At 56.1% G+C, this 116846-nt stretch overlaps 4 protein-coding genes and 2 long non-coding RNA genes across 16 annotated transcripts; 3 read left to right on the top strand and 3 right to left on the bottom strand.

Annotated features, from left to right (window-relative positions):
- Positions 1–1189: 1189 nt before the first annotated feature.
- TRIP13 (thyroid hormone receptor interactor 13) lies at positions 1190–15686 on the bottom strand. 2 transcript variants are annotated; one of them, XM_082380114.1, is made up of 13 exons: positions 15455–15686; positions 14457–14622; positions 14233–14362; positions 13473–13528; positions 12583–12673; positions 11259–11331; positions 8550–8613; positions 7673–7759; positions 7356–7462; positions 5542–5695; positions 3527–3639; positions 2462–2531; positions 1190–2139 (listed from the first exon to the last, which is right to left on the bottom strand). In XM_082380114.1, exons 1-13 carry the CDS (start codon positions 15544–15546, stop codon positions 2044–2046), a joined length of 1299 nt encoding a protein of 432 aa, XP_082236240.1. In that variant the 5' UTR covers positions 15547–15686; the 3' UTR covers positions 1190–2043. The 2 variants fall into 2 exon arrangements, with proteins under 2 accessions (XP_082236240.1, XP_082236241.1); XM_082380115.1 differs by lacking the exons at positions 1190–2139; positions 2462–2531 and adding an exon at positions 5164–5243.
- A 52-nt stretch (positions 15687–15738) lies between these two features.
- Positions 15739–37498, top strand: BRD9 (bromodomain containing 9). 6 transcript variants are annotated; one of them, XR_014241313.1, is made up of 17 exons: positions 15739–15912; positions 16555–16769; positions 17063–17195; positions 18735–18795; positions 19232–19376; positions 21288–21398; positions 22015–22190; positions 23392–23524; positions 25135–25210; positions 26358–26453; positions 26888–27020; positions 28768–28879; positions 32292–32330; positions 33414–33513; positions 35522–35689; positions 35905–36031; positions 36753–37498. XR_014241313.1 is itself a non-coding variant. In XM_082380112.1 (16 exons), the coding sequence occupies exons 1-16, from the start codon at positions 15861–15863 to the stop codon at positions 36851–36853; spliced, it is 1788 nt and encodes a 595-aa protein (XP_082236238.1). In that variant the 5' UTR covers positions 15739–15860; the 3' UTR covers positions 36854–37498. The 6 variants fall into 6 exon arrangements, 5 of the variants coding, with proteins under 5 accessions (XP_082236238.1, XP_082236236.1, XP_082236237.1 ...); XM_082380112.1 differs by lacking the exon at positions 35905–36031 and having other exon boundaries at positions 22078–22190; XM_082380110.1 differs by lacking the exon at positions 35905–36031 and having other exon boundaries at positions 22075–22190.
- LOC309623316 lies at positions 37001–41707 on the bottom strand. Its single transcript, XR_014241314.1, has 2 exons — positions 39329–41707; positions 37001–37826 (listed from the first exon to the last, which is right to left on the bottom strand). It is a non-coding gene; the product is annotated as an uncharacterized lncRNA (long non-coding RNA).
- A 1509-nt stretch (positions 41708–43216) lies between these two features.
- On the top strand, positions 43217–81076 carry LOC309623295 (putative palmitoyltransferase ZDHHC11B). Of its 3 annotated transcripts, XM_082380054.1 has the most exons (15): positions 43217–43412; positions 45158–45379; positions 50459–50637; positions 51030–51131; positions 52230–52354; positions 53189–53344; positions 55553–55665; positions 56558–56592; positions 59633–59723; positions 63267–63301; positions 68824–68887; positions 70828–70862; positions 71744–71840; positions 74968–75040; positions 76838–81076. In XM_082380054.1, exons 2-15 carry the CDS (start codon positions 45158–45160, stop codon positions 77293–77295), a joined length of 1785 nt encoding a protein of 594 aa, XP_082236180.1. In that variant the 5' UTR covers positions 43217–43412; the 3' UTR covers positions 77296–81076. The 3 variants fall into 3 exon arrangements, with proteins under 3 accessions (XP_082236180.1, XP_082236181.1, XP_082236182.1); XM_082380055.1 differs by lacking the exons at positions 43217–43412; positions 45158–45379 and adding an exon at positions 48089–48739; XM_082380056.1 differs by lacking the exons at positions 43217–43412; positions 45158–45379 and adding an exon at positions 48091–48739 and having other exon boundaries at positions 50493–50637.
- Positions 81077–81217: 141 nt separating this feature from the next.
- Positions 81218–86607, bottom strand: LOC309623296. Of its 2 annotated transcripts, none has more exons than XR_014241308.1 (2): positions 85586–86607; positions 81218–85494 (listed from the first exon to the last, which is right to left on the bottom strand). It is a non-coding gene; the product is annotated as an uncharacterized lncRNA (long non-coding RNA). The 2 variants fall into 2 exon arrangements; XR_014241309.1 differs by having other exon boundaries at positions 81218–85458.
- A 555-nt stretch (positions 86608–87162) lies between these two features.
- On the top strand, positions 87163–112261 carry TPPP (tubulin polymerization promoting protein). 2 transcript variants are annotated; one of them, XM_082379705.1, is made up of 4 exons: positions 87163–87256; positions 101596–101913; positions 107924–108077; positions 108202–112261. In XM_082379705.1, the coding sequence occupies exons 2-4, from the start codon at positions 101597–101599 to the stop codon at positions 108394–108396; spliced, it is 666 nt and encodes a 221-aa protein (XP_082235831.1). In that variant the 5' UTR covers positions 87163–87256; position 101596; the 3' UTR covers positions 108397–112261. The 2 variants fall into 2 exon arrangements, with proteins under 2 accessions (XP_082235831.1, XP_082235832.1); XM_082379706.1 differs by having other exon boundaries at positions 101593–101913.
- Positions 112262–116846: the final 4585 nt, after the last annotated feature.

The following is a 116846-nucleotide window of genomic DNA, read 5'->3' as shown; positions in this document are numbered from 1 at the left end:
GTCGCCTCGCGCTCCAGGTCATCCTGCCCGGGGAAGTTCTGCTCCGTCCGGCCCCGTGTCCGCGTCCTCTCCCGCAGGGCGCCCCTCCGGCTGAGGGGTCGGGCCGGGGGCTCAGGAGAGGCCTGGCCAGCGGGCGCCGTGTCCGGCGGGCCTCCCGGGGCCAGCGCTCTGCACCCTCACCGGCGCCGCACAGGAACCTGTCCCCACGGGGTGGGCCGCGCGGACCCACCCTGGCCCCAGGGCCCGGCCACTCGCGTCTCGGCCTTTTGGCCGCGGCCCAGGACGTGCCCACGACAGCCTGTGCCCGGTGAGGCGCCCGGGGTCTGCGCCCTCTGCCTGGGGGGCCCGGCCCGCCCCCCCCCCTCCCCGAGTGAGCTGGGGCCTGAGGAGGCAGGACGGGCGCGGAGCATCCGTGTTCCCGCCCCCACCTGGCTGGCACGCAGGTGCCGATGTCCCGTGGGCACGGGCACACATGGCGGCGGGGGAGGAGGCCAGAGCGCCTGAACAGGAGCGCGGGGCAAGGCTAGCCGTCTCTGCTGACCACTCTCGCCCCGCCCCGGGGCCCTGGCTGAACCCGGAGCCCCTGCTGTCCGTCCCGCGGAGCAGCGCTGCCCCCTGGTGCCCAGAGGCGGCGGCGTCAGACGTACCCACGTCCTGGGAAACGGCCCGGCGGAGCCCACTCAGACCCGTGTCACAGGCCCCGCCGCCCCTCTCGGGGCTTCCCTCCCCCGCTGCCCCCGCGCTCATCTGTCTATGCCTCTGCACCGGCCCGGCCCCGGGCTCCCCTCTCCTCCCACCTGGACACCTGGACGCTGGGCACTTCAGTAGCAACCCTGGAGCGTGGAGCACCCCTCCCGTCTTCTGACCCCAGGGCCCACAGACGCCACTTTCACCCTATTTCAGGGTCTTGAGGAGACCACAGAGCCAGGCCCGGCCCCAGGGCCGCAGTCACTCTGGTCCTGGATCTGACCCGGAGCCAAGCACGGCCGACGGCCCCGGGGCGGAAACTCGGGTCCTCCCACCCCCAGCCCAGCCCTGACCCCAGGCCTCCCCGGGCTGCACAGCCACCTGCAGACGATGCACCTTCACCTCAAGGCGTAAAACAGGCTAAAAGTCAAGTGATCGCGTGAGTAATTTTAAAATAAAACTCAAAGCATTTGAGAGTGATAAGAGAATCAAAATGAGAAAATTTTGGAAAAACAATTTTAATACTTAAGAAGTTCTGTGACAAAAGGTAACGTGTTCTTTTAAAAATGTATACGAAACACTAATATGAAATTTATTTTAGTATGAGATGAAAGCAACAAACACGATATTCTGTGGAATACATCCATCATTGGCCAATGTATTTTACACCTGTTAACATCAACCTGCATCTGAGCCGTGACTGACGTGAAGCGTCCCCGAAACGCCGGCCTGCACTGGGCACCAGGGAGGCTCGCCCCGCGCCAGCTGCTCCTGCCCCGCAAGTGCAGCCTGTCTGCTTACTGAGAAGAGCACCTGCCCTAGAATTTTCTTCTCGACTTCTGTTAACATAGGAACAGGTTTTTCCTAGTCATCAGTCTCCCAAATGTCTGCACTAAACCAAACAAGCTCGCGGCAGGAAGCAAATGCTGCCTTGCCTTGAGGGATGTGTACTTCTCTTTTAATGCTATGATTACATTCTTATTTAAGGCAATGTAGTTTCTGCTTCGCTTCTATAAAACTTACATTAGTCATCTTTTTTAAACAAAACTTGTCAGCATTTTGGGCCCAATCAACTGGAGCCAGGCTAGAATAAGGACATCTAGACGGTTCTCTACAAAGAGACACAGAGCTCAGATGATCGTCTTTTAAAACAGAGAAAACGACAGGTTGTTTGTCTTCTAACACGCGTTTAAAAGTACGTAAATATAACACGCTTCTTGAACACCACCGGTCTGTGGGTTTCTGGCCGGCAAGGCTCAGCCACGGGCTCGGAGATTGCCGGGCGGGCGCTGCTGTGAGAGAAGCCTGTCGCCTCCCTGCTGTGCGCTCACCGAGAACGCAGACGGGGGCGCCAGGTCACACGCACGACGAGAGCTTCTTCCTGTCCTCAAACTGCTTGTCCACGGCCAGAGACAGGGCCTGGAGGAAGCCCTCGATGGTGATGCTGGGGGCCTGGAAAGACAGACGGCATCGTGCGGGTTCTCGTCCTCGGAGGGGCCACCCGGCAGCGCCCGACCCCCCCCCCCCCCCAGGGCACAAGCACCTCCGAGGAGGCAGGGAGGGCCTGCACGTGAGCGCTCGACGGGCCAGCGAGGGGTGAGCAGACACACGGCCACCTCCTCCCACTGCCCCAGGAGCCCGTCGCTTTAGAAACGTGAAATGAGGCAGAGACCCCAATGGTGGCAAGTGGGACTCTCAGCGAGGCCGCACCCTGCTGGACAGAGCGGGCGGCGGCGGAACAGGGCCCGGAGGCGGAGCTCGGCCGGGGACTCACCTGGATGTACAGAGCGTGAGCCAGAAAGGGGAGTTTTCTCAGGACACGGCCGCTGAGGCCCTCACTCTTCCTGTGAACGTAACCACACTCAGGGCGTCAACTCCACACGGACCGCTGCATGTTTCCGGACTAGACCCTGCACGTCCCTCCCCCAGAGCCCCTCGAGGGGGGCCAGGACAGGGTCCTGACGCCACCCACAGCCTCGCAAGGAGCACAGTGAGGTGGGCACACGGCTGGCAGCAAGGGCTCCCCCGGGAACCGGGCTGGTTCACGTCTTAGTGAATTTTTGCCCAAGTCTCTGAACTGCTCTCCTCTGTCCCACCTCAGCCACTTTAACTAAATCTCTCCAACCGGTAGCGACTCCCCCCGCCCCAGGCCCCGCCAGCGCCACCAGCTGGTGTCTGCAGCGCAGCCCACCTAAGGGCGCCCGCAGCCTTCCTGATTTCTCTCCAGTTTATGCAAATTCTAACGGTCCTTCGGGGCTCTGCTCCATTTCCCAGCTTCCCTTGATCACCAAGGCCATCTGAGAACTTGAAAGCGCTACCAGCCTGGGCCTTGAGCAGGCGTTGCCCACGATTCTCGATGCTCACGTGTTACGTGTCCCTCGGTGCCCAGGCAGCTGGACCGCTTTCCTTTATTTCCCAAAGCACCAAGCCTAGCGCCGTAATTGTTTAATTGTTTAACTGTTTGCTTATCAAAGCAAAAGCGTCCATTTTATTTTCTTGCCAATTTGTAAAAGTTTAACAGATACTGCTTAAGGAATCAGTAATGCGTCAAAGAGAGCCTTAATCTGAACGTCTTTCCAGATACAAGGGCAGCACTTTGTTCACGGTCCACTGTAACGTCTAGGAGGCAGGAGGGCAGCTGCCCTCCACCCTCCTGCCCAGGAGCCCAGGGTCGGGGAGGCTGGGGGGCTTCTGGCGCGTGTGCGATGCCTTGGGATCAAGCCCCTGCCATCTGACCCCAAACTACCACCCCGGCTGCCGCAGGCAGTTACGACGCCCTCCCCGCCAATCCCAAAGCAAACGGGCTTCTCTTGGTTACAAAAGTGAGGTCAGTGCTCACCTTGAAATTTCACTCAGAAGGAGGCTCAACTTAGATACGTTGTTTTCAATGAAGCCGATCATCTCCAGCTCGCGGAGGGTCAGCAGCTGCTGGCGAGGGTATATGATCTGACACTGCGGGGACAGAGGGAGGGTCAGCAACGGGGACAGCACTTAGACGGCAGACACACTCCACGTCACATCTCAGAAATCCAAGTAGGGCCGTTGGACCTGCACGGGCCCCAGGAAGCAGCTCTCTCACACAGCCCCGCTGCTTCTAACAAAGGCAAGAATACAGACAGCAAAACATGTCTCAGAAGCCACAGCGGCTCAGCCCCTTCTGCTCCTGTGGGCAAAGCATGTCCTCAGCACGTGTCAGGTGGGGAGGAACTCAGAGGTGTTGCGTCCAGCCCGGTATTCAGTTTCGACCATGCGTCACACCCCACAACGGACAGAGTTGGGCCCTGGAGCCGGACTTGGCCAGCCTTTCAAGGAGGGTCTCTGTTCACTGCTTTAAAATCAAGACTCTCATTTGGTGGAATGACAGACAGCCTCTAACTGACCATGGACCCGGGTCCTAGAGTTCACCTCCCAGACCACGTGTCTGCACGTGGGACGCTCCTTCCCAAGCACCTGCGCTAAACTGTCAGGCTGCCACGCTGACGCTGCCACACCGTCCGATTCAGGAGCCACGAGAGGAGCAAGGAGAGGTCTGGCTGCACATTTGGGAGGGCTGGTGGGGGTCGTAGGTAAAACAAAGCAACAGGGTCTGTGCTGGGTGTGTTCTGACCTTCCCACCTGACTGCGTGACACTCCCTCAGGCTCCCTGCGGCCTCCGCGGACCCCCCAGGGACCTGAGCCGTCCAGCGGGCTCCTGACAGCGCGGGGCCACAGTCCTTCGTCGACAGCCTTCAGGGCCGGCCAAACCTCCGCCACATCGGAATGTCTTCATTTCCCATAAACCATCTAAGAAACGACACCTGCTCCAGGCACTCGGCTCCCAGAAAACATCCGAACGCCTGGCGAAACCTCAGGGCAGCCCCCGGACTCGCAGCACAGCACGACGCGGCACCCTGGGAAGGCACCCGGGGGCCTCCAGCAGGACCCCCACCACGCAGGCTCCTAAACGGCGGTACCACGTCAAAGCCCCACGCCCCACCCCACCCCCCAAGGCGTGGGAAAGCAGGAGGGCCCGCGCGCCGGGACAGCGCACCCGGGGCGGAGACCAGCTCCCGTCCCCGCCAGAGGCCGGGTCACCCTTGTGAGGACGCTGGGGCCCCCACTCCGTGGTGCAGGCAGCGGTCCCATCCCCCAGCCGGTTACAAGGATGCCAGCCTGGCGATCGCTGTATACATCCCCATTTGCTGGCTGGCTCGGTTACCGCCCACGGGCACACGCAGGCCCTGAGACCGACTCGCGAGAGGCAGACTGTGAACATGAATGCGCTCGCTGCCGCTGTGCTCACGCTGACGGTAGGACCTGGGGCCGCCAACACTGCAGCGGACGACCTCCCTGTGAACTACGACCTCCAGTCTGGTGACCTCCCTGTGAACCAGGACCACTACGGTTCTTCCTCTCTCAGGGGAGGAAATCGAGGCCCAGAGAGCAGGTCACTTGCAAAGGCCGTGAGGTCCGGGACAGGCCCACACCCCTACTCACTCGGCACCTTGCAGATCAAACCACCATGATGATCAGCAAAATACTGGACCAGTGGCTGTGATTTCGACTATTCGCTCAACCTGCAGATACAACAACTGTAGCTTTTTTTTTTTTTTTTGGCCTCACCACGTGGCCCGTGGGATTTTAGCTCCCCGACCAGGGATCGAACCCTCACCCCATGCAGTGGAAACACGGAGCCTTAACCACTGGACCACCAGGGAAGTCCCCAACAATTGTAACTTTCAATCTCAGGAGATGATTGATGTCAGGTTGAGAGACCTCATTCTACATTGGAACCAGATGTATTAGGCTACGTCAGCGAGTTAAGAAAACATAAGAAACCTACTGATTAGGAGAGAGAGAAAAAAACCAAGGTACCCTCATCAGTTCTTCCAGGCAGGAGAGGTAGATTCTGAAAATGGCTGCTGCGGAGGGCGGCCCAATGTACTGCCTGATGTCAGCTCTGTCCACGAAGGCCACGTCGATCCTCTCCGTGATGTTGGAAGTGGTCAGGATCACCACGTTGGAGTGCCTGCAGACAGAGAGGTGAGGACCGGTCACCCCATGCCGTAGGGACTCGACCACACCTGACCCGACACGAGGAGCGTCAGGACAGACGGCCACCAAGGCCCCGGGCATTCAGCCAGCGCCCTTCAGCCGGCTACACTCCCCCTCTGCACACCTGCCCGCGAGGCCTTCCGAAGCTCCTGCCTGACCCCCAACTCCTGCCAGGTTCTCCTGGCTGCAACACAGCAGACCCTCCCCGGGCCGTGCCCTGGTCGCTCCCCTGCCTCCCGGAAAGCTCTCCCGGGCCCCTGCTTGACATCCCCCTGCCTTCCACCCACGGCGAACCCCTCACCTCTGCGTGTGCCCCCGAGCCCCACAGCACCTACACTCCCGCCTGCCTGGGCACGGCCATGCACAGGTACACAGCCCTCTGCAGGGTGAGCAGGGTGAGCCCGGGGCGGGGCGGGCACACGGGCCAGGAGGCTGGTGAGCCCAGGCTGCGCGGAGGGTGCACACACGCCGCTGGGACCCCCTCGTCCGGGGCTCGGGCTTTTCACAAACGGTCAGACCCGCACAGAGGCAGCGTGAGGTGAGCGGGGTGAGAGACACACCAGAGCCCCAGTCTCCACTCCTCCCGGAGTGACGGGGGTGGTCCGGGGGCCCATCTTCTGCCTTGAGCAGTGGGTGCGCAGCAAGGCCATCAGTGCAATGGGAACCGCAGGGAGTTGGGGTTTCTGGGCCGAACGAGGGCCGGGGACTGTGTGGACGTACAGGTCTTCGATGGAGGCTCGCCCACCAGAACCGTGAGCAGGGCGGGAGTGCAGGCCCCTCCTCCCACCCAGAGATGCCGGGGCGACGCTGGCAGCAGAAACTGAGCGGTCAGGAGAGCGGAGAGAGGGAGGGGCCCCCGGGGGCCGAATGCCGCGGACGGTTCCGCACGAAGCGCTGGGGTGGACGAGGGGGCAGTGGCAGGGGGAGAAACCAGACCGAAGAGCGGGGGTGTGGGGTGAGGAGGCAGAGACAAGAGGGTCTACACCTCACACAAAGTTCGCTTGCAGAAGAAGCAAGGGACGCCTGCAGCTGACCCCAACAGACAATGCAGATGTTCTCCGCTGTGAAGAACACCGTGACGGCCAGGGTCAAGTCTGACACAGCACAGCGTAGCTCACGGCGCTCCACTCAGCAGACCCACTTCTGAGCGCGGCACGTGGAGGGCAACGGGAGAACCAGCGCACAGAGCAGACGGGGCTTCTCGTGCGTCAGGAGTCGCCCCCTAGAGCTGGATCGGCTTTGGGCACACTGGCCGCAGGCCTGGAGTGCGAGGCTGGACCGCGGACACGCGAAACCCGGCCCCGTGGAGGGCGAGCCGCTGGCGCCCCACCCGCCCGGAGCCGGCCTGTCAACGACCGCCACCGCCAGGTCCTGCTGGCACTAACTCAGACACTACATTTTGCTTCTCTGCAGGGCACACATCCTCCCCACACCCAAGGTTTGTTTTGCATTTTTAATACTTTAATAAAGAAAACATACTTAATTTCTAAAACATGCATTTAGTACAAGCTGCCTCAAATGTGGAGAAGACAGAGCCCACGCTCAGTGCCAGATGCGTTCTTAGCTAGAAAAGCTGGGAGTAAGGCTGGGCGGTGTCCGTGCTTCTCACACAAGCCCGCTGTGCATAGCGTTACCTTTTGATCTGATCGATTTGCGTCAACACGGCGTTGACTACTCGGATGGCATCCGAAGGCTCGGCACCCGCCCTGCAGGCATTGCGGGCGGCCGTTAGGCTCTCCACCTGTAGGGACGGAGCAACGGGGTGCTCTCAGCTGGGCAGACGCAGGTGTGGGCACGCGCACCTGCACCGTGAGCCTGATGAAAGGGGTGCCCGTGGGGCAAGGACTGCAGGGCACGGAGCCTGCGGGGGCTGGACCCGCCCCAGCGATTTACGAGGCCCCTCAGTCTCAAGCCTCCTCCAGTCACAGGTTTAAAGTCTGAACACACGTACCTCGTCAATCAACACAAACACCAGAGCATCTTTGTCATCAATTAAGTCCTGAATCTTCTGGAACATCCTAGTTACCAGCTTGCCACTCTGGAAGCAAAACACTCTTTATTACCCACTTGCACTCATCAAGCTGCCTGGTGCACACGTGCCCACTGTCCCCACCTGGCTTTGCTCTGACCCCAGGTGGCCGCACGAGCCCACCGTCTCCTGACGGCCCCTCGGAAAACTCCCTGAACCAGAGAAGCCAGGTCTGCAGAGAACCCAGATGCCCTCCCTCCTGGCTTCGTGGGCCAGGGATGCATGCACAGCTCAGGTGACTCGCACCTTGGCCCCCCTGTCTTCCCTCCTTTCCCTTCCCAGTTGTCCTCACGACCAGGACAGCCTGGGTCTCGCGTGCAAACCGGCCCGGTGCACCCCTTATGGGCACTCCCTGTCCCCACTCACCACCCACCAGGGGGACCTCCTGACACAGGTGCCCGCGGCAGAGCCTTTCAGAGGTGAGGGGCACCTGTGACATCACCTGGCTGGAGTCCCTCAGTTCACAGACGGTGAACGAGGCTCAAGCCCCAAGCGCATGCTCCGCTGAGGGGTGCCGCCCCGTTAGAAGGCAGACCCCTCCCTCTTAACGTTACACTGAACTTCCTGTCCCACCCAGTCAGAGGTCTGGATGTGACGGGCAGAGGCGTCAGACTATTTCCAAGTTACCGCTGAGCTCTGGAAGTTTTCTCTGACCGCAAAGTCAGCCCCTTGTTCACTTTCCCATTTCACCTCTTTCTCTCCTAAAGCTTTTGGAGGAGAAAGTTGGCCTAATCTACCGGACAACTTTTCAACTGCATGGCTGACAATCGAGAGAACTGGAATTCGTACTAACACTTACTTCTGAAAACCACTTAGAGAACAGGCTGTGGCTGTTTATTTCGATTAACTGGCCATACCGGTACCTAAGACGGGAAAAAAGAGTCACAGCAATTGTTACAAATCGGTCCGCAGCCTCCGCAGCGGCAGCCGCCTCCACCTCATTAATGCAACATCTCTCAAATGCCCAGCAGGTTGAGAATGGCTACTTTGTTAAATCATTACAGCCACTGACACACGACCGAGCGACCTCGCAAGCTATATACTAAAAATTACAAAAAATCTAACAAGATGCATCACCGTCAATAGTTCTAGATGGAGCAAATTAAGTTTCTCGAACTGAACAGTATCTTCATTTGAATTAAAGCAAGAATAAAATCCCTCTCATTTTTAATCTACTTATAATTTACACTTCCATATTGAAAAAGCATTACCTGCACTAACACAGCAAACAAATCAAAACACAAGCATGAAAAATTTTTTGGCCAGAGCGGAACATTTTTTCCTCCTTCCACAAAACCGTAAAGAATGTGACAATTTGTTTTCCAGCACAAAATCACTTCCTGCAAACCTAGAGCCCTGGAAAGCTCAAAAGGGAACCTGAACACATACCGACTGAAGTCCAGCACTAACACTCCATCCACCAAGGAGGTGGTAAGAGATCTGGATGCACTCAGTTCTGACTAAAATCGAACAGGAAACAGGCCCGAGAAAAGCTAACTCCCCGGTCCTCCTCACAGTTTCTTTCATGTCAAAAGTCCACAGAAAAAAAGAATTACTTCTAAAAAGTATCATTAATTTTCCAGTTGAAAAAGACCATTTACTAATTCTGTTTAACAAAACAGGAGAAGGGGGAGACAGACAACCTAATGAATACAGATCGGGTTGACTATTAAACAAAATTAATCATAAAGCATTTTGAATATTAAGTGAAGTGGGCGAAAAAGACTTGCTAAGGCTTCTTTTTGCCACAAAATAAGTACAGATTTCCAGATCTTTGTACTGGAAAAGTTACATTTCTTGTAATAACACCTCCCCCTCTGGTGGCTTAGGAAACTGCCCTTAAGAGGTCTTCAAAACACAGATGCATTTCACTATGTAAAGACCAAGGCCAAATTACTAAACATAAAAAAAAGGGTTGAAATAAAGCAATTTCCCTACTTATAACACATTTTTGAAAACAAAATAGATTTAAAAGTAAATCTCACAGGATTTCCTCTTCTGGTCATACTGGATCAACAGGGATCATATTCACCTTCTGCCTTAACCAACTAGAAAACCAGTCAGAACAGATGAAACAACGTCTGTGATAGGCACTGGACGACAGCTCTGGAGGACGGTGACCCGAGAGGAGGGCAATGGGGCGAGCGCGACCGCCCTGACTTCCTGCCTGGAGCACCTTCCAACAGCGACCGTGGGGGGGACCCAAGAAGAGTGGCCATCAGGCGAGTCGAGGAGACAGAGGCCAGAGTTCAAGGAGCCTGAGGTGTCTGGAGGCTACAGAGCAGGGTTCCAGAGAGGAGGGGGATACACAGGAATAAAGCTCCAGAAACCATCACGGGGCCCTGGAGTCTTTCCTGGATATGTGGTGTGTGTGAGTAGGGAAACCCTGGCGCTCACAGGCCGGGAGTGTTCAAGGCCCCAACAGCCAAGGTGCAGAGTACTCGCTGCTCATCCAGGGGCTCAACTGAGACCCGAGAAGGGCCCCACCTGAGCGTTAAGCCTAGACCACATCAAGACCCCTCTCGAACAAAGCTTAAAAAGAGACCTCAAAAAGGATCACACCAAAGACAAGTACACAAACGCCTGCCAGAACAAAACCCAGCAGTCATTAAAAACAGACCACAGAATCCAGATGCTTGAAATCATAACGTCCACATTCAATCAAAAATTACCTGACACGCCAAGAAGCAGAAACATGTGTCCCGTAACCAGACCCAGATGATAATGACAATGGACTTGGTAGACAGAGCATAAGACAGCTATCATACACTTACCCCAGGATTTACCAAGAGCACAATGGGACAAGAAATGCAAGTATAAAAGGAACCAAACAGAATCTCCAAAGAAAAATACACTATCAGAAACAAATATTTCACTGAACAGAATTAAAAACAGATCGTCTACTGCAGAAAACTATCCAAAATGAAACACAGACAGAAAATTTTAAAAACCTGAAAACACCAGAAGAGCACATCAGAGGCCTGTGGGACATCAGGCAGTCTAACATGTAAACAAACGCCGAGCGCAGGGGAACTAGTGGAAAAGGTAACAGCCAAATATTCCCTAAGTGTGATAAAACCATAAACCCCAAAACTGCCAAAACTCAAGGAGGAACAGACAAACCCAGCGATAGGCTTGGACAGTCCTCCCAGGAAGCGACAGAACAGCAGACAGATGATCAGCCAGCATGGACATCAAGCGTCCTGAGCTAACACACATGGAACCGTCGACCCAACGAGAGCAGAAACACGTCCTAAGTGCACGTGGGGCGACAGTCACCAGGAGAGACCACGTGCTGGTCATAAAGCAAGTCTCAACACGTTTAAAAAGACTGGAATCATAACTCAAGACAACGCTGAGTACAGAGGAATTCGTTAATTTACATTGAAAGACAGAGACCTACTATTCATGTAAAATGATTTAAAAATAAAAACAGTTTCCGTTGTTATAATTGAAAACCCAGCAAACCCACTTCTGTGGCTCTCCTCTCTCAAATTACCGAAGTTACCTGCTTGAGAGTCTGATGGTCAATTTCTGGGCTAAAGCTTTACACAGGGATGTTTTTCCAGTTCCTGGAGGACCTGTAACAAAATGCAAGCAAATTATGTTTTTAAGTCAGTGCTATAACAAATTTGTTAAACAACAGTAGTTACATTATCCACAGGATATAAGATAACAAACAGACGTCAGTGCTACGAATGTTATTACCACAAGTACCGCTTATGAACTTACAAAGAAATCTGCTAGCGGTGTAAATGCTAGAAAACATCACCAAGTATGCCTCCTGGCCCACAATCCGCTCCACGTTTGTCCACATCTACACTGACATCCTCCTCGTCCCCACACGTCCTCTATGAAATCCACTGATTATGAAAATCCACCTTTCAAAGGTCAAACACACCTTTCCTGGTAACCATCAGGACCCTGAAGGCACTGACGTTTGCTCTTTCTGAAGCCCACGGAACCACCATCTTTCACTCGTTACCTGGACGTGGGCCCGAACGCCACGCTACACAGGGAGAGCGGTAAGGCGAGGGCTTGTGTCCTGAGTGTGTGTCACTTAGCACAGTGTTTTGCAGGAACTCTGAGGTAACTGATGTGGAAGCATGAACCCATCCAAGAGAAAATGCTGACACATTCAACTCTGATTTTCTGCATTTTCCATAGTTTAAGAGTAAATATACAACCAATTCTAAATGGAAGTAATGTACTGCACTAATTAAAACACCTCTCGATTGCCTAGTCTGACCCTGGTATTAAGACAATCTGCCAGAATACATGCTATTTAAAAGACATTGATTTCTTAAAGTTGTATACAAGCCTACAATCTTTATTGTATAAAGAGGCTAATTACCCTTTTAATTATAGTTCCTACTTCACTGTAATTGGGGTTTTCTCTCGATTCTTTTCTCTCCAGGGACATTAAGAAAGAAAACCCAGCATTCTCCTCCAAGAACTAGCCAGAGTCCTGTAAAGTGTGGCGTTTGCAGTTCATTACCCATCAAGGGAAGCTCTAAGGATACTATGAAGAAACACAAGGCAACTGCTATCCTGAGGAGTCCATAACCGATCGGAAAATGAGGCAGGTATTTGAAAAGTTTAATAATAGTATAAAAAGTCACAAGGCATAACCAGGTGGCTGCCAAACAAAGGGTCAAGTAACCAAAGCCCCGCGAGCGTGAGCCCGACTGGCTTCACAGAGGAGGACGCTCTAGGACAACTCCGGCCCCAGCAGAAAAAAGCAGCTGCAACTCCTCGCAGGAGGACAAAGGCACGAGTAGAAGCCTGGTTTCACGCAGTTTATCTTGTCAAACAAAGCTGTAATGCTTTACCATGAAGCAGCACCACCCGGTTCCAGGTGATGAGATTGCTGTCGACCTTCTTGTCTGAAAACAGTAAAGTTGTCATCACATAGTCAAGGAGCTGAGTGGAGAAAGGAAAAATACAGATAAAGTCCCCGGCAAGGCGAAGGTTCCGCTGAACGTGCCCTAAATTAGCAGAGCGACGGGAGTCTTCAGAGACTGCCATGGCCAGACGCTTGCCAGACACCTACAGGCTTTCAACTCAGACGGTAACTTGAGATATAAGAGGACAAGCGCTGGCTGTTACTGTTTTAAGAATAAAAGGTGAACACGAAGATCACTTTTATTTAAAATGCCAACGACACACAAAACAACTGAGGGACACGCCAAGTAAGAGTGAGCTCCTTCCTCTGGGACACAGCAGTGGACCAGCACACAGCCCATCACTGAAAGAACAAGAGCCGGGGCTCTGCGGTCCACTGTGGCGGCCTAGGGGAGCCTGGGGTGATGAGGGGTGGTGGGGACAGACCCCTAGTGTCCCCCCGGCGTGCAGAAGGACTCTTCCCCCTGAAGGGGGTTCAGACACGTCGGAACCTGCTCAGACCTGCCCACCTGCTCAGTCTGCCCCTCGGCACTGCCTCCTCAGCCCACGGAGTGACCCTGTGCACGTGCTTGGTCACACCAAGCGTGACACCCAGTGCAAGTGGTCTTCACCCTCCCAACACTCCCCCTTCTCCCAAGGGGAACTCCCCGGAGGGCAGCTCCACTCAGGAGCAATCCCACAGGACAGAAATCCAGGACATGGGCTGCTGGTAAGCAGTGTTCACAAAAGCCCATCTGAGTTAAGGAGTGCTAGAGAGTGACACAATCATGATTCTACTTCAAATAATGGGGTCTTTTGGGAAAAATGCACAACTCACGTGAGATTTGACTTCCACATCATACACCAGGCTGTCCCAAAGCCCATGGAATTCAGCTGAGAGAATAAAACAAAAACCTAATTTTAGGAAAGAAAGCCTTGCACCTACTGGTTTGGTCTGCCCTGAGCCGCTGATGCCCTCCACTGCTCCACACGCGGTAAGCTAAAATTCTGGTTACCGGGAAGCCAGACTTTTAAAATTGTTCTTAAAATTAAAGATGTTGAATAAATGGCAGTCGCACGTGGCTTTGAGTAGGTAATTAACCTCTTTGTCATATTATTCTGTACACCTGTCTTTGTGGACCTGTGCTCGGACACAACACAGACCCTGAACCCACCACTCTCCCCACGAGCCGACATTCCGGCAGGGCTGAGCGGCAGGTCTATTCCAGTCGTTAGGACATCAAGCCTAACCCGGATTAGAAGCAGGATTCTGCCTGCTAGACCCCATCGGCAAAGTTCACAGAGGAGCATCGAGAAGGCAGGAGAAAGGAGTGGTCCAGCAAGACTGACCAATTGGGCAGGAGAGAAGAGCACCAGTGTAATTCTCAATTAGCACTGTCTTTGAGGGATCCATCCAAATAGGTTCAAACTGGAAATTTCTACCTTTCTCTGTCGTGATATACTTTCTATTTCATAACAGATAAAACATTCTAAAATTCTACACAGCGGACAAAATCTCCTTGACAAGCCCAAGGCGCGTGCCATCCTCCGACCTCCCATTCTCGGCATGCTCTGCCTACTGTTACTGTCACAGGTACCTGCAGGCAGCACCCAATGGTTTGCTGCAATTATATTTTCTGTCTCTTCCTCCAGATTTTCACTGCTGGGGCCATCTTCATTCAGCTGGAAGATGTGAAGTGCAATGGTGCACGTGCTCAAATCAATGGGCTGCGATGAGAAGGAAACATCAAATAAATCTACACAACACCCTCTCAAAACAGCAAGTGCACGTTCACGGGGCCACTGAGAATTAGTAAGTTACCTGTGGATCTTTAGCCTTTAATTCCGTGTCAACGATGGACACAGACTGCACATTTCTGGTCAGAAAAGGCTCATCAAACTCAGTCCACGCGTAATCGCCAAACACGATATTATGCCTGTTGAGGAGCTTTCTAACACTCAGCTTTAGATCTTCTTTTTTTGCAGTGCTAGGAAAGCAAACAAAACGTGTAAATCAGGTCTGAGTTAAACACCAACATTTTAACAGTAAGTGATTTAAAAAAAAAAAAAAAAACGGGGAACAGGGAAAAGGGCAGCAGTGAAGAGGGCAGGCAGGAGGGCCTGCCTGGGGAGCAGACCTGCGCGGACTCCTCGTGACCTGGGGAAGCCGCCCAAGGGCTCTGTGCCCCAGGTCCCCATCCGGAGAAGGGGCGACGGCAAGAGTCGGTGCCACCCTGGGCTCCTGGAGGTCAGTCACTACGCTGGAGCTGTGCTGGACAACGCGAGGCCCACCGTGAAGCCCGCAAAGCGCAGGCGCAGTGACAGGGCTGTGATTAACGGAGACTGGAAGCCCCAAGCTGCGGCGGCGGGCAACGAGGCCGTGAGCTGCGGTCCCCCTTCAGCCCCCTGCCCGCTGCTTCCCAGACCTCGCAGGCCCTTCGGCTGCCCCTAGAGAACCACCCCCCCACCCCGCCGCCCGCAGGCGCCCCTCGCCCGCCACCGGCACCCCCCGCGCCCCGGCCCCTCCCCGCCCACCGAGGCCAGACAGGGTTCGCCGGGGGTCGGGACTGCGGGCGAGGGTGCGGGGTCAGGGCCGTTTCCCCAGACTCGGAACTCCTGCGACCGGCCGTCCCAGAGCCCGGCGTTCCCGGGCTCGGCTGGGGCCGGGGCCGGGGCCGGGGCCGGGCCGGAGTCCGCCTCGGGATCGGAGTCGGCTCCTGTCAGGGCAGGATCTGGTCGGGGTCAGGCTCGGGGGAGCGGGTCGAGGTCGGGTGTTGTCAGGTCGGGGTTGCGCCGCGGTCGGCTCGGGGCCCGGCTCACCTGCCGCTCCGCTGGTGGACCTCCACATGGACGGTCGGCGCCTCGGCCACGCAGGGCAGCGCCTGCTTCAGGTCGCCCACGGCCTCGTCCATGGCGCCGCCGCCGGAAGCCGAGAGGACCGGGCCGGACCGCGGCCGCCGCCGCCTCTCGCCCCACGCCGCCGCCACCGCCGCCGCCACCGCAGCAGCCTCAGCCCTCCGGCCGCGCCCGCGCTTCGAACCTGCCGCGCGCAGCGTCCCGTCCCCTGACCCGGAAGCGCCGGCGCCGGCGGGCGGGTCACTTCCGGCCGCGGCGCCCGCTTCCGGCGCGATCCTACAAGCTCCGCGGCGAGGCGGGCGGAGAGCCGGGGCTGGGGGTCGGCGGCCACGGTCCGGCAGGGCTCGCTGCTGCCCTCGGCGCCGTCGCCATGGGCAAGAAGCACAAGAAGCATAAGGCCGAGTGGCGCTCGTCGTACGAGGGTGAGGCGGCGGACGCGCTCTGTGACGCCGGGAGGGCGGGCGGGCGGGCGTTCGAGGCGGCGGGGATCCCGGGGACGAGAGCGGGGGTCCGGGGCGCGCCGGCGGGGGTCTCGGGGCCGCGCCTCTCAAGCGTCCGTCTAGCTCTGGCCGCGTCCTGGAGAGAAGCGCTGAGCATCTCTGTGGTTCTTCGTCCGTGTTTCCCGAGGTCTTCTCGCGCCTTTCCCGCCTGTGCCCTGGTCCGGCAGCCCTGGTCCCGGTGTCAGGGACGCCGCACGGGGGCTGCTTCAGGACAGGAAGGGGGTGACCACGGGCCAGGACCTGGGGTAGGGGATTGGGCGCCTGGGCCCCAGGCGTGGTCTGGCTCCTCCCCCCTGACAGTGACCCAGAGATCTCCCTGCAGCCCCCCTGAGAATGACTGTGGGCGGGGCGGAAGGAGCACCCCACCGGTCTTTGCACCCAGCAGCATCTTTCGCTGATGGTTTTGGCATTCCCCTGCTGTCCCCCTGAGCTCAGCTGATCCCCCCACCTTCCTGGGCCGCTGTGTCCTCCCCGTGACACCCCCCCCTGGGCCCACCATGCTGCCCACAGGGCAGCAGTGAGCGCCCTGAGCACACACGGTGAAGGCCGCCTGCGTGTCCACAGACTATGCAGACAAGCCTTTGGAGAAGCCCTTGAAGCTGGTGCTCAAGGTTGGAGGAAGTGAAGTGACAGAGCTCTCGGGGTCCGGCCACGACTCCAGTTACTACGATGACAGGTCAGACCACGAGCGAGAGAGGCACAAGGAGAAGAAGAAGAAGAAAAAGAAAAAGTCGGAGAAGGAGAAACACCTTGACGATGAAGAAAGGAGGAAGCGAAAGGTGAGCGAGGGCGGCCGAAACCCCTGGGGGGCAGGTGGAGTAAGGGCTTCCTGGCCTCAGGAAGGGGGTGTTCTGTTTCTAGTAGGGTGCACCCTGCAGAGGTCAGTTGCTTCGGTTTTGGCTCTTTGTGCATCGTTTCTTGCCTGGCCCCTGGGGGGCGGGTCTTTGAAGGGTGGTGGTCTGGAGTAAGAAGAGGCTCTGGAAGAGGGCTTTTCTCTCGTAGCTTTCCCTTAGAAACACGAGATCTGTTAACAGCTGCTTCGTTGCTCTCGCTGCCTTGACCCTGCTCACAGGAAGAGAAGAAGCGGAAACGGGAAAAGGAACACTGTGACACAGAGGGAGAGGCGGACGACTTTGATCCCGGGAAGAAGGTGGAGGTGGAGCCGCCCCCCGACCGGCCTGTCCGAGCGTGCCGGACACAGCCAGGCAAGTGGCGGCGTTTTCACAGACGTCCTGGAGCTTTGGAGCTTGTCGCTGGGAGCTAGTGCTTGCCATCCGCCCTTCAACTCTTGGGAGAAGCATAGGAAGGAAGGAACAGCATTTTCTCTTCCAGGGCCTCACACAGAGTAGCTGGACGGACCTGAGGTTCTTGCCGTCCTCTTTGAACTTGTAGAGCAGGGCTTGGCCCACTGCTGCTCCTGGCCTTTTTTTTTTTTTTAAAGCCCATGAGCTAATGAGAAGCTCATCGTAGATGGGAGGAGGCTAGTGCTGGCATCAGTTATGCAGGACATCAGCTCCCTTGGGAGCTCTGCTGGCTCCAGCAGAGGAAGGCTTCTGGAGTGCTCGGGACCCTCTGATTTGTGTGTGGTCACTTCCCTCAGAGGCTGTCAGGTTGTCGGGAGGTACTGAATGGGAGGCAGGTTTGTCCTGCAGGTGTTTCTTTCTTGGCTTGGGGTCTGACCACCTTTGATTTGCCAGGGTCGGGGGGGGGGGAGGTACTGTATTGCAGTCGTGGGGTTGCTGTTTCCTGGCAACACCCTCTCCTGCGGGAGTCATTGCTGTAGGGAACAGGTAGGACTCAGGGCCCTTGGGCCTGTTGTGGAGCAGAGAAGGTCAGGCACAGAGCATCAGTTCCTCAGATGAACGCGCCTGAAGTTACTCCAGTTACTAGTAATTGCTAGCTTAATCTGCGTAACAAGCTGTCTGAGGGCATACGTTTAGCACCTGCCCCGGCAGACCTGAAAAGCTCATGATCAGACGATGCTCTCTTGGACCTGTCCTGATCACTCTCGAGAGCGTCACTCTTGGGACCCACTGGTCTGCACTCGTGTTGCCCTTCAGCCCGGGAGTGAGCCATTTCCCCAAGGAGCCCTGGTTGCTTGGTGGAGAACAGCATTCAAAATGCCAGATCTGGGCGCTGGGTGTGGGCCTTGGGGGACAAAGCTAGGGAGGACCACTTAATACGTACTCTTGTGGAAGGAAGCCTGTACCGACATCTGCGTTCACATTCCCTGAAAACCGTGTTTTTCACACCATGGGCCCAGAGACGTAGTTAACAATTGGAGTCCTCACAGGAACCCTCATTTTTATTCCCATTTTACAGATAAACAGAGGCGTGCCCAGAAGTTTAGACCCGTAAACGATATCAAGTACAACGATATCGGTGCCTCCAGGGTCAGCTTCTATGTCCAGAGCCTTCTGCTGCTTCATACCTTGTGTGGAATGTCCCAGGCCCAGGAGTGATGGGGGCTGGAGACAGGGTGATGAGTGATGTCTCCACGTCACTGTTTTAGAGGGGTGTTGGCAGTCTGAGGGGTTTAGGGGACCGATGCTGAGGGTGCCCTTTTTCACCCTGCTGAGCTTTGCGGGGTCTGCTTATCTTTATATCCAGTTCTCATTTGAACCCAAAACATTGTAGAACAAGAAATAGATAAATAAGTACTACGAAATTGGAGTTTTCTTTCTGGTGAAGTGATACCAAAATCCTTTTGTTCAATTTTATTTTTTTACTGTTTAAATCGTCAGCTGAAAATGAGAGCACGCCTATTCAGCAACTACTAGAGCATTTCCTCCGCCAGCTCCAGAGGTAAAGAGCTTTTCTAAAGAGCTTGTGCTAGGGGACATCCGAGGTGCCTTCCCTCTCTGGCGTTCTTGCCTCACCCCGTCCCCTGTGAAGCAGGCACTTCACCTTCACTGGGTAACGCTTGGTCGGGGCGGTGGGGTGCTGCCATGTGGGTGCGGAGCTGGGAGGGCTCCAGAACACCTCCTTCACCTCCTCTGAGTCTGCACCGGTTGTCAGACGCCCTGACGTAGAGTCATGGCAGGAGCCGGGACGGTAGTTTTGGAATTTTCAGTGTATCCAAAATACCACAATTTTAAAGAGCATAAATTTTATTTGTTATTTTTAAGAAACTATCTTAAAATTTGGTTAAGTGTATCAAATTTTTTACTGTGAGGGGTTTTGTTCAGAAACTTAGATTTTAGGGTTTTTCCAGTTTAAATAAAGATGTTTGTGTTTTCAGAAAAGATCCTCACGGATTTTTTGCTTTTCCTGTCACCGATGCAATTGCTCCTGGATACTCAATGATAATAAAACACCCGATGGATTTTGGCACAATGAAGGACAAAATTGTAGCTAATGAATACAAGTCAGTCACGGAATTTAAGGTAAATTCATTTCAGCTCCTGAAGTCATTGTTAGGAGGCTCCATGTGTCTCCACGTCCAGTGGACACTTCGTACATCTTAGGTTCTTTCCAGTTCCAAGTTTTCGTGGGTGTTTCTGTGTGGGGTTGACGTTTCGCCAACATAGGGGTTGGTTGTACTTTTCTCAGTAGTTTGGTCTAGAAGCTGGCCTGTATGTTGCGTTCTAGTAGACGTGTTTCTTTTTTAAGTTACTGTTTTGGCATAAACGGACATGTTGGGTCAAGCGAGGATGTGTTCCTTTTGGCCTGGCTCCAGAATGGGTATTTTTAGAAACATAATTTTCCTTATCTTAATAACGGGGAATTTAAATTTTTTAGGATAATAAATCTTTATGTCTTCTGAGTGCTCTGTCCCTAACTCCCTGTTTCTCAGCACTGGCTGTGAAAGGGAAAAATGGCTTATTGGCTTTCAGATTCGGGGGAAGATCAAAACGAATGCCTGACAACATTGACAATACTGTCACTTAGAAAAAGGCATTAGGTTTCTTTCTTAGGTTCTGTTAACTTTGGAAAAGCTTGGCTTTTCTGTTTTTATTTACTGGAGACCTTACTGAAAGGGTTTGCTGACCTGCAGAAACAGCACAATAGACTAAAGGGAGGGTGGGAGAAAAGGAAAGTTTTCATAGGAAGGTCAGGCACTACTCCTGTGGGCAGGTGGTTAATAATAATCCATGTCCTAGAGTCGACCTGTCTACCTGCAGGCCCCTAATTTGGTCACTCACCCAGTGACAAAGCCAAGACGTGTCCTCCAGAGAGTGTTCTGAACCTGTCACAGTTGGGATCTGTGACAGAGGGACTTTACGGCCTCAGTCCCAGCCCTGGGGACACTGGCACGTGACTTGGTAAGGACTCCGGGTGGCACACGCTACGTTAGCAGTTGTCCATCCTGAGGTCTGACTCACCTGTGACAGGTGTACCCTAAGGAATTTGGCTAGATGGTAAAATGCTGATACTTCAAAGCATTTACTTTTATTGTAAGTTTTTCACTAAGGCTCTTCTTTATTTTAGGGGAAAGTGGTTTTCTAACGGTACTAGAGTAACTGTCTGTAGACAGAATTTTAAATCCTTTGGAAAAATCCCAGAGATAGAGGACATGCCCACCTCTCAGTTCATCCCTCTGCTTTTGCTTGAAAGAACCAGTTGTTGGGTTTTTTTCCTATTAATGTCTGAGTTCCTTCCAAAGAGAGGGAATAGGGTGGGTCAGGAAGGAAGCAGAGGGAACCAGCATTTTACTCCTGTGAAATGTGTATATTACGTTCAGAAAGCAGTTACACACTTTGGCAAGCTTCTCACTGGAATATTTTTCATACAAGTAAAGACCAATGAACAATTATGAAAATCTCTCAGAGTTTTTAAAAAGTATCCTCAGCCATAAAAAAGAATGAAATATTACCATTTGCAGCAACATGGATAAACCTAGAGATGATCATACTAAATGAAGTATTGTCAGACAAAGACAAATGTTATACGACATCACTTGTGGAATGTAAAAAATGTAACTGAATCTATATACAAGACAGAAACAGACTCATAGGCATGGAAAACAAACTTACAGTTACCAAAGGGGAAAGGCATGGGGGAAGCATAAATTAGGACTTCGGGACTAACAGTTACAGACTATTATATATAAAACAGATAGGCAACAAGGACTTACTATATAGAGCAGGGAACTATATACTCAATATCTTATAGTAATCCGTAGTGGAAAATAACCTGTCAAAGTTCATATAAATTCACAACGATTACTCTTTGAATTAAAGAGCCAAATTGTCTTCCACTCTGTTTCAGCCACTTCTGGCCTCTTCTGATAGAAATCTCAACTCTTTGTTGTTATCTGTGGTGTTTCAAACTTGATGAATTCATTTTCTTTTCAGGCAGATTTCAAACTGATGTGTGATAATGCAATGACATACAACAGACCAGACACCGTGTACTACAAGTTAGCTAAGAAGATCCTCCACGCGGGCTTTAAGATGATGAGCAAAGTAAGGGACCCTCTAACAGCGAGCGCGGAGCCACGGCTGTGAGCGTCCTCCTCCTCCACGGTCCTCGTGCCTAAACGGCAGCTCACAGTGACTGACACGCTTCCATCCATCCGCCCCTGGCCACGGCGTGGGCCCTCTGCTCTAGGGTAGCCCCCCAGCCAGCCGCCCTCCCCACGCCCCTCTCCTGCAGGCGCTCTCTTCTCTCTGCTCCTGCCCCAGCTGCAGGGTCTCGCGTAGGGTTGGTGCAGAGTTCCGGATCTCTTGGTCTCACTGGGTCGCAGCCTGCGTTGCGGGCTTGTTTTACGTGGTTGCCTCTCTGAAGCCAGACAGCCATCCCGGCCGTCCCAGGTGGCTTCCCCGACCTCTCCCGTGAGCCAGGCTGCATGCGTCACGCATCTAGGACCAGTGCCTTGGGCCTGACCAGCCCATAGGTGAGGTGCATCCCCGCCGGCTCTGACCACTCCCGGCCAGTTGGCACGCCCTTTGGTGCCGCACCCCGTGGCAGGTTAGCTGTTAGGCCAGGTGAGGCTGTGGCCACCCATCCCATCCCATCGTCATGGTGCCTTGGCCGGAGGGAGAGGTAAAGTCCCTGCTGCTCTGTCCTTTCTGATTCTAGGAGCGGCTGTTAGCTTTGAAGCGCAGCATGTCGTTTATGCAGGACATGGATTTTTCTCAGCAGGCAGCTCTTTTGGGCAACGAAGATACAGCCGTCGAGGAGCCTGTCCCTGAGGTTGTGCCCGTACAAGTAGAAACTGCCAAGAAATCCAAAAGGCCGAGTAGAGAAGTCATCAGGTAAAGGACCGCCCGCCTTGGGGGCCATGGCTCTGTGGGGAGCGGGGGACAAGCTGGGCCTCGCGGGTCTGCGCAGCTGCTGTGGACAGGCTGCCTGCGTTGCTGGCCGGAGAGTTTGCTCTTTGGAAGCCGAGGGCCATGTTGTAGCCCCCGGGCTTTCAAGGCAGCTGGGACAGCCCTGGACCCTGTGTTCAGAGGGAGGCGACCCTTCTTCCCTGCCCACCTTGGGAATGAGGTGGCCCCGGTGGATGCTGGGAGTGTCAGAAGACCCTGAGCCCCGGGGTCAGTTGTGAGGGGCGCAGCTCTCTGCTCTGTGACCCACACACTCCGCATGCCAGTGCACAGTGGCTTGTCCTGGCAAAGAGTCGCTGTTGCCCTGATGGACCCCCGCCGGCCGGCCGGACACACGCACGCTCTGTCCCAGGCGTGGCTCGCCAGGGCCAGCTGTTTGGCTCTGCGGTGTCCACTGCTGACCAGTCACTGCTATTCCCACACCCGTGCTCTGTGTGAATATTTGTTGACCCTTCACTCCCAAAGACATGCCCTCCTGCGTAGGACGCGCATTGGCGACCTGGGCTTGCCCGTCGCAGGCTCGGCGCGGGTGTGCTGCTTTGGGCAGACGGCTGCGTGAGGGCGGGCTCCCCGCGCCGGTAGCTGTGAGCCTGGGCCTGAGCGAGGGCCTTCCGTAGGCTCGAGAGCCCCAGGAGGGCTCACCCCATCCCCACAGTTCCTTGCAGGGGCCCGGTGCCTCTGCTTCTAGAGCCTTCCGCCGGGAGGGGGCAGGGGGCGTCTCCCTCGGGCGCTGGCAGTCCGCTCTCCCTCCGCCTCTGCGGTCTTAGGCGCCCTGGGTCCTGGGGGGCCGCCCTCCAGCCCAGGCTTACTGCCAGCGCCCCAGCCCCGCGTGGGATTGTCATTTTTTCTACTGACGCCTTGAGTGGCACTAACCCGTGAGGCTTCTGTCGCTCTTCAAGTGACCAAAACGTGCAGCCGAGATGCAGGAAACGCGGAGCGTCTGCTTGGCTGGTACCTTCGCGTCTTAGCGGAAGCGTCGCAAGTAGAGGCAGGGAGTTGCAGCGCGCTCTGCGCCGCCCCGCCAGCCAGCCCTGTGCTGCGCCCAGCGTGGCGTGAGGGACGGACCGTGGGGATGAGGGTGAGCGTGCCACGTGCGGCCCGTTGACTCCTGCCTGTTCCTGCCTCGTAGCTGCATGTTCGAGCCGGAAGGCAACGCCTGCAGCCTGACCGACAGCACCGCGGAGGAGCACGTCCTGGCCTTGGTGGAGCACGCGGCCGACGAGGCCCGGGACAGGATCAGCCGGCTGCTGCCTGGTGGCAAGGTAGCTCCCCCGACGGGCTGGCTGTGTTTCTGCCGGGACAGCGGCACGGCCGTCATGGGCGAGAGGTCAGCCGGGCATTACGAGCGTGCGGCGCTGCTGTCACCGGAGGGGTCGGCTCCTCCTCCCCACTGGCCGGGGTAGCCTGCTGGCCGGCCTCCCGGAGGGCAGGGAGGGACTCCAAGGGCACCTCAAGGACAGGACGGGTGTGGTTGTGTGCGGGCCGCCCGCCAGCAGGGGCGCTACCCTCTGTCCCGGACCGAGGCCGAGCCGGCCGGGACTCTCCGCTGTAGGTGAATCCTTTCCCCCGTGTGCTCACGTGTCTGTGTGCCCCTGCAGTCCCTCGTGGGTGTGACCCAGGTGTGAGCCTGTGCAGAGGGCTGCTGGTCCTCACGAGGGGGCCCTGCGCTCCTCTGAGCACCTTCTCTCTAACACACAAGGCATCCTACATCCGTGCATCCGATAGAAACAGGGTGAGTCACACACGTGTGCGGCTTTAAACTTCCTAGTAGTCGTGTTAGCAAGGACACAGGTGAAATTAACCCTAGTGTTTAGTTTGACCTGATAATGTCTAAAATTTTATTTCAACGTGCAGTCTGTGTAAAGACTTATTACAGTTTTACTTTTTTTTTTTGTACTAAGTCTGTGAAACATGCGTTGGAATTTACATTTTACATAAAGAAGTTTGAAGTGGTAACGATTTGGATGTGTCGGGTTATATGAAATATGTTACATTTTACGTCACCTGTTTCTTTTTATTTCCAATGTGCCTTCTAGAAAGTTTGAAGTTGCCCGTGTGGCTCACGTGATAGTTCTTTCTGTTGAGCTCGCTTGTCTGCACTCCTGTGGCCTTTCAGCCCTGGAGTCAGCATTTCTCCAAGGAGCCCTGGTTCCCTAGCGGAGAGCGGCATCCCAGACCTAGACCTGGGCCCTGGTGGACAAAGCTAGGAAGGCCCCGTCCGTCCGTACAGCCTGTACTGACGGCTGTGTTTACGTTCACTGAACACCGTGTTTTCACACTGAGACCTTCAATTCCGTCCAACATCAGTGGGTCTGCTTTGCTTTTCCCCCTTACAGTTTCGTAGTTCCACAGTGAGAAACCCAACTTACATCCCCTCTCCATCCCCCTCTACCCATGCCCTACTCACCCTGCTCGGACGCTGGGCCCCTTGCACACACCGACCCACGTGGCAGCCTCCCCTTCCTGGGCCCTCCCGACAGCCTGTGCAGGGGGGCTGCTCTTAGGCGCAGGCTGGTTTTCAAACGGAGATGAGTTCCCACGGGCGTCAGAGGTGGATCTCTGGTCTCCTTGACCAGGTCCCGCTCCAGCTCGCTTTGCTCGGGCCTCTGACTGCTGGAAAAGGCTGTTTCTAGGTTTCATTCTCTGTCTTCAAAGCTCCTGTTTGGAAGGGGTCCCGAGGAGCCCGTCCCCGAAGTTCCTCGATCGCACACGTGTGCGCGTGGCCGTTTGTTCACAGGGACATGAGTAGCTTCGTGGCCTTGAGGGTTCAGGCCATCCTCGGAGGCCTGCTTCTGTGGGCGCCTCGGTGGAGCCCTGGGCCAGGGAGCCGGGGCCGCGCAGAGAGTGGGCCCTCAGGCGTGCTTCCTTGCAGATGGGCTACCTGAAGAAGAACGGGGACGGGAGCCTGCTGTACAGCGTGGTCAACACGGCCGAGCCGGACGCAGACGGTGGGTGGCTCACACGCGCTCTCCTCACCTCTGTCCCGTCCAGTGACCTTGCACCTCACAGCCTGCCAGACATGCCCCTTCGCCCTGGTCACGACGCTGTGGGGAAGGGTAGATAAAGGCGTGTCCGGTTTTCCACGCAGCGGGATGCAAATGTGGTCTGTGGACCGCGGGCGGCCGTCCAGCGAGGACGGAGATGCTGGTCAGACCTTTCGGGCCAAGGGCCCCCAAGCCCCAAGCGCTTTGGGTCGCGCTCCCCAAGGCTGCCGCAGAGCCCTGGGGGCTGGGTTTGCCTCGCAGCCCAGCTGAGGCTCCTTTGTTGGAACTGGGGCACTGGGCTCTGCCCGCCCTTGAAGCTAGAACGAGGCAGGCGTCTGCCCCACACGGCCTGTTCGTCAGTTACATCAGGGAAGGTTTCGAAGGAGGCATGAGCTTCCTTGAAAGGAGGGTCCATCCAACCTGCATGGTCACGGCTGTGGTCTTTAAAGTACTTTTACACTTTTCCATTTTCTGGAAAAGTGTTTCAAAGGCTTGTCACACACACACAGCAGGTGAAACACTCCCCTTGTTCTCACCTGCGTGGATGTGGGACGGCTCTCACGGCCCAGCATGCCCCTCCGTGCTTCCCCGCCACTGCCAAGATGAGCAGGGTCACTCAGTGTCCTCTGATGTTTGAGGAGGACGAGCGTTGACCACTGCCTTTGACCTTCAGTTGGAGTGAATCATACGTTCTCGTTAGAAGAGAACAGGCGAGCTGGTCAACACTTAGAGAACATGAGATTAAGGTTCAGATTGGGGATTTGAAGGTCCTGCTCAGGTCACGTGAGCAACTTGAAGGGCGAATTCAGTGTAGGAATTGCCCTCAGGCTGCTCTCTTGCTCTTGTGGCACGTGGCCTGAGGTCTCTCGGTAGCGTGGGTTTGGGAAGGTTATGTTGCCCTGTGGTGGGCAGACAGCTGGCCTGTCGTTGTGAGAGCTGCGGGGGCACTAAGGTGAGATCACGGTGCAGCTGAGATGAAAGGCAGCCGGCGGGGTAGATGGGCTGTAGGTGGGCACAGGGAGCCCCCGGGCCCGCCCTCCTGCGTGCGCCCATCACTGCCTGGGGCTGGGGGCTCCGGGGTCAGCTGCTCACGGCCCTGGTCCCCTTGCAGAGGAGGAGACCCACCCGGTGGACCTGAGCGCGCTGTCCAGCAAGCTGCTGCCCGGCTTCACCGCGCTGGGCTTCAGGGAGGAGAGAAGGAGCAGAGGTGAGTGCCCCCGCGGCCCCGGCTCACCGTGTGGGCGCCGCATCCGGTCCTGGTTCTGCCTCTAATCTCCCAAGTCGGGTCGCGTGAAGCGGTGGGAATCGGGAGCCCACCGGGCGGGAGGGGGGGCGGCGCAGGGGCCGCCTCTGCCGCTGGGGGGGGCGGGGCCTGCACTTGGCGGCCGCCCTGCGGGTGCGGTGTACGTTTCCTCCAACAAGCCGTCACGCTTCATCCGTTGGAGGGGTCGCGAGACTGCCTGCAGCGGGGGCCCTGCGCGAAGGGCGGGAGGACGCGTGGGGCTCACGCTGGGCGCTCCGGTTTGCGCGGCTCCGCCGGGACCTCCCCTTCCCCGGAGGGCGCGGCGTGGGCGGGGCGCGGCGGCTGCGGGGGCGTGGCCCGCGTGAGCCCGCAGCCCTGACGCCGCCCCGCCCCGCCAGTCACCTTCCTGTCCGGCGCCAGCACCGCGCTGTCCACGCACAACAACTCAGTGTTCGGCGACTTGAAGTGCGACGAGGTGGAGCTGCTGTACTCGGCCTACGGAGACGAGACGGGGGTGCAGTGCGCGCTGAGGTGGGCGGCGGCGCGGCGCGCTTGCGGGCAGGGCTGGGGTGGGGGCCGAGCGCCGTCGCCGGCAGCGTCCAGGAAAGCTCCGCGGCCACCGCAGGCGGCCCTCAAGCTCGGGTCACTCGGTCGGTCGGGGTTTGGGGGTGATGACGGTCCAGGCCGGAGCCACGGGAGCCCGTGTGTGGGGCGGCCGTGCGCCGTCAGGGAGAGCCGGGGTCACGGCTGTCCTGAAGAGGGTCTCGTGGCTGCGTGAGGGCTCCAGCCGCCAAACAAAGCGGCTCGCGCCACACGCGCTCAGGGTCTCCAGTCCTGGAGGCGGGAATCCGAGGTGCAGGTGCGGGCAGGGCACGCCTCCCGCGGCCTCGCTCGCCGGCGTGCAGACCGCCGTCCCCCGCACCCTCGCCCGGCTTCGCTCTGCGCGTCTGTGTCCGGAGCTCCCTTCCTCTGGGGACACCAAGGTTAGGCCCCCCAAAGACCTGGTTTTAACTTCATCACCTTTAAAGGCCCCGTCTCAGAATACAGTCACGCTCTGAGGCATGGGGCTCAGGGCCTCAACGTGAGCGTTTTGGGAACGCGGTTCAGCCCCAGCTGCGATTAAGATGTGATGTGAAAATTAGTGATAGAGCACTGCATTTTTATGGGGCTGTTTTCGTATTTTTTGTTTTCTGAGATGAAGTAGAAGTGGATCATTCTTTTAGAATTTTAGTGATTTTTCTATGGGGACAGTAACGACTTTGCTAGTCTCTGAGAAATAGAGTCTTCCCATGCTAGATCTTTGTTTTATTCCAAAGAGAATATGGAATATCTTTGAAGAGCACACAACAAGAAATCAGTTCGCCCCTAATACAGTAAATGAATACCTCACCCTGATTTTTGTGCGAAAAAAGAAGTGAAGGTAAAGAAGCGAGGAGGAAGCTGCAGGTGGGAGGCTCGTGTCCCGAGTGGTGGCCCGCTCCTCGGCTCGCAGCTCTGGGGGCGCCGCTCCCCTTGGTTCAGGCAGCAAGTGCGGCCAGCACGAGCTCGCCCCCGGCGCCTGCTCCTGGAAGGCCTGCGGATCCCGGGCCTCCTGAACAGCCCAGGGCGCAGGCCGCGCCCTTCGAGGTGCCAGCGCCCCTTCCCCTGGGCACTCCCAGGCCCCCGGGAGAGCCGCTGCTCGGCCCTGCGCCCCACCCCAAGGCTCCTGGTGGAGACCCTCCAGGCCCGCAGCCCTCCCCGCCCCACGTGAGGGCCTTTGCAGTCCGGGGCCCCTTCTGGGACTCGGCCTGGCTCTGCTGCTTGGGCTCTGGGTTCCGTTCCCGGGCTCCTTTCCAAATTTGCTATTTAGTCTTATTTTGGATTTTCAAGCATTCACGTGGTCAGGAAATCAAAATGACACTCCAGGTGCACGTGGGGAGTCTTGCTCCCGTACCTGCGCCCCCCGCCCCCCAGTGTGGAGCCCTCCGCTGCACATTCTCCTCCATCTCCCTGTGCTGCTAAATCCAAAACAAGCAGATAGGAGCGTGCTTCTTGTATGAAAGTTAGCGTGAGGTATGTCGGTATGCGGATACGTGTTCTTCACTTTGCTCTTTAACTTTTCTGGGTCATGGGCCACTCTGATGAAGACTGTTGTCCACTCCCCAAGCCGCCCCACCTGGAGGGCTGTAGCACTCAGGGAGAGCCTGTCCTGTGGGGGGATGTCTGAGGGGCGTGCAGCCAGGATGGGGAGTGGGCGCGGAGGGTGGGTTCCAGCCTGTTCTCTCGCGGCCCCTCCCAGCCTGCAGGAGTTCGTGAAGGATGCCGGGAGCTACAGCAAGAAGCTGGTGGATGACCTCCTGGACCAGATCACGGGCGGGGACCACTCGCGGCTGCTCTTCCAGCTGAGGCAGGTGGGCGCGCTGGGCCACTCCTGTGCCCGCCGGACTGGGCGCTAGGGGATGTGCTGTCTTTAAGTGGTCGGTGGCTGTTCCTCCCTCTCTGGTTATTATTTATTCTTTGTTTTTACTTTAGCCAATTGTCTTTCAGAGAAACTTATAGAGATCCTCTCTGTCTAGCACGTATTCTCCATTGCTCTCTAGACCTACATTTCTTTCATCTGCTGTCACTTTTCTTCATCCTGAAAACTTTCCTTTGAAGTTTCTTAAAGGACAGATTTGCTGGCTGCGAATTTACTCAGCTTTTTCTTTATCTGAAAAGTGTCTTCGTTTTCCTTCATTTTTGAAAGTTATGTTCCCGGTGTGGAATTATAGGGTGACGTTTTAGCCTCTACTTAAAACAATGTCTTACTCGCTTTGTTTCTGAGGAAGTGTCTGCAGTCATTTTTATCTTTGTTTTCCATTTGTAATGTGTCTTTTTTGGTCAAGATCAAGGATTGGCAAATTTTGGCCCATAAGCTAATAGTGTTTTTTACAGTTTTTGAAGGTTTAAAGAAAAAAAAACGTGCTACAGACCGTGCGTGACTGCAAAGCCCCAGATATTTGCTCTCCAGCCATTTGGAGAAAAAGTGCTGCCTGCTCCTCTAGATACTTTAAAATTTTGGTCTTTATAGCTGACTTTCATCCGTTTACTTTTGTTGTTTCTGCGTGTGCTTTTCCTTGTATTTATTCTGCTTAACATTTGTTGAGCTTCTTGGGCTTACCGGTTTATAGTTTTCATCAAATTTGGAATATTTTCAGCCTTTATTTCTTCAAATATCTTTTTTTCTTTTTTGTGTGTGAAGTCTAGATTGTGCTTTTCTTTATCATTTTTTTATTGAAGTATATAGTTGATGTGCAGTGTTATGTAAGTTTTAGGTATACAATACAGTGATTCACAATTTTTAAAGTTTAAATTCCATTTCTAGTTATTACAAAATATTGGCTCTCTTCCCCATGTTGCACAATACATCCTTGTAGCTTGTTTGTGCCTCTTACTCCCCTGTCTTGCCCCTCCCCCCTTCCCTCTCCCCACTGGTTACCACTAGTTTGTTCTCTGTATCTGTGAGTCTGCTTCTTTTTTGTTGTATTCACTGGTTTGTTGTGTGTTCTAGATCACAAATATAAGTGATAACACACAGTGTTTGTATTTCTTTGTCTGAGTTATCTCACGTAGCATAAAACACTCCAAGTTCATCCATGTTATTGCCAATTGCAAAATTTCATTCTTTTTTATGGCTAAATAGTATTTCATTGTATGTATATGTGTGTGGGTGTGTGAGTGTGTGTGTGTGTGTATATATACACACACACACGCACGCACCCATAAACACCACATCTTTTTTATCCATTCATCTGTTGATGGACACTTAGGTTGCTTCCATGTCTTGGCAAACGTAAATAATCTTCTATGAACATTGGAGTGCATGTATCTTTTCGAATTAGTATATATTTTGGATATATACCCAGAAGAGGAATTGCTGGATCACATGGTAGTTCTGTTTTTAGTTTTTTGAAGAAATCTCCATACTGTTTTTCCATAGTGGCTGCACCAATGTACATTCCCACCAACAGTGTAGGAGGGTTCCCTTTTCTCCACGCCCTCTCCAGCATTTGTTATTTGATGACAGCCACTCTGACAGGTGTGAGGTTATAACTCATTTTGGTTTTGATTTGCATTTCCCTGATGATTAGCAATGTTGAGCATCTTTTCATGTGCCTGTTGGCCATCTGTATGTCTTCTTTGCAGAAATGTCTGTTTAGTTCTTCTGTCCATTTTTTAATTGGGTGGGTTGTTTTTCTGATGTTGAGTTGTATGAGCTATTTATGTATTTGGGATATTAACCTCTATTAGTCATATTATTTGCAAATATTTTCTCCCATTCAGTAGGTTGTCTTTTTGTTTTGTTTATTGTTTCCTTTCCTGTGCAAAAGCTTTTAAGTTTAATTAGGTCCTGTTTGTTTATTTTTGTTTTTATTTCCTTTGCTTTAGGAGACAGATTCAAAAACAAAAATATTGCTACGATTTATATCAAAATGTTCTGCCTGTGTTTTTTTCTAGGAGTTTTATGGTTTCTGGTCTTACACTTAGGTCTTTAATCCATTTTGAGTTTGTTTTTGTATATGGTGTTAGGTAGTGTTCTAATTTCGTTCTTTTACATGTAGCTGTCCAGTTGTCCCAGCACCACTTGTTGAACAGACTGTCTTTTCTTGCGTTGGAAGAAGTAATATTGTTAAAACGGCCATGCTATCCAAGGCAATTCACAGATTCAGTGCAATCCCTATCACAATACCAGTGGCATTTTTCACAAAACTGGAACAAATAATTTTAAAATTGATATGGAAACACAAATAGCCAAAGCAATCTTGAGACAGAATAGCTGGAGGTATCACACTCCCAGACTTTAGACTGTACTACAAAGCTAGAGTAATCAAAACAGTGTGGTATTGGCACAAAAACAGACACACAGATCAGTGGAACAGAATAGAGAGCCCAGAAATAAACCCATCCACTTATGGCCAATTTATGACAAAGGAGACAAGAACAGTTTGATCACTTTTCTGAATGTGAACTGTGTTCAGAGTGGCATAATTTCAGGCGTGCCACAGCATAAATAGCATCCAATAATGAAATATATATGTTAGCAGAAGTTTATGTGAGGAAATAGACGTTAAAACAATGGCAGTATTTATTTTTCTACTTAAAAGTTGTGGAGCTTTTAACACAAGCGAATCCCAGAAACATCATCTTGAGCCAAAGATCGCAGATGGAGAGCATGCAGGCTGAGTAGCTGTTTCTAGGTTCGTCCACAGAACTAGGGTAGTTTCAGACAATGCTCCTGCCAGATCACAGGACACAGCTCAGTGCAGCGTTTGTGCTGTGGTCAGAGTGGTGGTCACAGGGGTGGTCAAGTGTACGCCCTCCCCTGGCGCTGAGCAGGCCAGAGAGAAGGGTGCCTGGCCCGTGGCCCCATCCCTGCAAGGGCGGCGGCACCACAGGCGTCCTGCTCTGTTGGGATCCAGCTGGTCTCTGCATCTCTCTACCTCCTGGGTTAAACCATCTTCTGGGTTAAACCATCGGCTGTTTTTCCAACGTCTGACTTTCCTCTTTGGTTTTCTGCCCCTGGGGATGCAGACGCAGATTGGGCTGCTCTGCTTGGTGTCCACCTCACCCCAGGGTGGTCTCGTGAGCCGGGCCCCAGGGGGCGAGGGGCGGCCTCGCTCTGGCTGCGACCCGCGGGCCGTGTGAGTCACCGGGCAGCGTGACCCCACGAGGGCCCGCTCGGCGCAGCGGGTGGGCGCGTCCGCCTCACGCGCGGGCGGCTGGGTGAGTGGCCCTGGGTGAGGCCGTCGGGGAGCACTGGCCCTCGTCTCTCCTGCTTTGCAGAGGAGAAGCGTTCCGACGAAGCCCCCGGACGGAGGACAGGTGAGTCTCGTGGACAAGGTAGCGGAAGCCTAATCGTTCGGGTTCCCCTGAGGACAGTTGCGTTTGGCCTTTGAGGTGGGATGGTTGAGGTATTTTACTTAGAAACTGGCTGTGTTGCTGATGAGGAATCCTAAGCGGTGGCCCCCCAGCCGACTGCGATGACTGGCTGGGGGTGTGGGCGCAGCACGCGCCTCCAAATCGGACAGAGGGATCCACGGGCTGGCGGGGCGGCCCGCAGGGTGAGCAGGGGGCTTCCGGTCCTCCCAGAAGGCGGGCTTGCCGGCGGGCACGTGCTCTCAGCTGGGGCGTCCCGGGGCCTCGCCGGCGCCGGGGCAGGCACTCTCTGAGGAAACGGTCCGCTGCGGTCCGGCCGTGGTTTCCTCATCCTGCCCTGGAGTGACTTGGAGCACTTGTGGCCACCAGCTTTGCACATGGCCATGTGGGCAGAGGTGCCACTCCTCTGGGCAGGGTGTGGGGGCCTGGACTGCAGGGGTCACCTGGCCTTGGTGACCGGGGGGCCCAGCCAGGGCAGAGCGTCAGGTGCCTGTCAGGTGAGGGCCCTTGGATGGGCAGAATTGGAGAGGGTGCCGAGGGCATCTCCCCCAGGTGCACGGGGCGGCCAGGGTTCTGCTCGGGCCTCTGTCTGGGCTACACAGACACGTGTGGTGTTGGGTGCCAGCCTCGCACAGTCTGCGAGGAGCTGGGATGGGCTGCAGCCCGCCTTGGGCAGGGACCACCCACTCTGGCCCGCAGCAGGGCCTCCGCGGGTCAGCCCAGAGAAGGAAGGAGAGTGCACTGCTCTGGAATCTGCCGCGTTATCTGTTAAGTTCCTGGAAGGTAGCCTGGCCCTTCAGGTCTTGGGTCTCTCTCAGGTCCCCTCAGCGCCTGTAGGTCCCCAGAGACCGGCAGCCTTCATTGCTGGTCCAGGTACAGGCATCCACTGGGAGCTCACCCCTGGGCTGCGGCGTGGGCTCCTCGGGGTGGACACAACGCGGCAGGCCTGGCCTCCCCGTGGCTGGCAGGCCGTTAACGTCCGTGTCAGCTGCCTCTCCTTTCCTGTCTCACGTCGCTTGTCTCCTGCAGGTGGGGGACCCTCTCGGGGATGGTGGCTCCACCCTGGACTTCATGGCCATGAAGTCCTATTCGGACGTCTCTCTGGACATCTCCGTGCTCGGCTGTCTGGGTAGGTTGTGCCGGGCGCTGTGTGTACCCTGCCCCCCGGGAGGGTGGCTCGGCCCTGCCCATTGGCCGCACGATAAAGACCCCCATCCTCAGGACCCCCCCAGGTGACTCCAAATGGGGCTCGCCCGGCTCTCCTGTCTGACCTCAGGCCCCATCCTTGGGAATCGTCCGCTGGGGTCCCGCCCCTGGTTAGTGCAGCGGTGTGCACACCACCATCGTCCACGTGTGCCCGCTGGGCCGGCCCCATCGGGGAAGATGCCTCTGTGCTCCCCTCGGCTCTCGTGTGCTGACGAGGCCCTCCCAGCCCCTCGTGGCCCGTGGTTTTCGTGGAGCGCCTCCTCCCCTCCCCCTTCAGACCTGCTGGATGTGCTGTGCGTCCCCTCGGCGGTCTCGCCCAGGGCGGTTCCCCCAGGGGACCTGTGGCAGCCTCTGGAGACCTCTTTGGCCTCACACTTGGGACCTGGTGCTTCTGGCCTCAAGTGGACAGAGGCCGGAGGTGCTGCTTACCGCCCAGAAACCCCAGAAGAGCCCCAGCAAGGATGGCCTGGCCTGCGGTCGGGGGCTGCGTCCGGGCCCCTGCCTGCTGTTGGAAGTGGACCTCATCACCCCGTCGTGAAGGGTGTCAGGCGGGCCTCACTCCGTCACGCAGCCTGGCGGGCCCTGCCTTCTGGTTGGAGCGCTTCAGACCTTTGGTGTTCAACGCAGTTATGGATAGGATTGCGTTCCAGCCTGCCACCTGGCTGTTTTCTGGTTTCCCAGCGGTTCAGGGGTCCCCAGGACCACCCCCAGATGTGGTGATTCCTTAGGACCCCAGGGCTTGGCAGGTGGTGGTCGTACTCACGGCTCATTACAGCGAGAAGACAAAGTCCAGGATCCCCAAAGGGGAGGGGCCCGGGGGGGTGTTGTTGCAGGAGACCCGGCGCCAGCTGCCCGCGCCCTCCCTGCGAGCCCCCGGCCGGAGCTGTGACGACCGGCAGCCTCTGCTTGGCCCAGCCCCAGCCCCAGACTCCTAGCAGGAAGGCAGGGGCCCAGGACAAAGCACACCATGGCACAGACGGTCTGGCACATCGACCCCTCGGTCACTCGGCGGGTGGGACCCAGCCAAGGGCCGGTCTGGCCTTCTGACCAACTGTTCTTTTCCTCTCGCAGAGTCTGAGGTTTTCTCCCTATTACCTGTTTTTGGTAGTTTGGTTACAGCAGCTCTGGTTTGTTCTTCTTTAGGTTTATCCTTCATGGGTTACGTTTCCTCATTGGGCCTGGGGGTTTGGGGTTCTTATCGAATGTGGGGACTCTGGCTGTAGTTCTTCAACACTCTCCTGGGCCCGATTCTGCCCATTTGCCTTTGGTCTTTTCTCTGCTTGGTTTCGGGCCGTGGCGGACGGAGTCCTGGGGGCACTGGGCGCCCTTTCTGCTGCTGACCTGTCAGTCTCCTGGGCTCGCGGTAGCTGCCGTTCTTTTCACCCCCAGAAGCTCCACCGACTTTTCCTGCGTCGCCCCCTTCTTGCCTCCGGTCGCGTGTCCTTTGCCTTTTGCACATGTGGTGCGTGTTGCTAATCGCTGGCCCCGCATCTCATGTGCGACGCTCCCCGCCCCCCGCACCCCGGTGGGGCTGCGTGTCCCTGTTTCTCTGCCTGCCGGGTCGTGGTTGGCCGGATGCGCTGGATTTAGTCCGCGCCTTTGCACGTGCCGGGCGCCGTTCCGACGGTCGTTAGGCAGCTTGGAGCGTCGGGCCCTGTCCAGGTTTTTCTTAGGCCGTCTTAGGGTACAGAGCCAGGTCAGTGCAGGGCGAACGTGGTCCCGCCGTTGGGCCGCGCCTTCTGGGGGCTTGGGCCGCAGGTGTCCACAGCACGTGTGCGGCTCTTGACCCCCCAAGAGGCCGCCCTCCTACTGGCGCAGGGCAGGCTCGGCCAGGCGGTTATCGTCCTTGGTGCGCGTGGTGACGAGCGAGCGTGGCTGCGGGTGGACGGACTGGCCGGCCTGGCCCACATCCCATCGTCCCGTGTGTGCAGGGAAAGTGAAGAAGGAGCTGGACCACGACGACGGCCACCTGAGCCTGGATGAGACCACGAAGCTCCTTCAGGACCTGCAGGAGGCGCAGGTAGAGCGCGGGGGCTCACGGCCGTCCTCCAATCTCAGCTCCCTGTCCAACGCCTCTGACAGGGACCAGCACCACCTGGGTGAGGCCTGCCTCGTGCGGAGTGGCGTGGGTCGCGGCTGGGAAGACCCTGGGAGGCCAGGGCACGTGCGGGGTTGGGTCCAGGCCCACGGGGCTCCGTGGGACCCGCTGCCCCCCCCAGGACCCTGTCCCCTGGGATTCCCGGGTCAGGCGGCTGCACTGAGGTGAAGGGTTTGGGTGGGACTCAGTCTAGGGATTTGGGGGCTTGGCCGGAAGGTGCTGCAGGTCCTGTGTCAGGAGGAGCCCCAAGCTGTGGACCTGCCAGCCTTCCAGAATGAGGGATTGGGAACGTTGCTTTCTTTCTGCTGTTCCTACTTGTGGTCCTGAAACAGCGTGTGGACAAGTATGTCCCTGCAGGACCCTCGTGTGGGGAGAGCACGGGACCTCGCTTGGCCTGGGAGTCCCCTGCTGAACCAGTGAGGGCGGGTGGGTGTATGGGGGCCCTACCCGGCCAGGGAGCAGATGGGTGTCTCCTGGCCCCTTGAGTGTGCAGATTAGTCCTCGTGCTGCTGTTTTCGTTCCCAGATACAGATACTGAGTTACTCTTTCAACGTAACAGATCTTGGCGTTTGGGGGAGGGGGAGGGGACTGATCGCCTGTAGAGGTTTGGCTAAAACTGTCTTAAGGACCAGCGTTTTGGTCCCGTTAACCTTGTGATAAAGGCACGTGAAGGAGGTTCCAGGTGACCTTGGGGAAGCCCCAGATATGAGGACCCCAAGGTCTTGGTGGACTCAGGGTGACACTGGGGCTCCTCTGGAGGCTGGGGTTGTCTGAGGGCCCCCGGCCGAGGAGCCTTCCTTCCTACAGAAGCAGCAACCCTGCTGCATGGAGGCTCGGGGCCCCCTTTCTGGGGCCATCGGGTGGCCCGTCCCCGGGAGCCACGGCTCGGGGCTGAGGCCTGGGCTCAGCTGACTGCAGCCACGCGGACGTTCGTGTGCAACACGCGTGAATTTGTAGCTGTTAAAGTTGTTCCGTGGAGCAGCGACGCCCCTGAAGGAGGGTCCTGAGCTGCGTGCGTGTGGCAGACGCCGGGTTGACACGTGCCTTCTCTCCCGTGATTGCAGGAAGCCCTTCTCGCCTCAGTGTTGGGGAGCAGCCAGAGGGGACCCACGACCCGTACGAGTTTCTTCAGTCCCCAGAACCTGCAGCCTCCACGAAGAACTAGCCTTGTAGATAGTCTTTGATTGTTTTTTATTTTTTAAGTTTTTATTTGCATGTACAGAGTTTTTGTCGTGAGACGAAGACTTTCATTTTGTCCCCTTTGGCATGCGGGAGGCAGCGCCGGGGAGGTGGTGAGTTGTCTGTTGTCGTGTTAGCTGCGCTGGGATGCGGCGCTTCTGTGGCTAGTCCTGTGCGTCCTGAAGAGCTGGAGGTCACTCATAAAGGGTGCGTGACCAGATTCTGGGAAGCTGGTGTGGTCTGTCTCCGAGCTTCTCGGTGGCGGTGAAGTCCTTCTCTGTGCCTGTGTGGACGCACCTGTCTGCCCCGCGTCCTCTGGGAGAAGCCCTTGGGAGGCAGACGTGGGTGCGTCTGTCTCTGTTCCCTGGGGCGTCCTGCACGTTCCCGCCCCACCCGTGCCCCACGTCCCCACGTTTCCCAGGCGGGCCGTGGCGGGGGCCGCGCGGGAGCTGGCAGTGAGGGCAGCGCCCCCCGTTCTCCGAGCCTGGTGCTGCGAGCTGGCGTGTCCTGCTGGCACGGCGAAGGGTTAAGTGTCCGAAAGCGCTCTTTGTTCTGGAAGTGTTTACTGGATGCCTGTTTGTGTTTGCAAAATGTAAATACAGATCTTAATAAAAAGATACACAGAGTGTCATTACGCGTATTTGCAGCACTGCTAGGCGTCCCCTTTTGCGTGACTTAGTAAAAACCCTTGTCGTGCGAGCTGGATGGCATTCCTTCTTCCTAGCCCCGTCTCCTGCCGTCTCCTCCGCATCTGGCCCGGTTCTTGGCACCGCAGTGACGTCCAGGGTCACGCCCATCCCCGCGCAGTTTCCCGTTCTGTTCCCTCGCCGTGAAACGTAAAACCGGAGCCTCCGTTGCCTCCCGGGGCAGGGTCAGTCCTGGGGGAGGCGTGTGGCCGAGAGGCCAGGGAGCAGGGCTGGCTGCCTCGCCGTCCGGAGGGACGCGGGTCCCCGTGAGCGCTGGGGAGAGGGGAGCACAAGGCATCTCACAGGCGAGGCGTCGGGAGCAGCTGTGGCCGCTGTGAGCAGAGGAGCCCATCAGCAGGGCTGGTACGGAGCCGACGCCCGGGAGGGCTGGAGGGCAGCCGTCCTCCCTACCTACGCGGGGCCGCAGAGCTGGCCCCAAGCCCTGTGGCTGGCCCTCCGCCGCCCTGCAGGCCCCCCAGCCCCCACCTCAGCCAGCGCCCCAGCTGTGGGGAGGCCGGGAGGGGCAGGATCTGGATTAACCCCCTTGGGATGGCGGTGGGCTCTGCCCCCACCAGGGCTCAGGAGGCCGGGACCCCTGCGCATCCCAGGCGGGGTCCCCACGGTGCAGCCCCGCGGGCATGGCCTCTCCCTGGCCCGCAGCCTGAGCTCTCCAGTAGACGCCAGCGTGACGTGGAGTATAGCGCATGAGGGCAAGGCCGCCGAGACAGAACATGAGTCCCTGGAGCACAGACTCCCCTGAGGGCCTGGTCTCCAGCACAGTGGCCGTGTCGGCTGTGGACGCAGGAGGCCGGACCCCGCGCCTTGGTGCACGCGGCAGGGCGTCCCAGGGACCCGCACTCGCCGTGTGGAGTCTGGGGCACACGGTGTACAGGGGAGCCCGCCTTGCCACTCAGAGCTGCACGCCCGCTGGCAAGGAGGGCCCTCCGACCCAGGCCCCCATGTTTTCGTAGACCACCATCTCTCAAATTCCAGAGCATTCCATCACCCCGAAAGAAAACCTGCACCAATTGGCAGCCCCCACCCCCCAGGTCCCCCTCCTCCCGCCCTTGGAAACCACTCTGCTTTCAGTCTCCGCGGACGTCCCTGCCCTGGACTTCGTGTTCAAGGGGAATCGTGCGCTCTGCGGCCTTTTGGGTCTGGCTTCTCTCAGCACGGTTTTCAGGGGTCATCCATGTTGTAGCAGGTGTTAGTGGGGCCCTGCGGGTGACCGGCCCTCACCCCGGGCCCTGCCGGGGCTCAGGCCCCTCCTGGGGGTGTCGCAGCCGTGAAGCCGGGGGACCTGGGGCCTCCGTGCCAGGCCTTCTGCCTAAGAAAGCCGGCAGGATCCAGCCGAGACCCACAGGCGCTCTTGGCCAGAGTAACTGCCCAGGTGGCTGGGGTGGAGGGGGCGACCCTCAGGGCAACACGGGCCAGATGCTGGCTGCAGGCCTCACAGGGGACTGTTGACTCCCCGGAGAGAGAAAACAAAAGGCTGCTTCCGGGAGGCCGCCTGGGCGGACAGTGCGGCACGGCCAGCGTCCGTCCGTCTTACAGCGCTTTTCTGCTGGAAGCTTCCCTCAGAACAAGACCTGTGAGGGGCGCGTGCGTGTGCCGGCGGGCACTGTGCCAGCGCCCGCGCCTGCCCCACGCCGACTCCGGCGTGGCCACTCCCCCTCTGCGCCCACCTGGTCCCCCACCTGGGCTGGAGACCCTCCCAGTGAGGGCCGCTTTCCTGGTCCAGGTGCTCACGGGCAGGCTTACAGAGCGCTACTTACCACGAGAGGCGTGAGCGCCCCGAACTCCAGGCCTGTTGATCCGTCCCTCCGTGAAGACCAGGTGGGGGGTCTGGGTCGGGGAGGGGACGACGCAGCAGTTCGGGGACGGGAGCCGGCCGAGGTGGGTGTGGCGATCCCGGTTCGCACGTTGCGGTGTGGAGAGGCCTGGCTGCCCCGGGCGGGGATCGTGGCTGTGCGTGTTTACGAGAATTGGTAGCAGACCCTGAATTTGTAGCTCTTAATGGTGTTCCGTGGAGCAGCGATGCCCCTGAAGGGGGGTCGTTTCTCCAAAGTGTGAGCAGCTGAGTTCACCGGGCCCCGGGCTAGTCGGGAGCCTTCACGACTGCAGCAGACTTGGGGTGCCCTGGGAGGTGAGTGCCTGCCCCGCAGTCCCAGGTGCCCTCCTTCAGAGTCTCGGGCGATGCCCTGGGGCCGGCTGGACTTGGGGGGCACTTGGCGTTGCGGTCATCAGCCCCCCAAACCCCGAGGGTGCGTGCTCCCCGGCACCGGTCACTGCCCTCACACGTGTTTCCGGAGAAGCGTGTCCCGTGCAGGAGGCTGTGGGGACGTTCACCTGCACTTCGAAGAACCGTGAGGACACGCTGAGCAGCGGCCTGGGCGACGCCTGCTTCAGGCAGGAGCTGTGGCCGCCCCCGGGCCCTGGGGGGGGAGTGCACGAGCAAGGGCCACGCTCTCTGCGGGGCTGAGCTGTGCTTTCAGTCACCAGAGCGCACGGCCCAGATGCTCCCTGCAGCCCGCGGCCTCTGCTGCACGGCGGGCTGGACTCTCGCGGTCACACCCTGCTCGGGCGGCCTGATGGTCTGCCCTGGGGCTCGGGAGGCGTCTGTGGGCCCCTGGCAGTACTGTGGACGGCGGCGGCGGCAGCGTGGCGCCGCCTGGTCCCGTCCTGGGCGCCTGCCTCCCTGGGAAGTGCTTTCTGGGTGGAGGTGCCAGCCCGGGCCTGCTCGCGGTGGGCGCCGCGCGCAGGGGCCCTGCAAGCAGCCCGCAGCCCCTCATTCCCTGGGGCCCGAGGTGGGCGATCCCGGGAGGCCCCTGGCCCCCCACGCCCCTGCCGGCTGTGGTCAGCCAGGATTTCCCGGATGAGCGTCGTCGTGCCGGTGGTGCTTTGCTCCCAGGACCGTGCCGTCGGGCCAAAGGCAGCGCTGCCGTTTGAGGGAACGGACACCAGGTGAGCGGGGAGGGGCCGGTCAGGCTGGGGCGCAGGGCCCAGCAGAGGGGCCCCGACCGCGGAGGAGCCCCCCTCTCCTAACCGGCCCCCAGCCCCGCCCAGGGGGCCTCGTAACCTGCCGGCTCCTCCACTCGTGCCTCTGTCCATCTGGGCCAGACCCAGCCGTCCCTGCAGGCGCCGGGAGCAGGGCCGCCACACTGCTTGGAGGAAGCCAGCCTGCCGGCGCCGTGGCTCCCCAGGAGGGTGCGTGGGGCACGGGCAGCCGGAGCCTGCGAGAGGCCGCCGCCTCTGTGGACGGAGAGGGGACGTGTCCCTGTCCCCCTCCCTGTCCCCCCCAAGGAAGGATCGCGATTGGCGATTGGCCGCACTTGGGGCCTTCAGATAGGAGTCCTCGGACACCACACTAAGGAACCGGGACTTTCTGGAGCTTGGGAATCGAGACGATGTGGTGAGAGGCGGGGGGGAGGAGGCCCTGAGCCAGTGGGCTGGCCATCCTTGTGGCGCGAGCTGCCCGCTCGGCACTGTGTCCACGTGCCCCGTGCTCCCCTACTTGCCCCTGCCGTGGCCCTTCCGTGGCCTTCAAGGGGGCAACCGGGCGTCAGGCTGGGGGAGCGCAGCCCAGACAGAGGCACCCACACCCTGGACAGAGCCTGGAGTCCCGGCTCCTGGGTCAAGTGTGAGGACGAGGTTGGTATGGACGCCCTGGCCTCCCCCGGCGTGAGCTGCTGAAGCAGCGGGTCGGGGGCACGAGCCCACCGCCTTTTCACCGAGGGCTGAAGTTCTCCAGGCTCAGGCACGGGTGGTGAGGGTCCCTCCTGAGGGTCTCTTGGGCCCGCCCCTGTGCCACCCTGCCCCTGCACTAGAGCTGGTGATGCGTCCCGGGGGCGGGGCCCGCCTTTGTGACACGTCTTGGGTGTCCATTTAGTGTTGCCAGGAGACCCGGCTCCCCTCACTTGGGCTTGGGCTGAGCTTGAGGCACCTCGAGACCTGGCTCCCCTCCCTCACTTGGGCTTGGGCTGAGCTTGAGGCACCTCGAGACCCAGCTCCCCTCCCTTACTTGGGCTTGGGCTGAGCGAGAGGCACCTCGAGACCCAGCTCCCCTCACTTGGGCTTGGGCTGAGCGAGAGGCACCTCGAGACCTGGCTCCCCTCCCTCACTTGGGCTTGGGCTGAGCGAGAGGCACCTCGAGACCCAGCTCCCCTCACTTGGGCTTGGGCTGAGCGAGAGGCACCTCGAGACCCAGCTCCCCTCACTTGGGCTTGGGCTGAGCGAGAGGCACCTCGAGACCCGGCTCCCCTCACTTGGGCTTGGGCTGAGCGAGAGGCACCTCGAGACCCGGCTCCCCTCACTTGGGCTTGGGCTGAGCGAGAGGCACCTTGAGACCCGGCTCCCCTCACTTGGGCTTGGGCTGAGCGAGAGGCACCTTGCGTTTCTGCTCATCGAGGACCTGGGATCGTGAGGAGAGTGCGTTCTGGCTGCGCGTCTGGCTGCGGGGAAGGTGGGTGCTCCGCCCTCCGTCTGCTCCGCCCCTCGAGTCCAGGACCACGTGGGACACGGGGAGACACGGGTCCAGAAGCTGCCAGGATCTGTGCTGGGGGACGGCCAGAAAACGTGCTCGCAGAGGTCGTGGTTGGCTCAGGACGCAGCGTGCAGCCAGCCCGATGCCCTGTTCCGGGGAGGATGGGGACAGAGTGGGGACGGGGTGGGGACGGTGTGGGTGGGGTGGGAACACATTGGGGACGAGGTGGGGAGGGGCTCTGTCTGCACTGCGGACAAGTTAGTCAGGAGACCTGGGAGCCCCCTGCTTCCATGGTGACCACAGCCTGTGAATCTTGACCATGGTCGTGTCGGGGGCCTGGAGGTGACAATGACCTTACGGGTCATCCCAGCACCAAGCACAGACTGGAGCCCCAGGGATGATGGAAAACAAGATGCAGGAACCAAAATGGGGCAAAAAGTGGACCCAGGCACCATCATGCCCCAAACAGGGCTAATTTCCTGAGCCCAACACCAGCGGTCTGCCCCATAGTGAAGTCAGAATGTCCCAGAGGAGGTGGCACCCGGACAGGGCACAGAGGGAGAATGCGGCTGTTACCAGGGTGGGCAGGGGCAGAAGATGGCGCCAGGGTCCCAGCCCAGGAAATAGCCTGGAAAACACTGAGCAGTGAGAAACGAGCCCAGAAACCTGAGAGTGTGTGCAGCTGTGGTGAGTGGTGTGTGTGCTGTGTGCTGTGTGTGTGTGTCTCTGTGTGGCGTGTGGTGTGTGTATGTATGTGTGTTGTACGTGTGTGTGTGGTGCGTGTGTGTGTGTGGTGTGTGTGTGTCATGCGCGTGTGTGTCGTGTGCGTGCGTGTGTGCGTGTCTGTGGCGTGTGCTGTGTGTCCCGCGTGCAGCAGCAGTGTGGAGCCGTGTCACAGGACGGGTGGGGCAGGAGAGCCTGTCACCGCGCCGGTCGCTGGGCCTGGGGGGTTCCAGTTCCGCCGTGCAGCGGTGGCCGTGGCGGCGGGGTACCTGGCGCCTGGCGGGGTGCTGAGTGGAGAGGAGCCGGCAGGACGCGAGCCAAGGCCGCGGTGGGAGGTGGAGCCAGATGGCAAGGCGGGGACAGTCCCGTCTCGGGGCAGAGGGCCCGGCCCCGCGCGAACGTTCCACGGCTGCCGAGCGCTCGCGGCCCTGTGTGGCTCTCGTCACCCCGCGTGTCCCCTCGTGCACGCGGGGAGGCGGGGCTCAGGCCGCAGGGCGCGGCTCACGAGGAGAGGCGCGGGACGAGCGTGGGCCGCGGCCCCTCCACCCCGTCTGCTCTCTTCTCCCCCAGGTCCCCTTGGTCGGAACAACCCAGCTGATCCCGACGTCCCAGCGCGGGGCCTGGAGAGGAAGGACTTCGGCCACAGTTGCCAGGTCTGCGTGCGGGGGCCCTAGGTCAGGGTTGGGGGGCCCGGGCGCCACCTCTCACCACCACATGGCGGGCCTGCTGACGGGCTGGCGGGTGTCCGCGCGGCCAGCGCCGTGGGCTCCGGCTTTCACTGAAGACCCACCCGCTCGGCCCTGCATTCTGAACTTGAAGTGCCCGGGGTATCAGGGTGACTCTCAGATCTGAGGGAGTAAATCTTTTCAGAAGATCTCTGGGAAAAGGTGAGTGGGTGCGCTTGAGTCTTCACGCCTCCCGAGGGTGTGCCCTGTGTCCCCTTCAGGGAGAGGCCGGCTGGTCCGTCTCAGCACAGAAGACTCAGCACTTGAACTTTATAAATGCCAGTTACATCGTGTCATAGGTAATCTCACTGTTTCTTCTTCCGGGACACCTGTAGGATTCTGCGTCCTCGAAGTTCGCATTTTCACCACCGTAGATGTATTCTTTTTTCCACTGTCTGGTTCTTGGAGTATAATTTAGGGCTAAAGTCTTAAATCTTCTTGCAGTACGGACATTGCTTCACTTTTTTTCTTTGTTTCTTCTCTTACGCCCTCTTCCTTTTCCTCTTCTGGAAACCCTGACAGACAGACATTGTGTCTGTGTCACTTAAATTTGCTCTCACAATTATCCCTTCCACACGTCTCTGTTTCAAGATCTGCAGTAATCCCTTGATGTGACCTTCCACGTGACTGGAGTTTGATTTTTGGCAACACCTTTTCTGTTAGTTGGCCCTTCCATCTGAATGCTTTCATCTGGGAATCATGTTTCAATACCAGGCCTGCCTTGCTGGGTTCTGAATCCCTGCTGCCTTGGTCGTGTTGTACAAATGTGCCATTAGATGCTCACGAAACCCACGCAGACTCAGGGCTGCTGCGTCCCGATGCCCACGTGGCGTCACATCCAGAGGACCACAGCAGATGACCAAAAGCTGTGGCCAGCAGCTGAAACCTGCTCTTAGGACAATCCCCAAGGGGAAGTCACAGCTCACAGAAAAAAAGAGTCTTAGAATATTTTTCAATATTTCTGTCTCTTCCCAAAGTAACACATTAATATCAACTATATTTTCTGTGCATTTCTTTCTGAAGAGACAATGAAGGCTGTGCACAGGGCCTTCTAACCTCAAAGTTCCACCTGTAACGGCTGTTAACATCCTTAACCCCTCCAACACCCTCAAACACCCGACAGCCTTCCTGGCCACGTCCCTCCCTTTCCCAGTGGCCCTGCCCACCTGACTGGCCGGAAGGGCCACGGTTCCCTCCCACCCCCGGAGGGCCTGTCCCTGTGGAAGGAAAAACACAGGACTCTGGAAATGTGGCCTCTCCTGCCACAGGGGAAACTTGCAGGATTTCTGGTGGATGAAAGTGTCACATGATCACACCAGCTAAAGTTGGCTTTTCCTGCCCCCCTCTCGGCTTCCCCAGGGATGAGGACCTTTTCCTCACTGGGTCCCCCATATCCCATGAGTCTTCTGATGAGGCGTGTGCATCATAAACCAGCCCCCGGACTCATCGCTGCAAGTGAGGGGCTGGTAGCTGCCCGCCCTGAGGTCATGGTGGGGGGTAGGGGGGTGCCCTTCGTTCCTCACCCACGGGGCCACACCACCCCAAGAGCTGTTTTCCGCAGCTGTGATGTCACCGGGGCCCCGGGCGATGCTGGGCCGTGGGTCCCGCCCCCAGAGCCCCCGCGCCACGAGGGCAGGAGCCCATGGCCTGCCATGCCCCGTCCTGTCTTGCAGATGGCGCTCTGTGCCAGGATCTCGAGGCTTATCCTCCCAGGAACCATGTCCAGGAAGAGCCCGAAGACTGTGCCACCCAGGCGGTCCAGGGTGAATGGCTGGTCGCAGCCTATCCACTACTTGCAGGTCGTGGCCTGGATCCTGTTCCTGGTCCTGGCCTTCACCACCTTTGGCATCTTTATTCCCCTCCTGCCACCCGAGTGGAGATACATTGCCTACAGTGTATCCTTTTACTGGGGGCATTGCTGTCGTCTGAGGGGGGGGGGTGCTCCCGGAGGGGCCTCCAGCAGGCCTGGCTCCGGGCCGCCCGCGGAGGTGGTCAGACCTGCCCCCCACCCCTGCTACCACTGCCAGTGCTGGAGACCCCACAGCTGTCCTCCAGGCAGCCGCTGGCTCGGGCTCTGGGCTGCAAGTGCCCACCAGTGCTGGGGCAGGGAGAGGGTGCCCAGCTGGCAGCAGGGCTGGGAGGGTCCCGGGTGGACAGAGACCCCAGGAGGGGAGGAGCCGCAGACGGGCCACGCACGTTCCCAACCACGGCTAAGCGGTCGGTCTGTGTTGTCCAAGAGGAATGGTGGGTTTTAATGGGGACTTGAAGAGCTCGCATGTCCCCGCGAGTGTCACGTATGTGGAGCCGAGGCGCTGACGTCTGTGATACCCCGGGGTGGCTGTGTTCTGGGCGAGAGACGTCTGCTCTGAATGCTGGGGTGGGCGTCAGGGTGGGCGTCAGGGTGGCGCGGGACTCCACCAGGAGCCCCGGCCCTCACGCTGAGGGCCGCCGCCCGTTACAGCCAGTGGACCGGCTGGGCTGCTGCAGAGTGGGCACTGGAAGCAGCTTCTAAGAGCGGGGTGTTTGCGCCTGCGGCCACACTGCCTGCCCCTTCTCCTAGGCTGCCCCACGCCCCTGGCCAGGCGTGTGTAAGTGGTGGGGCTCGGGCGCGAGGGAGGTGGCAGGACCAAGAAGGGCCCTCAGTCGTCTCCCGGGGCCTCCCGACCCCTTATCATGGCGTCTTTCCGCTTTGAAGAAGCGGAAAGAACAGTGTGGTGGACCCCAGCTACCAGGTACTCAGCTTCAACAGTTAAGATTTTGCCAGTGTTGTCTCACATCTCACACACATACACTGAGTACCTTTAAAAATCCCAGACATCATGCAATTTCACTGGAATGCCCCAGTTTGCATCTGACAAAGACTTCTGTCTCCACACCACCATTCTTCTTATCTCACCTAAAAAATCCCATGGCAAGTTACCAAGATTGACACTTGTCATTTTGCAGAGGTGGGGCCCCCCCTGAGCCCCAAAGGCCCCCCTGAGCCTCAATCAGTCAGAAAAACCAGGGCATCTGCCTGGAGTGCCTCTCCCTCAGATGAGGCCCATTTTTTCCCCTCGAGGTCATAGGGATAGATTTCTTTGTGATAAGGTTTGCAATGATCAATTTCCTTAATAGGAAAAGAGCTCTTCAGCTTTTCTGTTTCATCTTCTGCCTGTTTTGGCAAGTCATCTTTTTCAAGAAATTTTAGTATTTTGTCTAAATGGTCACATTTCTTGGAATACAATTATTCGCACTATTTCCTGCTATCTGTAGGATCTGTCGTGATGCCACTGCTGATCAGTCTTCGTAGGGTTTATCGCTTTTATCGATTATTCAAAGAATCAGCTTTTGGACTTACTGATTTCCCCTGTTTTCTTCTTTTGAATTTCTGCTTTTATTTTTACTATTTATTTTCAATGTATTGTGGCTTTAATTTCCTCTTCTTCTACCTTCTTTTTTTCTTTTAAGATTTATTTTTATCTATTTATTTATTTATTTTGGCTGTGCCAGGTCTTTGCTGTGGCACGTGGGATCGTCATTGTGGCACATGGGATCTTTTAGTTGCAACGAGTGAACTCTTAGTTGCGGCGTGCGGGATCTAACTCTCTGACCAGGGATCAAACGCAGAGCCTTACCCACTGGACCACCAGGGAAGTTCTGTTCTTTCTACCTTCTTAAGGTGGAAACTTAGGCCATTGATTTTAGACCTTTTTTCTTTCTGTCGTATCTGAAGCTATAAGTTTCCCCTTAGGTGCAAGCACACACCTACAGACCTACAAACACACAGATACACACACACTAATATACATACAATGCACAAGTCACAAACCAGCCACACATATGGGCACCCTCTCTGTCACACACACGGAGGCACAGAGGCACAAAGATGGTGGCCAGAGGTCCAAGCTGGTTTGGCAGGGCCGTGCTCCCTCTGAAGTTCCCAGGACCTGTCCCAGCTCTGGTGGCCTCAGGCATCCCTTGGCTTTAGATGCCACCACCTCTGCGTCCTCACAGGGTTGTCCCGCTGTGAGTGTCTGAGTCCTGATCTTCTCCTCTTGTAAGGACACCAGTCCTATGAGATCAGGACCCACCATAAGGACCTCATCTTACCCTGATCATCTGCAAAGACCCCATTTTCAAGTAAAATCATTCACAGTTCCTGGGGTTAGGACTTCAACATCTTTTGGGGACACAGTTCAGCCTCACCTGTGGGTCTTTGCTTATGTGCTGGGCTATGATGCTGTACCTTAATTCTCTTTTGACCCAAAACTTAGCTGAGTTTTGGCCGTTGGAGCCTTTTTGAGCGTCCCCGTGTGCTTTGTCCAGTAGCCACTGTGAGCGCTTACCTGCTTTGTGCACAGCAAGGAGCCCCGGGGTCAAGTGCACCCAATCCCACGTGGACGGCCATTTCTTCCCAGAGTCCTGGCCCCCTGGTGGGCCCCTGCCTGTGGGTGGCTCAGCACCCAGTCTGTGTGGCCCCCTCCTGCCTGTCCCAAGCGGGGGATGCAGGATGGCGTCCCTGGCTGTTCAGAGCTCAGACGGCCTTCAGGACATGATTTCTGGTCCAGTTTCCTGCCACCCAGACCCGCCACTGCCCCAGCGATGTTCCTCAGGCCCCGGCAGCCGCACTTGGGCGCCATGCTCTGGCCACTAGTGGGCGCCAGCGTCACTCGGCGCCTGCAGGGACCCAGGAGCAGGGAGGGCAGGGTCCCGGGTCAGGGCCGCGGGATTTCAGGAAGCCGTGTGGCATTCCGTGGGCCCGGCGGAGACAGGGAAGCGTCAGCAAGGCTGCACGTGCAGCGTGGGGGTCACCGCGCAGGAGCCTGGCCGCCCTCGGCGTGCGGAAGGCACTGGGCGGGGTGGGGCTCCTCTGGGACCCAGGCAGCGGTGGGGCAGCTCCGCGGGGGCCCCGCCCTCCCGCTGCAGGACCGGCGAGGCAGCCGTGTGACAGGGCGGGCATCCTGGGCTGGCGCCCGGTGCTGTTTGTTTACTGAACAAAGATAGTTGCTAGGGGACCGCCGCGTCCTCAGAACAGCTCGGGGCCCTGCTTTGCAGGGGAAGTGAGACGGCAGACTGGGTTCTTTTTATTATTTACTTGAACCTAAGACGCTCCTGAGATAAAATTACTTCGAAAGTGAAAGCGGGCAGCTTGAGGGCGCAACACCCCGCCTGTGGCACCTTCTATTCTGGGGGCTCAGAGACGGCCACTGGGCGTGTGACCGACAGCGGGAATGGCCGGGCCGTCTCTGGCAAACGCAGACGCAGGCAGGCAGGTGGGCAGACGCGTGACGTCTGAGGGGCCGTGGCAGCTTGGCCCAGCGCATCTGGGTCTCGGGATCCCCCGGGCACCTGCAGGCTTAGGGGCTCTGCAGGGCTGCCCCTCAGGCTAGGGTTGGGCCCCCGGCGTCTGATGGGGACAGTCCTACTCTAGCTCCGCAGAGCAGGGCCGCACCTGGGCCGCAGTGCCACTTCCTGCCACATCTCCTGCCCCGGGCTGTGCCCCCGCCTGTGTCCTGCGCTCAGGACACGCTCCTGTTGCCACAGCAACCACACAAACAGTGCTGCGTCAGCTGTGCCTCAGGCCTCGGGAAGCGGGCGTAGGGGCACCAGCGTGCCCGGACCTTGTTGGCATCTCCAGATGGGACAGTGCTGGCCCGCCGCTGACCACCTGCCCACTGCCCCACACCCTGCACGGGAGCGTGGCTCAGCCTGCTGGACAGCAGGGGCAGGGAGGTCCAGGCCACAGGAAGGGCGTCCCTGTGTGGCACTGAGGGATCCAGTCAGTCCCGTTCCCTGTGTAGGTCCCCTGGCCTGGCTGGTCCTCGGCTCTCTCTCGCCCTCACCGTGGTCTCTGTGCCCCCTGGCTGGGCCGGGCTTCTGTTGCCCCACGCCTGGCACCCAGGGCCCTGGGTCTGCGCTGGAGGCTGGAGGACAAGGGAGGCCAAGCAGCTTTGGCCAGACCAGTCCCCCACTGAGGCTCGCCGTGCACCAGGGGTGCTTGGTCCAGGCAGCACCGTGCCTGTGAGCGCGAGCCCCAGAGCCCCAGGGCGGCTCCGCTGAGGCTGAGCGGTACAGGCAGGGCCAGCAGGCCCTGGACCCCGACGGCGGTGCAGCCTGAGAAGGACCCCAGAAGAGGGGCCTCCCTGCTCAGAGTCTGCACTGCCAGTGGGCCTCTGTACAGTCACCGTAGACCCTGTGCACATGCGGCTTTGCCACGAGACCCTGTGGGCGGGCGGAGAGAGGCCTTTCCCCACCACGCCCAGGCCGCCCTCGCAGGAGCTGGACCTGTGAACCCGAACCCTCCCGGCTCAGAACTGTCCTGGGAAGCAGGGCAGGGCTGATGGGGAGGCCAGGCCGACACTTCCTCCCCTTCTGTTTGGTTTCCATGGGGACAGTGTGTCAGTCCCTGAAGAGGAGGTGGAGAGGGTGGGATGTGAGGAATTGATTTTACCCTGGGAGCCCTGGAGGGAGTGGGAGCTGGAGTGGGCCTGAGGGGTCCTGGGCTGGGAGGAAGACAGCGAGAGACAGAGAGACAGAGACAGATAGACAGAGACAGAGACAAAAACAGAGAGAGACAGACAGTCCCGGCCCACTCACCACAAAGGCTCACTGGGGGTATTTGAATCCTCCCTCCCTCCCTCCCTCCTTCTCCTGTTGACACATGTGCTCAGCGCGGCCTCCCTGCCCCAAGGACCTCCACAACCCGGCTTCGGCGCCAGGCTTGGTGCCCGTGGACGCACACAGGCCTCTCCCGCTGTCCCAGTGAAGCTCAGCTGGGGTTGCAGGGCCACGGCCTCCAGCGGGCCCTGCTGTGTCCCTCAAGGACAAAGGAGTCGGGTGGGTTCTGCTGGGCACGCAGGTGCCAGAGGGGCCGTTCCCATTGCCGGCCAGGCACAGGCTCTCGTGGCTGCCTGGGGCCTGGACCCCTGGCCGCCCGGAGCGGGCCCCTCACGCGTGCTGCCCAGGCCGAGATGTTCCTTGACGCCCCCCAGGTGACCGGCGGGATTTGCCTCTTCCACCTCTTAGTCCACTTGATGGTTGTTTCCATCGATCCGGCCGAAGCCAATGTCCGCTTAAAGAAGAACTACGCACGGGTTGTGCCGACTTTCGACCGGTCCAAACACGCCCATGTCATCCAGAGGCAGTACTGTCACCTGTGCGAGGTCCCCGTGTGAGTGCCCGGCCGCGTGAGGGGCCCCCCCGAGCCGTCCCGCGGGGGTGGGCTGGGCTCAGGCGCACCTGGTCCCCAGCAGCCGCCGGGCGCCGCCCCTTTTGCAGAGAAGCAGGGGCCCCGACACACAGCCCCCCCGCCCGTCCGGGGCAGGAGCGCCGTAGCCTCGGGTCTCCCACAAGCCTCTGCCCCCGACCGGATCACCGCCCGGGGCTGCTCAGGGCCCCAGGGGTGTCAGTAGGCGGCCAGGAGGGATCTGACTCAGCCTCCGGGCCTCAGGCCCTGGCGCCTTGTGGCCGCCCCGCCCGCCCGGGCAGGCACCCACCGCGTGGGGTTGGCCCTGCAGGCAGACAGGGGCTCTGACAGGCTGCCCCTCCTAACCTTCCTTCCAGGACCGCGAAAGCCAAGCATTGTAGCGCCTGCAACAAGTGTGTCGCAGGCTTTGACCATCACTGCAAGTGGCTTAACAACTGCGTGGGGAGCAGGAATTACTGGTGAGGGTTCTCCCCACCCGGGGCGTCGGGCCTGGGACGGCACTCACCCCTCACGCGGCTTGCTCCCCCCTCCTCCGGGACGTGCCTCCTTAAGGGGCCTCCTAACTGGCCGAGCACCTCAAGGTCCACCTGCCGTGGGGACGGGTGAGGGGTGTGGCCCTGCCTCGAAGAGCACCGAGGGGGCCGGGCTCCGCGGGGTCCCTCAGGAGGTCCCGACGGCGGCTCCAAGCACAGAGCTGGCCGAGAGGGGTCTCCTGGCGGGCGCCTCCCCGTGTCCACTGGGCAGGGTCGGCAGGACGGGGTCGGGGGGGGCCTGGCACGCAACGGGCTCGGCCTGTGCGGGGTTATCCAGGCCGTTAGGGGAGGACCTCAGGGCAGGTGTAAGGCGACTTCAGGTGAACTACAGACACTGTTTAACACTGAAAATGTTAAAGGTATAACAGCAGAAAGACTAAAGGAAGGCGTTTTAGTGGAACTGTAGTCCAGGAATTGCCCCCCAGGGTTTATTTGTTCTGACGGGGAGACCGTTCTCCGTGTCTTTTGTGCGCGAAGTGCAGCAGTGATTCGGGTCTGAAACCGAAGCATGCAGCCCTGACGGGTGTGCCTTTCGAAGGCAGTGTCTCCCCGCTCCTCGGCGCCGGCATCAACACCCCGGCCGGCTGTGCCCTTGGTGGTGGCTGGGAGGGAGCCGGGTCTGAACCAGCAGGAGAGGGGGGGCCGGGGGGGGCCGGCTTGGACCAGTCGCACCCCGTGTCTGAGCCTCCGTCTCCCTCCTGTGAGCTGGGGCGGGTAGCGCTAGGGTTCGGGCCCTCCTCGGGCCTCCTGGAGGACCGAGTGAGACCTCAGGTTGCAGGCCGTGGAGCAACAGAAAGTGCAGGGAGGCCCGGGGCCGCGCGTCTGTGCGGCCACCCCGAGAGCAGGAGAGAGAAGCCCGAAGGTCGGGAGCCAGAGGCGGAAGGGCTGCGGGGCGGCGGCCGGGGCACGCCCTCGGCAGGGACGAGCCCGGGTCCCCCACGCTGCCCGGGGCCTCGGCACGCGTGCCGGCTGGCTCCCCGGCCCCGGGCTGTGCAGCCGCCCTGAGCAGGCTCTGCCCCGCAGGTACTTCTTCACCACAGTGGCCTCCGCTTCGGCCGGACTGCTGTACACGATCGTCATCCTGCTGTACACCCTCATCCAGTACTTCATCAACCCCGCCAGCCTGCGCACCGACCCACACTACAGGAGTATGCGCTCCCCGCGCCCGGGCCTGGGCCTCCCCTCGCGCCACCTTCCCTCTGGGGGGCCACGTAGGGCAGCCCGGGGTCGAGCACCTGTCCAGACTGAGTTGTGGGGTGAAGACGCCTGAGCTGGAATTCGGTCTTCACTGGCCAGCACACGACCCTTCTCTGTTTTTCTTCACTTAATTGTTGGAGGCCACGTGGCTGTGGTGTCAGGTTCCCCTTGGGTCACAGAGGACTGTATCCTGGAAATGCCCCAGGTGGTGGCTCTGACCTTCCAGCTCTAGTTAGAGTGGGGAGGGCCCAGCGGGGCAGCGCAGTGGACGCCGGGGTCAGGCTCTGTGACCTGGGCACCTAGTTACCGTCTCCCAGCCTTACCCTCCAGATCCGTGAAGTGGGTCATGATACCCACCGCAGTCAGAAGGGGCTGCAAGGGTACTTAGGTCAGGCAGAGCACACCTGGGCGAGGAGGAAGGGCTCACCTGGGCAGGGAAGAGCTCACCTGGGCAGGGAAGAGCTCACCTGGGCAGGGAGGAGCTCACCTGGGCAAGGAGGAAGGGCTCACCTGGGCGAGGAGGAAGGGCTCACCTGGGCAGGGAGGAGCTCACCTGGGCAGGGAGGTGCTCACCTGGGCAGGGAGGAGCTCACCTGGGCAGGGAAGAGCTCACCTGGGCAGGGAAGAGCTCATCTGGGCAGGGAAGAGCTCACCTGGGCAGGGAGTCGCTCCCTCAGGCTGGTGTTCCCTCCCCCAGTGCCAAGCTCTGTCCCCAGGTACTCACCTGATGAGGGGTGCTGCCTTGTCAGCAGGAGCTGGGTGCATGTGTCTCCGCCTCTCCACAGGTATCTCCGATCAGAACACGTGGCTGCTGTTCCTTCCGCTCTTCCCTGTGAGGACGAGCACCCCGGTCTTCCTGGGCATCGGGGTGCTGGTGCTGCTGCTTGAGCTCATCAGCCTCCTGCTGCTTGGTCACCTGCTCTTCTTCCACATCTACTTGAGTACGTGCCCCCTGGGCTGCCCTGTGTTGGCCAGCCTTTGCCCCTATGTTCACGTGGGTCCCCGGGCAGGCAGGCTCCGCCAGAAACAAGCTCAAAGCACAAAGGACAAGTCACGGGAAGAGAAGAAACACCCCATGAGGGGCAGAAAGGCTGAGTTCTATTCCAAGACCTGCAGAAAACATAAAGGAGGTTCAGAAAGTGGTCAGTTAAGGTGTTCAGAGATAGAAAGGAATAGAATCTATGAGGCACGAACAGGACGCTGTGGAAAAGAACAGGGAGATTTAGAAAAGCAACAACCAGAAATCCTACCAATGAAGAGCATTGAACTCAGCGATGGGGTCTCCACTAACCAAACTCGCTTGAGGGAGAACCGGTGGTTTGCTCGTGTCCACACGGCAGCTGCCCGGGGCAGGCTCCATCTGCCTTTAAAATGAGGGGAGAAGGCCCATCCCTCACCCTGTGAAGACTTTGTTTGGAAGTCACAACCGTCACCAACCTCTGCGGCCCCGAAGGGAAGGCGAGGGGCCTGTGGTGGCCGTGCCGGGTGCTCCAGCGCCCACCATCCCCCGCTGAGCCAGAGACGAGCGCAGAACCCGCCCTGGAAGCCCCGGACGGCTCCGCCAGCTCCTGCGTACACGGCGGGGCCAGCAGGGCCCTGGGCTCGGGGCCGGGGTGCGTGTCGGGGGCCGTCTGCGCCTGTCCAGGCGGAGCGCGCCCAAGCGCTGCTCTCTGCGCTTCTGTAGCTGATAGGGGCGCGGTGAGTCCGCAGGAGTGAGGAGGGGCCTGGAGAAGTCAAGCCCCCAGGACTCGGTGGCCGGCTGGACGTGTAAGGACAGGAGCGTCCGGGGGTAGTGGTGCCACCGTCACCGAGGGCGAGGACACACAGGAGGCCTGTACAGGGGGAGATGTGCTGGATTCAGGACCGCGTGGGTTTATTTTAGGGTCTTTGAACCTCCAAGAATGGATTTCCAGGAAAGCATTGGGATTTAGCTATTGTTAGTTACAGTAAAAGTACCCTAGAACGTATCTACTTAACATCCTCGCGACCCCTCAGCTTCTGCGGGGTCAGACTCAGCGCAGTGGCGAGTCAGAATTCAGTCCAGGCTCAGCGCAGTGGCGAGCGCTCAGCATGCGATCGGAGTGAAACCCTCGGGTCGGAGGCTCAAGGAAGAGCCGGGCACGGCAAATGGGAGAGAAAGCACCATGCAAGATGCCGAGGAAGAAGAGGACCCTCCAGCGGCCCGAGCTGGCGGGCGGACACAGGCGGACCCTCCTCAGTGCGGCCGGGCTCCGGCCACAGCTCCCAGGCCGCGAGGCGTGTGAGGCTCTGCATCTGTGTCCCCTCCTCTGCTTTATCACTGCGGTCCGATTAGCACACCTCACGCGAGGTGCACTCAGAAGGGGGTGAGCGCCGGATGCACGCAGGGGCGGCTCACAGTCTGAATTTGGTGGGGTTTGTGCAAACCCGCACCGAAGAATGAATATTTTCATGAGATATAAACAGGGTCAAGTTTACATCCTCAAACTGTGACACAGGTTCTGAGGGAATGTGTGCAGTTAATCAAGAAAGATAAGGCAAATGAAGCAAAAGCCCTTGTAGGAACCCCCAGGGAAGGGGACGGGGAAGGGGTTCTGAGCCTCGGGCCCCCCGCAGGGAGCAGCCGAGTGGGCCTTGAGCTGTGAGGGCGGGCGGCCCTCCGTCTGCTCCCCAAGCGGCAAACAGGCTTCTGTGGGGGGCCCTTTTCGCTTTTCAGAAATGATGGTCAACCCTCTGTTCTCACGTTTGTTAGTTTTCAGGGAAGGTTCGGCCCCTCCGCGAAGGCACACGACTGAAACGGGCACAGGACGTGCTTTCGTTAATAGTGCTTTTCTATTGACAAACATGTTTGAGAGTTTCTTCTAACAACCTGGGGTCTTTCCGCCACGTGTGAGAGCTGGTGTCTCACCTTAATTAAAACGGAGCTGGGCTCAGCCCTCCCCCGTCCACCTTGGCTTTACGGGCCTGTGAGGGACACAGGGCCACGGCTCCCCTGCCCGGGACAGGGCTGGTGGGCCCAGCAGGTGCGGGGAGCTGCTGGCCGCGGCCCGAGGCCAGCCGGGCTTGGAGTGGCCTGGGAACCAACCCCCGACGCCCCGGACCATGGAGGGCGGGCCGCTGTGCAGCTGATGGAGGGCGACTCTGCCCTTTGCCTCCTTCCTCCTTTCTAGGGGCCAAGAAGCTGAGCACATATGATTACATAACGCGAAACTACCAGCAGCAGAGCTCGAAGGCCCCGGCAGTGAAGAGAGATGTGACCTCAGAAAGAGAAGAGTTGTCACAGGTACCGGACGTCTCTCTGCTTCACCATCCAGGTTCATGCGGGCTGGGGCAAGACCCAAGGTCACCTTGCAGCTAGGAACACTTAGCCACCATCCTTCGCTTCTGTGTTGGCATGTGTGTGTGGTTGTATGCGTACGTGAGTATGTTTGGCACGTAGCGTGCGTGTGTGTGTGGTTTCATGTCCGAGCTCACTCTCCACAAGATCAAGCCCGCAGGGCTGACTCCTTTCAGGCCCACCCATTTCTGCAGCTGCTCCTCGTCAAAGTTAACATTTACTCTTCAAAGGTCACCATTAAGAAAATGAAAATATAAGCCACAGACACAAATAATTATTTGCAAATCATATACTTGTACCCAGAAAATGTATAGAACTCTCAAAACTCAATTATAAGAAAATCGACCCAACTTTTTAAATGGGCAAAAGATTTGAACACACTGCACCAAAGGGGATCTATGGGTGGCAGATAGGCACATGAAAAGATGGTCAACATAATTCATCGTTAAGGAAACACAAAACCACAATGAGACATCACACATGCCCATTAGAGTGGCCGTAATCAAAGAGACCAGCCCCAAGTGTTGGCGAGGATGTAGATGGCGGGCTCACACGTTGCTGGTGGGGATGTGAAACTACATCACTTTGCAAAGAGGTTTGGCATTTTCTTAAAAAGTGAAATATATACGTCTCAGTGACCCAGTCACCCCACTCCCTGTCTCTTGCCAAAGAGAAGTGGGAACGTGCACACATGTGTGAGGGTGTGGGGAAGGGTGCCCCCTCCCTTCTGTGAGGTCCCTTCCCAGGACCCAGGAGCCTCTGAGGTACCACTGCTCCAAATCAACTGAAAGTGTCAACAACTTGCTTTCATTTTATGACTTTCCTTTGTCTCCCACAGCAGCTGGATAACCACCTGAGATCATCCGTGCAGGGGTAAGTGGTCGTCTGCCTAGAGCAGCTATATTCTCCTCTTAACTGGCTTGCTTTAGAAAGTCTTTCTTAGCCCAAAGAACAGCCTCCATATTCTTTGCTAATATTTTCGTAATTTTTACTTGCTTTCTTTACGTTTGGTTTTTAAACCATCTTCTATTTATTTTTGTATTTACTGAAATAGGAGCCAAGGTTATTTGATTACAGCGTAACTGTTGGTTGCCACCTCATTAATTAAATGGTCCACTTTTCCTCATCAAATCGAAAGGCCCTTTTCCTGATACCCCGAGCTTCCGTAGACGCTGGGCTTGTCTGCTTCTGGACACCAGTCTGTCCCTCTGCTGAGTGTACCAAGGACACTGTGCTGTTTTAACGATAGGACTTCATTTAGCTACCTTTAAATATCTAGTAGGTGAATGCCCCTCTTAAGATTTTTGTTTTTCATTACTTTTGACAATTCTTTCCTGTATTTATTTTTCCATATAAACTTGAAGATCATTTTGTGCAGTTCCAAGAAACCTGGAGTTTGATCTGGAGTTACGTTAGGTGTGCACTTTACGTGGGAGGGACAAAGGCTGCCTCCCCACCTTCACAGCTCAGCGTCTGTGTGGGGAACAAACCAGGAAGCCAGTCTCCGGGTGGGGAGGTGGGGAATCGAGGGGCTGGAAGTGCCGGGCACACCCTAGTGGGCTCCTTCTTCCCGGAAACCTACAGGGGAAGCTCCAGTGTTCCTGGCAGGGAAGACTGGCCCAGGGGTCCTGGAGGGCTTCACGTCTCCCTTGCCACAGCTCAACTGGCAGAGAGACTCAGAAAAGGAGAGGTGCACCATTAGTCAATTCCCCAAAAGCTGAGAATTGCTACAGATTTTTGCTTAGTTTAATAATCAGGGCATTTAGTGTGAAAGAGCATTCCTTTTCAAATAGCCCACTATTTTTTTTCTTCTAAATTTATTAGAAACCTGATTGGCACTAGTATTGTGAAAATCTAAGTCATTTTGAATTTCACTTTCAAGTGTCTATGGTCCTTTAAATAAAATCTAAGGATATTTTTTCCTTTATCGCTTTCTGGCAAGAATGGTAGAAACCTAACTGGAATCAGCATGGTAAGCTTAACTCTAAAACCAAGCCTAAACAAGACAAAAACCTAGTTTTTTTCAGATTGCCTAATCAATGCATATTCATTATAGAACATTTGGAAACTGCAAAACTTCCCAGTGTAAATACAAACATCCCTTCTTGCCCCCCTCCACCAAGTGCCACTGCTGGCATTTTGATTAGTATCTTTTAGGTCTTCCTTTTAAATATTTTTTGTGTGCATTATATACATGATGGGTTTTTTTTTTTTTTTTTTTTTTTTAAATTTATCTATGGCTGTGTTGGGTCTTCGTTTCTGTGCGAGGGCTTTCTCTAGTTGCGGCAAGCGGGGGCCACTCTTCATCGCGGTGCGCGGGCCTCTCACTATCGCGGCCTCTCTTGTTGCGGAGCACAGGCTCCAGATGCGCAGGCTCAGTAGTTGTGGCTCACGGGCCCAGTTGCTCCGCGGCATGTGGGATCTTCCCAAACCAGGGCTCGAACCCGTGTCCCCTGCATTGGCAGGCAGATTCTCAACCACTGCGCCAACAGGGAAGCCCATGATGGGTTTTTTTCTAAAATTATAATCATATTGTAGAACTCTTTAGAAGTCTTTTTTAAAAACTCCATATATTGTGAACATTGTTAACAGAAAAAATAATGATTTTTGTGAATATAAATCATTCCATCTTTGGAATGTACCGTATTCCTCATTTTTGGAATACTATTCTTGATTTTCAATCTAGTCTTTACTTTTGCATCCCTTTATTGAAAAGGTTGATTGTGTGAGAAGTGTGATACAACAAAATACAAGTTTACAAGCCCTCCAGACCCAATGGGCAATAAAACACCAATGGCCTTTTCTTGCTGCAGAAATGTTCCTGGGGCGACCTGGGAGTCAACCTAACAGTTGATGAGTAGACACAGCCCGATTTGGGGGAAAGTTTGCTGGAGTAGGTCCTAGAAACCTGGGAATATGTTTAAATCACAGGACACTGAAGTGTCTCACAGGCGTGTTTTGGTGGAAAACACTGTGGGACTTTGTAAAGTGTGTCTCTGGTAGCGGTTATCAGACCAGTTTACTGGGAGTGTTTCTTCTGTTCTGGCCTGTTTGCCTGCCGTGGAACAGTAAACAGAATGGATTATGTCGATAGAAATTGACCAGCTAGGATGAAAATACAAGTGGGGGGAGGACCACACACAGGCAGACACTTCCTGTCTGATTTTAGAGGCGTGGCCTGTGCCAGTTCCCATTGCTACACAGCAAATCCCCACAGACTTAGTGACAAAGACGACGCGTGAACTCTCGGTTCCCGCGGGCACATGCCTGCGGGCACGTCGGGCTCTGCCGGGCACTTCACACAGAGCCGTCAGGGCTCCTGGGGCGGCGTCCTCGGCAGACGGTGGGTCTGGAGTGTTGGCAGAGCCCGTCCCGTCCTCACGCTCCATCTCTAAGTCGGTAGCGGAGGGCCAAGTCCTCCTCGTGCTTCAAACCTCCCTGACTTCCCTCTTCCACGTTCCTCGGTTTGTGGAGGTCCGTGTGATGACACTGACCTACCTGGGCATCAAAGACAAGCCCCCCCGTATTCGTTTCCTGGAGCCTCTGCGGGAAAGTGCCACAAAGTGGCAATGTTGTGGCCCCGGGGCACGTCACTGTGCGCTTGTAAGGAGCCCCTGCGCCGCTGCTGCTCGCAAACTGGCAAGTGCAGTTGTCCGGGGGGGCTCAGTGGGGCGAAGCCCGTCTTCCTGGCGTCCCACTGGCAAGCAGTCATGGTCCTTTACATGCACAGCCCCTGCGGGCTGTTTCACATTGAGCGTTCAAACGGCCTCCCAGGGCTGCTGCTCTAAGGGGGAAATGGCAGCATTGGGGCTGGTGTGAGGCTTTGCAGCCTTACCAGCCCCGCATGCGCTCCTGCCCCCAGCCAGCTCCCTCCTCGCTGACCTCAGTCTTCCCTCCCCCCGCCCCATCCTAGCAGAAAGAAGCTGAAGGAGTTCCTGCCAACTTCCATGCACCTGAGGCTGTGCTCCACCGCCGTAAAACCAGAGGACACCTCGCCATCGAAGGTAAGCCCACGGCCACCAGCGTGAGACTCACCACGGGGGTCAGAGCCAAAGGTGGGTCTGAGGCCCTCCAAGAATGAGGGCAGAGCAGTATTTGGAATTGCTTGTTTGATGAATGGGAGCATTTATGTGGTTCCCAGGATGCCCCTCACATGGGAACAAAGGTAGGTGGGGAATAGAAGAGAAAGTGAGGGACAGAACTGTTCTTAACTGTGGGGCTTGTATTGTGTGTGTGTGTGTGAGTGTGTGTGTGTGATGCATGTGTGTTCTGTGTGTGATGTGTGTTTGTGATGTGTGTGTGTGATGTGTGAGTATGATGTGTGATGTGTGAGTGTGCTATATCATTTCCATAACTTCACAGGATCAAGCCTGCAGGGCTGACTCATTGTAGGCCCTCCCAGAGGTCAGATGCTCTGGGGGTTTCTGGTGGGCTCCTTGTGAGCAGGCATTGCTACTGTGCCAATTTCTGAAGGTTGCTGGTGACTTTATTTTCTCTGTGGAGGAGCTTCATCTCACCACAAACCCTGAAGGGCATCAGAGAAGGGGGACCCTTGTAATAATTTAGAAATAGCAAGAGGGTCAGCACCCACCTTTAGCAGCAGTGAAGTTGTCAGCAGTCTTTTTCCTTGCTTGCACTTGCGCTAGCAACTTCTACTAGAAGTTCGGAAGCACATTTCATGGAAACTATCATCCTGCCCACCCCCCCAGAGTCAACCACCAAAGGTGACCTTTACTGCAAGCCAGGAGCAGGCATCCATGGGTTTTTCTTTGCTGTCATTAAAGCCAGGGTGACCCTATGTTCCAGTTTGCCTGAGACAGTCCCATTTGATACCTGCTGCCAGTCTTGACCATGTGGTCACCACTCTGACTTGTCATTGATCATATGTTAAATCTCACTAAGAGTCTCCTGGACACATTATTATATCCATTTGGTGGCCAACAGGAGAGAATGGGGCCAAGCTCAACTCCTAAGAGCAGGCAGGTCTTCTGAGACTCTGAGATTTGAAACCTTTCTCTCTCCTGCACTGGAGGACACATTACCTTTGGCATTTAAGAACATGAAACACCAAATTACCAATGCACAGGTGACTTTCTAATGCAAAAATATAACATTATGGGTTTGGGTCTCTTAAACTTTTCTATACTTAATTGTAAGTGTTCTAAGGTTGAAATATGCTTTATTACTTGAGAAAGGGATTTACCATTCTACTTAGTTGGTACAAATTACCAAAACCGATTCAAGAAGAAATGGAACATTCAAATGGTCATATAACAAGTAAAGACACTGAACTAGTCATTTTAAATTCTCCACAAAGAAAATCCTAGACCCTAATGGCCTCATTGGTGAATTCTAACTGTTATTTTAAGGGGAAAAAATCCCAAATCAATTATGCACAAACTTTCAGAAAATAGAGGAGGAAGAAATACTTCCCAACTCATTTCTGTGAGGCTAGTACATAATACTAAAGCCAGATAATGTCATCAAAAAAGAGTATCATAAGCCAATATCACTCATGAATACAGAGGCAAATATCATTAACAAAATATTAGCAAACCAAATGCAGTCACATATATACAGAACTATCCACTGTGACTAAGTGAGGTTTATTCCAGGAATGCAAGGTTGGTTTAACATCTGAAAACGTATTAATGTAGTAAACATATTAATAAAATAAAATACAATAAACATACAAGCACATCAATCAATCAGAAAAAGTATTTGCCAGTAACACATCTAGTTATGATAAAACAGTTTCACAACCTAGGGGGGAAAACACCCTAAATCTGGTAAAGAACACTGGTGAAACTTACAGCTAATTCATACTTAATTCATACTGAATGCTTTCCCCTTAAGATTGGGACCAAGGCAAGAATGTCCATTCCAAACTTCTATTTGACATTTTACTAAAGTTCCAACCAGTGCAGTAAAGCCAGAAATATAAGTTAAAGGCATATAGATTTGAAAATGAAATGGTGTTTATTTGCAGGAAACATGATCCTAACAAATCTGTAGAAATAATAAGATAGCTTAGCAAGGTGGTAGGATATAAAATCAATGTTAAAAACTGAATTACATTTCTGTATACTAGCAGTGAAAATTCTGAAAATGGTATTAAGAAAACTATTCCATTCACAGTAGAATCAAAAAATAATAAAATAATGAAACAAGCACAAAAATCTGTATATGTGAAGCTACAAACTATTGCTGAGAGAAATTAGACACACTCCAAATAAATGGAAAGATTTACAATATTTATGGATTGGAACACTCAATATTGTCATGATAGAAAATTTCCCCCAAATTGGTCTACAAACTTACATGATCCCCATTGAATTCCCAGCAAGATTTTTTCTTTAAGGAAATAGCAAGCTGTATGTGGAAATTCGGAGGACTTAGAGTGGCCAAAATCATTTAGAAAAAGGAGAACCAAATCGGAGGATTTAGACAATCTGACTTCAAATTTCACTACAAAGCTACTGTATGGTTGCCAGCATAAGGATAGACATAGAGATCAATGAAGCAGAATAGAAACTCCAGAAATAAAACCTTTACAATTATGGTAAATGGATTTTAAACAAATGTGCCAAGGCAATTCAATGGGGAGAAATGTATTTTCAGTAAACGATACTGGAACAATTGGATACCCACAAGGAAAAAAAAAAAATTAACTTAATGTCCTACTTCACAGCATACAAAAAAATAACTCAGAATCAATCTTGGACCTAAATTTCAGGGCTAAACTACAACACTTTAGGAAGAAAACAGAATAAAATCTTTGTGATCTTGAGTTAGGCAAAGTTTTCTTTAATATGACACCAAAGCACTATTAAAGAAAAATATGAAAAATTGGACTTCATCAAAATTTAAAATATTTGCCCTTCAGAGGTCACCACTACAAAAATAAAGATATAAGCGACAGACTGGAATAAATACTTCCAAACCATATACTTGTATCCAGAATATATAAAGAATTTTCAAAACTCAATTATAAGAAAAATGACCCAGTTTTTTAAATGGGCAAAAGACTTGAACAAACCGCCCCAAAAAAGATATATGGGTGGCAAATATGCACATGAAAAGATGGTCAACACCATTAGGCATTAAGGGAATGAAAATTAAAACTAAAATAAGACCCCACTACACATGAATCAGAATGGCTAAAATTAAAAAGGCTAACAATACCAAGTGTTGGTGAACCTGTAGAGGAGTTGGATGTCTTAATACATGGAAAGGAAAATGAAAATTTAAAGTGACACCACTTTGGAAAGTAGTTTGGCAGTTTCTTTAAAGCTTAAATATATTCTTATCATTTGACCCAGCAATCCCATTCCTGACTAGGAGAAATGAAGCCACCTCTGTACATGTAACGTGGGTTGGGAGGAAAGATACTATCCCACCAGTGAGATCCTTTCCCAGGCCTCAGAAGCCCGTGAGACACCATTGCTTGAAATCAACTATAACAGACTTGAATTTTCTGAACAAATAACCTCAACATCGACAATTTCTTCCTTTACAATTTTATTGATTTTTATTTATTCTCACAGCAACCAGTTGCCAGCCTGAGTTCATCTGTACAGAGGTAGGTTAGATGCTTACTAGAGTTGTTGTATCTATCTGAAAAATAGCTATATTCTCTTCTTAACTTAAATTACTTTGAAAAATAATTCATCTGTGATGGAATATTTTTAAATAATGTGTACCACAATGAAAACTAAAATTGTTTCACTTAAGATTACTAACAATTATAGCCATTCATGTATCTCATTTTTGCTTATCTTACTTGCAAAAACTACAATAATTCTCCTCGCCCTTCTTTACAACTAACATCTGAACTAATACACAAAAATAAGACAAGTCTCTTTATTTTCCGTGCCAGTTGGAGGACATGGGCTCCGTTGAGCCTGAATGTCCTTTTGACAGCCTCTACTAACATTAGGTTTCAATTAAGCTCCCGAAAGTCAGGCTGACTCATGTTGAGTCGGTGTTGAGTCAGTTAGATGCTAAGGTAAGTGACACTCTGCCCCAGGAGCACTGCACACACGCACATGACCTTTTCACCTTCGAAATCACAAAAACAGAACATGGCCCATTATAAAGGTCATCATCCAGGGTAAGAACACATTTTAAGAGTACACTCTGTCTCCGTGATGAAATTGTATGCAGCCATGAAAAGTCATCTTCTCACAGACAGTGGAGAAACAGGGAATTTACTTGCAATGTTATGGTGGGTGTTTTCATTTACTAGGGCTGCCACAGCAAAGTACCACAAAACAAGCGGCTTAAAAATTAGAAACATGTCTCACTGTTCTGGAGGCTGGAAGTCTGAAATCAAGTGTTGGCAGGGTGGATTGGGATCTGAGGGTGGTGGGATCTGTTCCAGGCCTGGCTCCTTGGCTTGTAGATGGTGATCTTCTGCCTGTGTCTCTTCACATCGTCTTCCCTCTATGCCTGTCTCTGTGCACAAATTTCCCTTTTTACAAGGCCACCACGGGTATTGGATTAGTACCCACCCTAATCCAAAATTTTTAATTTAATTTTATTTATTTATTTTTGGCTGCGTTGGGTCTTCATTGCTGCACACTGGCTTTCTCTAGTTGCAGTGAGCAGGGGGCTACTCTTCATTGCTGTGCGCGGGCTTCTCACTGTGCTGGCTTCTCTTGTTGTGAAGCACGGGCTCTAGGTGCGCAGGCTTCAGTAGTTGTGGCACTTGGGCTTCAGTAGTTGTGGCTCACAGGACAGAGCACAGGCTCAGTAGTTGTGGCGCACGGGCTTAGTTGCTCCGCGGCAGGTGGGATCTTCCCAAACCAGGGCTCGAACCCGTGTCCCTTGCATTGGCAGGCGGATTCTTAACCACTGTGCCACCAGGGAAGCCCCCATGACCTCACTTTAAGTTGATGGCTTCTGAAACACCCTGTCTCCAAATAAGGCCACGTTCTGACGTCCTGGGAATTACAGCGCCAACGCAGCCATCCCTCAGTCTCCGTGGGGGATTTGTCCCAGGGGCCCCTGCGTTCACCAAAATCCGTGGATGATCAAGTGCCATAGGTAGCCATCCACATCTGTGGGCTCTGGATCCGAGGGTTCAACAAACCACAGATAGAAATTTCAGTCCAAGTTTGGGTGAATTCTCGGATGTGAGACCCATAAATCTGGAGGGCCAACTGTATATTGGAAAAAATGCATGTATAAGTGAACCCGCACTGTTCAAAGCCATGTTGTTCAAGGGTCAACTGTTCATCTTTTTTAAAGGGACACAATTTAACCCACAACAGTGTGCCTTCTGGCCCTCCAAAATCCATGCTCTTCTGTCACCACATCACGACTTCCCCCAGTTCAAGCATCAGCTCTAAGTCCCAAATCTCACCACCTAAATCATCCAAATCAGTGATGGCTGAGACTCAGGGTATGACTGATTCATCCTGGACAAAATTCCACTCCATCTGTGAACCTGTGAAACCAGACAAGTTATTTGCTTCCAAAATACATTGACGGGACAGGCATAGATAGGCTAGACATACCCATTCCAGAAGGAAGAAATCAGAAGGAAAAAAGGGTCACCAGTCCCGAGCAAATCTGAAACCCAGCAGGGCAAATTCCTTAGATTTCAAGTGTTGAGAAAAATCCCCTTTGGCTTGGTCATCTGTGCTATCGTCAGGCCCACCAGGTGACGGCCCACCACGCCCTGCTCCATGCCAGGAAGCTGGGCTTGTTATCCATTTAAAGTTGAGAATTGGTTGAGATGAATACCTCACTGCTTCTTCATTATTATATCTGTTAACACATACATGCTCTTGCATCAATATAGAGACCATGGAAAACCCCCAGCACCACCTCAAGGCTGATAACCTGAGCAGCCGCCACCTTTGCTTTCTATCCATACACAAAAGCTTACAGGAAAAAGATCGAATCACGCCATACCCGTCAGTCTGCAGCTCCCTATTTTATACCCCCAATGGTGTATCGTGGATGGCTTTTGTGATACTGCACGTAGACGTGATTCCTTCTCGTCAGGAAAGTCATCCTCTTCCGTGGATAGACCGTGAGTCTGTCAGCTATCCCCCGGCAGACCCTGAGGTTATGGCCAGCTTTGGCTTTTACGGACAGTTTACCAGAAGCGTCTTTGTGCCATTATTGTTAGGTACAGTTGGTTTTATTTCTGTAGGACATCCATAGGGCAAAGGGCTTGGCTGTGCACTTTAAATCTTCAAAGATCTTCACGATTACTTTCCCCAAAGTTAGAGTAATTCACACTTCCATCAATTTCCTCAAAGTTTTCAATACAAGATACTAACAGTATATTTAGTTTCATCCAAATAAAACAAGTAATTGTTTCTATGTGCACTCCTCTTAATACCAGTGGGAATGTACATCATTTCATCTGTTTTGACCATTATATAGTTTCTCTTGTGTGCATTGTATTAGATTTTCACATATTTTCCCCATTTTTATACTGGGGTATTTGTATATTTCTTAGCAATTTTAAGAGCTCTTTGCCTACTGAAGATATTGATTAATTCTTTGTTCTATGTGTTTCAAATATATTTCATCCAGTCTGTCATTTAAAAAAATTTCTTTATTGTGTCTTTTGCAATGTAGAGGTCACAGATTTTTCTGAAGCTGAATTTGTCAAGATTTTCTTTTGTCTTGCTTTTAAAAGCCTTCCTTACTCTCAGTTTCTACAAATATCCTCCAATAGTCTTTCTAATATTTTCGTACTTTTTATTTGCTTTCTTTACGTTTTGATTCTCAGGCCATCTTGATGTTTGGATACAGTGAGACAGGTAACAAAGTCATTTTATCCCAACGATGTAACTACTGGTTGCCACCTCATTTATTAAGTAGTCCACCTTCCCCGTGGAAGTGAGACGCTCTCTCTTTAGTGTCTGGACCCATCTGCACTCATCCTGGATGCCTGCTTCTGCCTCATTTATCTCTTTCTACTGCAGCATCCCTTTACTCCCTGTTAGACAAATTCCTATCAAGATGTTTTCATTTTTCAAAAATTTTGACAATTCTTACACATTTATTTTTCCAGATAAACTTTGAAATGATTTTGTCCAGTTCCAAGACACCTGGGTTTGGGGTTGGTGTTGCCTTCAATATGGCTTCACTTGGGAGGGACCATTGCTTCTTTCCCAGCATCACTGCTCCATGTGGAAGCACAGGGAAGCCTAGATTCATCTCTCCTCCGTGGAAAAGGGGCCAGAAGTGCAGCCCCCGCTCTTCTGGAGGGCTGTGCTGGGAGCTGGGGACGGGGAGCGCTGGGGCTGTGCCCCTGTGGGTCACTCTCTCTCCATCCTGCATCCAGCAGGGCAGAGAGGTTCCCTGGACCGGGAAAGGGGAGCTTAGAAGAAATGCACCACTAGGCAGTTTCTCAGATGCTGAGAGTCACTTAGATTTTTGCTTAGTCTAACAATCAGCCAGTAAATACAATTTAGTGTAAAAAGATCATTCTCTTTCAAACAACCCAATAAGTTTTCTTCTAAATTGACTTCCTGAGAAATCTGACCGGCAAGACTATCATGTGAATCCAAGTCATTATGAATTTCACTTCACAGCATCATCTAACCATGACCCTTTAAGTAAAATCTGAGAACGTTTCTCTTTTATCCTTTTCTGGTAAGAATGATAGAAACTTAACTGGAACCAGGATGGTAAACTTTCACCTCAAAAAAATTTTTTTTCAGATTTCCAAATCAATGCACATTTATTATAGAAAATTTGGAAATACAAAATTCCCAGTATAAAAACAAAAGACACTCAGAGTCCCCCACCCGCCAATAACTACTGCTGGAATTTTGATTTGTATCTTTTAAGTCTTCCCTTCTAATAATTTTTCTGTGCATTGTATACATAATGTTTTATTTTATAAAATAATGATCATATACAATTCCTTAGGAGCCTCATTGATTGTGAAGTTCATTCTGTTAAAAGAAAAAAATCAAGACTTTTTCTTCTACCTTGGGCATGTATCATATTCATCTTTACCATATTCTTTTTCTTTTCCAATCCAGCCTCTACTCCTCCAATTGGAAAAGGAGCTAGCATTATTTAATGAAAGGGTTAATGATGGGTAAAATGTGATACAAGTACGATGTAAGTTACAAATCCTCTAGATGAGATGGGAAATAAATTACCAGTAGTCTTTTTTGTGGCAGAAAATGTTTCCAGGGTAACATAGTAGTTTGGATCCAGTTGAGGAAATCCGCACTTTTGATGGCCATTCCCAGCCTCACTCCGGCGGCTGACCCTGTTAGAGCAGGTCGGATCTCGGTTCACAGAGACCAGGGGAAATATCTAAGTCATGTGACACCTGCCAGAGGAAGAAATGCGCCCCATACGTGCCCGTGGATGTGACGGTGTTCTGTGGGCAAGTTGTAACAGAAAACCTCACGGAGGACTTTACAAAGTGTCTCTTGCTCTAGCAGTGGTTATCGTACCAATTTCTAAAGAGTATTTCTTCTGGACTGTTTATCTGTTATGGAATGTTAAATGGATGGGCTGAGAATATGAACAAGGAATAAGATCTTACACGTGAAGACACACATCAACACTTACTATCTCATGGTTTCCTTGGGGCAGAAACCTGGTCGAATGAAACTGGGTCTCTTCTCTGCACCCCACAGACAGCAACCGTGTGTCCCCAGGTTTCGTTCATCCCTGGAGGTTCTGGGGGAGAATCCACTTCCAAGCCCACTGGGGACAGTGACAGAATTCACTTCTCACCGTTTCTCCTCCCCCTGAATCGCAAGTCAGCAATGGCAGTTTAAGTCCTTCTTACGTTCAAATCTCTCTGAATTATTCTTCCTGGGTTCTGCGTTTTTAGAGGCTCAGATGATTACACTGGGCCCACGTAGATAATTCAACGCAATAGTTTTGTGTTTGTTTTAGGTCTAGTGCAACAAATCCTCACAAACTAAGGGGCTTAAAAGAGGGGGCATTTGTTCTCTCTCAGTGTCAGAGGCCAGACTCCAGGGCTCGGCAGAGCTGCTCTCTCTCTGAGCCTTGTATGATCGCACAGCCTCTCACAGCCCATTCTGAGCCCCCAAAAGTCCACATCTGCTGATATGTGTCCTTTCTTCCTTCTGTATGTCCCACCAGCGTGAAGCTCACAGAACAGGACTCTACCATCAGCATCCTAGGCGAGAGCTCCTCGGGGCTGCAGGTAAGCGCGGCGCGGGGTCAGGGGCCGGACTCAGGGACCGGGGGGAGGACCGCACAGCGCAGGAGTTGCCTGTTTGACCCGGTGTTTCCGGGGCTGCTACTGTAACGGAATGTTCCTACGTCCATTCTTACATCCAGACGGGCATCCAGATCTTGTGTTAGGCAAAGTTTTCTTTTATACAATGCCAAAAGCACTGTCTATGAAAGAGGGCAGTGGCATGCGTGTACATGGTGAGATGATCGCATCTCATGTCGTCACCTTGTGTGTGAGAGAGAGAACCTTGAGATCTACTCTCTCAGCAGATTCCAAGTACAGTCACCAGGATGCATGTTAGATCATAAGGTTTATTTTTAAAAGGACTTCCCTTTGGGTAAACCTATTAATAAACTTTTGGGCCCAGGAATTGCACTCCTGAGAATGAAAATAGACTCTAAGGCTTCCTGGGTTCAACCCAGTTCTGCCGGTTACCTGGGCAGGGAGCCCTGTGCACGTCTACTCCTGTGCAAACCTCTAAGTTTGTTGGTGGTGATTGCAGAGTTGCTCCACTAGCACAGCACCCAGCACTTGGGAGCACGCAACTGTTTCTTACCGTTAACTTGAAGATCCAATCATAACTGTGGACAAAGCTCTATTGCAAAGATGTTCACCGTAACATTGTTTATAATAATGAAAAATCTGAAATAATCTAAAAATCCAAATTCAGGTGAATGATTAAGTAAAATGGGCTGAATATCCAGTCCTGACAGATGATGGACCAATTGAAAATTCTGGCTTTGAAGATGAAATAACAAAGTTAAATGCTTCTGATGTAATAAGTGGGGGAAAGCAGTATATAAAATTACATATATGGCATGTTTGCAACTGTATAAAACAAAAACCAAATCCTATAAATAGGGAAAAAAAGATTGACAGAAAATTCATGAAAATGCATTAGAATGATTGAACTCTGGGTAACTTTTAGTTTTCTTTTTCTATTTCCCAAAGTGTTTTCTGTGGTTGCATGATTTTTGAGTAAAAATACATGAAATATTTGATTTTTTTAGGTTAAAAAAGGAGGAAAAAGAAATAAATGGTACATGGGGCATCATCAAAGTTTAGGGTTAGGGTTAGGGTTAGATTTGAACAAACTCTTCACCAAAAGGGATCGAAGGACAGCAAGTAAGCACATGAAAAGGGGCTCGGTATCACTAGACTCTGAGGAGATACAGATGAGCACGGCAGGAAGGTGTAACCACACGCCCGCCAGCGCGGCTGCAATCAGAGCGTTTACTGATGCCAAGCGTGGTGAAGGGGCAGAGGAGGTGGAGGCCTGTGCCCTGCGGGTGAGGTGCGGAAGGCGGACCAGCCAGCAGCACCTGGAGTCAGATACATGCTTTCATGCGACCCAGCCGCCCCACCCCCGTCCTCGCCAAACGGGAGTGAAAACACGTGCACGTGTGACAGTGTATTTCTCCGCTGGGGCTGCAGAGGCCAGGCAGCCCAACTACACGTTTATTTTCTTACAGTTCTGGAGGCTGGACGTCTGCAGTCAGGGTGCAGTCAGGGCTGGTCCTTCTGAGCATCTCTCCTCGGCCATCACACGGCCTTCGTCCGAATCTCCCCCTCACGTGAGGAAAGCAGGCACAGTGGACGAGGACACACCCTAATGACCTCATTCCACATTAACTGCCGCTCTAAAGGCCCTGTTTCCAAATACAGCCACAAAGTCACGAGGGGCTAGGACTTCAACATAGAAATGGAGGGGATGCAATTCAGGCCAGAACCCGAGGACTGGGGCTAGGGTACCACCCACCAGAGATCCTTCCCTGGACCTGGGAGCCCCTGAGGTACCGTTACTCAAAGTCCACTGATGATGGGCTTGATTTTGTGTAAGGTAAGCTCCGTGTCGAGGGCTTCTTTTTTAACTTGATGAATCATCGTTTACTCCTTTCCCCCCACAGGAACTGGATGCCAACCTGAGTTCATCCACAGTGGGGTAAGTCTGTGAGCTTTTCTACCTGACAAAGGGCTGTATGCTCCTCTTAACACAGATTCCTGAGGAGAGTGGTTCATCTGTGATGGGGTATTTGGGGGAAGACATAATAGAAAATACAATTATTCAGGTAACTCTCTGACACTGTCACTCACGGCTGTCCCCCAGCCTGGAAAGTCCTGAGTGCTCCCCGTCACCTTCTTTACAACTGACACCTGAGCTAATGGACACATATGAGTCATGCTCGTTTGATTTCTCTCTCTGTGAACATGTAGGACGCCCTTCCGATGGTTTCCCATAGTGTCCTCCTGACGCAGGCCTGAGTCCAGTGGGCACTGAGTCTGTTCGCCTCCCAGGAACACGGGCCAGCCCGCTGCCCACCTTCCTGCCTCAAGGGCAGGAAGTGGCCCTTTACAAAGGCCCTGACCCAGTTTCAAGCACACGTGTTAAAGCGTATGCTCTGTCCCCTGGCAAAACTGTGTGTGGCCACGAGAGTCTTATATCTTAGAATGGCATGTAACAATGAACACACTCACAACTTGACAGTAAGTAAATTACTCACTCTTTATTCACTTACTCAGCAACAGGGAGAGCTTTAAATAAAAAGCTACTTTTATAAAACATTTCCTATGCTGTAAGCATTTGGAGATTGCACCCTTACCCTCCAAGCTCAATCACTTTCATCTGGTGTCACTGAATACAATTTAAAATAAAAATTAAAAGGAACAAGTCATTTACTTGAATCTCACCCACCAAACACACACACACATGCACGCACATGCTCACACCCTCTCCAGCCCTCAGACGCTGCACGTGGCCTCCTTCCGTGTCCCCCACATGCCACGCCCCCGCCTCCCTGCTGACTCTGTTTCCCACGGCCCCAGCAGAGTGAAGTGGAAGGAGTTCCTGTCGCCACCGTCCAGGTGCTCAAGTGAGACCTCCCTCAGGACCATCGGCTCAGAGAGCTCCCTGCAGCTCCAGGTGAGCCCGGGGGACCGACCTCTGAGCCCCAAGTGCAGAGTGAGACTCTGTGTAGAAGCCAGGCTCCCCACACTGAGGTTAGGATGGCTGGTTTGCCTGTGACGCAGGGGTGCTCCTCAGGACAACCCAGCTGAGTGCAGAGCAGCAGAGAAAGGAGGGCCAAGGCTGTTGGCCGCGGGATGGTGTGTGTGTGATAGAAGCAGACGGGCCCCAAAACGGAGGCACCGCCAGCAGCCCTTGTGGGAGTCCTGACGTCCACAAGCAGCTTTGAAAGACTGTCTTAGTATCTTTTCATTTTAGCCTGAAGAATTTGGAGGGGCTGTGTAAACTGTGTTAAGTCTATTGGTGATAGATTCCCTCAGCACTTGTTTACCTGAAAATGTCTTAATTTCTCCATCATTCTTAAAAGATACTTTTGTTGTGTATAGAATTCTTGGTTGGCAGGGTTTTTTTTTTTTTCCTTCATGACATTATGTCACCCCAATGACTCCTGGCCTCCATGGAATCTGATGAGAAATCACTGTTTATCACACTGAGGATCCCTTGTTTGTGATCAGTTGCTTCTCTCTTGCTGCTTTCAAAATTCTCTTTTTAGGTTCTGAGAATTTGGCTGTAATGTTTCAGTGTGGATTGTTTTAGTTTATCTTGCTTGAAGTTTGTTAAGCTTCTTGGATTTGTAGATGTATGTTTTTCATCTTTGGGAAGCTTTCAGTCATTATTTCTTCAGGTATTTTTCTGTTCTCTTCCCCTCTCCCCTCCTCCTGGGACTCCCACAACACGTATGTTGATACCTTTGATGTGTCCCACAGGTCCACCAGCCTCTGTCCACTTTCCTTCATTCTTTTTTCTTTACGGTCCTGAGACTGGATAATTTCAGTTTCGTCAAGTTTTCTGATCCTTTTTCCTGCCTGCTCAAATATGCTGATCTCCTCCAGTGAATTTTTTATTTCAGTTTTCTTATTTTTCAGCTCCAGAATTCGTTTAGTTTCTTTTTCTAATTTCTGCCTCTTTACTGATATTCTTATCTGTTCATACACCATTTTCCTGATCTCCTTTAATTCTTTGTCCATGATGTCCTCTGCCTCACTGAGCATTTTTGAGACGGCCGATTTAATATCCTTTACTATTAATTTGAAAGTCTGGGCTTCCTGTTTCTTTGTATGTTTTATAATTTTTTGTTGAGAACTGGATATTCTGAGTATTATAATGTGGTAACTCTGGAAGTCAGATTCGCTCCTCAGGGATTATAGACTTTTGCCTGTGGAAGGCTGGAACTATGTGTTTGTGACTTTTCCAAACTATTTTTGCCAAGTGTGTATTTCTTGTCACTGAAATTTCTCTTCCGTTATCTCTGTGGTCAGCTAGTGACCTGACAAAGACTTCCTTAAATGTCTGGCTGCAAATAGAGGGCAAAGGTTCTGTCTCTTTAAATCTTCCAGAAGGTGGCACTGACGGAAGCTCTTGCTGCCAAGGGGGCCAAAACTAAGGCAGGCACCTGTGCCTGCCCCTCAGGGCAAGGCCAGGCCAAGCAAAACACACAACCCCGAACTTGTGGGGTGCGTCAGCCAACTGCTCCGGGAATGAAGGCTGTTCTGCCCGGAGCCGCAGCAGGACTAAAGAACAGACGGTGGCAGCCGCTCCCCCCCCACCCCAGATGTTACAGCGTCTGATCAGTCTCCACGTGTGAGACGGGTGACTGACAGCTCCTTTCAGCACGAGGGTCGCCTCTGTGGAGGGCGAACCTCTAAAGCTTGCGGCTGCACCCCTCTTCCCTGGCAAACCATTGCTGCACTTCTAACGTAGCCGTCAGCCACCTCCTTCCCCACAAATCTCCATTCCACAGTCCCCCACTGTTTCACCTACCTGCTTTGTCCGGTTTTTATTGTCATTCCAAAGTGATATTTTGTCTCCCCTCAGTTCCAGTAATTTCTAGATGGTTTGGCAACACCTCACCTCACCTTTGCTTCCTGGGCATCTGTTCCTCTGTGTACTTTTTCTCACACTGCCCTGTCTCTACCAAGATGACTGCTCCAGTGCTTTCATCTGGGGGCAGACACCCCGTTGTCGCCTGTGGACTCAGGAAGGTTTGTAGCAGCGATCGTTTGCCTGGCTGCTCGGCCTGCGGTGGTCCCAGCAAGTTATCCGCTGGGGGTACCCCCCCAACCATGGCAGCACCCTGCCCCTCTCACGGCGGATTCCACGCGGGTCTCTCCCACCGTCCGCAGCACACTCCTCTGACCATGTCCTTCTGTGCCCATTTGCTTCCTCCTCTTTGGGAGTTGTCTTTTCTGGCCCAGCTAGGGTTTCCCTTCTTGCTTTCCCCTGAAGTTATATCTTTACCCCTTTATGTATCTATTTATATATTGACTATAATTTTAAAGTATTGGATCAGGGGAGGGAGACTATAGCATATTTTAGACATGCTGTTTTGATTTAGAAGTCTCCTAGTGACATGTTTACTTGTAAGTCTTTCCAAATCTTCAAAGAACAGTTTTGCATAGTCCCAGTCTCTGGTTCATGCCACATTCAGCACTGAAAGTTGAAATTATCACCATCCCTGACCCTTTGGCAAGTCTGGCAAGAACTGTGGTCACCCTTCCTGTTGGCTCGCTGGGCAGACATGGGACAATAAAGTCATCAGTCTGCTGGGCCAGGTTAGCACCAGGGCAAGGAACAAAATGCCTGTATTCAGATGTGGGTGTAAAACACTAGGGGCTCCCTGGTAGCCAGACCCCAGCACCACAGAGCAGCGAGTTATATGGAGAAGTTGCCAGGTTTGCGATGACCTGTGTGTGCCCCACCATTTCTCGTGCTGGGAACCCACACAGGTCTCCTTGGCTTCCATGAGACCCTCACACACATTAGGCAAAGCACACTTGTCTTTATCCTGATGCACATGCGGGAGAAAAAGCCAACATTCTCCACCAGAAGCAGTGGTGGTTCTAGGCACACACAGAGATGAATGCTCTGAGGCTCTAGAGGTGACCGACTGCCCACATCTCAGAGCTCATCCGGGGGAGAGACAGGCTTGTCTGTCTCTAAAACATCCTCTTGTCACTACATTTTGTCCCCTTTGGCAGTTTAACAAATACTGCATCACGCATTCCGTATTACTTCTCTTCTGTAGGATGCAAATGATCAACAAGAAATAAGGCAGCCTATGGAAGGAGACATGGCTGAAAACCGAGGCTCAGCTTCAGGTAAGCTATTTGGCAATTTGGGTCATGTTGAGATCTACCCAAGTGTGATTTTCTAGAGAGTTAAATATTTTTTAAAGAAAAAAAAAAAAAAAAAAGGAGAGAGAAATCAGCATGGAAACTCAGGGCTGGGACGCTTGTCTCTGTGATGTGTCCTCAGACAGCCCCCGACGTCCCATGTGTTTGCCCTGCCCACCTCTGTGCCAAAAAGCAGTCCAAGAGGTGGAGCTGGACACCGGCTGAAGCACCAGCAGCGAACGTCTGCCCCTGACTGAGGGCTGGCTCTGGGCATCCTTCTGTGGCCACCAATCCGAGCTGTGGACCGCAAGCAGTGATGGTGGCCGACCTCATGGTGGCCGCACAGGGCAGGGTCCCACCAGAGAGTCTGGGTGGCGACGGGAACAGAAGGTCCAGTGTGCTCCACGGACGCTCCAACGTGGCTCCACCACATCCCGCCTGCCGGGGTCTCGAGTGATTTCACGCAGCGTCTTCACTGTTTGTGAGTCTTCATCCTTCCAGAGTTTAAAAAAATATTCACCACTCAGCCTTTCACCAACTAACGTTCATGACGATATCGTCTCATGAGTGTGCATCCCGGTAGAGCACACAGGGCACCTTCTTGAGCTGCTAACCCTTCAGCACGCTCGATGTAGGACTCGGAGACTCCGACTCCTGGAAGGGAGATGGAGGCTGGAAGGGTTAACTGATGTTACGTCATCCACGTAAGCTGGAGTTGAAGGCTCACAAACACAAACATGGCATCCATGAAGCAGGGAGGGGAGAAGGGAGAGGCTGTTCCATGAGCCCGAGTATGCAGATTGATTCTGAGGACAGAGCGTGCTCCCGACAAGCGAGCCCCGTAGGTGTGTGAGGGTGCGCCCACGCGTGGGTCCTCCTGAAGGTGATGATGGACCAGCCAGGCGGTGAGGGGTTCTTGGGCTGGGACTGAGGCAGGGAGAACCCCAGAGAGAAGCCCAGGGCACCTGCCAACCCTGGTGACCTTGATCTTCACAGACGTACAGGAGGTAGAAACAGAAGGCCAAGTTCAGAGCCAACTTAACTATATGGGTTAAGTTGTCCCATAAAACTGGGACCCCAAAATGTGGAGGTGAGCCAGAGGACCCCAAATCTCTAGCCCCAAAGGACACAGGAATAATCAGCCTCAAACCTTGGGGGTGTGAGGAAAAGAGAAAAATCACTGCTGACTATTCGGAACACCAGGCTGTCCCTAACTTTGTGAAAGGGGGCTGATCCCCTGAGCCCCCAAGCTGAGAAGTGACATAGAGGGTTAGGGCCATCCTGGGTGCCAGGCGGAGACCCTCTGAGACTTGCTGCTCCTTCATCAAAGGCGTCACGAAGAGAACTGCAAGAAAGTGAGCAGCTCTCAGTAAGAGTGACCGACTTCACGTGGGGACAAAGCGCTGGAGAGAGAATCCACAGAAACTGTAGCGGAAACAGACACAGAGGCCTCGGGACTCAGCAGGCGAAAACAGCAAATAACTATGAGGATTTATTTTGTTTAGAGAAATAAAAGGCAAAGTTCAAAATATCTGTAGAGAACAGAAAACTATTCTTTAATTACCAAACACATTTGAGGAAGAACGAGATAAAACTTACAGAAATGCAAAAGGGCAGGACAAGAGGTGCACAGAGCCGAGCCTGGTCTTTGCTGCAACGGCCGGCTCTGTGCCGTGTGGGGCGCCGTGCGCTGTGTGCGGGGCCGTGTGCCAGGGCTCGGCGCCCCCGACCCCTGCACACACCCCTCTGAGGTGCTCACGGGAATGTCTCCTTTTTCTGCAGGAGCCCAGGGACCTGCGCCGACTGAGAGCCCCTTCCAGGGCTCCTTCTCCGCCAGTATGCTGCCTGTGGAGTCAGTCCCTGAAAACTACTCTCTCCTGTCCTCTCTGCATGGCCACAGAAAGGACACGTGGTCCCAGAGGCACTGGGACACCCTCCCTGGCAGCCAGAAGCCCTGGAGCTTGGAGTCCACGGTCATCAACATCTCCGGGAAGCCGAACAACCAGCCGGCCATCCAGGAGGTGCCCCGTGCGTGGGCAACGGTGCCGTACATCCAGATGCCCAAGGGCCTGCCCGTCATCGAGGAAGAAGAGTATGGGATGATGGTGACCCCTGTCGTCAGCATGGAGGAGGGCTGCAGCCCCGAGGAGTCCACTGGATCCGACGACTCCCGCAGGGTCACCATGATCGTAATGCCTGAGGACCCGGAGCTCAAGGACCGGGCTCCTCAGCCTCTATAGAGCAAGCGCATCCCCCAGGGCCCCAGGACGCCCCCTCCCTCCAGAGCTGCTCACACAGCCTGGCCTCATTTCCAACTCTAGGAGGAGACCTGGGCCCTGCCATCCACTGTCAGACCCCGCCGTCCACCATCAGACCCCGCCGTCCACCATCAGACCCCGCCGTCCACCGTCAGACCCCGCCGTCCACCATCAGACCCCGCCGTCCACCGTCAGACCCCGCCGTCCACCATCAGACCCCGCCGTCCACCGTCAGACCCCGCCGTCCACCGTCAGACCCCGCCGTCCACCGTCAGACCCCGCCGTCCACCTTCAGACCGCGCCGTCCACCTTCAGACCCTGCTGTCACCATCAGACCCCACACCCTCCATGAGAGTCAGGAGGGAAGAGGGAGCATAAGCCCCTCTGCTTCTGGCTACGTGGGAAGAGTTTTATGACCTCTGCATTTCACTCACTCTGGAAGCCATACGTTAAAGACTTTCATATTTTTCTAAACACGTCTAAGTGTTATTCCAGAAAGAAAGACGATTCAAGATGGAGTGGGTGCCATGTTTTTACTTTGTTGACTATTAATGTTTTTAACTGTAGGAATTTAAGTAGCTTTTAAGAAAATTCAGAATTCCTTAGTAAGTTTTATAGGAAAAAATAAAAATTAATTTTAATGACAATAACCTTGAAATCAGTCTTGGTAAATTTTAAGTCCCTGGGTTTCAAGTGGCTGCTTCTGTGGAGGGCTGGCAGCTGACCCCTGGCCTGCCCACCACACTAGTGCTGGGCTCTGAAGTCCAGTGTGAACCAGGCCTGGTCTGGGCCTCCAGAACTGGCTCCCAAGCCCATTCCCGGGGGCAGCCGCCCCAGCCTTGTCCCTGTCACTCCCCTGAATCAGGCCCACTGCAGGCGGTGACCATCCAGGGCATAGCCTGCCTCACCCGCACGGCCGTGGTCACACCTGTGCTGGCCGTGCTCATCCCCATCAACACGGTCGGAGGCCCTGCTACTGAAATCCCACTTCCTCCGCGTGAGCCGCACGGTGATGAGGTCCCTTCCTAGAGGGTTAGCCTCCGGGCCGCCTGTGTGGTCCCTCATCAGGAGAGCACACGCGTGTGTCGTACGTGACGCAAGGCGCCCCTTGGCCTCACCTGCTCATGCCCATGTTCTTCAGTCACAGAGTCCGTTTCCAGCCCCTTCCTCCTGACGGAACGTGTTCTCCCTTGGGGACCACCTAGAAGACCCCCCACACGCCCTCGGGCCTCTCCAGGGTGGGCCAGCCCTCCTACAGTCCCCCCCCCTCCCGGCACACACTTCTCATCCCCATCAACACAGTCAGGGGGCCCTGCCTCCAAGCTGAAGACTGCTGCGCCCTCTCACCTGCCGGAAACCTGGAGCGGCCCCTCCCTGTCCCTGTTTCCCTGCCACCTCCAGCCCTCTCTGCCCTCCTCCACAGGGTTTGGGTGTCCCTCTGGGCTGCCAGCAGCACTCTGGCTCCTGCCCCCAGCCCCCAAAGTCTGCAGAGACCTGGTCCCCACAGGACCTGCTAGTGGAACTGCTGTCACCCCAATTACTTGAAATTGGATTATGGTACCAGGTGGCAGCTCCCCTGCCCCATGGCATGGGGACCTCCAAGTCCACATGGGCTCATGGGACTGAGGGACCCAGCCGCTCATCTGACCTCAACCTTAAGAAAAGATGAGCCTCCGGCTTCCAGAGGGGAGGTGGCCTCTGCCTCCCAGCCAAGCTCACAAAGAAGATCCAGAAGATCCCCCAAATAGAGAACAGGTTCAGAAGCTGGGTGGCTAGAAAGCACTGACAAAAAGCATGCAGGGACCACATGATGGGCGTTAGGGCTATGGCCCTCTGAGTCATGAATATGGACGGAGGACCTAGGACACGAGATATGAAGAAAGGGCTCCCAGGCTGTATGGTGACGTTTTTACTACAGAACAATAAGCACTTGCTTAAAAATGCATTTTTATTGCATCCTGCATTGAAGAAAGTGAGAAAACCCTGAAGAAACTAGAGAAAGTGAGCTGGGAAATAAGTAGTAGATGAGTACACAGAAGGGTGGGCTTCTTTGAAACCAGGCCTTGAACCAAGAGCAGGGCTGGGTGCAAGATTCCAGGACTAAATCAGGGACTCCAGCAGAAATAAACTGAAATAAGGCGGCTGAAGTTGAGATCCTAGATTTCTTAGATTTCTAGATTTCAGGGTTTAAGATCAAGCAAAATAAGCTCACAATCAAAGATCAGAGAAAACACACCATTGTGAGTGGAAGTCAACAGAAACAGTAAAAGTGGATTTAGGCCCCAGGAACTTGAGATTTGGAATTAGAAATATGGACTATTCAATAGGGTGCATGAAATATTTAAATATATGAAAATCACAGAAATAAGCAAAAAGAAGATTTTCTACATGATCAGGAAGATATGTAAAAGATGCAAATAGAGTTTTTAGAAATAAATATACTTGTTAAAATAAACGTTAACAGGTAAACAAAACATCAGATTAAACATAGTTGAAGAAAGAGTTATTAAACAGGAAAATCATCTGAAGAAATTACTCAGAATGCAGACGCAGCAGAGAGGATGAGAGATGGACAGAAAGAAGGGAAGGTTGGCAGAGACAGAGGAAAGATGGGGTCTCAGATGCTAGAGGCCAGGAAGACAAGAACTCAGGGAGGGAAGGGTTATAAGGAATGATATTAGGGTTCCCCTGAGCTAACAAAGGACATGAAAGTACAGGTACAGGAGGCATAATGTATAACAAGCAGCATAAATAAAAAAGAAACCCACGCCTAGACCTCTTGGAGAGAAAGGCAGAACACCAGACAATCTGACCTTAAAAACAACCAGAAGGAGAACGGACCACCTACAGAGAACAGCAGACTTCTGGATACTAACAACAAAAGGAGGGAAGTGGTGTCCACAAAGCGTGACAGACATGGGTGTCAACCTAGAAGCATGTACCCGGCAATGCATACTTAGGAAAAAGAGCAGAAACACATTCTTAGATGAATAAAAGCTGAGTTTACCACCATCAAAGGAAAACGTGTAATGCAAACACTGGCAGAAGCCATGGGAAAAGTGCAGAAGTGCTTCCAACACACCCCTCTCGGCTGTGTCAGGCCACCACATTGGAAAGGAAGTAAAAATACAGATTGGACAACACGACGAACAAGCCCGAATTAGGGGGCATCTTCAGGACCCTGGACTCGTTTTCTGGAACATGTGGGTTCTGCTCGGGCACACAGGGATTATCTCCCAAAACAAAGCCCGAGCAACCCTCTGGTCACGGGCGTGGGTGGGCGAGCGTCCTCACCTCTGTGCCCACCCCCGCCCGGTGTGGTGCCGTCTCCTGCTGCCTCAAGGGTTCCCCGTGACCACGGAGTTGAGCGGTGGGACAGCTGTACAGGCTGAGCCTCCCTCTTGGGCTTCATGTTTGGGCTTCATCGAGCTTCTTGCACCTTTGGGTTGAGTTTACATCAAATTTGGAAACATTTTGGCATTCATTTTTTTTTTCTAACATCTTTTCTTTACTCCAACCCCAATATTTTCTCCCCTCCTTCAAGGGCTCCAACTAAACATACATTAGGCTCCTTCAAGCTGTCCCACAGGTCACTGATGATTTTTTTTTTTTTTTTGGTGGTGCCACACAGCATGTGGGATCTTAGCTCCCCAGCCAGGGATCAAACCTGTACCCCCTGCAATGGAAACGCAGAGTCCTAACTAGTAGACCGCCAGGGAAGTCCCTGTGATGATTTTTTTTTTGATTCTCTTTTATCTCTGTTTCATTTTGGATAGTTGGCATTGCTACACTTCTCCATGGTGTAACCTGCCAGTAACGCCTTGGGTATTTTATCTCATGCATCGTAGTTTTTACCTCCATGAATTTAATCGGTAGTGTTGCTATAATCTTAGAACACGTGGAATAAGTTATAATACTGTTTTATTGCCCTGTGTCAGTTCTAGGTCCATTTCAATTGATTCATCTATCTTCTCATTATGGGTCTTACTTTTTTTTGCTTCTTTGCACACCTAATAGTTCTCATTGAATGCCAGTGATTGTTAAGTGTACCTTTTGGGTGCTAGATATTTCTGTATTCTTATACAGTAAATTTTCTTGAAGTTTGGTCTGAGATGCAGTTTGGTCTCTGTGCCTTGCTGCTAAGATTTGTAGGCAAGACCAGGGCAGAGCTCAGACTGCGGTCTACCATCCCCTCTCCAGAGCAATCCCTTTCTTTCCAGGCACCCCAGACGCCTGAGAATCGTGAAGTCTTCTTGTTGGCCGGTCCCCGCATCGCTCATGACCTTGTGTGGGTGTCAGCTCTGCCCCCTCTGACATTTGCAGTGGTCCACTCCCAGCCTTGCTGGTGCCCTCACCTATGTGAGGGCATCAGCGCTCAGCTGCACACTCTAGGGGGCTGCGCAGCTCTCTCTGTGCTACTCTGTCCACTTTGGACCCCCCAGTCTCTCCGCTTTGTCCCCTCACCTGGGGAGGCTGCCGGCTCCGCCCGGGTCCTCTCCCTGCACCTGGACGCTATCTAGGACGTCAGCCGGGGCTCCCGTCACTCGGGGTCACTGTCCTTTGTCACCTGCTGTCCAGTGCCTTGCAAACCATTGCTTCATGTATTTCATCCAGTTTGGGGTTGTTTCATGTGAGAAGGTAAACCTAGTTCCTGTTATCCCATCTTGCCTGGAAGCAGAAGTCTGTTCAGTGATAATTTGATGCATATTGGCTACTGCTGCACACACACCCGTTTTCCTTTGCAAACTCAGGAAATGCAATGACGGGAGCAGAGCCGACTGAACCCACACAGGCTCAGACAGCTGCTGTTGTCACTGGTGAAGACGCGCCAGGGCCGAGGGCTCGCAGACCTTAACTCCCAGCAGTGACGCTCCCTCTGAACAGCAGGAAATGGGGGTGGCGCTTCTCAAGAGCGCGTTCAGAGAACGCAGGGAGAGGGCAGCTGACCCAGTAGCTGCTACCTTAACAGATTAGGACTCGTGCTGGGCTCTCCACGTGCTAAGAAGGCAGCACAGAAGAACAGATTATTAGTTTAAATAAGTGGGAAAAGCTAGGACTGGGCTGAAGGGCGGATTCTGCTCCCACGGGGCAGCTGACCCCGGCGTGGTTTCCGGGGAGGCGTGGTGCCTCTGTCCCGGGATCCTTTCCAGACGACGAGACACGGTGTCAGGCAGAGTCAGTGACTCTCCTGCAGTGGACGTCTTATGATGGATTTCCACAGATGCTGGAAGAACAAGCTTATCAAAATGGCTTTGATTTCTGTTCAACTGTTTCTATGTTTAGAACCTCTGTGACGTGGATACACTTCCACATCCTCCTGAAGGGACCACAGAAAGCCGCCTCGTTCACACACCCACCTCAAGCCCTGCAGTTTGTAATGCCGTCCGCCGTGACTTCGGGGTGTCCGACTGTCCTACTGTCCTCCGGCCCTCACGCCCGGAGTGCACAGGCGTTAAACGAACTTGATGGCACATTCAGGAAATCGCGTGCACGCCTGTGCTGGCACCATACGCCCTCAGCCTCATGCGACGTTGGGAAAAAGGAAAAGCCAAGGTAGGCTGCCTCGGATGGACACAGGGGCACCACCTCGGCCACTGTGATCACAGCAACGACGACCAACAGCCCGGGGAAGAACTCAGAGTCTGTCACTGTGCTAAGAGCCCACGCGCCATGCTGCCAGGGTTAGCACCGCAGGCTTGGCATGACCAGAGGTGGAGAAGGATGCGTGGGCAGGAGGGGTCCCCAAAGCCAAGGGGAAGCACCAGGCCTCCACCCCGAGTTGGTGAGCTGATGCCTCTCGAGACTGTCTTAGAAGCAAAGTTAATAACAGACCCCAGGTCCTGAAAGTCTTATTAGAATAAAAATTAAGGAATCATCTTAAACCATCAGGAATTTTTCTGGCTTTCTGAAATAAGACTTTATGCCCACGTTTATGACTGCAAGGATACGTCTATGAGCCAAACAAGCAGGTTTCCAAGGTGAGTATCAAGCACACACTGGTGGGGGACGCCAGCCCTGCCCCAAGCCTGCCGTGTGTCCTGGGTCAGCTGTTCAACTTCTCTGAGTCCCAGGAGCATCGCCTGAAAATCGGGACGGTGATCAGGGCTGTGCACGCCTAGGGCCCCCAGGAGGATCCCGTGCTGGTCCAGGGCTCGGCCGCCACCATCGTGAGATTCTTCACAATCTGGAACGAGGGCCCCAAGTTTTCATTTTGACTGGATCCCGCACCTGACGTCGGCGGCCCCGATCGGACATCCACTCCAGGCGGGATGTGCAGCAGGGCAGGGCCAGCGTGGGCCAGAGCGGGCTCTGGGCGTCCACGGTCACCGAGCTGGGTTGTGGTGAGGACATTCCTCCCCAGGAGCCATCTGTCCGTCCATCCCGTGCATCTCACCCCGAGGAGGGGGCCCTGCTGGGCACCGACCAGCAGCGAGCGGACAGAGCGGTCCCCAGCTGGCTGAGGCGCCCCACCCCGGGCAGCAGCTCCCCAAGGGGCTCAGAGCTGGCTGGAGGTCGTCCCTCCTTCCTTGGCTGCCCGGGGTTATTTTGGCTCCATTGGGTCTAGGCTTCGATGAAGGGCAACTCTTCCCTGGTTGAGCAGCACCAAGGGGGAGTCGCCAAAGCTCCGTCCCCCCGGCGAGATGGACGGGCCGCCTCGTGCCCACCGGTGTCCCCCTGCCGCCTGGGTGAGAGCCTGCGTGTGCCGCGGCCCACGAGCAGCTTCCCACGTGGGGGAACACTGCGTGGCCGAGGATGGAAGCTGCCCGGGCCTCCGAGCATGCGGTCAGGAATGCATTTCAACCAAGAGGACGGACTTCAGGTTTTAAAATAAGGAACACTCTCATGCCTAGTGTGTGGAGCTAGGTATAGCCTGAGGCCCCGGCCCTTTCCCGCCCACAGGCGCCCTCTGCCTCCCGTCTGGGTGGTCCTCAGGGGGGGGGGGGCCCAGGGTCCAGAGCCTGAGGTAGCCAGGTGGGAGCTAGGGTGGACGAGGCATGGGAAACAGAACGTGCCAGGAAGCCAGGCCCGTGGGCTGAGCGCCGTCCTGGGGGGGAGCACAGAAGGTGGTCTCTGTAGATATGACTAGGAGCCTCTACAGGAGGGCACCTCGCATTACCATCGTGGGCCCTAAATCCACGAGAGTGTCCTTAGGAGACACAGGGAGGAAACCGACACGGGGGAGGAGGCCACGTGAAGACATAGGCCGAGGTCAGGGTGATGGGGCCACAAGCCCAGGGATGCCTGGAGGCCCCCGAAGCTGGAGAGGCAGGAAGGGTCCCCAGACCCCTGCAGGGAGCACGGCTGCCGACACCTTGACTTTGGACTGTGAGGGCTTCTGTTGTTTAAGCCGCCAGCATGCGGTCCTTTGCCCCGTGGCCCTGAAAAACCAGCACAGTGTCTTACAAGTACAGATGATTCCGCTCACGGGCGGCCTCCGTGTGGCCACCGTGCAGACGAGCATGTGCCAACTCGAGTTGGGTTTTGATAACTGGAGTGTAGACAGAGGTCGTCCAGGTCTCGTCAGTGGCCCAAGGGCCAGGGGGCAGTGTCATCCCCCACAAAGGGTGCGCTGGTCCAGCAGCCAGAGCCGGAAAAAGGGTCCTCTGACTCCCACACCAGGATGGAACCTGCCATCCCATCCCATCGCGAAGGGGACTCTCCCAGCTTGGTAAGAGCCGATGTCACTATTTCAGGCGATTTTCCGAGTGTGGCCAGGACTGACTCTATGCTGTGAACTCAAAACACAATCTCATTCACAGACGACCAGTGGTAGCCTCCAGGAATGGTACAGCCGGCAACCCCGCTGGCTGGCTTCTGGCCGCCTGCGCCGTGGGGCGTGGCTCTGTGGGCTGTGGCTCTGGCCACCCCATCGTGGGGGCGGGAGTGCTGGGAGCCCACCCCATCCCCCAGGCCCCTGCGATGACTGTCCCTCACATGTCTCTGCCCCCGGAGTCTGGCACTCACCTCCCAGAGCAGTTCTGCCATCGGCAAACCCACACGTTTATGCCACGGCACTTGCACAGGTTTTGAAAAGTGGACTGAATGCTCGCCTTTTGGCTAATACGATACCGGGAACGTAATAATGAGTAGTGTTTTTCGTTCTTTCATTTGCATCGTTAATAGTAACTTCAGTGGTGCTCGGGGCTGTGTGGGACAGAGAAGGTGCAGCCCAGCTTCAACCTAAAGAGTCAGGACCGCAGGTCACAGGGAGCGGGCCTCAGGGGGACCTCCTGCTTTCCCTGTTCTTCCGACTCTAAGATTCTGGACTTACCTGGCGTCCAGAGCGTGAAACTTTTCAAGGAAACGAGAAATAGAAGCCCGTCTGCGGCCAGTTCTGAGCCGCAGAGGGGTTGAGAGAAAGGCACTTCGGCCCAGGCCCACGGTGGGGACGGGCGGGCTCAGCCTGCCGGTCCCTGGTTCCCGAAGGGTCGAGAAAACCGCATCCTCTCTCCCGGGGGCGGGCGGCCTGTTGGACAGCAGCACCTGTCACCCCTTCTCTGGCTCAGCACCCCGGCTTCCTCTGTTGCCTGGCCCGGCCGGAATCCCAGGTGAAGTCGGAAGCTGCCGCCTGCAATCCCGATTCAGACGAGACCTGAGAGCTGGGCAGAGCCTGGGGTCAGGTGTGGGGTCTCTGCAGCCAGGACGGAGGACAGAGCCTGGGGTGGGGGAGGAGTGAGGTCTGTGGCCAGATGGGCCGTGGAGGCGTGTATGTGTAAGGCTCAGGGTGGGGGGCTTTGCAGCCAAGAGGGGGGGACAGGGCCTGCGGTGGGCTCCTTGGCCAGCTCCAGGTACCACGGCAGTGAAGCTAAAGGCCACACTTCCCCCTGGGGCCCGGGCATCTCGACAGCCTGAGACGGCTTGCTCCACTGGAGGGGGTCCTGGAGGACAGAGAGGGAGACCCCTGCACCCCAAGTCTCAGTACTAGAACCTCCCTGTCACCCCGGCCCCAGAACCTTCGGCTGAGCAACCTCCTGGTGAAGGCGGGGACGCGCCCTGTCTCCGAACCCACCCCTCCCCACCCCTCCCGGCGCAGAGCCGGCCTGGTGGAGAGGGGGCAGCAGGTGTCCCGAGAAGAGAGAGGAGGAGACCCTGGAAGAGGCTCTGAGGTCTGCAGCTTTCACCCAGGTAACCCGCGGAGGCCCCGGTCGGACGCAGGAAGATGGCCCGCCTCCAGCTGGAGTGGGGACCCGGGTTGGGGCGCCGCCGCTTGCCCCCGGGAAGGCGTCCCAGCTGCGCACCGCGCCCAGGGCCCGGCACGCACCCGCCTCCCCGCCTCTGGCCCACCCCAGCCGGGCGCTCGCCTCACCCTCCCACTGTCCCCCAAACTCTCGCGGGGCGGCCCCACTCCCCGCCCCACCCTGCTCCCCTCCGTGGGGTCCGAGCCCGGCCACCCCGAACCCCAGCGTTGGCCCGAGCGTCTCCGCAGAGAGGCCAGCGCCCGGCCGCCCCAGCCGGGAGGCCCGTCCTCGCGCCCATCCGTCGACCCGCGTCCGGGGTCCCGGAGGGCCAGGTGGGACCGCACGGGCGACACCCCGTCCCGCGGAGCCGTGGGGCCCCGGGGCCAGCGCCGACCCTCCTTGTAAGGAAGGGGCTGCGCTCGGAAGGCCTCAGTGCGCCCTGCCGCCCGGGAGGGAGGGGTCGGGGCGGAGCCGCCAGGAGCGGGCGGGGCGGGCCTTGGGGGCGGGTCCGAGAGGGGGCCAGTGGGGGCTGGGGGGCGGGTCCTGGGACGGGTCCTCCAATGGGAGCGCGGGGAGGGCAGGGCGTGGGGCGGACCGGGCGCGGAAGCTGTGGGCCGGGGGGCGCGCCGGCGGGTCTGGGGGCGGGCCTGAGGCCGGGGGCGGAGCCGGCGGGGTGGGAGCTGCGGCGCGAGCGCAGGCTGGGTACCGGGTCGCTCGCGCGCGAGTCGCGGAGGCGCCGCCGCTGCAGTCGCCGCATCTCCGAGGTAAGGGGCCGCGGGGCTCCGTCCCGGGGCGCGGCGCGCAGGGCCCCCTGCTCCTCCTGCCACCTGCGCCCGCAGGCCGGGGCGCGCCACCCATTCCCGGCGCCCGCCGCGCCCCTTCCCCGAGGCCCAATGCGTCCGTGCGCCCCGCGCCCCGGAGCTGCCGGCTATCCGCGCGGCGCTCGGGCCCCCGTGGCTGCGTCCGGGCGCGGGTTTGGGGACGCGGGGGCGCGGGCTGGAGCGACCGGCGATGCAAAGGTACAGGTTTATAATTGGGCCCTAAATGAGGCGCTTTGGCCTTTCTTCGCGTCGGTGCGTATCGCGACAGGGGACGCCCCTCGCAGCCCCTTCCCTCTCCGTGTCCTGCTACATAAACACCGTTCACATGCCCAGGCCTGGGGTGGCGGCTGCCGGCGAGACGGCGGGACATTAGGGCTTAGAGGGTTTGAAATGAAGCCACTGTCATACAGCACGAATTTTAGACCCAGGGCCACAGAAAGGGCCGTTTGTGTCCACTGGCCGAGAATGTACGTGATCCTTTGGCGATAACTCGGCCGCCCCTCTCGGTCCGGCATTAACGTCGCCATATCGGTGCAGGTGAGAGGGTCAGGCCTACACTTTGCAAATCCAGAGCATCCCCGGAGGGGTGTTCTGTTTTCTTATCGCATGTGGGCACATAACCCGGCAATCAAGATAAAGAGGTTGGCTGCCAGTGTATTTTTTCCACACGCCCCTGGGGACCAGTGCCCCGCCCTTGAAGGAGGATCCAGAGAAACCCTTTATTCTGCGGTTTCAGTTATGTAAATGAAGCCTTGAAATGAGGTGGGAAGAAAACCCTCTCTGTGACTGCTGTTTTGATAGGCGTTTTGTGCTCTCTGATGATGGGACACCTTTTAGGCTAAGCCGGCTATGCTGTCATCCGTCTGTGTATTTACTGGCTAATTCATCTGACGTTTATAAACGATAAAAGACCTAGCTCCCATGGCCCCCCCCACCACCTCCCCGGACTCCCCGTGGCCAGTCTGTCAGGGAGGGTGTGCTGGGGGGGGCCTCCCCAGGGCCTGAGCCAGCCCCTGCCGCCTAGGAGGTGATCAGTAAACCCTGACCTGAACTCCAAGTGCACTAGGACCACATCCGGGGATGGAGCAATGGGGCTGGGGAGGGAGAGCTTGGAGCAGGCAGGAAATGGGGGGAGGGGCGGGGGCCATGGGACAGGCGCCTTGCGAGTGCCTTAAACTGGACTCCATGATCCGTCCTCTGGTACCAGCCCCTGTTCCCACCACATGGTTGGGATCCCAGGGCTCAGTGATGAGTGATGGGGGAAGGGGGTGCTGGTGAATTTCCTGGGGGCATCTGCAAAATGCGTGCCACGCAAGGGTATGTGTGTTTTCCTGGGGAAAGGGCCTTCATGATTTCCAGAAGAATCTGTGACTCAGAAAGGTACCCTAATTTAGGTACTACATTAAAAAATTCTTCTCCATCTTTTTGGAATGACGAAGTGATGGAGACTAGAGGAAGCTGTGTTGGCCGAATTCTTATCTCCTCGGTGGTGTTTGGCTGATCTTCGTGAATCCTTTGAAGTTGCAATAAATGAGCTGTTTTAACTATATACAAGGTTATAGATGCTCATTGTGGGAAATGTGCAAATCACAGGAGAATTTCGTAAAGAACATTAAAATGACTGGTCGCTGATCGAGGATTAAGAGAAACCTTTGAGCAGCCAAACTGTCCTCCGGGGCTGCGTCCTCGTGGCTTCCCTCCCTGGTGGGCAGTGGAGCCGCTCCCTGCAGAAGAGGCTGAGAATTAGAAGCTTCCTCAGGGAGAGGCTTGCTGGCTTAGCGCCAGGGCTATTTATAGCTGGTGATGTTGCTGTGAGGCCAGAGGCGCACGTACAGACGCCACCTGGGGCTACTGGGGCCATGAGGCACGGCCCCCTCTGCACCTTGAAGTATCAGGTCCTCCCTGGGTCGGGAGGTCCGTGCCCTGGGCCCAACCTGGCACCATCTGGAAACCAGCGCAGACCGAGGGTGCTGGGTACTGTGCAGAGGCCAGCTGAGCCCAAAAGCCTGGACCAGGCAGATGCTGGCACTAGGCAGGAGCGTCGACACGCGCCCAACTCCTGCTGCTTCAGCAGCAGCTGTTTCCTGGGAAGGAAGGTGGGGAGCTGCCTGGGGGGGACCCAGCGGCATCTGGGGCTCAGACCTGGTCTCCGGCGCCCCGTGTGGGCTCGCCCCACTCTTCAGCCCCTCCTGGGGAGACCAGCCTCCTCTTTGGGTGGGGAGGTAACCATGGTGTCACAGCCCGTGGAATCCCCAAACTCGGCACCCCCAGGCCACAGCATCCGCGCCACGAGTCCCAGCGCAGCAGAGCCTCTTCAGAGGGGGAACGCCCTCAGCGGCATCCACATGGCGCTTCCTGGAAATGGCTTTGATTGGCCCTGCTGGGGTGACAGGGGAGGGTGCGGGTTCTGTGATCTGCAGCCCCCAAGAAGGGCATATGGGAGAAGGGCAGCTCCCCACAGGGATGTGGCATGCTGTCTCCAAATCTCGTTTGCTGACGGGGAAGCAAGACTGTTCTCAGCTTGCAGATTTCCCCTTTAACTGTACAGGATGTGCAGTGACATGCGGTGAAGCTCAATTGTAATTTAATGTCTAAATGTCCAAATGTAGGACCTTCTTTGGTGAAGAAATGTAAAACGTCTTTCACGGGGTGTGAGGAAACGATGGTGTTCTGACTTTGGTACCAAACCCAAGTGTCTTCTGCGACCCCCACTAGCAGGGGGGTGTGAGCTCACCTCGGAAGAGCGCGTTCACGCCCATTTTTCCTTTTCGTAATTAGATTTGTGAAGAGGAAGGACTGGTCCTTAACCTTTTTTCAAGTGTAAAAGTTAAGAACACCTGGAGCCCTTTCCTGCCCATCGCCTTGTGTCCCGCAGCACAGTGTCCCCCTGTCCCCAGCGTGTCCCATGTCCAATTGTCCCAGCACAATCTCCCCTCTTTGGGCCACATTCCCAAGGTCTCATCCTGTAACCCTGTTGCACCCATCTGTTCAACAGACAGCAGGTGCCAGGTGAGCCCGGCCAGGTCAGCCCTGGGAAGCTCTCGCTCCAGCTGGAATGTCACAAAAGCCAGAATCCTCCGGGGGCCTCGTTCACGCCTCCCACTCCCACTGCCTCTGGGTGCGGGGGGCCATGGGCCTCGGAGCCTGGGAGGAGCCGCCAGCACCAAGCTGCCTTCCTGGGAAGGCGGTTCCCGCAGCTCATCTGGGCCTGTCTCCCCCGCCCTGGCTCTGCTGGCTGTTCGGCCCCCAGGCCTCCAGATGTCCCGAGGCTGCTCCTTCGTCCTCCTGCCAGGGGTTGTGGCTGCCCCCCCAGCCCGTTCCTGGGGAGGGGCTCTGCTTTTGCTGTGGTTTTACTACCTGAGCCTGTTTCCCCACCTCTCCGGTTTAGCGTTCAACCTTCCTCCCTCAGAGCACGTGCCCTGCCACGCTGGCGCATTTCGGGCAGTGCCGCGTGGAGCCGGTGCACGCTCCGTTCCGTGAGCCCGTCACCATCCGCTGATGTCTTGTGTGGGCCCCGGGCCTTGGGGTTATTTCCACGCTCTGGCGTGGCTGCTTGGAGCCCCCCTGCGTGTTCCTCGGAGAACGCATGCGAACGTTTCTGCTGGGCCCTCGGCGCCCCGTCCCCCTCCAGCCGTAGCCGATGGTACCGGCGGCTCCCTGGGGTCGAAGCCCCTTGGCGGCCGCGCTCCACAGCCGCCGGCAGCGGGCAGGGCGCAGTGGCCTCTTGGCGGGTGGCCGTCTGGAGGGTGCGCGCCAGAGCCTGCGTTTCCGGCCGAGGTAACGAAGCCCGGCGTCCCCGCCGGTGACTGGGAGTCTGGATGTGCTGGGCCTCCTCGAGTCCCTTGCCCATTTCTCTAGAGCTGTCTTTTTCTGGTTGATCCACAGGGTTCCTTCTAGATTCTGGAGACAGCAATGTGTGTTGCATGTAAGAGACACCTTCTCTACCCCGCAGCTGTCTTTTCACTCCTTAATGATATCTTTTGATGAATGGAAGTTCTGAGTTTTAATCTGGTGCCATTTAAGAATCTTTTCCTTTAGGGGTAGTGGTTTTTGTGTCCTGTGTAGAGAGTCTTTCCCACCCAGGACATCAGATGCTCTCACGCATCCCCTTCCTGAGGCTTAATGATTTTGCCTTTCCTGCTTCAATCTGTTCCTGAATTAATTTCCATTTTTCTCCGTGTGTCTGTTCAGTCAGCCCGTCTCCTTTTGTTGAAAAAGTTTTCTTCCCCGCTTTTCCTGCAGGACCACCTTTGTGGTCCACACTGTCTCTGCACATGTGCGGGTGGATTGGGGGCTCTCTTCTGCCCGGTGGTTTATTTTCTGTCCTTGTACCAGGACCACACACCACACCACACTGGCTTCATTTCCAGAACTTTCCATCAAGTCTCGAAACCGCTGGGCAAATCCTCCACCTGTTCTTCCTTCAAGATCGCTGGTTAATTCATGGTTCTTTGCCTTTTCGTGTATATTTTACATTCAGCTTGTCTCACTACCCAGACATAAAAAGTGTTAGAATTTTTATTTGGATTAAATTAAAACTGTGGATGAATTTAGGTATAATTGACATCTTTGTATTTCAGACTTAATCCATGTTCATAATATCACTATTCTTTCAATAATGCTTCATAGTCTCTGTGTCGATGGTCTTGCACATCTTTTGTTAAATTTATTCCTAGGTAATTCATATTTCCTCACTTTTTTTAAAATGGTATATTTCTAAATACCTTTTATTGTCTGGTTTTGCTGCTACATGGAAATAGAATAGATTTTTGTATGTTGACCATGTATCCAGAAACCTTGCTAAACTCACGCGGATTCTAGTAGTTTTCCTGGGATCCCTTTGGATTTTGTATGTACACAGTCATAGAAACTGCAAATAATGCCAGTTTTATTTCTTCCTTTCTATGTTTATATCATATTTATTTCCTTTCCTTATCTTACCACACTGACACAGTGAGTAGAAGTGTTGATAGCAGACAAGCGTCTTTCTCTTACTCCAGTTTGAAAAGAAAAATTTTCAATATTCAAAGTGTGATGATTTTGTAGCTTTTTGTAGGTACCCATTATCAAATTAAGGAACTTATTTCCTTTTCTAATTTGCTAAGAATTTTTACGGTGAATAAATGCTGAAATCCATCACATGCTTTGGCTGCAAGATGATAATATGATTTTGGTTCTGTATTGTGTTATGTGATGAATTATATTAAGTTAATGTTAAATGAACCTTGCATTCCTGGCATAAACCAAACTTGATTGTAAGGTATTGATCCTTTTTATCTATTACTGGATTTAGTTTGTTAATATTTTGTTTAGGGTTTTTGTATCTGTGTTTGTAAGTGAGATTGGCATAAATTTTTCTTTTCTTGTAACGCCCTTATCAGGTTTTGGTACCAGGATTATTTTAGCCAGAATGAGTCGGGGTGGGGTGTTTCATCTTTTACTCTTCTCTGGAAGAATTTGTGTAAGACTGACATTATTTTTTCTTTCAATATAAGGAAGAATCTGCTGGTAAAGTCTTTCAGGCCTGGAGTTTTCTTTGTGAGAAGGGTTTTAAATAAGAATTCAAATCCTCAATAATTATAAGAATTAATAATAAATACAAGAGCAATTATAAGAATATATTTCTTCTTGTTACTGTTTGGTAAAATGGCTTTTGTTTTGTTTTTAGGAATTTGTCTATTTCATTTAAATTATCAAACATGTTGGTCTAAAATTGTTTATAATATTCTCTTATTATATTTTAATCCCTTAATATCTGTAGAGCTTGTAGGGATGTCCTCATTTTCCATTCTGGTATTGGATATTTGGACCTTCTCTTTATTTTACTTGTTTAACGTCCCCAGTATTTATCAATTTTATCAGTGTTTTCAAGGCATTAACTTTTGATGTCGTTGGTCCTCTGTATTATAGATTTGTTTTCTAATTTATTAATTTTTACTTTTATCTTCATTGTTTCTAACGCCTTTGTCCTTAATTTGCTGAGGTTTTTTTCCTAAGTTCTTAGATGGCAGCTTACCTCACATATGATGGTGTACCCACATTCGATTTTCCTATGTGTGTACACCATACACATGCACACATGTATGTACATGTGTGCACATACACACGTTGCCACCACATCTAGCTGTTTTCTTTTGGGTATTTCTGATCCACGGGTTCTTTAATCTGCTCTGCTGTGAAACCCAACCACTGAGTTCTGAATTTTAGTTACTGTGCTTTTTAGGGCTAGAATTTCTAAGGTGTTCTTTTTTCAGATCTGCTTCCTGCATTCTTACAGCTCCCGTTCTTTGCTGGAATTCCTCATCTTGTCCTTTTTCTTCTTTGCACACGGTGCACGTAGTTACTTCAAACTCAACGTCTGATCGAGCTCCAGGAACTGGAACCTCTAGTCGTTTCTGCTTCCTGTTGTTTCTGCAAGTTCTTGGCACTTGTTCCCCCTCTTGGGCCTGGTTGTTTTTTTATCATGTGTGGATATTGTGTTTTTCGCTCTCCAATGGTCGTCTCCTCCTCAGGAGTGCTTATGTGTGTCCTGCCAGTGTTTGGGGCACCAGCGATCCAGATCCCCGCATCCACACTGGGGGTTGAGAGGAGCCGACCTGACCGCCCCTGCCAGCGGCCCCCGCCCCTGACTCCCGGGCCGCCGTCCGCCACCCCCAGGGCAGGGCTGGTCTGTTCAGGGTCCCCTGCCCTCCAGGGTGGGGGGCCTGGGGCTTTTCAGTCCCTGTGGTTGGTGGGAAGCCTCCCAGCTGTCTGGCGGAGGGGGAGTGAGGGCTGGGCTGCAAACCACTTCGGAGACCCTCGGGCTGCCTCTGGGTTTGCGCTTCACACCTGTGCTGGCTGCTTTGGGGCAGGAGAGGCTTTGCGGCCTGCAGGCGACACTGTGCCTCACCTGCCAGCCGTCAGACCCAGGCAGCGGCCCTTCCCCGCAGGCCCCTCTGCTCCTCCTGGCCCTGCGGTTGGCTTCCCCGCCCCACCCGCCCTCCCCGGGCCCCGGCCTGCCCTCCACGCTGTGGGGTCCGTGGGGTCTCGGGCGGCCTGAGAGGCCTGGCCCCAGGACCTGCCGTGCGGGCACGTGGTGACCACAGGGCGCCTGCCGTTGGGAAGAGGCCAGGCCATCTGCGGGCAGCTCCATGTTCCTGGAGCCAACAGACTTCCTGTTGAGGGTCTCACGTGCACGCCAACTCGAGGCCAGACCCTGTCTGCGGGGAGGGTCCTCTGCCCGCTCTCGCCTCTGGGTTCTGTGCCGCCGCCCAGGCTTCACTCCTCTGGGCCTTTGCAGGCGCTTTTCTCTGGGGCAGGGACCCCTTTCTGGTGTCCCTGCTGTGTGCGGGTCCTGGGGCTGCTGTGACAAAGGACCACAGACTTTTGACTGAAGACTACAGAAATGTGTCCTCTCCCAGTTCTGAGGCCAGACTCCCAGTCCGAGATTGAGGTGTCGCAGGGCCGCGCTCCCTCCAGAGGCACCAGGGAGGGTCCCTCCTGCCTCTTCCAGCTCCCGGGGCTCCGGGCATCCCTGGGCTTGTGGCCACGTCCTTCCCGTCTTGGCCTCCGTCTTCACGTGGCTTCTCTGTGTCTGTGTGTCTCCTCTTCCGTCCCTTGTAAGGACACCTGTCAATGGACTTAGGGCCACCCTGGTCCAGAGTGGACCCATCTCGAGATCCTTAGCTTGATGACGTCTGCAGAGACCCTTCTTCCAAACAAGGTTCCTCCACCTTGCGAGGACGTGGACACACCTGACTCGGGGCCACCATTCACCCACTACACGTACCCTGCACAGGGCCCGCCCAACCCCAGGTTGGCTGCAGATGCCATGTTCTTGGATTTTGTAAGAAACATGCTGACAAACAGTAGAGACCGGCTCTGGGACCGGGGGACTGGGGCCCAGGATATGGTTCCTGGGAGGCCAAGGGGTCCCAACAGAGTGAGTCCCCTCAAAGCCCCCAGCTTCGTGGTGACCCAGAGAAGTTCCTGCTGTCCACATCAGTTCTTCTGAGGGGCAGGGGTGGCAAACCTGTCCTGGCCCCTTCCTCCCGCCGTGCCCGTCCCCTCCCCCGCCTGCCCCACCAGCAGGAGCCCCCAGGCCCGAGGGTGCGGCTCCCACGGTGATCTCACCGCAGGGCAGCGCGGGACGCAGGATGGCCACGGCCCCCAGGAAGGTGCCCTCAGCTACCCACTTTCTTCTCTCTCGTCCCAGAGAAACCGCGTTTGACTTGGGCGCAGGGGACAGTGTGGCTGTGACTGGTTCCCAGGCTGCCCCGAGGGATGGCCTAGCCTCAGTGCAGGAGGTCCCAACCCCACGGGCCGTTCCGGGCCTACGGCCTGAAGCATGTGACCCGGGACCTGCGTGGCACCCTGCTCGGACGGTGCGGCCGCTCGTCGCGTCCCGCCGGGGCCCCTGCAGGGACGGGAAGGCGGCAGGGCTGCCTCCACGCCCGACACTCCCGGGGCCGCCTGCTCTGCGGGGCCGGCGCTCAGAGGCTGCTCTGTGCCCGCCTGGGAGGCTGCCGCTGCCTGGGACGAGTGGTCATTCACATCGAGTGTCGGGCCGCCGAGGAGGGGTGGCCGTATTATGATTAAAATGTGAACAGTTGCCAAAGGGCTGTGTTGTGTTCCAGTGGACGCTGAAATAAGGAGCCAGAGCTGCGGGCTGGGGAGCGGGCCGGGCCAGAGGCTGTGCAGGCCCGGACGCCTCTGTTCCCCTCGGGCTGTTCACTCGGAGGCTGTGCCTTTTCCAGGAGCTGCGCCGAGGGCGAAGCTGGACCCCGACCCTGGGCGCCTGAGCCCTGGTGGACGGAGGGGAGGAGGGGGAGGCGACGGCGTCCCTCCCCCCGGCTGCTGGCCGCTTGGTCTTCTGCACTTTCTGTCCTAACCCTCACCCCGCCCACCTCATCTTGGCTGCGAGGGTACAGCGCGCCCACCCGGCAGGGGTCAAGGAGGTTCTCCCCGGGCCCAGCTGACCAGGCGCCCTGGCCTCCTGTGCGGCCCCGGAGCAGCTGTGCTTGGGGCCTACTTGGGGCTGCTGCTGTTATTCCCCCGCCCCTCCGTCCGCATCAGTCCTGGGACCGGCCCCGGTGGGCCGAGCCGTCCAAAGGGGCTGGGCCGCCCTGGGAAGCGCCTGCTCCCGCTGCACGTCTCCCCGCCTTCCCGCGCTTGGCACAGAGCCTCTGGGCTGCCTCTGCGCATGCAGCAGCATCCGGCGAGGGGCATTCCGTGGCCAGGCCCTACACGGCCGAGGTCAGGTGCGCTCAGCAGAGTGTCAGCCCGGTCGGCCTCAGGCACTCCATCGAGGTCCAAGGAGGGCTAGTTTGTCAGATGCTCGGGAACCTGGCATTTCCAGGGCCCCTGCGGTTCTTGCGCAGAAGCGGGGTCTCAGCTGGACCCCGGGCCTTGGGGGCACATCCGCGGGCGCAGCCACGGCCCAGGGACTTGGGCTCTCGGCCCTGGTGGAGGGTGCCGCCCCTGGGCCCAGCTTGGTGTAGACATCTGGAGGGCGCTGGCACCACGCCGGCCCTGAGAGCGCAGGAGGGCGGCACGTGGGGTGGGCCGACAGGGCTGAGGACCAGGGACGCCTGAGCAGGAGCTCGAGAGCCCAGGGCTCCCACCCCGGCTCACGGCTCCAGAAGATTCCTTCCGGCATCCGCTGTCCCGGGAGCCCTTTCCCACCTGCGGGCCGGTCTCCCGGTCCCGAGCAGCCTCTAGGACGAGGTCGGTGACAAGAACCCCAGTCGAGCTCTAGCGCGTCGTCAGCGACACCCCAGGGCGCCCCGGAGGCCACAGCGCACTGAGGCCTCTGGATGCCCCAGCTCCCCGACCCTCCAAGTAGGGGGCTCGCCAGTGGGGCCGCTGTGTCGCGGGGAGGTTCCGGACTTGGGGTGCGATGCCCGGTGACCCGCAGAGCCCGTGCTAGGGTCCGGGCGCCGTGGCCGGGCCGTGACCCGCGTTGCCCCCGTGCCCGTGCCGCCGGCCCAGCTCGCTCGGCGTGAGGTGGGGCCGGGTTCCGAGTTTCCGGAGGTTTGGCGTCAAGGAGGCCGGCGGGACGGGCCTGAGGCCTGAGCAGCGCCCCTTCAGGGCCTGGGAGGAGAGGGGTCAGGCCCAGTGTTTCCCAGACGGGCCCCAGGAGGCGGGGGTGGGGATGTCACACGGGCCCCAGGCGGGTGCTGGGAGCGCGTGGCGTGGCAGGGCTGGGGGCAGGGGGTCCCCTGTGCGGGTCCCAGCTCCCAGACATGCGCATCTTCTGGCCCCCATCCTGCCCCCCAAAGGCACGCCATCCCCGACCCCCCACCCCAGGGCCGGCAGCTTTCCCAGGCCGCCCTCCAGCGAGCCTTGGCCATCCTGGTGCACTCAGCACCCGCCAGGGGCTTCGGGCCCAGAGGACCCAGGAGGTGGAAGGGGCCCCGGGGGCTGGAAGGCACCTGGATCCCAAGGGGCAAGATGCTTGAGGCCTGGTCTGATCGCAGGAAGTGCCTGCAGCTAGGGTGTAGATTATGGGCAGTATGAGGAGGGGCACTGGGAACGAGGGGCTGAGAGCTGGTTTGGGGGAGTCGGGGTGGAGGTGCGGTCACACCTGCGGAAGCAGGAACACACACTCCGCCTTTAGTCTCAGTGCAGACCTGTGTCCTGCTCGAGGAAGGGGAACCAGGAGAGGCAGGGTTGCTGTCGCCTTTGAAACAACACCTGGCCCAGCTCACATGCACACCTGGCTCAACTCACATACACACCTGGCTCTGCTCACATACACACCTGGCTCTGCTCACATACACACCTGGCCCAGCTCACATTTACACCTGGCTCAGCTCACATGCACACCTGGCTCAACTCACATACACACCTGGCTCTGCTCACATACACACCTGGCCCAGCTCACATTTACACCTGGCCCAGCTCACATTTACACCTGGCCCAGCTCACAGACACACCTGGCCCAACTCACATGCACACCTGGCCCAGCTCACAGACACACCTGGCCCAGCTCACATGCACACCTGGCCCAGCTCACAGGCACACCTGGCTCAGCTCACATGCACACCTGGTCCAGCTCACATTCACACGTGGCCCAGCTCACAGACACACCTGGCCCAGCTCACATGCACACCTGGCCCAGCTCACAGGCACACCTGGCTCTGCTCACATTCACACGTGGCCCAGCTCACAGACACACCTGGCCCAGCTCACATGCACACCTGGCCCAGCTCACATGCACACCTGGCCCAGCTCACAGGCACACCTGGCTCAGCTCACATGCACACCTGGTCCAGCTCACATTCACACGTGGCCCAGCTCACAGACACACCTGGCCCAGCTCACATGCACACCTGGCCCAGCTCACATGCACACCTGGCCCAGCTCACAGACACACCTGGCCCAGCTCACATGCACACCTCGCCCAGCTCACAGGCACACCTGGCTCTGCTCACATTCACACGTGGCCCAGCTCACAGACACACCTGGCCCAGCTCACATGCACACCTGGTCCAGCTCACATGCACACCTGGCCCAGCTCACAGACACACCTGGCCCAGCTCACATGCACACCTGGCCCAGCTCACATGCACACCTGGCCCAGCTCACAGGCACACCTCGCCCAGCTCACAGGCACACCTGGCTCAGCTCACAGACACACCTGGCTCAGCTCACAGGCACACCTGGCCCAGTTCACAGGCACACCTGGCTCAGCTCACAGACACACCTGGCTCAGCTCACAGACACACCTGGCCCAGCTCACATGCACACCTGGCTCAGCTCACAGACACACCTGGCTCAGCTCACAGGCACACCTGGCCCAGTTCACAGGCACACCTGGCCCAGCTCACAGGCACACCTGGCTCAGCTCACATGCACACCTGGCTCAGCTCACAGACACACCTGGCTCAGCTCACAGGCACACCTGGCCCAGTTCACAGGCACACCTGGCTCAGCTCACAGGCACACCTCGCCCAGCTCACAGGCACACCTGGCTCAGCTCACAGGCACACCTGGCTCAGCTCACAGACACACCTGGCTCAGCTCACAGGCACACCTCGCCCAGCTCACAGGCACACCTGGCTCAGCTCACAGGCACACCTGGCTCAGCTCACAGACACACCTGGCCCAGTTCACAGGCACACCTGGCTCAGCTCACAGGCACACCTGGCCCAGTTCACAGGCACACCTGGCTCAGCTCACAGGCACACCTGGCCCAGCTCACATGCACACCTGGCTCAGCTCACAGACACACCTGGCCCAGTTCACAGGCACACCTGGCTCAGCTCACAGGCACACCTGGCCCAGTTCACAGGCACACCTGGCCCAGTTCACAGGCACACCTGGCCCAGTTCACAGGCACACCTGGCTCAGCTCACAGACACACCTGGCTCAGCTCACAGGCACACCTGGCTCAGCTCACAGGCACACCTGGCCCAGTTCACAGGCACACCTGGCCCAGTTCACAGGCACACCTTGCCCAGCTCACAGACACACCTGGCTCAGCTCACAGACACACCTGGCTCAGCTCACAGGCACACCTGGCCCAGTTCACAGGCACACCTGGCCCTGTTGCAGGCACATCACTAACATGGATTCCCAGCTCTCCTGGCTGGGGGCACTGTGTGCTGATGTCACACAGAAGCTGTGACTGTGGCATATAATGGTCTGTCCTGTGTCACCTTTTCTATAGGTTTTGCTTCAGGTAGTCACGTCTTAAGGGTGTTGCCAGGGAGAATCATTCTGGAGACACAGGCCTCGTGGCGCCTTTTTGGGGCGTGGACAGCCTGTGAGGGGCTGGTGGGCCAGGGGATCACGTGGTGTCTGAAGACAGCTGGGCCCCCGTGGTGGGGTGGTCCCTGGAGCCTGGTGGACACTCCGGGGCAGGTGTCCCCAGGTCCGCTCGTCCTGCATCTCCTTCCACTCTGGTCTGTGAGTCCACCTTGCAGCTGCCCTGCCCTCTCCAAACCCTCATTTGAAAACGCAAATCCGGTAATGCAGTCCATCCCCACACCCGCCGTGAATCCCTCATCAGTTCCCAACTCCGGAGCCCACGGGGTCAGCCGTGCCTCAGCAGGGCCTGGCCAGGTGGCACTCACACAGTTCCCTCCACCTCACCTGCCCACCTGCTCCTCCTACCCCTGGCCCTGGCCCCACACCGGGACCAGCTGCTGACAAGCCTCACGTGGAGGGAGCAGGGACGGAGGCCGCTGGGCCTCCAGTTTGCCACGTCCACAGCCAGCCACAGCGACACCTGGTCACGAGGTGCAGGCCCACACGTGGATGCTGTTCGTCCTCGACGGCTCCAACATCGGCTGTGTTATTTCTGCTCCCCCCACCGTCCTGCTTCTCCGCACAACAGGACGTCACCTTGGAGAGCTTCCCATCTGCATGTAGGGTCTCCTGTTGCTTTTGTTAAAGTAATTTTCAGGTTAATTTATTAAGCTACAAACGTGGAGCCCAGGATGGAGAGCTGGGTCCTGGGGCTCATCACCACAGCCGCAGTCACGTCCACCCTGCCCTGAGCCCCCGGGTCCTGGACCATCCTCGCCAGGCACCGTGCCTTCTTGAGCTGCGCTGCCTTTTCTGTTTGGGGAGCTTGTAGGTCCTGAGTTCAGCAGGGCCCTGCTCGGGACCCCCACGATGCCGGGTTGCCTGCTTCCCCCCGCTGACCACGAGCCGTGACCCTGGGGGTGGGTGTCGGTGCTCAGCTCCCGGCTCCCCCGAGCTGCTGGAGGTGGCGGTGTCTTCTCAGCCCCGTGGGGACCCGGGCCCAGCTTTGGGCATTCACTGGGCTCCTGACGCCATCAGCCACCCCCACAACATGACCCCCCCCCCCAACCCTGGGCCCGGGCCGCAGCCCTGCTCGGCCCTCGGAGTCTCCACAGACCCCCGCTCTCGCCTGGGGCTTCCCTCTCCTACTAGCAGTCTGTTCAGCCCCCTGGGTGGGGGGCACCCTGGTCAGCAGACTGGGCCCTGAGGTGGGCGCAGCAGCGTGACAGGTTCTGAATCCCTTCGCCGAGGATGGCGTCACCCCACTGACGCCCGGGAAGGAGTCACTCGGGGAGTCCCCAGAGCAGGAGGGGCCCCGAGTACCCCAGGAGGCTGGCCTCGTGCTCCCCCGCGCTGGAGGCTTTGACTGTCAGGGACTTGGCGGCCAGGGCGCCGGGGCTGGAGGGGCCCCGCCGTGTCCTGCGGCAGATGGACACTTTGTCCCGGGGTCGCACAGTCGCTGGCGGGCCACAGCCCCTGTCCGCGGGCAGCGGGGGCCTTGGGCAGCTGCCCGCAGAAGCAGGTGACCTCTTGTTGCTTCCTCCCAGTAGCATGGCTGACAGCAGGCCCAAGCCCCCCAAGCCCGCCAACAAGACGCCCCCCAAGTCCCCAGGGGACCCCGCGAAGGACAAGGCAGCCAAGAGGCTGTCACTGGAGTCGGAGGGTGCCAGCGAGGGGGCGGCCGCCGCGGGCCCGGAGCTCAGCGCCCTGGAGGAGGCCTTCCGGAGGTTTGCGGTGCACGGGGACACCAGGGCCACCGGGAAGGAGATGCATGGCAAGAACTGGTCCAAGCTGTGCAGGGACTGCCAGGTGATCGACGGCAGGAACGTGACCGTCACCGACGTGGACATCGTCTTCAGCAAGATCAAGTACGTGTGCGCCTGGGACCAGGGGGCTGGGAGCGGGGCTCTGCGTTCTCTCGGGCGGCCAGGAGGCGATGCTTTGGGACGCCGTCCCCGCCCGGAAGACAATGCCCGGGAGTTTGAACCAGAACATGCCCCCGTGGGGCCGGGAGCCCAGGTCAGGGACGCTGCTGCAGCCGCCTGCCGCGGCCCGAGGGGTCTCAGGTGGCAGAGCCCGGCCCGTGGGGGGCTGCTGGGGGCAGGGGGCACGAGTCCGGGAGGTGGGCGTCTGTGGCGCCGCTCCCCTCAGCTCTGGGGGACGTTCGCGTGTGAAGAAGAGCGGGGATGACGAACGGTGGCACCGTGTGCTTCTCCGTGTGCGTGTCTGCACGCGTGTGCACACGGGCTCGGGCGTGTGGTCCGGGCATCGATATGCCCCCTCCCCCTTCTCCTGCCCTTCACACCCCGTGACCACACCTGAGAACAGCAACAGCGTCCCCGAGGCATCACACAGACACGCACACACGTGCACGTGCACGCACACACACGTAGAACTCAGGTCTCCACTCTGCTGGTCACGGCTCACCCGGAGCACGGATGTCCTGGACAGGCCTTGGAGACCCCGTGTGCAGGAGGCACGGGCAGTGGAGGCACACGGGCCCTTCTGCCCCCCGGGAAAGGGAGCCCCATCTGGTCCCGGTCCCGCTCTGGAGGGCAGGGCACTGCTCAGACACTCAGGGAGGAGGCTTGGCCCCTGGCGCCCAGGCACTACGGGGGCCCCACCTCAGAGGCCGGCTGCTCTGGGCCCCAGGGTCTCTGCCTCGGCTTGCTGGGCGCGGGCCGTCGCGGGAAGTGGGCGGCTGCAGCCCCGGCCCGGCGAGGGGTCGTGGTCAAGACACAGTCAAGACCAGCCTGTGGCTACCCACCCCTGCCTTCCTGGACCTGAACTCCCTGGGGGGTCCCTGTGACCTGTGTCCCACTTGGGAGAGCCTGTTCTGGGGGAGGGTCCCCCAGACCTCCCAGCTGTGCAGGGGGGGACCTTGCCCTGGGAACAGAGAGGAAGGCAGTGCTCCCTGGGGGGTCCTGGGGGGCTGGTGCCCTGAGTCGGGTCGTGGGGTCCTGCAGGACAGGCTGGGAGCCACCCCTGGGGGACCAGGTCTGAGGAGTGTGGGGCGCGGTGGGGACGTGCGCGGCCCGGTGTGCGGGTCGTGGGACCGCGGCTGCTCCCGGTGGCAGCCACGGCAGAAGCGCCTCAGCTCGTGGGAGCCGTGGGCGCGGAACCACACGGGTCGCTGACCGCCGACGGCTGTTTCTGTTTGGGGCGGTTGCCATGACTCTGCAGCCCTGCCGCCAGCCCCGTATCTGCAGCCTCTGTTTAGGCCCGTCGTCATGGCAGCGCTTGTTTGTTTGGATGTTACTATGTGTTGAGTTTTAAACAAGCTTCTTGCAGCTCTTCCCCAGGCCTTGATTGAAGACTGCTGTCTCTGGGACCCCCCCACCCCCCTCCCCGGCCCCAGGGCCGAAGGAATTAACTCAGGACCCCGTTCCCATAAGCAGGAGTGTCACCCCAACACTCCCGCCGGGGGTCTGTGGGCCGCAGGGTCCCTTGCGTGTGCGCCCAGGTGGGAAGGCTGCGGAGGCGGAGGGGGGCTCTGCTGGCCCTTCCTGGCCCCCACCCGCTGGCTTTCTGGCCAATGGTGGCGTTTCCCGTGACTCTGGAGCCCTGTCTGGGCTGCAGGTTAGGAGGACGCAGGTTGGGCTGGGGACGCGGCCCATTTTTGCCGCACGGGCCGCAGAGGGAACTGTCTGAAGCACAGAGCTTGGCACATCGGTGCAGAGGCCCAGGCCGGGCGGGATGCCCGCGGGAGCGGCGGGCAGCGGGCAAGGCCGGGTGCGCTGTGCAGTCCCGGACACGCCAGCGGCGCCCGGCCCTGCCCTGCCCCTCCCTGCAGGCTGGTGGGTGAGGCTGCGGCATTCGGGGCCCTGATCCCAGCATGTGCTTCCAGCTGTGGCGTTGGGGGTCTCACAGTGTCCTCCGCGGGGGCCTCTCCTGGCCGCCCGAGCCTGTGCAGGGCCTCCAGCGGCTTCTGCCCTGGCCTCCCTGGGGCCTGCCTGGTGTGTCTACAGAGGGCCAAGGCTTCGGGGGGGCTGGCTCCTCATCCCATTGATATCGGTGTTGGACGCCAGTGCACGCAGGTCTTTTGATGACCTCCCCCAAACACCCAGAAGTGGTTTCCGTGACCTCAGGTGCATCTGTCCCCAGAACCCATCCCTGAGCCTCCAGCCTGCGTTAGGCCCTCGCGAAGTCAGGAGGAACGTAGGACACTCTTTCCTGCCTGGGGAGTGGCTGACTGCTGGGGCCACAGCTGCCCTTCAGGCGGCCGGCCTGGAGGCCGCCAGACCTGGGTTTGAGCAGCCTCGTTCCAGGTTGCCAGCAGTGTGGTCCCTGGGGCCCGGGAGCAGGGGGCTGGCGTCTGCCCGCTCCCGAGGCCTGGAGCCACACGTGCGGGCAGCTGCCGCAGCACACGGCATCCTCACACGGCATCCAGGTCCTCCAGACAGCGCTCCCGTGGCAACCCGCACAGCCCTGCTGGCCCAGGGTCTGGTGGGAGTATCCCGGAGGCTCCCTCCTCTGGCCCTCGTCGGTGCCGTCGTCTCCCCCTCCAGACCCCACTTCCCGCTCTCCGGACGGGTCACCCAGGTCCCAGCTCCTGCTGCTCAGGGGAGCCTGGGGTCAGCTTTCTCCAGCCCCCAAGCGGCATGTTGTCTGTGGTCCAGAGGGGGCCCCTTGCTCCGTCCTAGGACATGTTAGCCGAAGTCCAGCGGCCTTCATGACGCTGGCCCTGGAGACACAGACCTCTGTCCTCGGAGGGCTGCGCTGGCCACCCCCCCACCCCCCGCCCAGATCCCTGGCCACCGAGTGTCCCTGGTGACCTTCGGGGGTGGCCGGGCTCAGCCCTCTGCCTGCCCTGCGTTGGGCCTGGAGGTCTGGGGACGCAGGGCCTGGGGAGCACAAGCCACGGGGCCGCGTGTGTGACCAGTGACCCCGTTACTGCTGGACCAGCTTTCCAGCAGAACAACAGCCTTCTGAGCAGGGCGCTGGTTGGCCCCAGCGCCGAGCCGGGAGGAGGGGGGCTTGGCGGGGGGACCCCCTCCAGTTCTGTGCACTCCCGAGAACAGGCTCCCTGTGTGTGGGGAGCCGTGTAAAGTGATCACGTGTCTCCAGGGAAGAGGCTGGCAGTGTCATTCGAGAACTCCCCAGGCACTGCTCTCAGCGGGGACCGGGGGCCCCCTGGGGAAAGCTCCCTGCCAGCCCAGACCAGGCTCCGAGACCCTGCCTGGCGGTCACGGTGGGGACACGTGGGGACACCCGGCCCCGCCAGGTGGAGCAGGCAGGTCAGCGCCCTGGGCCCGCACGTCCACTCGATCTGAATGCAGCCTCTGACGGAGGCCCCGTCGGCCACGCCCCCGCCCCCAGCCCGAGTGACTCACGCTGGTGGCGCCTGGTGCCCCAGCGGCCGGTCACCGGGCTGGCAGTCAGGCCTGGCATCCGTGAATAGAGACGGGAGCGCCTTGGACAACCCAGGACAAACAAGTGGGGCCCCGCGGCCGTCGCGGGTCAGCATCCAGCAGGGATGGCAGGTTCCCCGCCCCGACAAGGCCCGGGACACGCTGCCCGGGACAGCTGGGCCAAGGGATCCCCCCAGCCCGGCCCACAGACCTCAGAGCCGCTGTGGTGTCGCAGCCAGGCTTTGAGGGGTGGAACCCACCGCCGGACACGGGGGCTCTGATGAGGCCTGCGGTCCAGGTGCCCCTCCCGACAGCCGTCCAGGCCTCTCGGGCTCCACTCACCATCCGCCCACGTGGCCTCGCTGGCGGCACGACTCGGTCGTCCTCCCCATGGCCCCTGGGGCTGCGTCCTCCCTCCACTGTCTCCCCGGGGTGAGCGGTCAGCAGGTCCCGTGTCCTCAGACTCACGTGTCAAGTGCCTGTGAGTCTCGGCATGTGCAGGGGACGTCCTGAGGCGTGTTTATCGCTCACCGCTGGGCTGTCTGAGTTCTGGTGACTGAACAGAACCACGAAAAGGAGAGCGACACCCACGCACAGGTTTACGTGCGAGTGAGACCCAGGAGGGGTCGCAGGGCTGTGCGTGGGCTGCCAGCCCACCTTCTGGGGGATGCTGCCACCTGCACCCTGCCACACCGTGGTGTCCTTTTATCTGGTTTACTTACTTCCGCTGTCCCAGTGGGTGTGCGGCGGGGCCGCATCCCAGTTCAACCTGATTTCCCTGGTGCCCAGTGACGTGGAGCGGCCTTCACGGGCTGGTTTGCACTTGTAGATCTTTGACAAAGTGTCCGGTTCAAGTATTTTGCCCAACTTTTTACACTGGGTTTTTTCTTGCTGTTGAGGTGTAAGAGTTCTTTGCGTATTTCAGATACAAGTCCTTTATCAGATTTTCTCGTCTGTGGCTTGTCTTTTACTTCTCTTGACAGTATCTTTTGAAGAGCATGGTTTTAAAATTTTTGGTCAAGTCCAATTCATTGTTTTTCTTTTACGGACTGTTTGTTTGTGGGGGGTCGTTCCTGAGAAAATCTTTGCCTAAGCCAAGGTCACGAAGAGTTTCGTCTGGATGCTCATCCGGAAGTTGGATGGTTCGGGGTCTATGATATCAACGTAGGACTGTGGTCCAGCTGAGTTCATCTTGTAGACGGCGTGGGGCACAGGCCAGGCCCTTTCCTCTGCGCACAGCCTCCGGCCACTGAAAGGACAGGTCCACCTCCGCTCACTGGCTTTTGCAACCTTGTCAAAAACCCTTACATGTGGCCTGTTTGACTGTCCTGTGGCCGCCCTGCGGCCGTCCCTGTGGCTTTGCGGCCGGTGCTGACGTGGGGGCAGCCCCCTCCCACTTTGCTCTCGCCTCTCCAGCCGGTCCCCTGGGTGCCGGCGGCCGCGCTGTCTCGAGCCCTTGGCTTCTGCAGGCAGCCTTTCTGTTGGTCCCCGGGGCACCTCCCCCCACCTCCTCTTACTGTAGAACATTGAAAACCTCACTGGATGGATTAGCTGGGGAAGATCCAAAGTGGCAAAAGTGTTTTTCAGTTAAAATTCGTAGAGACCAAGAGCCAGTCTAGAGCCATTTTGAAATTGCAAGAATGGACTTCCCTGGTGGCACAGTGGTTGTGAATCCGCCTGCCAATGCAGGGGACATGGGTTCGAGCCCTGGTCCGGGAAGATCCCACATGCCGCGGGGCAGCTGAGCCCGTGCGCCACAACTACAGAGCCCACGCGCCTGGAGCCCGTGCTCCACAATGGGAGAGGCCACCGCAATGAGAAGCCCACACACCTCAACCAAGAGTAGCCCCCGCTTGCCACCGCAACTAGAGAAAGCCCACGCGAAGCAACGCAGCCAAAAAGGGAGGGAGGGAGGGAGGAGAAAGAAATTGCGAGAATGACCTACCAGGTCCTGGGCAGCCGTGGGATGCGTCTGGGTAAGGAGCTGCTCCTGGGTCCCGGCTGTGCCCCAGCCCGCCCGGTGCTGGTCAGGCCCCGGCTACGGGGAGGCGGCCCCCAATCCTGTCCCCGAGTGGGGACCGTGCCCCCCACCCCCTGGCGACCCCCGCGCAGGCCGGTGGCCCCAGCCAGGACTGCAGCTGCCTCTGTGCCGTGGGATCCGACGTGCTTTTCACCCACTTTCCCTCTGACGGAGGCCACACACTCGCCCGCTTTAGAACCAGACAAGGATGTGTTTTGATGTCCAGTCGTTCACAAAGGACGTGCTTCCTTTCAACTTTGTTCCAAGACGATTTATGTTTGCTGCCATTGCCGATGGCAACCGACCGTTGGGTGCAACGCTGCAGACCAGGGCGGGGCAGGGGCACGTTCTGGGTTTCAACGGCAGACTCGCTCTGGGCTGCGGGAAGGAGGTGGGGTGAGGGTCCCCCGATGACACCGGGGCCGAGCCCAGTGGCTGCTCGGCGCCCCCTCCCCGTGGGGGGTGCCTGGGCCCGGTGGGCGCCCCCTGAGCCCCCTCTCCCTGCAGGGGCAAGTCCTGCAGGACCATCTCATTCGAGCAGTTCAAGGAAGCGCTGGAGGAGCTGGCCAAGAAGCGATTCAAAGACAAGAGCGGTGAGGCGGCCGTCCGAGAGGTGCACAGGCTCGTCGAGGGCAAGGCCCCCATCATCTCGGGGGTGACGGTGAGTGCGGCGGGCGGGTCTCGGGAGGGAGGCAGAAGCGTGGCTCCCGGGCGCCGGCGGCCCCCGTCCGCGGTCCGGGCCCCTGGGCTGGACTTCCCTAACCTCGTTCCCCGCTCTCTTGCAGAAAGCCATCTCCTCGCCCACCGTGTCGCGGCTCACGGACACCACCAAGTTCACGGGCTCCCACAAGGAGCGCTTCGACCCGTCGGGCAGGGGCAAGGGCAGGGCGGGCCGTGTGGACCTGGTGGACGAATCAGGCTACGTGCCGGGCTACAAGCATGCGGGCACCTACGACCAGAAGGTGCAGGGGGGCAAGTAGCCGGCGGGGCCTTCTCCCGTCGCCCGGTCCCCCCGCCGCCTCACACTTCGTTACATTCCTGTGCTTGCAGGCAGAACTCGGACCCGGGGCTGGGCGGCTGCGGAGGCTCCAGGCCTCCCTCCCGCCCGGGCCCGCACTCCCCTCCACCCCAGCTTTGGCCCCGACTCACCTTTCCTAACACACCTGCCTCGTCCCCGCCAGGAAGTGGGCAGATGGCCCTTTCCAAAGTGTCTCCCGGGGCCAGACCACACCGGCCACTGGTTTGCAGCATAGGGGGCGTTTTAAAGGAGCTGGGGGGCAGACCCTGTCGGCGCGGTGCTGACCCGCAAGCGCCAAGGCACCAACCAGCAGCACCGATAAAGCAGAGGGAGCCCCGGACAGGGCGCCGCGGGGCCCGGAGAGCACCACGCAGGTGTGGGAGGCGGGGCGCACCGTGCACGCTTGCACACCCAGGCACACACGAACGCACGCACGTACCCACACTACGCGCACGCACGCGCACTACGCACCCACGCACGCACGCACACGCGCTCAGACGCACAAACCGACCGCCAGGTCTGCGCTGAGGGCGGGCGCCGAGCTGAGGGCTGCTGTGCACAGGAAGACGCATCCTCTGTCGACCAAAGTGACTCGGAGCGTGACGTCACGAGATTTAAAAATGGAAACTAAGGGCAATTCATTTCGCTTCTCTGAGAAGAAATAGGAAACAGTGATGCATGTTTATTCTCAGAACGGCTCAGGGAAGACTCAGAATATCCCGTCTCTGTGACTCCCTCCCAGCGGCCCATGTCCCCCCGCCCCGAGCCGGGAAGACCCCGGGGGCCCTGGGCTAGAGGCTGCGGGCAGCCCGACGGCTCTCTCCTTGCTCCTCTGGCCTCTCTGGAGCCTCCGTGAGCGGCCTTCCCTGTCCTCCCCGCTCAGGGGCGCAGAAACTGCAGGGCAGGGCCAGGCCAGCGGAGGGCCCGGGGCCGGCAGCGTCTGCGGGGTTTGGTTTCTCTGAGACGCCAGAGGGGGAGCCTCCTGCTGTCACAGTGGGCCCTTGGCAGTGTGTCCCTTTGCATGGGCATGGCCACAGCCTGGCGTGTAACCCTCTGGACCCTGTGGTCCTGGTTCCGGTCCCGGGGAAAGCCCATGGCAGCCCCCGGGGAATGCTTCCCGGGAACCCAACCGCCCTGCCGCTATCTGTCCTGTGTCCAGGGCAGCAGGCCGGTTAGGGGCACCGCTCCATGGACACACGGCCTGGCCTGCGGCACAGGTGGCCGTGAGAAAGGCCAGCACTGCCACGGCAGGCACGTTGGACCCTGCCCACCCACACAGAGGGGCTCAGGCCAGCGCTCCCAGCCAACACAGCCCCTCGCACGGGGGGGCTCCCCCTGGGATGGCGGTGGCCTCTGCGGGCAGCTTCGTCTTGAGGCCTGGCACCTCACCGCACGATCACCCAGCAAGTGACGGAGCACAGGCGTCCGGGCTCACTGCGAAGATGTGAATCACTGCCGTCTAGAAAGCTTCTAAAACTTGGGGCTCCGAAGCTGCCCGGCCAGGCCTCCAATCCACCACCAGGAAACAGGCCAGAGGCTGGGGGAAGGCAGGCAGGAGGCCGACCCCGGCCCTGGGCTCCTCTCCTCCCTCCAGAGGCAAGAGTCAGCTGGCGAATCGCGTCTGCAGACAACTCTGAACGTGCAGAGTGTTTCTGGGCACTAAGCTGGTCACAGATGGGAAAGCCCGTGCTCCAGGGCCGGCCGGTTCCTCTCCGCGGACTCGGGACAGGACTCCTCCCCAGACCCATCCTCTGCCCAGACGCTGCAGGTCTCCGCCTGCCCAACGGCCCAGCGCCCTGCACGGCCGTCCCGCAGCAGGACGCGGGAGTCCAGCCCTCCCGGCCGGCCAGGGGCTGGCCTGCCCGGGAGCGCACGGGAGGCGGTCTGAGCAGAAGAAACCACGCCAGTGGCGTCCTGGGACGCTTCCTCACTCTGCCCCCCGCCCCGGGGCCGGCCTGCGGGGCCAGCACCACCCGCCGCAGGAAACCCATCTTCCCGATGGTTACAGCAGCACCCCCTCCTGGGGTTGAGGGAAGTCTGGCGCACACAGCTGCCCCCCCGTGGCCATCCCTGCCCCGGCCCTGTGCTCGCGGGCTCCCGAGCTGCCGAGGCCAAGGCGTCTGGGGGGGTCTCAGGTGTCCCCAGCCCGCCTGAGGCTTCCTTCCCAAAGGGTAGCTCTGGAAACACATCTCCCCGCTCAGGGCAGGAGGAAGCGGTGGCCCCCTCCCCGTCGGCTCCGTCACGGCATCTGTGTGTAGCTCAAACACAGCACGTGGCTCGGGCTCCAAGCTCTGCACAGACACACGTGCCTCCCTCAGGCTCTGGACGCCGTGGACACACAGGCAGGTGTGCGTCTTCGCTGCATGTTCTATGCAACACCCATTCGCTTCTACTAACTGCGGTTAACTAGAAACTACACGTCTCTCTGTGAACGAAGGCAACTGCACAGCAAGCCCGCCAGGGAGCAGGGACCCGTGGTCAGGGCGCACCGTGCTGACGGCGCCGAGCGCCAGGACAGCAGAGCGAGCGTTTGAGAACACTGATGGCGCCACAGTACTTATTTATTTCTATTTAATGCCCTAGGATGAGCAACTAGGCGGCGGTCAGTTCACCAAAATTGAAGTTCAAATTACGTTAAGTTTAAAATTATAGGAAGAGATCTATATTTATACTGGAGTATTTTTACACCTCGAATATCCTCAGTCTTAAGGTTCGAGGCCGATGAAAATTACTGTCAGGAAGAGGCACGTGGAGCTCCAGAGGCATCGCCTCCTGTCTACGCTGCGCTACGTCCACGCCCCAGTGGCCGAGAGCTCGGGGCAGGCCGCGGCGTCCCTCTGAAGCACCGAGCGGAAGAGGCTCACACACCCGAAGCCTGGGCCTGCTCACCACCGGCTGTCACGAATCAAGTTTTACCGGCACACAGCCCTGCGGTGCACCGCGCAACGCCCGTGGCTGCTTCTGTGGCCACGCCGGCGGCAGGGAGAAGACAAGTCACAGACGCCGTGGCCCACGGACCCTGCACCAGCCACCGCCTGGGCCTTGAGGGGAGGCTGCTGGTGCTGCCCCCACCCCGAGGACCCAGCAGGCTCCCTCCTCTGGGAGTGTTCCCGCACGAGCTGGCACACCCCGTCCCACAGTGCACGCAGGTGGGGACACCACTGTCACCTGTTGCGTCCACTCAGGTTGACAGTTCAGCTGTACTGTGAAGTCACCACGAGGCTAGAATGTCCTTAGAACTCTGACCCTGCGTAGCTTCCCTCCGCTGACTGACTACTGAGCGCTCCGTGAAATCCCGTGGCTCGGGTGTGGCTTTCGTCCGTGGGAGTGGAGAGTGTGGCCAGTGGTGGCCCCGGGCACGCCCGGGAGGTGGTCGCCCTGCACTTTGAGATGCTTTAGTTAACTTTCTGTCTTCCCCAAACCAAGCCAAACAACGAAGGAAATGCACATAACTCAAACTTGAAAGGGATCATATGCTACTAGTTTGTACTAAGTTTTTTTCAGGAAAGGGAAATAAATGTATATATAGATGCGATCTATTTTTGCACTGTTTTCTTACTGTTAGGGAGTGATGAGGGCATCACTTTGCAGTGTGATGGGACAAGCAGTGTGGACGTCACGGGTGCTCTGACTCAGAACCACACTCACCAGGAACTCTGGGGGCGTCTGTAGGGCCGAGGCGTGGTGTCACCTGCCAGTCGCGGCCCAAGGCCTGGCTTGCAAACCTGTGGTGAAACAGCCCCTGTCTGTCTGCATACCTCCTCGTGTGTTCCGTTGTTAACACTGTGTCAGATTGGGAAAGTGACAAATAAAGGTGTTGAATCGTGGGTCTGTGGTCCTCAAAAGTGCGCTGTGTGCAAGGGCAGTCGCGTGGGCACTACGGTAACACGGACGCGCCCGGGGGGGCCACAGCTTACGGGAGCGCCAGCCGCCCACCAGGTGCGAGGCCTGGAGTGGGATCTGGACACAAACCCCATCACGAACGCCCACAGCAGCCCTGAAAACGGGGATGACGCCATCAAAACTGACATAAAATAAGGACGTTTTTAGACCGTGATGGGGAGACTCGTGCCAGTAGGTGAGAAAGGAAATTGTAAACGCAGAGAGTGATTAGAGACGGAGAGTCTGAGATGTGACAGAGAAGTGGGCAAACAATAAATAACTACAGGTAAATAGTGACTGTATTTCATTTAAACAAAATATTTCATTAAGGCACCTGAAAACCATGACATGTAAGCCAGAAGGGGTGCACAGGGAGTCACGTGCTCATGGCTCGTGTACGATGTCAGGAGTGCTGATCAAATAAACACAACCTGTGCTGTGATACCACACCAGGAACAGGGCACATAGCCTCCAAACTTGTAGAGGTGAAAATGTGAATGATAGAAAATTATCTAAAAACGGCAACACTAGACGGGAAAAAAAATCATACAAGTAGAACAAACAGCACAAAATGAGATGGCAGATTTAAACTAAAATGTATCAATTACATTAGCTGATAAAGCAAGAGAAACACAGAAGAATTGCTAACAGCTCCACTGCCAGGATGAGGAATGACCAAGGAGAGCGAGTGGGGCCGGGCAGGAGCGTGGAGGCGGTCAGCCGTCCACGGTGGGTACCACCCCGAGGCACCCAGGAGGAGGCAGGAGTGGAGGCCTCGGGGCCACCGCCAAGCTGGCCCAGGATCTCGGTCAGCGGCCTGTTGGGGGCACCCCCGGGCTCTGCTGGGGTCACCGGGTCACTGACTGGGGCTGCCTGGACGAGGGTCCTGAGCTCAGGAGCTGCATCCCGTCCCCTGAACAGCAAGGTCTTGCGTGAAGGGACACACCTGCCCCTACATCTCTGCCACAGGGACACAACTTCAAATGCTGAAACTATTAAAATGTCATTAAAAGATCGAGTGTCATGCCAAAAACCCTGAAAATTAGGCCATAAGGACAAATTCCTAGAGATAACGTAACTTATGAAAACTAACTCAAGAAGAACGGGGAAGCCCGCACAGTCCTGGCCAGGTGAGTACCAACGGCAGTGGAGAAGCCCAAAGTCCAGGGGCTGGGCAACGAGGCGTGCATCTCACTCACACGGAGCCCAGCTGGGGCCCGGGGGGAGGGGTGCCACTGGGGCGGCCACCAGCTCTTCTCTGCTGGGCCCTGAAGACACGCCTCCTTCACTTGCAGAATTGGTCACATGGCCCCAAACCAGCTATAGGGGAGGCACATGGACGGCCCCTGAGAACCCGTTCTGCGGCATTGCCGTACCATAATTCAACTGAATCAAGTCAAAAGTCTCCCCACAAGATGTGAACTGGTACAGTCGCTATGGAGAACAGTATGGACGTTCCTTAAAAAACTAAAAATAGAACTACCTACCATATGACCCAGCAATCCCACTACCGGGCATATACCCTAAGAAAACCATAATTCAAAAAGAGTCATGTACCACAATGTTCAATGCAGCTCTATTTACAATAGCCAGGACATGGAAGCAAACTAAATGTCCATCAACAGAGAAATAGATAAAGAAGATGTGGCACATATACACAATGGAATATTCAGCCATAAAAAGAGATTGAAATAATGCCATTTGCAGCAACGTGGATGGACCTAGAGATTGTCATACTAAGTGAAGTTAAGTCAGAGAAAGACAAATATGATATCACTTATATGTGGAATTTAAAAAAATGATACAAATGAACTTTTTTGCAAAACAGAAACAGACTCACAGACACCAAAAACAAACTTGTGGTTACCAAAGGGGAATGGTAGAGGGGAGGGATAAATTTGGAGTTTGGGATTAACAGATAAACATTACCTATATATAAAATAAACAACAAGGTCCTATTGTGTAGCACAGGGAACTCTACTCAATATCCTGTGATAAACCATAATGGAAAAGAATATGAAAAAGTATATATATATATCTGAACCACTTTGCTGTACAGCAAAAACTAACATAACATTGTAAATCAACTAAATAAAAAATAAATAAAACTTTTAAAAAATCTCCCCACAAAGAACACTGCAGGCACAAATGACTCCATGGGCAAGTCCCGCCAAACATTCAGGGAAGAAACAATCTTATACAAATTCTCCTGGGAATAGAGGACAGGTAGATGCAAATCCCAACAAGGACAGCATCACAAAGGCAAATGTCACCCTGGAGACGGACGTACCACATCTTCTCAGAGCCACACTCACGCTGTGCCGGCCGCGTGGGGGGCCTGTCTGGGACCGCACTCACAGGTCACTCGACCCTCACGGTGGCCTGCGAGGCAGGCCCTGCAAACCAGGACACGGAGGCCCAGAGAATCTCACTGCCCAGGGGGACATGAAGTGGCACACCTGGAACACGAAATCCTACACAAAACATCCACAAACCACGTACAACAACATGTCTGTAAGGAAAGCCCATCATCGCTAAGTTGTGCTTATTCCAGAAACTTACTGTAGTTAACCATGTTAATAGAACAAGGGAGAAAAATCATATGGTCATCTCAATAGTGGCAGAAAAGTGTCTTATTCATCCATTCATGATGACAAATTCTTAGCAAATTAACAACAGAAGGAGCAAGGCCACCTACCAAAAAACCGATTGCAGATTTAGTGGTGAAGTGGTAAAAGCTCCCCTTTGATTTAATACCCAGAACAAGACAGATGCCCGCTCTACTACCACGTATAATCCACAATTATATTAGACGTGCCAGCCAGCACAGAAGAGCAAAACTCAAAACCAAACCGAAAAGAAAACATAAAGTAAAAACCCAGAGTAAAGGAATGGAACGGAGAAAAGAAAAGCCATTACTCACAGAAGGCGTGACTGTACTAGAAAGTCTGGCACAGCTACAGGCAAATTATTACGAGTTTAACAAGATCTCTGGATGTAAAATTAATGTACAAAAAAATCAATTCTATTTCCATAAAATACAAACAAACACATTTCAAAAATACATCTTTTAGATATGGCATCACAAAATAAGGAAAACCTAGGAATAAACATAAAAGATGCGTAAGACCTCCATGGAGAAAATTATAGAACTATAATTAACGTACACTAAAGGAGATCTAATAAGTGGACACAGATACTACAGTCACAGCTTGTAAGACCCAATATTTACCTATGTCAACTCTTCCCAAACCGACCGACGCCATCGCAATCCCAAACAAAATCCCAACGTAACCAGCTAATTCTAAAGCTCATGCAATTCAAAGGGTCAAAAGTAGCCCAGACATCCCGGCATGGGGTGGGAGGTGTTGACCTGCGGAGGTGGTGCTGCACGGGGACGGACCGGACACCAGCGGGGGGACACACGCACGAATCACTTGTGACCCACGAGCCCTGTGAGTGGGTGACGCTGGGCAATGGGGCCTACACGTGAAAACCCCGGAACCGGGTCCTTAACCCTCACAACGTGCACAGAAGTCAATTCCAGGTGGACTATGTATCTAATACTCGAAACAGACAAAACTACACGCGCTTTTAGAAGATACATGGAATATTTTATGACCACAAACAGAAAAATCATCATGAAAAAGACTGATAAATTGCATCCTATTAAAGTTTAAATTGGGACTTCCCTGGCGGTCCAGCGGTTAAGACTTTGACTTCCAATGCAGGGGGTGCGGGTTCGATCCCTGGTCGGGGAGCTAAGATCCCACATGCCTCGCGGCCAAAAAACCAGAAGCGATACTGTAACAAATTCAATAAAGACGTTAAAAACGGTCCACGTCAAAAAAAAAAAAAAAAAAAAACACTTAAAAAAAAAGTTTAAAATTTCTCATCAAAACACACCATTAAAATGTGGAAAGACAAGAAAAAGCTATTTTCAAACATAATCCACAAAGTACTAGCATCCAGAACTATAAATAACTTCTACAAGTTAAGAGACAGGCTATGCGGTAGGAGAATAGGGAAAAGCCTTGACCCGCACCTTGGCAAGCCAGGTGCTCACCCTGGCCGACAGGGCAGCAGGTGCAGGACTCGCTAGGAGGCAGACTTCTAGAAGCCTGACTGAACGTGTGGGGCACGAGGGCCAGCAGGTGTCCCCACACACCTGCCAGCGGCAGTGTTAGCTGGTGCCACCACTTTGCAAACAGGTGCAGATGATCTGTAGTAAAGCTACCCAGAATATGGTTAAGCAGTTAAATGAAACATGAACATAATGGGAAATAAAACCTTTATAAAAAAGGTTTTCTTTCCTTTTTGTAAAAAAGGACCAAATGGAATTTTAGAACGAAGAAATATACAATTTCTAAAATTAAAAATTCAGTCTACAAGCCCAACAGCAGATCAGGCGCATGGAGGAGAGAGCAGTAAACTCTGTGACGGGACAACAGAGACCACCCAACCGAAGCTCCTAGAGAACTAAGGGGGAAAAGACCCAAGATTAGGGAAAGGGGGAGCCAGACCCAGGGG

Source organism: Balaenoptera borealis (assembly GCF_965194805.1).
Source record: "Balaenoptera borealis genome assembly, chromosome: 2".
In the NCBI taxonomy this organism is placed as follows: Eukaryota; Metazoa; Chordata; class Mammalia; order Artiodactyla; family Balaenopteridae; genus Balaenoptera; species Balaenoptera borealis.
This window is presented reverse-complemented; position numbering and strand designations above follow the sequence as displayed.

Bases quoted from the DNA above. Each gene is read 5' to 3' on its own strand.
- TPPP (XM_082379705.1), top strand. From the start codon at position 101,597: ATGGCTGACAGCAGGCCCAAGCCCCCCAAGCCCGCCAACAAGACGCCC. The intron at 101,914-107,923 runs GTACGTGTGCGC...CTCTCCCTGCAG, and splicing joins ATCGTCTTCAGCAAGATCAA to GGGCAAGTCCTGCAGGACCA. The intron at 108,078-108,201 runs GTGAGTGCGGCG...GCTCTCTTGCAG, and splicing joins CCATCATCTCGGGGGTGACG to AAAGCCATCTCCTCGCCCAC.
- LOC309623295 (XM_082380054.1), top strand. From the start codon at position 45,158: ATGGCGCTCTGTGCCAGGATCTCGAGGCTTATCCTCCCAGGAACCATG. The intron at 52,355-53,188 runs GTATGCGCTCCC...GCCTCTCCACAG, and splicing joins CACCGACCCACACTACAGGA to GTATCTCCGATCAGAACACG. The intron at 56,593-59,632 runs GTAAGTGGTCGT...GCCCCATCCTAG, and splicing joins CTGAGATCATCCGTGCAGGG to CAGAAAGAAGCTGAAGGAGT.
- BRD9 (XM_082380113.1), top strand. From the start codon at position 15,861: ATGGGCAAGAAGCACAAGAAGCATAAGGCCGAGTGGCGCTCGTCGTAC. The intron at 25,211-26,357 runs GTGGGTGGCTCA...GTCCCCTTGCAG, and splicing joins GGCCGAGCCGGACGCAGACG to AGGAGGAGACCCACCCGGTG. The intron at 28,880-32,291 runs GTGGGCGCGCTG...CCTGCTTTGCAG, and splicing joins TGCTCTTCCAGCTGAGGCAG to AGGAGAAGCGTTCCGACGAA.
- TRIP13 (XM_082380114.1), bottom strand. From the start codon at position 15,546: ATGGACGAGGCCGTGGGCGACCTGAAGCAGGCGCTGCCCTGCGTGGCC. The intron at 14,363-14,456 runs GTAACTTACTAA...TTCTCATCGCAG, and splicing joins TAAAGGCTAAAGATCCACAG to CCCATTGATTTGAGCACGTG. The intron at 2,140-2,461 runs GTGAGTCCCCGG...CTGTCTTTCCAG, and splicing joins CTCACGCTCTGTACATCCAG to GCCCCCAGCATCACCATCGA.